This window comes from Cnephaeus nilssonii, assembly GCF_951640355.1.
Source record: "Cnephaeus nilssonii genome assembly, chromosome: 7".
NCBI classification, from domain to species: Eukaryota; Metazoa; Chordata; class Mammalia; order Chiroptera; family Vespertilionidae; genus Cnephaeus; species Cnephaeus nilssonii.
In genome coordinates this window covers 41117302-41260859 of record NC_137078.1, presented here as the reverse complement: position 1 = coordinate 41260859, position 143558 = coordinate 41117302, and the positions used below count along the sequence as shown (strand labels likewise).

At 42.5% G+C, this 143558-nt stretch overlaps 2 protein-coding genes across 3 annotated transcripts; one reads left to right on the top strand and one right to left on the bottom strand.

Annotated features, from left to right (window-relative positions):
* Positions 1–7398: 7398 nt before the first annotated feature.
* On the bottom strand, positions 7399–35327 carry MCOLN3 (mucolipin TRP cation channel 3; the record flags this gene model as incomplete). Of its 2 annotated transcripts, XM_079776557.1 has the most annotated exons (12): positions 7399–7533; positions 10390–10596; positions 12801–12923; positions 13034–13135; positions 15183–15332; positions 15416–15528; positions 15983–16082; positions 24023–24119; positions 24197–24281; positions 25442–25595; positions 31429–31596; positions 35098–35327. In XM_079776557.1, the coding sequence occupies 12 exons, from the start codon at positions 35323–35325 to the stop codon at positions 7399–7401; spliced, it is 1662 nt and encodes a 553-aa protein (XP_079632683.1). The 2 variants fall into 2 exon arrangements, with proteins under 2 accessions (XP_079632683.1, XP_079632684.1); XM_079776558.1 differs by lacking the exon at positions 31429–31596 and having other exon boundaries at positions 35098–35325.
* Positions 35328–56927: 21600 nt separating this feature from the next.
* On the top strand, positions 56928–128081 carry DNAI3 (dynein axonemal intermediate chain 3; the record flags this gene model as incomplete). The annotated part of the gene is made up of 22 exons (XM_079776138.1): positions 56928–57009; positions 57393–57431; positions 68262–68443; positions 69426–69530; positions 72185–72343; positions 73613–73812; positions 78748–78864; positions 82924–83114; positions 84415–84539; positions 88039–88128; positions 89695–89781; positions 90607–90735; positions 95096–95169; positions 98883–99027; positions 101033–101120; positions 105261–105391; positions 109721–109784; positions 113334–113464; positions 121465–121669; positions 122863–122954; positions 124358–124480; positions 127938–128081. The coding sequence occupies 22 exons, from the start codon at positions 56928–56930 to the stop codon at positions 128079–128081; spliced, it is 2703 nt and encodes a 900-aa protein (XP_079632264.1).
* Between the last annotated feature and the right edge of the window lie 15477 nt (positions 128082–143558).

Sequence of the window (143558 nt, the reverse complement as noted above, 5' to 3'; positions counted from 1 at the left end):
TTAAAGCAAAAAAAAAAAATTGACTCTCTTTTGAAAGTCACTTCCAATAGGCGAATAGGCAAAGATGCCTTGTTTTAGAGCCCCTTTCATCAGAGGTGCCTACTGGGTACACACAGGCTTGAGGGATCCCGTTTATGTAGTCACAGTCCCCGAAGGTGGGCGCAAAAGCGGTGTGGTTAGGTTCCTTTTTAGAAGAAACGGAGCGGAAATGTCACAGCGCTGGGGAAGGTGGGGATTCTGGTGGGGAGGGCGGGGACTCCTGTGAAGGAGGCGGACAGAGTGTTGGAGGAGAAAAGCCATCATGAAGGGACAATCCTATTAACCTCAAAATGCTGGGGCACCACGAGGGACAATCATTCCTTTAGAAAGGGATGGTCAAGTGGGATAACATTGTTTTTTTTTGTATCGGCACACTTCTCATTATAAGCCCTGGCAATTCTACACAATAACGTACCAGCAAGTAGTTAAAAAGAAAGCAAATGGTTAATATTGCATTTACTAAGAACATTTACCATGTGCAAGGGCTCTGCTTCAGAGACCCGAGCATTTGAGCGCTTACTAGGTAGGAAGATTGGTTTACAGATTATCTCATTGAATGCTCAGAACTCTGTACAGTCATCTCTCTTTTGAAATGAGGAAGTGGTTTTAGAGAGATTGAAGTTACTTCCCGAAGGTCACCAACAGAGTGTGTAGTATGCCCAAGATTTCAATCCCCGTGGTTGAGTCTCCAAAACGTTTATTCTTACCACACTGCTACACTGACAAAGACATGACTAACAGTTGCTGCCCTTCCGCAGCTTTCCTGATCTGGAGAAGTTTCTGTAATCAATTGCACATCTGTAACAATCTATAAATAGTTGCACAAAGTGGAGCCAAGATGCATGCACATAAATAGCCAAATGCATATGTTATCCACAGGTAAAAAAGAAAGCAACTTCTTATAGAACCCTGTGGAGGGAAAATAGTTGCAAAAGGGAGCTCCAAGTATTGAGATATTTTAATGTACAAATGAAACATATTATTGAAGCCAACTCTGATTTGGTAGGTCTGGAAGAGGACTTGAAGTTTTGTATTTGTAACTAGAAGAAGTTACTGACACTGCTGGTCCATGCCCCACTCTTTAAGTCGCAATATTGAACTTGAGAGTATGAGGGATTTGAGGATGGAGAAGAGGGAAGGAGAGTGAGAATGGAATATACTTGAGGCGGATGGCTGTGAGTATTACACAACCTAAAAGACGTGAATTATTGTTCCTAGGTACCTAATCTAACCATTCTATAAGTAGTGAGTTGGATCACAATAGGCATTATGCTTTTCACTTTCAAAACTCAGTGCTGATGGTACATCCTCGCTCACATTTCTCACCGGCAGTAATGGTCATTGTTTTGTGCTATGCTTTTGTTTCTTTCAGATACCTGTGTTCTGTTCTGTACTGCAAAGTACAAGAAGCTATGCACCCAGACTCAAATCTGTAATGACCAGTAACCACAGAACACAAGAATTTTTTACTCGATAGTGTACTATAACAAGGAATTTTGAATTTATAGACCTGGAGTTTCTCTAGCAGGTTGCCTTCATATGAAAGTTCAACTGATTTACAATGTTAAAGGGGAATTTTTTTAACTCTAGGAAATATAAGACAGGCTAATAGTAAAAATACATTAATTTTCTGGGATAGGCTGGCAAGAATAATACTCACTGTGAAGTTTATGTGAAGAAAGTGCGAGCAAAATAGGAGAAACACTGCTGCCTTTTATTTACTTACTGTTCACATCCTTTCCAATTTTTATGGATGTGAACATTGTAGATATCAAGCCCTTGCCAGTTGTAGACATTATAAATACTACATCTCCTTCCAGAATTCACCTGTCTCAATTTTGTCCATGGCGTTCTTCCTTGAAGTTCTTAATTGATATTATGAAACCAAAATTAAGAATATTAATATATATGACTTGTGTTTTTGCAATCTTAAGAAGCGTTACTCTACCCCTAAGTCACAAATCTTTTTCTGCATTTTTTTACATTGTTTCAGTTTTACCCTTCAAAGTCCATTGTACTTCAAATTTGCCTGTGGTGAGAGATAGGAAGACAGCTCAAGTTTTCTATGTAACTAAGTCAATTTTCAGCAAATTATCTTATGAATTGGGGGTTAACAAACCTTTCTTTAAAGGGCCAGGCAGTAAATGTTTTAGGCATTGGGGATATACTGTCTCTGTTGCAACTACTCAACTCTGCTTTTGTAGTGTGAAGGCAGTCACAGACAATATGTAAACAAAAGAGAGTACTTGTGTTCCACATATCACGGAGTATTCTTTTAATTGTTAAATAACAGGCTTTATTTTCAGTGCCGTTTTAGCTTCACAGCAAAATTAAGCAGAAAATATAGAGTTCCCATATACTTCCTGCCCCCACACATGCAGGACCTTCTCTACCAGCAACATCCCACACCAGAACGGTACATTACTAATGATCACCCAACGTCCATACTTTACATCCGGGTTCACTCCTGCTGTTGTGCAGTCTATGGGTTTTGACATGTATGTAAGGACATGTATCCACCAGTATAGTTTCATACAGAATAGTTTCCCTACCTCCTATAGACTGAATATTTGCCTCCCCTCCCACCCCCACCCCCTGCAAATTCATCTGTTAGATACTAACATCCAATGCCGTGGTGTTTGGGAGTGGAGTTTGGGGGAGATGATTAGGGAGAGCCCTCGTGAATGGGGTTAGTGTCGTTATAAAAGAGGCTCCTTGCCCGCTGCCACCAGTGAGAGCACAGCAAATAGACAGCTGCCTAGGAACCAGAGAGAGGCTCTCACCAAGTCGCAGGTCTGCTGGCGCCTTGATCTTGGACTTCCCTGCCTCCGGAACTGTGAGAAATAACTTTCTGTTGTGTATAAGCCACCTTGTTTATGTCATTTTTTAAAAATATATTTTATTGATTTTTTTACAGAGAGGAAGGGAGAAGGATAGAGAGTTAGAAACATCAATGAGAGAGACACCGATTCAGCTGCCTCCTGCACACCCCCTACCGGGGATGTGCCCGCAACCAAGGTACATGCCCTTGACCGGAATCGAACCTGGGACCTTTCAGTCCGCAGGCTGACGCTCTATCCACTGAGCCAAACCAGTTAGGGCTGTTTATGTCATTTTGTTACAGCAGCCCAAAAGGATTATGACACTGCCCTAATAATCCTCTGAGCTCTGCCTGTTCGTTTCCCCCCTCCTTGACAACCCCCGACAACCACTTTTTACTGTCTCCATGGTTTCACCGTTTCCAGAATGTCATATAGGTGGAATTACACCGTAGGTAGCCTTTTCAGATTGGCTTCTTTCACTAAGTTATATGCATTGAAGGTTCCTCCACGTCTTTTCATGACTTGGTAGTTCATTTCTTCTTAGCACTAATAATCTTATCATCTGAATGTACCAGTTTATTTCTCTATTCATCTACCAGTACAGTTTCATACAGAATAGTTTCACTACCTCCTATAGGCTGAATGATATCTTGGTTGCTTCCAAATTTTGGCAATTATGAATAAAGCTGCTATACACATCCACGTGCAGGTTTTTGCATGGACATAAGTTTTCAACTCATTTGCATAAATACCAAGGAGCACAAATGCTCTCTTGTATGGTAAGAATATAGTTTTGTAAAAAACTGCCAAACTCTCTTCCAAAATGGCTATCCCATTTTTGCACTTCCATAAAAGTTCATGTTGCTCCACATCCTCATCAGCATTTGGTGTTGTTAGTGTTTTGGAATTTGGTCATTCTAATAGGTGTATAGTAGCATCTCACTGTTGATTTATCTGCAATTCCCTAATGCCATATAATGTCAAGCACCTTTTCATATGCTTATTTGCCATCTGTATATCTTCTTTTTTTTTAATGTATACTTTTATTGATTTCAGAGAGGAAGGGAGAAGGAGAGGGAGATAGAAACATCAATGATGAGAGAGAATAATTGATCGGCTGCCTCCTGCACACCCCCTCCTGGGGATCCAGCTCACAACTAGGCATGTGCCCTCGACCAGAATTGAGCCTAGGACCCTTCAGTCTGCAGGCCAACACTCTATGCACTGAGCCAAACCAGCTAGGGTTGTATATTTTCTTTAGTAAGGTGTCTTCAGGTTTTTGGCCCAGTTTTAAATAAGGTTATTTGTTTTCTTCTTGTTGACTTTGAAGAATCCTTTGCATATCCTACATAATAAAATGGTAATATGTAAATTACCATCACTCCGCTACGCCCACGATTGGGCCAGCAGGAGGCGCAGGGGGCGGGACTCAGGGTGGCCGGGGTAGCTGATTGGGCCAGCAGGACGCTGAGCTCGCGGCGCCAGTGGCGCCGCGAGCTCAGCGTCTGTGTCATGGCTGCCCCGGAGGCTTTCGGAAGGCCTGGGGCACCGGCGGACAGACAGCCAGCCGGCTCCCCCGCGATCAAAAGCCAAAGCGGGGGAGCTGTCTGTCTGTCTGCGCCGGCGGAAGGCCTTCCGAAAGCCTCCGCCGCGCGGGAGGCTTTCGGAAGGCCTGGGGCACCAGCGGACAGACACACAGCCGGCTCCCCCGCGATCAAAAGCCAAAGCGGGGGAGCTGTCTGTCTGTCTGCGCCGACGCAAGGCCTTCCGAAAGCCTCCGCGGAGCTGGAGGCTTTCGGAAGGCCTGGGGCACCGGCGGACAGACACACAGCCGGCTCCCCCGCGATCAAAAGCCAAAGCGGGGGAGCTGTCTGTCTGTCTGCGCCGGCGCAAGGCCTTCGGAAAGCCTCCGCCGCGCGGGAGGCTTTCCGAAGGCCTGGGGCACCAGCGGACAGACAGCCAGCTGGTACACCAGGTGCATGATTAAATCATGCACTGGGCCTCTAGTTTTGTATAATAGTGTTTATCAGATATGTCTTTGCAAATAGTTTGTCCAGTCTGTGGCTTGTCTTCTCATTCTGTTGATAGTATCTTTTGCATGGTATCTTAATTTAATTAAGTCTTATCTTTTGCACTTCCATAAAAGTTCATGTTGCTCCACATCCTCATCAGCATTTGGTGTTGTTAGTGTTTTGGAATTTGGTCAGATTGTGCTTGCTATTGCATCTAAAAAATCATCACCAGCCCTAGCCAGTTTGACTCAGTGGATAGAGTGTTGGCACAGACTGAAGGGTCCTGGGTTCTATTCCAGGGCACACACCTCGGTTATAGGCTCGATCCCTGACCCTGGTCGGGGTGCATGCGGGAGGCAACTAATCTATATGTCGCTCTCACATCAATGTTTCTCTCTGTCTCTCCCCCTTTCTTCCATTCTCTCTAAAAATCAGAGAGCAGAGAACCTGACCTCTAGACAAATGGACATCAACAACAAAAGTCTAATAGCCCCCATCTCCTCCTTGCTGCCCGGTCTAGAAACCTGGGAGAAGAAAGGGAGACTTCTATTCTCCATTCCTTCTTACAAGAACCTTGACATTCTTTATGGCACATACACGTAAAAGGAAACCATGGAAACCACTGGCCCATAATTTATCTGCCTGCCCAGAGCAAGCCATTGTACTGGTTTGAGGACAGTTCCAAAAAAGTCAGTGCTGTTTCTTTCAGGAAATAGTAGAGATACTGTCTCATGGCCATCCTTCCTAAAAAGCAGGCCCTGAAATGTATCAGGGACTCCCTCCTGCCACAGTAGGAAAGCTTGGAGAATCAGGAGACTCGTGAAGGTGCCACGTCACTGGTTTTAATTCCACAGCAGGAACATGACTTCAGGGCCAAGCAAAACCCCAGGCCCAGCGCTGGGTCAGTGGTTTTATGTTTCCATCGAAGTATTATTGCTAGTCCAAAAATCTCGCAAGGAGTAAAGAAACGTATTTACCAAGTAATAAACACAACTTAAAATTCACATTGCATTTTAGTAAATTCTGGAAATGATCATAATACAAATATTACAACTAAGGAAAAAACTCACCTAGAGGTTTAGGTTTTTTTATTTCTAAAAAACCAAAGGCACTACAAACATAGCTTATATTTGTTGTAATATCTCACATTTCAACACCTAGAGTCATTGTTACGGTCATGATTAAGTAAAGATTTTAGTGTCTCAAGGCTATCTTCATTTATCCCTTAAATCAAAACAAGAAATTGACAAATTAGTTTCCTTCCCAAAAAAAGAGTTTGCTTTGAGAAAACCTTTATTGCACATCATTGAGTTCATTTCTATTTGAACAAACAGTACACAAAACAAAGATTCATGTTCTGAAAATCCCTGAAACTTCGAATCAGCATTTTGCAAGGATAGAGACTGTGGTTTTGTGTCTTTTAAAGGCACACATTTCCCACTTGTTTTAAAATTTTGAGGAAAGCTGTTTTACAAAATATTTTAAATGTGAGTTATGGAACCTCTCCCCACAAAACAGCAGTTCCCAACCCTAAAATGCTGCTTCCGAGGCCGACTGTGCCTGTGAAGGGCACACGGTACATCAGTGTTCGCAAGGCCATGCAAGTACTGATAAAATAATCCTCATGGGACAGAACACGCATTTGAATGTGCTTCAAATTTTCATAAATGTGTAAGATCTTCTTTCAACTTTTTACTTTAACACTGAAGGAGAAAACTTATACATGAATACTAAAACACCGGATCCTCTCCAGAACTATAAGAAGCATATAGCAGTTGTCCTTCACAAATACTGGGTTGTTAGTGAGTGATGGTTGTTTCCTATTCTGGCCTGGTCTTACAAAGCAATGATTACTGGGTATACAGCAACATCCTCTCTCAGTCACAAGCGGGACCCAGTCCAGGCAAAGTTTTCCACTGATGACGCAATCAGCACAGTCCGAATCACTGTAAGCGAGAGGTTAAGAGCTAGAGTCAAGAGTGGTATGGAGCCCTGGCCAGTTTGGCTCAGTGGATAGAGCATCAATCAACCAGTGGACTGAAAGGTCCCAGGTTCAGTTCTGGTCAAGGGCACGTACTACCTCGGCTGCAGGCTCAATCCCCAGTCCCTGTCAGGGAGACGGGGTGTTTCTCTCTCTGTCTCTCCCCTCCCTTCCACTCTGTCTAAAAATCAATGGAAAAAATACCCGCGGATAAGGATTAACAACAGCAACTGTAACAACAAAGAGTGGCATAGAAAACACCTTCTAAAGCGATGGCAAAATAAAGAACGAATAAGAAGCCAAAGCATCACTAATCAAAGGTAGTGTGTGTGTGTGTTTTTAAATAAACTCAACATAAAGCTAAAAAGACAATAATTATTGCTTTTAAAATTATAAACGTAATGAGTTCTTAATGAATTATAGCTGTCAGTATGCTCAAAATAATAGTCTTCAAACATACTCCACCAGATCTTAAAATATCCATATACTTTCCCAACTCAGCTACACATCATATTTTCCTCTAGAGCACAGATAAGCCTGAGAGCTACTTTGTACAACAGCAGAATATAGATCCTGGAGGTTCGTCGTCTAATCTGTACTTTCCAGAGTTGGGTAGATCTTTGCACTCTGATATAAATGTCCGAAGTGTGGTCTCTGGGAAGCCATCCTGTTGGTAATGCTGTGCAGGAGAATAAAAACAATAGCTCTCATTAATGAACCCCTTGAAACAGCTTTATTCCTCATTTAAAATAGCTCATTTGGCAAGGGAGGAGATCTTTCTAGAGGGCTAGTGTAGTCACTTCCAAGTATTTTCAGGGAGATGTAGTCGCTAGAGCCACTCGTAGGCTTGGCTAAAGTAAAGTTGGTCCGGGATTCAGCAGTGCCCTCCTGGCTTCTGCTTTGTGGGTCTGGTTCAACCCCGTCGAGCACGTTGAATCTGGGTCTGTCTGAGCCCTCCGTCCAGGAAGCATCCAGCCAGTCCTGCTCCCAGTCTGAGAGCCTCGCCCTACAGCCCATGACTTGGAGGCCAGTGTGTAGCAGGCACCTTGGCTGGAACCCAGTTCAGGCCACCGTGGTCCAGCTGATGCAGATTAACAATGGTGTTGCTGGGAGCTGAGGGCGGGTGGGGGGCATACCTAGCCTTCCTCAGCCCAGCCCTGAATGCTCCTAAGCTGGTCCAGGTGTCTGAACAAAGATCTGAGTGCTGTGAGGGACCTTTCTAGTCTGCACACCCTTTGGGAGTCTCTCTTCTGGACAGAAAGGCTTGTTTAAGGGCCTCATATTTATAATCAGTTTGGGGGTCTAAGACTCTAGAAGGTGCCCTGACCAGAAAGGGTCAGAAATAATTTAGCTTTCCCATTTGGAAGTGCTCTGAGCCCACGAAAAGAAGTTAACATGGAAACTATTAGCCTTACGTTGTATTATGGAAAGTTGTCAAGTCATGTTACCCTTAGAGATAGTGGATGTCACCTTTAAATAACATATACACTGAGTGGCCAGATTATTATGATCTCTGAACACATAATAATCTGGCCACTCAGTATATATATATATATATATATTAAAGGCCCAGTGCATGAATTTGTGCATGGGTGGGGTCTGGCCAGCCTGGCCAGGGGGAGGGGACATGGGCGGTTGGCCGGCCTGCCTGCTGGTCGAACTCCTGGTCGAGGGGACAATTTGCATATTAGCCTCTTATTATATAGGATATACACTGAGTGGCCAGATTATTATGCGTTCAGAGATCATAATAATCTGGCCACGCAGTGTAGTTCTCTGCATGCAGAGTGGAAGGTGGTAAATTTTTAGAGCATCATGGGGAGGGATTTGGACAGGTACAACTACATTCTTTCCCAGTCACCTTGGTGACTGTAAGCACAAATCTGCCAAGCAAGCAATGAGGACAGTCAGTTCCTGAAATCTGATTCAGTGAGCATGAAGTCATGGCCCTGGCTTCATGAGCAAAGTTTTCATAATCATCAACTCGTAATGCATCAACTCCCAATGGCCTTCTCTTTATCCCTGGTCCATCACATTTCATTCCGCCTCTCATACCCAGAAAGAAAAGTCCCCAAGTGCGAGTGCCTATGCCAGTAGTGTACCTAACAATACAAGGTTATTCGAAATTTAAATCTATATGGATGTTTATTCTGCCTTTCCATATTTCAAAGGGCTTAAATAGATTTTTTTAAATGTCCCTTGTGAATGATAATACAAATCATAACACCTTTTTAAATCAAGTTTCCAAATGGGGAAGGGACCATGCCAGGGAGTAATGAGTTCAATGACAGCACACTCCAAATGAAGAGGTCCATTTTTCTTTATAAAACTGGATTTTAAAAGTGCCCCACCCCAGCAGCACCAGGGCAGCTGGTCCTGAGGTCAGCTGTGGCTGGTTTTGTTGCTTTTCTGAGCCTGGAGCTGAAATACAACTGAAGCCTAGATGTTATTTCTAGGGAGGAAAGGTCAGGGGTCCAAATTGCATGACCAGCGATATGCGAGGAGGAGAAAAGAAAGGCCACCCTGGGGGCAAGGTCCCACCCTACAACTGTCTTTTGCTAGGTAAAAGACAATATACCTGCCCATTGTCCTCACTCTGCAAACTGTCTGTCTAGCTGCCTACCACAGAATGAACTGGAAAAATTGACCCAAGTGATGTGAGATTAATGCTATCGGTACCTTTTATTTTTCTATGTTATTAATACACTAGAGGCCCGGTGAACGGATTTGTGCACAAGTGGGGTCCCTCAGCCTGGCCTGCACTCTCTTGCAATCCGGGACCCCTCGGGGGATGTAGCAGTGCTGAAGCCGCAGGCGGCCAGGGAGGAGCCCAAGCCAGGGCTGCGTGCAGCTCCACTGTCACACTCATCCTGGCCCAGCTGTGCCTGCCGCTGCTACGGCTACTCCCCCCGGTGATCAGTGTGCGTTATAGCGGCAAGTCAAACGGTCGTTCCAGTCATTCTGATTGTAATGGTCACTTAGGCTTTTATATATATAGATTATTTCTTCTCTCCCTCTCTCTTTTCTTTTTTAATGACTTTGTATTTTACCTTCGACTTTAAACTTCCATTTATTTCCACGTCCTTTTTCTTTTTTCAACTTTCCTATTCACTTCCAGATCTCTTCCATGTTGTTCCTTATGAACATAGGTCTATTCAGCAAGTTACCTAGGAAATTGCAACTAATATTTGTCTTCCCAAATTCAGAGATTTAATTTATGTAGAAATTAAAATTTTCAATTGGATTAATATAAAAGAAAAAGTTCACCACTCCAAATTCCGGCTTTCTGGAATGCCATCTGCTGTACTCACGCAATACTTACTAATCCTTATAATTTTAATAAGAAGCTTGTACAAAAAAAGCACAATTATGTGAAGACAAAACTTCCAACATTCTATACTTCTATTTCTCCTTCATTTCTGTTTCTCAGTATCTAAAACTGAAGCCCTTCTTCTCTACCCATAGGTACTATATTTTATTGTCACTCCACAAATTCTGGGAAAATGCTGCCACTTATGGCTACTGATGAGCCTACCTTGATTGTTTCATATGTATCAGTGATCAGTGCAATGAAAAGACTTAAAATCATATAGACAAAGAGGCTGATGAACGTGTAGAGGTAAATTCTGCTAAATAGCCAGACCAAGTAACTTTTTTGGTGCATTCCTGCAAACGTCGCAAACATATCATCTCCATTTATCAGAGAAAAAAGGCACTCGGAGACCAAGTTCAGAGAACGGAACTGAAAAAAAAGAGAAAAATGCACTTTATTCCATGCTTCTTCTCCTGGGAGACTTCATTCATGACATCATATTAAAAACTAGTGGCCCAGTACACTGATTCATGCACATTGAAAGGAAATTAATTAAAAGAAATATTTTAATATCGTTATTTGCCCTTTCTCTATAATAGAAGTGTCAACCAAACTCACAATCGACAATGACAGCTAGAAACACACGCATGCGATTGGCACCAGTGAGAGCTTTATATCTATCACGCATGTGCGAGTCAACTTAGCCTTTTATATATCCTATATAATAAAAGGCTAATATGCAAATCGACCAAATGGCAGAATGACTGGCAAAACAACCAGTCGCTATGACATGCACTGACCACCAGGGGGCAGACGCTCAATGCAGGAGCTGCCCCCTGGTGGTCAGTGTGCTCCTACAGGGGGAGTACCACTCAGCCAGAAGCCGGGCTCACAGCTGGTGAGTGCAGCAGCAGTGGCGGGAGCCTTTCCCACCTCCATGGCAGCACTAAGGATGTCTGACTGATGGCTTAGCCCGTGGGGGAGTGGGCCTAAGCCGTCAGTCAGACATCCCCCAAGGGCTCCTGGACTGCAAGAGGGCTCATGCCGTGCTGAGGGACCCCCCAGAGTGCATGAATTTCATGCACCAGGCCTCTAGTATAGAATAAACTTGCTTAATTAGACCTGCTTTCTGATTTCGCTAAACTTTTGCCAGCCCAGTGAAGCACTCCAACTTCTCTTTCAGGTAATTGTCAGCAACACAGCAGTAAATATCAACACAAAGTAGATTATTACTGTAGATCACGCAATGAGAACAAAGGGTAAACTATTTAACTGCAGCAGTGTTTGACTATATTCTGTATAGTGAGAAAACCTGAAGTCATTTTCAAGGTCCACCATTTCTTACTTCTTTTCAGTTGGGACAAGTTTCTAAGCTTTCTAAATCTCCATTTTCTGGCTAATGAAAAGAAAATAGGATTCCACCAAGTCTCCTATCTACCTACTTCAGAAATTCTGTGAGGATCAAATGAGATGAGGCACGGGAAAATGCTTCACAGACATTTGGTTAAAGTGTGAAATGTTTGCACCTGGCTATAAAGTAAGTTGTGTTCCTGGGATGAAGAAAAGGGAGAGAAAGCTGGGTGTTGCTTTGTGACATCACTACCTGGCACCACAGCCACCGTTTCCGAGCTGGGCTGGGCTGTGGGCCACCATTTTGCGCCATGGCAGCATAGGCTGCGATTTGGTGGGCTGTCACTCCGGGGTGGTGGCAGAGCCTGTGTCCCACTTGGGGGAAGCTGAGTGTTGCTTTGTCAGTGCCAGGTCCACACTGCCGTTTCTCTGTAAATGGCCAGTGTACATCACGGCAGCTCCTGCATTAAGCGTCTGCCCCCTGGTGGTCAGTGTGTGTCATAGCGACTGGTCGTTTTGCCGGTCATTCCGCCATTTGGTCGATTTACATATTAGGCTTTTATTATATAGGATGTGGCCAGATATGCCAAGTTACCCTTTCAAACCAATAACCTGAAGTAACTACATGCATTTGCTTGGCAATACACACAACATGTACAGGCCTACTATTTTTCCTGGGACAAGCAGCTGCTTCTTGATGCTCTGTTAATAGGAGCAGGCTGAACTGGAGGCAGAAAGGGCTTGTCTCAGGGCTTTTTGAGACAAGCCTTATCCTCCCCTTTACCTTCATGGAAAGATATCCTTGAAACACTTCTGAGAAACCCAGATCCTAACCATGCATGGTCATACTTCTCGTTTTAAAGTTCATGCCACTTAAGATAACAGCATTATAGTTAGGACTATAACTCCAGTAACACATATTCCTACAAGTTTCTCCCTATACTACTTTTTAAATAAAATCCCATTTTGAGACACTTTACCTAAATAGCCTACTCTAATATACACTGATGAATCAAATTGACGAAACTTTACTTCGCTGGTGGTAAAAAGGACCTCACTATTTGGCACATTCCACTAAAGAAACTGAGGACGTTGAGTGAACCAATTCTTCTCTCGCGTTGGTCAGCCCTTACTGGTGTAGACACATGGCAATAGATATACTACCTTCAACACAGGAAGACTGAGTCACAAAATACACGGAGTCCATTTGAAAGGAGAAAACAAGCCACGGGCACCATTCTAAGAAGTTCATGGTCCCAAGGTGACAGGCTGTGGATCGGTACCTTTTCATGGTAAGGTCCCAGCACAATCCATCCACAGAAGCAATAGCCAAAATAGATCACAGCTGCACAGCAGCAGAACCTCATGACACTGGGCAGCGCTGCCTGAAGGGTCAGGATAAGGAGCTGAGAAAGTAAGAGAGGCCATTAGAATCTTTTTGTCCTCCAGCCCAAGCAGCGCAATCGCAGTGAAAGGGAGAAAGACCCGCCGCACCAGGAGCCCTGAACCGTCTTACGTTGTACTTGTGGAAGAAACTGAGGTACCGGATGACGCCCAGCCACACAAGCAAGGTGGAGGTCCCGAGAAGTATGCTGCAGACATCATAACTTGTTAGGCTCTAAAACACAGTGGGGGAAAGTAATCAGAAATTCACATGAGCAGGAACTGTCTATTGGGTAGCTATGAGCTGGTCACTGTTCCAGGGGCTAAGGACAGAGCAGTGAACAGGCAAAATTTCCTCCATTCATGAAGCGTACCTTCTAATGAGGGGAGAGAGAGAACAGCAATAAATTTATGAACACCTGATACATTAGCTGATGTGCAAAGGAGAAAATTCAGGAGAGGGGATGAGAAATGCGTAGGCGGTTACATTTTTAAGAAGGGTGATCAGGAAAGGTTTCACTGAAAAGGCAGCACCTGAGCAAAGACCCGAAGGGAGTGAGGAGCAAACCAACAAAATTAAGGGGAAGAGCTTTCCAGGCACAGGAACCAGCAAGTGCCAAGGCCCCGAAGCAGGAGGGCACCTGGCAAGATGGTGAGTCTGGCTGGAGTGAGCGATGGGGATAGTATGAAGTCAGAGGTAAGGAGGTAGGTAGTTAGGGTCTCATGGGTAATTTTACAACTTTCTATTTATTCTGGGGAGGGGGATTTGAGGTCTCGGAACAGGAGTGATATGATAGAATATTGGCTGCTATGGTTGAGCGCAGATTGTTAGAGGAGTGAGAAGGCTGTTGCAATAATATAAGTGAGAGCTGATGATGACTTAGTGGTGGAGACAATGAGGTAATTTTTGAAGGTAGATCAATAGGATTTCCTCTTGGATTAGATGAGAGTGAGAGGGGATTAGTAAAAGAGAAGAGTTGAGGATGAATCTGTGACTCTTATCTTGAGCAACTGAAAATGGTTGGTACTCAACTGAACTTAGAAAGGAGAAGCAAGTTTGGACCGTGGAGGTGGGGGAATCTTAGGAATTCTGTTTTAGATATGTTACATTTGAGAGGCCAAATAGACACTCGAGTGAAGATGTGGAATAGACAGTTGGAAATTTGAGACGAGTTGAGGGAAGAATTCCAAGCTGGAAACACAAATGTGGAAATCACTGGCATGGAACAGACTGTGGTCACCAAGACAATGGCAGAAAATAAAAAATGTCCCAGTGCTACGCTTTGAAGTAGTCACTTTAATAGGTTGGAGAGATGAGAGGAAACCGGCAAAGGAAAGTCAGAAGACCAGCCCAAGATCTAGGAGGAACACCAGGAAAATGATACCCAGCGGGGCTGGGTGCGGGGGGGGGGGGGGGGGGGGAGTGCATCAACAAAGAGGGAGTGTTGACAGTGTTAAAAGCTGAAGGATAAATACTTGAAATAATTGATTATTGGACTTATTAACATGGGAGGTCCTTGGAAAGAACACTTTCTGTGGAGTGGCAGGCAGCCCGGTTGGAACAGATATAAGAGAGAATGGGAGGAGCAGAATCAGAAACAAGATGAACTACTCTGTTGAGGTCTTTTGCTATATAAAGAGAAGCAGAAAATGAAGAAGTAACGGGGGGGCGGGGGAATGGGTTGATATTTTGTCTTTTTTGAAAGGAGGGAAAAACATACTGATGAGAATGACAACATAGAGACTGGGAAATTGATGATGTACAAGGAAAGGGAGAAGTATGGTGCGAGCTGTGCCCGTAAGTAAGCAAGTGAGACAGCATGTGGTAGGCATATGGAGGAGTAGGACTTAGATAACAGCCTAAATAATAAATCCTCCGTAACAGAAAAAGCAGGGCGTGAAGGCACTGATGCTGGTCAGTAGATAAATGAAGTAGGAGTTTGTGGAATTTTTACTTTTTTCCTATTGTTCTTATGAAGTAGGAAATGAGGTCACCAGCTGAGAGTGGGGGTGAGGCAGGGGAGTTAGAGGTTTCGGAAGAGAAGAAAACATGAAATTATCATTTATAAGATGGGGTTAGTGAATGGTCTAGAAAAATGTGGAAAGGTTGCTGGGTACCATTAAGAGCTCATTGAGGTTAAGGATAGTTGAGGTGGGTATAAATGAAGATTTACTGCAAATCTTCTCCCATTCCTCCCCTCCACCCCCCGAAGTTAAATGTCTATTCGGATGACTTATACAAAGCTGATATTAACAATGGCATATATAGGAAAAAAGTTTACCTTGGCTTGGATTTCCATTTTCAGAATTGATCCAATGATTGTCAATAAGTCACTACTAATAATCATAATGTACCATCCATTGACAAATTCCATTCGATCAGAAACAGAAACCTCCTTCTTATAATGGAGGAGGAAAAAATTGACAAATTCCTTTAGGGGAAAGAGGGGAGGCACAGTAAGTTTCTCTGTTGATCAAAACGGCTGTAACATTCCTAGAAAGCAACAACCCCTACCTGTTGAAGCTGAATTCCTTTAATCACAGATCGAAAGCACAGGATTAACGAAGTCAGGCACATCAGGATAACAAAGCCATCAAAGATCATCATGTAATGAGTGTTTCTCTGAACTGGAAGGAAAAGGATTACCTGTTTATGCAGTGGGACATTAATACAGTGACAACTACTTTTTTTTTTACTTTTCATTTTTAGCCTTGCTTATTTTAACTACTGTGTTACATACCACAGTATAGATGTAAAACATGGTAAAGGACACTCAGATTGTAATCTGTTCTTCCCTACTGGAAACAATTCTTCAAGTCCTCTTTGTACTTGGGGGGATTGTAAGTATTTTTTTTAGTATGGAGCGGACCAATGAAGGCAGATGGAGAAGGCAGGAAAAGTCATTTCAATCATTAATTATTTATGTATTACCTGGAACATCAGATAACTACAATGAATTGATCTACTTGCAGAGAATTAGAGACTCGGAAGTAGTACAATTCTTTCATTTGATGCTCCACATATCCATGAGACCAGTAACTTAATAACCATTTTTGAAAACTAGTAAAATGTATCAGTTACCTGATCCAGAAACGTGCCAGTCTTTACATTCTCTGATGGAAATGTCATTATCTAAACTTATCTTAATTCTTCCGCTATGGGCTTTATTGTCAAATGTTATCTGCAAAGAAAAAGAAGAAGGATCAAAAACATACCTAATAGTTTTTGAAGCCACGGTACCTCCGTGCATTAATTAGGAAACAATTCTTTCGGTGCGAGAGGAGACCCAGCGTCTCATCCCTGCCCTATTGCTAACTCTGTTCAACCTTGGAAAGTTCACTTTATTTCTCTGTAAAATGAAAGGTTTGAACTATATCTTCTATAGAGAACTTTCAGTCTCTAAAATCCTATGCTGCTAGGACAGTATTACCATGGAAACTTCTAAAACAAGAGAACTTCCCCCACCTTCCCATTCTAAGTACCTCTAGATGCCCTCTTGATATGAGCAAGGGCTGGTACAAAGCTTCCAGTTAGAAGATAAATAAGCCATGGAGATGTAGTGTACAGCACAGGAAATACAGTTAATAATATTGCAATAACTTTGCACCATGACAGATGGTTACTAAGCTTAGTGTGGTGATCACCTCTAAGGGTACATAAATGTTGAGTCACTATGTTTTGCACACCTGAAACTAATATTATGTGCCAACTACACTTTAATAATTTTTTTAAAAGCTCGTAAAATTGTGCTTTTCCCCACCTTTCAGTAGTTCCTCAGTTAGGAATAGATTTTTAGCTCTGTTACAATTCTTCCTAACACAAGAGGTCATTTTTCTGTCTTGAAACATTTTAAGTGAAACTTTTTAAATTTTCTTTCTGGATCTAGATTTCTTAGTCATTCTAGAACCATATGTATTGCCAAGAATGTGGCCCCAGGGAATCAACAGCCACTTCTTGCCTCAAGGATTACTATTCAGGACACAGGCACAGAGCCGGACAAAGCCACGCCAGAACACCTTCCATAGCCCTTCTCTGCTTCCCCTCTGGCTTCCTCTACTTTCCCCATGAAGAGACCATCAGTCTTTTTGTTGCTGTTGTTTTTAAGTTCCTTCTCGCTCAAGTTCTTTTAAAAATCTGTCCTTTAAATGACTTTTTAAAAAATATATTTTTATTGATTTCAGAGAAGAATGGAGAGGGATAGAAAAATCAATGATGAGAGAGAATCATTAATTGGCTGCCTCCTACATGCTCCCTCCTGGGGATCCAGCCAGCAACCTGGACATGTACCCTGAACAGGAATTGAACTGTGACCTCCTGGTTTAGAGGTCGCCGCTCAAGCACTGAGCCACGCCAGCCGGACCATTTAAATGAGTTTTATTGCACCTTCTTCATGTGGGGTAATCAGATATCACTTCAAATATAAGATGTCAAGTAAGCATATTTGACAAAGTCTGGTCACTTTGTCTCCTCACGTTGGATTGTAAGCTTCTTTCCTTGACAAGCAACTCGGGCCATTGTCAGTGTCTGTCCATCTCCATGGCTGCTGGGGACCCAGCCCACAACTTCACACAAGGAAGATGCTCAGTATTACTTGAATGAGTTCCCCTTGCAAAAGGGAAACCATGTTTTCCCACAAAAGAGCCTCAGGGTCTTAGCAACAGTATGTGCTCACTAAATATCTGTTGAGTAAATACATTTTGGTTTCATATCAATCACATCTCAATAAGGTTTAGAAGAATCTGAATTCTTTAAACAAAGAAGAAAAATTACTAGATGGGATTCACAACATATTAGATAGTACAGGGGAAAATATTAGTGCATTTGAAGACATAGCAATAGAAATTAATGAAACACAGAAGAAAAAAAGACTAAAAAATGAAACAAACAAAAAAAAGAGAGCATTAATGAGCTGTGGGACAATTTCAAGTGCCAAAATACACATGTAATTAGAATCTCTGAACAGTGAGTGGGGGCGGGGAGAGACAGAAAAATATTTGAAAAACTAATGCTGAGTAAATGTCAAATATAATGAAAATTATAAACCCACAGAACCAAAATGTTCAATAATGCCATACACAAGAAATATAAAGAAAACAACACTAAGGAGTGTCACTATCAAATTGTTAAAACCTGATATAAAGATAAAAATTTAGAAACAGGGTGGGGGGGGAGGGGAACACAACCCATAAAGAAGAACAAAGATGAAGATGACAGCAGATTTCTCATCAGGAACAATGCCAGCTAGAAGAGCAGCATCTTTAAAGTACAGAGCGGGTAAAACAACCTAGAATTCTATATCCACTGAAACTTCCTTTTAAAAATGAGGGTGAAGCCCTGGCTGGTTAGCTCAATTGGTTAGAGCATTATCCCAATATGCCAAGGTTCCAGGTTCAAGCCCCAGTCAGGGCACATACAAGAATCAACCAATGAATGCATAAATAAGCGGGACAACAAGACTCTCTCTCTCTTTCTTCCTCTCTCTAAAAACCATCAATCAATAAATACATTTAAAAATTAATATTTAAAAATAAATAATAAATAAAGGTAAAATACTTTTTAAGACCTAGAAAAGCTGAGAGAATTCATCACCAGCAGGCCTGCACTATAAGAAATGTTAAAAGAGGCCCTTCAGGCAGAAGGAAAATGATGCCAGATGGAAACCTGGAGTTACACAAAGGAATGAAGCACACTGGAAATGGTAACTGTGTGGGCAAATATAAATACTGTTTCCTTATTATTTAATTGGCTTCAAAAGATAATTGACTATTTAAAGCAAAAATGATAATAATACATCAAGTATGTGATAACACATCTGGAAAGTAACAATAACATAAAGGCCAAGATTAGAGAAATGGAAATATAGGGATGGGCAAAAGTAGGCTTATAGCTGTAAGTACACAAAACAGAGTTTATGCTTGTATTATTATTATATTATTTATTACTAGAGGCCCGGTGCATGAAATTTGTGCACAGGGAGGGGGGGTCCCCTCAACCCAGCCTGCACCTTCCCCAATCCGGGACCTCTCAGACATCCCTCTCACAATCTGGGACCACTGGCTCCTAACTGCTTGCCTGCCTGCCTACCTGATCGCCCCTAACTGCCCCCCCCCCCACCAGCCTGATCACCCCTAACCACCACTGCCTGCCGGCCTGATCGCCACCAACTGCCCCACCCCCTGCAGGCCTGGTTGCCCCCAACTTCCGCCCCACTGGCCTGGTCGCCCCTAACTGCTCCCCTCACCAACCTGGTCTTCCCACACAGCCTGCTGGTCAGTCCTTTGGTTGTCCTTCACTAACCCCCCTGCCGGCCTGGTCACCCCACACAGCTGCTGTGTGGTTGTCACTGTTACTCTTTGGTCGTCCTGTCTGGTTGTGAGGGCCCTGGCTTTTTATATATATTAGGATTATTATAACCTACTTTTCCCATTCCTATATATCGTTGTTAGGTTCTATTTTTAAAAATATATTCTTATTGATTTTAGAGAGAGGAAGGCAGAGGGAGAGAGATAGAAACATCGATGAGAGAGAAACATCTATTGGTTGCCTCCTGCACACCACCTCCTGGGGATCAGGCCAAAACCTGATTCCAGGCATGTGCCCAGACCTGAAATCCAACCATGACCTCCTGGTTCATGGGTTGATGCTCAACCACTGAGCAGTGCTGGCCAGGCAGTGATTAGATTCTTATACTATTCATGTAGTGGTATATCATCTGAATGTAGAGTGTAATAAGTGAAATTATGTGCATTATACACTCTAAAATAATAAAACGGAGTTATAGCTAATAAGCTAACAAATGAGATATTTCATAATGATAAAAAAGTCAGTTCAATTGAATGAAAGAATCCTACATATTTATATACCTAATAAAGAGCTTCAGCAGAGAAAGACAAGTATCACATGATCTCATTTATACGTGGAATCTAATGAACAAAATAAAGTGACAAACAAAATAGACCCAGAGACTTTGAAGCATGCAACAGACTGACATATTTCAGAGGGAAGTGGAGAGAGGTGGGGAAGAGATTAGCCAAAGAACTTATATGTATATAAGCATAACCTTTGGAAACATAAAGGTTATAAGCATAACCTTTGGAAAATAAAGAGTGCCGTGAAGGCATGGGGAGAGGGCAGGAGCAGAGTGGAGGGGCTCAATGGGGAGGAATGGGGGATAGCTGTGACACTTTCAACAATCAAGATAAATTTTTTAAAAAAGAGCTTCAAAATACATGATGCAAGAATTTATGAATGAATCCTAATGTACTACTTTTACATTATAAATCCATCCGGGCACACACAGAAAAAGGTTTAATAAATAGCTATTGAATGAATATATATAAACCAAATTCTTAGGTAGGTTCTTTATATATGTTATCTTCTATCTTGACAACAACTTTGTCTAGTAGGTAGGCATTAATTTCGTTTAACAAATGAGAAAACTGAAGCTCAAACCAATTTAGTATTTTCTCTAAAGTTGCATAGTTACTAACTGGTGAGCTGGAATTAAAATCTAACTTGCCTGACTGCAAAGTCCCTGCATTTTACATCAGGTGCATGCTGCCTCAGTTCATGTTTAACTATGACAATGAAGTTGCCCTAATGGTTTTTTTTTTTTTTATTAAACTACCGTGTAAGATGTAAGTTCTACCACAGTTCTATGAGATGCACTGTTAAATCCATAACGCACAGGCATAGCTTGTGGTGATTCTACAATAATGGTGAAAATATAACATCTGCATGTGGCTAATAGGTCAAGATGCTTTTACCACAATATTGAGTCATTTGAAAGAATTGCCTTTCACAAGTGTTTCATTTATTCATTCAACAAATATTTGAGACACCTACTATGTTCTTTGAGAAATGAAAAGATTAAGAAAATGATTCCTGCCTTCAAGGAGCTTTCAATCTAGCAGAGTTGATGATAGACACCTAGAAAACCCTAGAACAAAGAAGAAGGTGGCAAGACCATAAACAAAGAAGAACGTGGTAAGACCATAGAAACACAAAAGCAAAATAAAAATCTGAGAGTTCAAAGCACAGAATGTATTTCTTTTTTTCAAAAAAAATTATTTTTATTGATTTCAGAGAGGAAGGAAGGAGAGAAACAGAAATATCAATGATGAGAGAGAATCAATGATGGGCTGCCTCCTGCATGACCCCTACCAGGAATCAAGCCCACAACCTGGGCATGTGCCCTGACCAGGAACTGTGACTTTCTGGTTCATAGGTTGACACTCAACCACTGAGCCACACCAGCCAGGCCAGAATGTATTTCTAACTGAACAATCACAAAAGGGTCCATGAAGAAGGTGTCACTTGAGCTAAGCCTTGAAGACATAAAAATTCTGAAAAGTTTTATTTCTCAATGAGAAAGGAAGAAAGAGAAGACAAGACAGTGAATAACTCAATTTTTGAAAAATCAAGTAATATTGAAAATTCATAACTTGGTTAATATTAGGATAAAAACTTGTAGGTTAATTCAAAATAGTCTTACAGTATTACTGCTTTTTCTTATCAAATGTTATAAATAACTAGTGGCCCAGTGCATGGATTCGTGCACATTGAAAGGAAATTAATTAGAAGGTGGCAGGCGGGGAGGGGAGGGGTGGGACTGGCTGGGACTGGGTGAGATGGGCAGGACACACCCTGGAGCCAACCTCCCACAGTCCCTCACTGGCCGGCCACACCTGGGATGGCGCCACAGCTCAAAGGGCGTCTGCGGAGTGAGCAGGGTCCCTTTGGCAGGTGGGGTCCATCAGCCTGGCCTGTGGGGACCAGACTGAAACCGGCTCTGTGACATCCCCCGAGGGGTCCCAGAGTGTGAGAGGGCACTCTGCAAAGTTGCTGGCACTCGGCAGCTCCTGCGTTGAGTGTCTGCCCCCTGGGGGTCAGTGGCATCATACCTACCGACCCATTGCATGGTCAGTCAGATGGTCACTTAGCCTTTTATATATACTAGAGGCCTGGTGTACAAAATTCATGCATGGGGTAGGGGGAGGGGAGTCCCAATCCAGACATCCCTCTTGCAATCTGGGACCTCTGGCTCCTAACTGCTCACCTGCCTGCCTGCCTGATTGCCCCTAACTGCTATCCCCTGCCAACCTGATCACCCCTAACCGCTCTCCCCTGCCAGCCTGACTGCCCCTAACCGCTCTCCCCTGCCAGCCTGATCTCCCCTAACCCCTCTGCCTGCCTGCCTGATCTCCCCTAACCCCTCTGCCTGCCTGCCTGATCACCCCTAACCACTCTGCCTGCCTGCCTGATCGCCCCTAACTGCCTCTGTCTCAGCCCCCGTCACCGTGACTTTGTCCAGAAGGATATCCGAAAGACAACCAGTCTATCTGGTCTAATTAGCATATTACCCTTTTATTAGTATAGACTAGAGGCCCAATGCACGAAATTCATGCAAGGGCCTTGGCCCCAGCCCCCACCTGCTGCTACCATGGCCCGGGGCCTCTGCTGCCTCTGCCACGGCCCCCGCCTGCTGCGGCTTTATCTGGAAGGTAGGACATCTGGAAGGATGTCCGGTCTAATTAGCATATTATGCTTTTATTATTATAGATAGACTAGAGGCCTGGTACACAAAATTCATGCACTCAGAGAGGGGGGGCGGGGGGGACCCCTCAGCCAGGCCTGTGCCTTCTCGCAGTCTGGGATCCCTTGGGCAATGTCTGACTGATGGACGGCTTAGGCTCACTGAGGGGAGTGGGCCTAAGCTGTCAGTCAGACATCCTTAGTGCTGCCACGGAGGCGGGAGAGGCTCCCGCCACCACCACTGCACTCGCCAGCCGTGAGCCCGGCTTCTGGCTGAGCAGCGCTCCCCCTGTGGGAGCACACTGACCACCAGGGGGCAGCTCCTGCGCTGAGTGTCTGCCCCCCAGTGGTCAACGCATGTCATAGGGACCAGTCGTTGCACTATTCAGTCGATTTGCATATTAGCCTTTTATTATATAGGATTACTACATTAGACTATGTTCTGAACATTTTTTAACCTCATTCTCTGAGAACCTGATTACTTTTTTTTAAATAATTATTTATTGTTGAAAGTATTACATATGTTCCTTTTTTCCCACTTAGATCCCCTTCAGCCTGCCCCTGCCCCCAACCCCAGGTCTTCAGCACCCTATTGTCTGTGTCCATGGGCCATGCATATGTGCATACAAGGTCTTTGATTGATTTCCTCCTACCCACTGACCCTGCCCCACCTCCCCTCTGAGATTCCGCACTCTGTTCCATGCATCCATGTCTCTGGATCCACTCTGTACATCAGTTTATTTTGTTACTTAGATTCTACAGATGAGTGAGATCATGTGATACTTATCTTTTTCTGACTGACTTATTTCACTTAGCATGATACTCTCCAGGTCCCTCCATGCTGTGAGAGCTTGATTTCTTACAGCCAATTATTTGAGAACTGAGGAAATAGCCTTTGATGCAGACTACTGCCGAAGTAACAGAAATTTGTATCAGATGAAGGCAAGTTGTATAAAACGCTTTCCTGCATATGACCAGCCAGCACTGGGTTACTGACTCTGATCCTCGTGAGGTGACAGACTCACATGAGAGGCGTCTTGTGCTCTAGAGAGCATTAATAGCTCCATTTACAGCTGTGTGTGGAGAACATGGAAGTGATAGAGTGGGCTGAAGGGGGAGAAACTCACCAGAGCATTCAGAGGCAGCACAAGGAAGGCACTGTGAGCAATAACCTAGAGGTTACAAACATTCATTCAAGGCGAGGAAACTCAGTGAGCAAGAACCCTTGACAAGGACTTAAGCACACAGCCATGGACTGCTAGACGCTGAACCTACAAAATCTTCTCCTTTTGTATTTGAACACCTACCCTGTGCCACACATTTGCCTTGGTACTAAAGACACAACAATGAACAAGACAAGGTCCCTGCCCTCATAGAACTTAGGCTGAAGTACAAAAGAAAGCTAATTAACAAGTGAACAAGTTATTGTAACAAAACAGAGCTAGCTGTTTCAATGCCCCCCTTAGGCACATTCAAGCTGAAACATCCTATATATTTGATCGTGCCTTAATGCAAGTAGATGAAACATATAACTAGATAAAACACTTTTCTCCAGATTGGAATCAAATCAGCCCAGCCCATTCTTACAGTCAGAGTGAAGTCGTAACAATCAGGGAGCTCGTGATGACGAATAGTCTGCAGATTAATGGCCTTCAGTTTAAACGTCAGCTCCACTGTTAGGAGTCTAGAAAACAGAAGAAACTTCAGCGCAGTGAAAACACACTCACAAACATAAGTCACCCTCCCGCCTGCCTCCCTCACCTGTGAAAGTCCAGTGTCAAGTTGAGTTTATTTTCTTCTGGTGTTCCAATGTAAAAAGTTTCATCTGGCTCCACGGAGAAGCATTCTGCCACAGACAGGAACAAAATATAATATTGTGGCCAAAATAAATAAAACTACATCTTGGAAAGATAATATATATATTCAAAACTAAATATTCAGATTCTAGTATTTTGCTGAATTAAGATTTTAAAGGCTAGACATCTATACCAGCCTCTTGGTTACAATGACTCATTTGTTTTTAAGACATAAGTGGCTACATTTCTGCAGTGGGTGGGAGTGGAAAAAGTTCTGAACTTGATCTCATTAGTCTCCTATAGAATGCTATCTTCCCTCCTGGCCTTTAAACCTAAACTTGGAGACTATCCTCCCCGCACCCCTTTTTTTTCTTCAATATATCTAATCAGGTTTGAAACACTTGCAGTGTCAAAGAAAAAATTTTTTTCTAAGCATAAAGGATCTACTTGTTTAATATTATGTGTTGACTATTTTTCCCCAATAAGCATTTTGAAAGGAAAATAGCATCTTAGAAGGTTTTCACTAATCAGTACTATAATATTTTACTATTCCTCTCAAAAAAATGTCCCAGTCACTATTGATGAAAGCATTCAAATATGTTTTATTCTTTTTATTAAATGACAGAGGTGACATTGATGAATAAGATTAATACCTATTTTCTAACATTAGTCCTGAGCTAATGTTTCAGGTACAACTTGCAATAACACTTTGCTACTAAGAATAAGCTGTGCTCTTCTAAATTCTAGTTCTCATTCCTACCCCAGCCTACCCCCCCGCCCCTTCACCCTCATAGATACTGAATAGTGAGATGCTAGTAAAGGGAGGGAGCTGGACACACATCAAGACTTTGCAAGCATAATTTCTTGTAAGGAAAGTATCTGCCTATTTAATTAGCTTATCCCGCGTGAGAGGCAGTGGAATATAGTGCTTAAGAGCCCAGACAGCCTGGGTCAGGTTTCAGCTCTGCCTCTTATTAGCTCCACCTTGAGCAGATCACTTACCTCTCTGTGCCATACTGTAGTCTTCCATAAAATGGTATTAATAATAATAAACCTTGGGACAGTATCTAACTGACACACAGCTTTTATATGGTTTGTCAGATGACCTATTAGCACAGACCAAATCAACATTTTCAGAGATGAAATGACTGATTTAAAATATAAATCAAGGAATGAAAAGTGGAAGTTCCAGCTTATAGAAGAGCATTACCAGTTTCAATTTTGGGATCAATGTCAAAGGTATCGTTTCCAGGACAGATGTTTCCTTGCTTGTAGAAGTACTGACAGATCGCCATACCAGACTGCTCCGCGCTCTTATCCTCATAAGCATGGTTCCCGATCGAGATGTTGCGTAGCTGCAAGTACTTCAACCAAAAAGAGAAACAGAAAGCGGGGATGCCAGCCAGGGCAGAAGTGAAGCCATGATCCCGCTCACTCCCTGCCTTTGAAACTGGCAGGTCCCCCCTCTGCTCTGGGTGGAGACCCTCCCACTGACACGCATGGACTGTGCCCCCAGGCAGCAGAGGAGCTAAGAGCACTTGAGAACTTGAGTTCTGAGGTCAGGTGTCAAATCCATGACCTCAGGTTAATCACAAACTTTTCTGAGCTTCTGGTTCCTTATCTGCAAAATTAAAGGCTTAAGCCGCATAATCTCCTTTCCTCCTTTAAAGAACTATGTTCAGGGAACTGGCTTTTACATTGAGTGTGGATACAAATTTATTTTATCTTAGACCTACATCCTATATGATCAGAGTTTTGCTCCACTACTGCAATACAAGAAGGGGGATAAAGTTGTTCCAGGCTAACCAGAAAAACTTTTTATTTAAAAAATATATTTTTAATATTTATCTTCGTAAGAATATAGCTTAGTCATTTTCATCGCAATAGTCCCCTGTCCTGGTGAATCCTCTAAAACAAAATGTGACTTTCACAAATGAGAATCACATGGTATTGTGGAATAACTGTCCACGTAAACCTCTTAGTGGATTTCTGTGGATGAAAAACACAAAACGAAGGGTTTCAGAGCTTATTTTGAACAATGTCGCATGGCACAATTAGTGATACAAAGATAAGGATATGGTATCTGTCTCTTGGAATTAATAATTTAGTGGGATAGACACAGGTAAATAATTCTACTAAAGGATGCATGTGAACATGCTGTGATCATTGCAGGGAATCATTGATAACTAGAGGCCCGGTGCACAAAATTCATGCACAGGTAGGGTCCCTAGGCCTGGCCAGCGATCAGGGCCTATCTGTGGGGCAACCAGCAGGGTGATCAGGGGGCCCCTGCTGGCACCCGCCTTGGCTGGCCTGGTGCTGCCCGCTTGCTAGACTCGCTCCCCCACCCCCCTCCCGTCACTGCCGGTCACCTCCCCCTACAGGGCAACTGGCGGGGTGATCAGGGGGTCCCCACTGGCACCTGTGTTAGCTGGCCCAGGGCCTGAGGGCTGGAGGCAGCTCCTGCATTGAGTGTCTGCCCCCTGGTGGTCAGTGCGCATCATAGCGACTGGTCGTTCCACTGTTTGGTCAATTTGCATATTAGGCTTTTATTATCATTGATAATACAGGCCCGTGGAATTGATTCTGAGCTGGCCTTGTGGAGGAGCATGTTACCAAATCCCATACTTAGTTCCCAGTTCTCAGTGCTTCGTGCCTGGTTGTCAGTGCTCACCTAACTTAACTGCTCCACGGTGCGTGATGCAGGTGAGTGCTTTCCCCTTCGTGCGATACTTTCTTCACTTGTCTTCTGGGACCCAGGCTGCTCCTTCTCAGTCTCCTTAGCTGAATCCCCTCTTCCCAGCCTCTGCATCTCAAGGTACCTTGCATTCAGTCTTCAACCTCTTTAACCATATTCTCTCCATGGGTGATCTCAGCCAGTCCCATGCTTTATATACCATCTATATGCTGATGACTTCCAAATTTATATCTCCAGCCCTGCCCTCTCCACTAAATTCCATATACAAGTGGGTAGCAATCTACCTATGGTTTCTAAGAGAAATCTTAATCATAGATGGACAAACAGCTAAAATTGTCTCTTTCTACCATACTTTTCTTCTCCATAAACAACTCCATAAGTCAATCGCTTTCCAGGCAAGACTTGGAAATGATCCTTTAGTCTTCTTCTCTCATACTCCATTTCTAATCCATCAGAGAATCATGCATTACTTTCCGATTATATCCCAAACCTGACCACTTCTCATTACCTTCACTGCTATCGCCCTGGACTACTCCTCCATCATGTCCCACCTGGTTAACCTGACTTTCCTGCTTCCAATCCGGACTCTCACCACAGTCTCGTCTTTGTAAAGAAATCATAGGACTGTTACACATATTTCCTTACTACAGTCACAAAGAGTAAGTGATTTAAGACACGTAAAACCCTTAGAATAGTGACACCTAAGACATGTTCCTTCTCCCTGGAAGCTTCTTCCTTGAGATCATCACGGGCTGCCTCACCACTCTTTTGTCTACTCTCTGCTCACCTGTATCACCTTCTCAGAGAAGCTTTCCCTGACCACCTCCACCCTTTCACTCTGCCTGCTTCTTCTGTTTGTTTTACCTTAAATGAAGAACCAACTGACAGATGATTTATTTATGTATTTATTGCTGATCTCTTCCTATTAGAATATGACCTCCTTGACTCTGTCTATGTGTTCACAACTTATTTATGAACCAAAAACAATATCTGATACATAACAGATGCTACAATTTTGAGGGCATAAACGTTAGCCTTTGCTGGTGTATACTCGAGTCTCTCCCTCCTTCCATGGCTTCCTGTCTCTCTCAGAGTAAACGTCACGGCGCCTTTCCTGGCCCCGTCACACTCGCCTCCTTTGCGTTTTCCTGAAACTCAGTGCTTTCTGGCCTGCAGGGCCTTGGCTGTTGCTACCCGTTCAGTCTGAAATATTCTTCCTCACACTTTAAGTCCTCAGCGAGGCCTTTTCTAACCGCCCTGTACTATTAATGCCTTATGCTACTTTATTTTACTTCATAGCACTCATCACTATATGAAATCAAATAATTTGGTTAAACTTGTTTTAAAGCCATCTTTTCCATTAGAATGTAAATTCCACAGGGCTAGGAATTTATCAAGTCCACTGCTCTAACCCCAGTACTTAGAACAGTATTAGGCCCGGAATAGGTGTCAAACGAATGGTGAGGTAAAATATTATTATAATGCTGCAGTGGCTCTTCACTTCCTAGAGCTAATCTATGCACAGTAAACCACTAGGATAATATGTGTGATTAGGGCATTGAGATTGGGAAAATGAGAAATCTATGATAATGGAAGTAGCACAAATTATTAAATAGCATTATGTCCTACATATAGGGGGAAATAGTGTCATGCTGGAGATATTCCATTTTGAGATTTTTGCTTTCTATTCAAGGAAATAGTGTATTAATTAAGTCTTTCTAAAGCCACTCTGAGCCGAAACCGGTTTGGCTCAATGGATAGAGCGTCGGTCTGCGGACTGAAAGGTCCCGGGTTCGATTCCGGTCAAGGGCATGTACATTGGCTGCGGGCACATCCCTGGTGGGGGGTGTGCAGGAGGCAGCTGGTCGATGATTCTCTCTCATCGATGTTTCTAGCTCTCTATCCCTCTCCCTTCCTCTCTGTAAAAAGTCAATAAAATATATTTTTTAAAAAATAAAAAAAATAAAGCCACTCTGAGCCAAATTGGTAGTTTTATAAGGGGGATAGGAGAGCAGGGAGGGCATAAGAGATAAAAAGTCCTTTACATGAAAAAAAGGTAAAAGATATTGAGGGTGGTAATCTATTTCAGGCACCATCATGAGAAGGCAGGGTTCTTTGGAAAAGACAATAATGCTAGGAAAACAGATGGCAGCAGGAAAAGAGGAAGAACAAATAGGAGATAGACTAACTCCGTAAAAGAAGCCATAGGCTTGAGTCTGCAGGAGCTGAGCAGGGCTGTTGAGGAAAGGACATTGTGGACGTCACTCATTACACTGGGGACTGCCCAAATGTAAGGGGCTGATGAAAGAAAGGAACCCAGTAAAGATGACCCACAAGTGGTTGAGGAAAGCCAAGATCTCATTTAAAACAAAATAACTAGTGTTCTGAGATTCAAATATATAAGCATTGGATCAGAATGAACCTAGAGATGGTCTACTAAGAGGACATCTGGGGGCTATATCTTCAGGATAACTAATTAGTCATGGAAATACCTTTAAGAGCCGAGAAGCCACAGTCCCATCTGTCAGTTCCCCTCAGGGACTATCATCTCAACTGTCAGGATATCTCCTTACAACAAACAAAGCTCCCTCTTTAACACCAGTCCATACTGTCCCTTTTCAGTTATCTGGAGCCATGTAGAATGGCTGACCTCATTAACCACAAAACTCTAGTTATTCATGAAAATTATGATCAAGGTATTTTTATCTTTAGCTAAAAATGCCTGATAATTGCTTGGAAGATGGAAAGCAATCATTTGCCCAAGGTAAACCACCCTAATTATTATTTTCTACTTACATATTAGAGTGAGGAATCTACATGCAGTTCTATAAAGAATGTAGAAATCTGATAAATAGAATGGCCTGCATGCCAAACAGTACTGTATTTTTATAAATATATTTTTATTGATTTCAGAGAGGAAGGAAGAGGGAGAGATAGAAACATCAGTCATGAGAGGGAATCATTGATTGGCTGTGTCCTACACGCCCCACACTGAGGATTAAGCCCACAATCCAGGCATGTGCCCTGACTGGGAATTGAACCATGACCTCCTGGTTCATAGGTCAACACTCAAACACTGAGCCATGCCGGCCCCGGGCCAAGCAGTACTCTATTTTTTAAACTAAGTTTAAGTCTACTAATTAAGGTAAATACATTTTAGGAGGAATTTTAATGAACTGTTTACTTCTTGCCTCTATCCCCCCTGCCCAAAAAACTCACAAAACAAAACAACTACCAATTTGGTTCAAAGTAGCTTTAGAGAAACTTAATAAGCTTAAAACAAAAATCTCAAAACTGAATATTTCCAGCATTATATATTTTTTTTTCCTTACAAATTGTAGGACATAATTTTGTTTAACAACTTATACATCTTAATTCTATTACTGTAGGTTTTGGACCAATTCTTGCAATCGGAATGCTAACAGAAAGCTTTGGTGTCATAATTATATATCTCATCTTAGCAATTTATCATTTCAGTGTGCAGATTGTCTCTAGATAATGAAGAGCCATGATTGCATTATAACAATTGTTTGAAGGAGAGTTGTAATAATTTTGAAACTAAGCCAGGTTGGAAATACTGACTTCAAGAACACTTTCAGCCTTAGCCCGTTTGGCTCAGTGGGTAGAGCATCGGCCCGCGGACGGAAGGGTCCCGGGTTCAATTCTGGTCAAGGACAAGTACCTGACCAGACCCTGGTGGGGGCTCATGCAGGAGGAAACCAATCCATGTGTTTCTCTCACATCAATCCGTCTTTCTCTCTCTCTAAAAATCAATGGAAAAATATCCTCAGGGGAGGATTTAAAAACAACAACAACACTGTCAATGATACTACCAAATAAGAGATTTAGGATCTTAAGAAAGAACTATGTATAGCAAAAACAAATTGATTACAAACGCAGAATAGGAGTTTGACTCATCTAGATGAAAAACAAGCTTACTTTTTTGGCAGTTAATCCGTGTCACAATAAGATCATTGTCATGCATGACATAAAGGCCTTACTTATATTTTACGAGAACTTTCAGGTCTTGGTTGCTATATACACTCTGCAAAGTGAATATTCTCATTAAGTATTAAGGGCCTCTGAAACTATAAGCTCTGAGGACTTAATGACTACTTACAACCGGCGTCGTGGTTAATAATTTTAAACCTTTGAGGCTCTCATACAAGCCCGAGTTCTGATTCTTTTAATTAAGTCTTTCAAGTTTCTCTCTCTGTGTTACTGACCAAAAACTCTTCTCAATTTACAGTTTTGTAAAAGTTTGTTGGCAATATTTTAAAAACATTTTTAAAATAATTTTATACATGTAATTTATATATTACAGAAATATTCACCCTTCTCCATCGGAATGTCAGTTTCTATTACATACATTGCTAACTGTTTTTCAGTCTGTTCTTTCTCCCAAGTAAAGAATGCACATGCACCCCTGAGAGGGGAAAACCAAGTAAATTCCATTAAAGTATCTATGCATTAAAAAAAAAAAGCCATGCTTGATTTACCTGATTCACTGCGAAGATGATCTGACTGTATACATCACTCTGTGTGTAAACTGCATACGTGTCATCCGCTTGGTCCACATATTCTTTTAGGAAGAGGTGTTTGAATGCTATCGTGTTATCTTCCTTGAAAGCTACCACCATCTGGTTACTTAGCCCAAAATAGACCAGCTTAAGAGGAAAAAGTTAGAGGGTAAAAAAAGCATCAAAATAAAGGTCTCCATATAATGATTAATTTATCTAGTCAAGATTCAGTGTCTAATTAATCCTGAATAGGTTCCATGGAAATTAATCTTTGGTAGCTATGAATTAGTTTGTCCTTAAAGATAAGGTAGGTTTCTAGTTCTAAGGTAAAAGGAAGTGGTTTTGCATCTTTTCAACTTTTTTTTCAATGTCTGATCTCATTTATGGCATTGCTCCCATCAAAAGCTTCAGGAGTTCAGGTAAGTCCAGGAGTTCTTCAGCTGTTCAGAGCAGCAAGGTCACTTTTTGGCTACAAAATCGGGAGGTTCACTTAAAGAAAGAGTGATAGAAACCCTGAAGTATGTGCAGAACTTGGGCAAAGGACATTTGAGGAGCTAAGCAGGTAGCCCAGAATTTAGCACTTTGGAAGGACATAATTCAAGCAGAGGAACAACGAGAAAAAATATTAGCAAAAGAAATGGTACAGGGGCCTGAACAGCAAGTAGAAGAGTGTGACACTGAATTCTGTAGGACATCAAGAAGGTCATGGAGAAGGTACATCATATAATGTAAGAAATACCTTAAATAAGTCTAAGTCCTACAATCAAACTATATTTCTAGGTCTAATTACCAAAACTGTGACAATAAGGCCCAATATAAAAATATCCTTTCAACTTATCTCTAAATTAAAGTATATTAATATAACATATCCTTAATGTTCATGCAGGATTGACCCACATGAAACCAGGTGTTCACACACACACACACACACACACACAAAAGGTTGTTTTCCTGAACTGATGTCATGGTAACATAAAGTCTGTCAATCATATCCAAAACCTTACTTTACTCCAAGTCTCTTTCACGTTCTCTTCCCTCCAAAACCACCTCAATCTATCTCTATTTCATATACCACACATATACACACACACACGCACACACACACACACACACACACACACACACACACGCACGCGTAATAAAGGCCTTACTTATTTTTTAAGTAAACTTTCTAAAGTATGTGCACATAGTTTAGAACATACATTCTGACTTCGATCCCAGAATGAAGCAGGATGTATTGTAGATGGAAAAGGGAGGAACACTAAGCACCCATGTGCCATTACTCTATTCCAGCAACTTTCCTCACTCTAATCCCACAGTATAGTTCCTAATGTACCTATTTTACAAGATGAGTACATACAGGCTCAGAGGAGCTAAATAATTTTTCCAAGTCCCATTACCCAAAAGTGTATAGTTAAAATTGGAGCCATCTAACAGACTAAATCTAAGCTGCACAACCCAGGTTCTGATCCGGGAAAAATAGAGTAGACAAGGCTTTTCCCCTTCCTTCTCCCTTTGTAAATGCATGCCCTATACCCTACACATGTCATCTCTCTCCACCTAACTCAACCCCATCACTGAAGAGCCTCTTTTAGCTCAAAGTCCTACTTAAATCCCAATAAGATGACAGTTTGATATTCCAGGGATTTCACATCTTTTGAAGCTGATGACCAAAAAGCCTCCAGAGAATTTGCAAACACATTCTTACCAATTCATTCAAATACATGAGGACCTCCCATGTCCCAGTACTGAGCTAGGTACTGAGGATACAATGAGAAGGCAACAGTCCTTGTCCTTACTGGCCTAGAGGCAGACAGGAGGCTGAGGCAGAACTGCTATAATTCAGAAACTGAGCCAGGAAGTGGGGAAGAGAAAACCTTTAGTAAGGTACCTTTCATTGTACACATCTTTCTTTTGTTACCGAGACACAATATCTCCAACTTAACAGAAATACCACCTTCTTTTCCCTGAAGAGGGAATCTGTTACCAAGTCACCCTTATTGATCAATTACAAAGTTGTCTTTATGTAACATTTGCTTGATTGCTCAGATATAAATTAAGGAAACATCTCAATTGAGAAACCTCAGTTCCTTTCAAAAGCTTACCTAAACACCTTTCACAAGTTTATTACTAACGAGCCTAACATTTTAAACCATTGGTCAATTTTTCTCTTGACCTCTCTAGGAAACACAGGAAGGTTAGATAAGCTTCCTAAAAGATTAAGGAATAATTAAGATCATAAATCTTAGAGGGAATAAATCTGAGTTTGAATTTCAGTCATGCTCTTTGTTTCCTGTCTATGATAGGCTATTTTACCTCACTAAGCCTCAGTGTTCTAGTCTGTGAAGTGGGAATACCACTCTCTCTGATTTGTTTTAAGAACTGAACATGATGATGCCTATACAATGTTTAGCCCAAAACACAGCACTTTCAAGTAGAAAGTATTTATGTTCAACCATTTACTTTTAAAGAGAAATCGTTACTCTCACCAATGGAAAAACATATGCAAGAATTCTACCAACTTCATATGATTGTAGAAATCCTCTTAGCTTCTAACAATCTTAAGCATTTGTTCCCAATAACCAGTTAACATTAGTGACTTCAGGGTTTAAAATATTTTTCTCCTTGAATATGAGTTGTTTATTTAGTTACAGGTTGTTGGGTTTGTTTTTTTTTTGGTTGTTGTTGTTGTTTTTCACCAAAAAGAGAAAGTACTAATAAAACATCTCTTTCCCCTATTAAAATCTACTTTTATTTTTGCCTATTTGCTTTTAATGAAAGATAATTGCTCTCAGCAGCAGAAAAACATTTCTACACAAGAGTAAATCACAAGTATAAAGAATCACAAAATTTTATTCCCCCCAAAAAAATGTTAAGAAAGACCAAGGAAATGAGATTCTTAACATCTCCTAAAATGAAGTGTCATATTTCACTCACTACCTATGCTACTCCTTTTTAGTTAACTCCGATTCTTCCACTGCAGGACTCCCATGATCACAAAGAATCCAAGTTACTTGCCTTACAGAAACCCTTGAAGTGTCTGAAGAGAAATTCCCAGGAAACTAACTAGGAAGGAAAAGGCTCTTCTGATTGGACAACAGCTAGCTCCAGGCGGATTCAGAAACCTCTCCACTGGAAGCCAAATATTAACATTTTCTTTTCCTGAAAACTAATCGGATTATGTGGCTGAAATGATAACTTTAGGAAAGATGAAAAGGAAAAAGGTAAGAAAAAAAAAACCAAAGTCTTCTTTCACAAATATTTAAGAGAGAAGGGTTTAAGATTTCATGTTTCCTTATTTATTGTTCCCCATTATGCATGCAGTTCAAAGTTATAAAAACCACTGGCTGGTTTGACTCAGTGGATAGAGCGTTGGCCTGAGGACTGAGAGGTCCCGGGTTCGATTCCGGTCAAGAGTGCATGTCTGGGTTCCAGGCTCAATCCACGAGGGGTCAGGTAGGAGAGGGGAGTGGGGGCAGAGAGAATGCATGAGGCAGCTGATCAATGATTCTCATCATTGATGTTTCGCTCTCTCCTTTCCTTTCTGAATCAATAAAAATATATTTAAAAATAACAAAAAACCACTAGCCAAGGGCCTCTTTGTTATTAAAAGAGGCTTTTAACAAACCTCTGACCTGAGGTGCTCACCTGGATAGTCACCATTGCAAGTTTTATAATTTGTATGACAAGTTTCCATGGTTTTCTGCCTCGAGCCCAGAATTTCTCACAAGGATTCATGAAAAAAAATTTGAGTTTTCGCCTCATCTGGTCTTCTAGTAGAAGCTCCTCGGAGGGAGATGTATTCTGGTTAAACGTGCAGCCATTTTCCTCCTGTTGAGAGCTACAGCTATTTGTAACGACCTCAGGATTTGCCATCTCTAGAGGGAAAAAACAAACAAACAAAACTGTTTCCATTCTGTAAGTAAAGACACAAGTTTATGTTCTTTGCTATTGCAGGGTAGTTGAAGGAGTCTCAACAGAAGATCTGGTTTCAGATAAGCGCCATGGTTGTAAACTGCACTTTAGATGTTTACAGACTCAATTAGAATGTTACATGTCATTTTTCTTTTTGTTTCCATTATTAAATGATTTTTTTTTTTTACTCAGTTAAATTTACAAAATTCAGGGACTACATTTAGAAAAACGTTATATGTACTTACACATATATGGTATGTATAGGCTTTCTGTCTCGTTCAGTGGCAGATATAGAGCATGGATTGTGAGCTGAAAGCCCAGGTCAGGGCTTCAGAGGGTAGATGGACCTTGAAATTATATGCAAAGATTTTTTTATATATGTGGATATGGCCACTTTTCTTCTGGAGAGACTTAAAGAGTTATCAGATTATCAAAATAGTTTCAAACCACTGAGTTCTGTTTGGTTTTTAATCCTGGTTCTACAACTTGACACTTTTGTGACATGAGCCTCTCAGAGCCTCAGTTTTCCCTTCTGCAAAATGAAAACAGGAGGTGCTGTCATATGACTGTATTGAGCCTTACAAGTAAAAATGCAACCAAAGCCCTTGCATAGGGCCTCACACTAAGCAAGCAGCCTCCCTCTCCCCACAGCCCCAGCAGTTTCCTAACACTGCCCACGAGGTTCTTCGTGGCCCTGGGAGCCTCAGGGGACTTGACTGTCCTACAACGGGGAACACAGAAGCTCAATGTAAGTCCAAATCCTAGTCAGCCATGTCACTTGCATTTGCTTTTTATTGGAGACTTGACATTTCTGTAGCACATTTTACTTTTCAGAGTACTTCATAGCTATTATTTCGTTTGTACCTTTGAAAAGGATAGGGCTGGTTTTACTGTCTTTATAGTCAGCTTTTCCAAAGTGACCAAGAAATCACTCCAGAAGCTGGGACCTATCTTGGACTTTTCCCTCAGACTAATATGGATATTCTGGAAACCTGTTCAAAATAAAATACCCCAAACCACCAGGGAGAGTCCTTCCATATAAAAGGTTGGCTCTGTTTGATATTTTTCCAATAAGTTGTACTCAGAAATCAAAGGGGAATCCAAACTATACATATTAATACAATATGTGACAAGTCACTGTTTAGGCACCATACTGTTTTTCAAGCCTAGAATCCCATTTTTGGTTCTGATTCAGACATTCGTAGCAAACACAGCATCTCTAAACTATAGATATTTGCTATAAAAACTAGGCATGGGATACGTTTTTTAAACTCTTAAAAATATATATAATAAGGATATTGCTGAATCAATAACATAAAATATATTTATAATAGCATACAAACCCCTTCAAAATGAAATAATTATGATAGGACTCATTAAAGTGTGGCTTGTGTGTATGTTAAAATGCCTTTCAAAGTATGAGTACATAGCTCTTAGGTAAAGACATAGAGGAGAGAAAAAGTTTACCAATACCTTAGGATTTTCGCTCAAGAACACGTTATTTTTTTTCTTCAAAAAAGGTATGATACTTTTAATCAGCATTTTAAAAGAATTTACTTATTATGGGGCTTAAAATGAAGATGATTTTATGTTGCTCAAAACTCATATGAACACCAACATAATGAAACTCTTAATAATAAACCATGTTGGTGAATTACAGATTTGCGGTCACATTAAGCCCTTTCTATTTTGATATAGGGAAAATTAAACTTTAAACAAACTAGCCACAGGCCATGTAACAGTAACCCATAGGAACTAAAAAGAAAATGAGCCAACCCCAATTAATTTATTCAGCACATCGCACCTACTTGTCCGGGGAACCAGATATTACATGTGCAAGGACTGACCGCTAAACTTGCTGCAAACGTTAGCTTTGCCGCATCACAGATGCCAGATGCCCTTCGGAGCAGGGTGCGCTGTGAAAACTGCAACCTGCCCAGACCCCTAGCCGCCGCCGAAGGAGGGCGAGCCGCAGCCCTCCTCAGCCCCGCCCCAGAGCACCCAGCGGGAGGCGGGGCGGGCGGAGCTGCGGGTCCCGAGGGTGGGTATCTCGAGGTATTATTGGAATCTACAAACTAACACACAGAGGTTATTTATTTAGGGCGATGAAAGACTTAACCGGATCGAGCTGCAGACAATTAGAGAGAACTGGGGAATGTGTGCAAATAGCAAAAGCCTCACAGTTGGTGACCGAGTAACGCAACCTCATTTCTTCGGAAGCGCGTTGTCACTTCATCAGACACAAAACGTCGGTCTCTTTCCCGTCCTTTTTCTTTCTTCATCTTTTTAACTTTTCTCGACGAGCGCTCAGGCTGACTTTATTGGGCTGGTACTTGGTTCCGGGAAGGGCGTGAAGGCCACCGCGAGCATCCGAGAGCTGAGCCCGCTGCAGCCGCGCCTTCCCCGGGCCCTGCGCCCTGAGCCCCTTGGACGCCCCGAGCCCGGCTGGACGCTGCTTTCGCCCAGCGCAGGGACCCCGGCTTTGCACCCCCCTCCCCGGAACCCCATTTCCGTCCTCCCCCACGCCTCTAACAAAGGGATATCCCAGTGAAAAGAGGCTGGCTGTGCGCCGTCCAGACCCTCTCTGAGCGGCCGCACGCAGACCGCCACCCCTCCCCAGGCCTTCTTCGGCCACAGACATCCTCAGGTGGCTCCCGGCTCTCGGCGTCTCCGCCCCCGGCTTCTCGGCGGGCGGGGCCGGGCTGCGGGGCGCCGGGCAGAGCCTCCAGCCCCTGCAGCCGGGTCCGGAGGACCCCGGCGAGGGGCGCGCCGACCCGACCCGCGGGACCCCCGCCCGACCCCGGCCCGCGCGCGCCCCCACTGACCTCGGCGGGGTGGCCAGGCGGGCGCTGCGCCCAGCACCTGCAGCTGGTACCCCCCTGCCACCTGCGTCTCCTCCATAGAGCCGCCGTCCGGGGGCCGACCCTCCCGCTTTACGTCCCCGGCGGCTCCGACATCGCGGTTCCTCCCTGCGCGGCGGGCGCCGTTCCCACGACACCTGATGCCTCTGGGCGGCGCTGGGCCAGACTCACCCGAGGCCGCAGCGCAGCGAGGGGGCGCGGGGGCGGGAGCAGCGGGGCGACCCCGGGTGCACCGTTAGCAGGCCGGCGGGGAGGCGTGGGGTCTTCTGAGCCGCCGGGGGACGCGGTGTGCCCGGGCGTCCCTCTGGAAGCCTCTGAGGCTCTGCTCAGCCGGGCAGGGCGGGCGTCGGGCCGCCAGGAGCCGCCGCCTGTGGCATCCTCCCTCCTCCCTCCTCCCGCCGCCTGACCTCGTGCCCCTCCGCCCCGCTGCTCCGGTTCCCTTCCACGCCCTTTCTGGGGCCGTCTTTCAGGGGGGCAGGCGGGGCGAGGAGGCTGTCCGAATGAGCCCAGCATTCTCCGGGCACCCCGCCTCTACCCCTTCACTGCTGTCTGCGTCCCAGTGAACAACTCGCACAACCCTCCAGGTGCTCTCTCTGATGGAGGTGAGGGGAAAGTCCTTGGGCTCTGGGCTCTTCTCTCACTTGGCTGGGGAAGGGGAGAAGGGGCGGGGCGCGAAGCGGGGCAAAGAGCCTGCCGGCGGTGGGGGCGCAGACCTCTCTAACAGCTGTCAGTTCTGATGTTTGCATACAGGGAATCATACAGTGTAAGGCTTCTCAAGCTGAGACGGGTACCCTCTCGAGGCCTTCCAGTTTTGCAAAATCGCTGTGACGTTAATGAACGGTTGGCTAGATCGTCTAGACCTGTGGTCGGCAAACTGCGGCTCACGAGCCACATGCGGCTCTTTGGCCCCTTGAGTGTGGCTCTTCCACAAAATACCACGGCCTGGGCGAGTCTATTTTGAAGAAGTGGCGTTAGAAGAAGTTTAAGTTTAAAAAATGTGCCTTTCAAAAGAAATTTCAATCGTTGTACTGTTGATATTTGGCTCTGTTGACTAATGAGTTTGCCGCCGACCACTGCTAGACTGGCTGCTGGGACCGAAAGCGCCCTGGACAGCTCCTAGAAGAAGTGCGTCTAGAAATACTTGAGGTAGTGGCAACGATTCTTTGCTTGGTCAAACCTTAGTCAGGCTCCTAAACTTTCTCCTTGGTGCCTCTGTGCACTTCCTTGTAAAATCCGGTTTTAGCAAGAACACTGCCAAGTCAGTTTACCAGAACCCGTTCCCCCCAAAATACACACCCCCCCACACACACACCCGCGCAGTATTTGATTATCCTCCATATCTGATGGGGTTCCTCATCTTCCATCATCCCTCGGGCGATGTCTGCTCACCCTGGCCTGCTTTCAGTTAGTAGGTTTAGCCGGAACTTCCCTCACCCCTGTGGTCTTCTCCTAGTAATTTTTCACCCACTTGACCATACTGAATTTGGACTTGAGCCCCACCTCTCTGCCCCACTGTGAAATCCCATTGCAGTGGTCCCTACAACTATCTCCACAGGCCAGAATAAAGTCTGCCTTCTATTTTAAACAAGTGCTGTTGAGTATTTTTCTTCTGTAAGAGTGGACCTCGAGCCCTGCTGCGGTGGCTCAGTGGTTGAGCGTGGACCTATGAATCAGGAGGTCACGGTTGGATTCCATGCTGGGGTTGCCAGCTTGATCCCCAGTAGGGGGCATGCAGGAGGCAGCCAATCAATGATTCTCTCTCATCATTGATGTTTCTATTTCTCTCTCCCTGTCCCTTCCTCTCTGAAATCAATAAATATATATATATATATTTTTTTTTAAGAAAGAGTAGATCTCGAGCCATAATTTTTTTTCTTTATGAAATTTTTAAACTAAACCTGAGTTTACTCCTTTACTAGATCAGGAACTTTGATTACCTTGAATCACAACCACTTTGGATATATTTTGATTGATTTTTTATTTTATATTTTGGACCAGGGTAAATTTTTTTTTAAAAAATCACTGAATTTTCGTAACAGGTAATTCCCCCAAATTATATAAAGAGCTGTCAGGTCCTTTTTCAAAATCTTTTACAAATCCTAAACCAGTCTATATGGATAATTTATAAATGAAATACCTTTTCTTGAAATGAGATACAAGAATTGTATGCTGTTCATTAATCTGAATCCCACGTGCTGGGAACAAGGAGATACTCAAAAGGCTGTAATTGGCACACTCAATTCTCAAGTGCTATTTGGGAAATATAATTTAATCTCTAATGCCCATATGGCTCCACATGCTTTAACACCATTTCCTTACAATAATAGTGAAGTCATCTTTACAATAGGAGTTTGAAGTGCTTGATTTTTCTAGAACAATCTAAGCCTTGAAGAGGTGTGCAGGTATAAATGATAACCCTAACTTAACCCTAGAGTTGACTTAAGTAGACAAGTGAATAGAAAAATCCAGGCTTTGGAGTCAGATGAATGCGGGCCCAAATTCCCTTCTGTGCCACTTATTGAGTGACCTTGGGGAATTACTTAACATCTTCCCCTCCCCAGTCCCTTCTATGTATAATCCATCTAATAATAGGATGCAAAATTCCAGGAAGACTTTTTGTAGAAATTGACAAGCTGATTCTAAAATTCATACAGAAATACAAAGAAACTAGAATAACCAAACAATTTTTTAACATAAGGACAACCTTTTGGTGCTTGGGACAATACTTCAACCAACTGAGCCACCTGGCTATGGTTCATTTACTTTTTTAACAATGAAATTATTTTGTGTTTTCAAAAAAACTATGTCATTTAGTGAATAGTCAAACACTGGAAAATGCAGCAAACAGGATTGGGTAGTATTCAGATAATGTAACATTCGGATGTCCTAGCAAGATCAACAGTATTCCAGAGAAATATGTTGAAATCACTAGTTTCGGGAGTTATTTTGTTTGCAAAACTTGTTATTTCTTGAAATAAACTTCCTAATGTTTATTTGCATGAACTAACATGACAACAATGACAAGTAAGACTGACAACTTAGATTTTCACTGCTTCTTTAATGTACTTCTGTCATCCATCCATAATATTGACCTTAATTTTTGGCTCTGCATGGCAGTTTCCTGGCTTATTTTTGACTTGGTGTCAATATATTCATTTAAGGCAATGGTTGATTATTAAGGCTTAATTTTCCCTTTTACATTATTTTTGGCATCTTTGTCAAGAATCAATTGGTTGATATATATGTATGGATCTATTTCTGGACTCTCTAGTCTGTTCCATTGTCTACATATATTCTATATGTCTCTATACACATACCAAACTGTCTTGCTTTAGAATAAGTCTTGAAATCAGGGAGGGTAAGTCCTCCAATCATATTTTAATAACTATGTATTTTGTTAGATGGGTACTAGAATCATCAGGGCAATCACTTTGTAAGTTATATAAACATCTAATCACTATATTGCACACCTGAAACTAATATAATATTGTAAGTCACCTGCAATTTAAAAGTAAATTTTTAAAAATTTGGGCAAAGGCCTGGCTGGTGTGGCTCAGTGGTTGAGCATTGACCTATGAACCAGGAGGTCATGTTTCAATTCCCTGTCGGGGCACATGCCCTTCCCCACTCAGTCCCCAGTAGGGGGAGTGCAGGAGGCAGCCCATCAGTGATTCTCTCTCATCATTGATGTTTCTATCTCTCCCTCTCCCTTCCTCTCTGAAATAAATAAAAATACTTTTTTAAAAATGGGAGCAAAGACTATAGAATAAGAAACCTTATCAGATAAAAAAATGAAAACATTTTAAAAGAAAATAAACAAGCTTATATAAAGCAACGTATATCCTGGCTGGTTTTGCCCAGTGGTTATAGTATCAGCCCTTGAATCGAAGGGCTGTGGGTTCAACTCCTGGCCAAGGTCATGTACCCCTATTAAATGTTTGATCCCAGCCCCAGAAGCAGGAGGCAACCAATCAAAGTTTCTCTTTCTCTCCCCCTTCTCTCCCTCTCTTCCATTCTCTCTAAAAAATCAATGAGGATTAAAAAAATAATAATAAAGCAACATATGCCCTAATGTCCAGTCTCATAATGCTTTTGTAATCAATTTTAATAACTGAACCAACATCAAATGAAGAATGAACAAAATTTTTCCTCATCTGAAATATTTGTCATAAAACAAAGATCAAATCTATTGGATAAGGCAATTCATGTCTCATTTTGAATTGTCATTTGAAGAATAACTTTCTAAATATTAAAATTTTTATTCTTAATAGTTTTATAATTTATTTTGCATTAATGCTTCCTTCTTTTAATGCTTTTTATTATGAAACTAGAGGCCCAGTGCATGAAATTCATACACAGGGGGTGTGTCTCTCAGCCCAGCCTGCACCCTCTCCAATCTGGGACCCCTCGAGGGATGTCCGACTGCCCGTTTAGGCCCGATTCTACCAGGATCGGGCCTAAACGGGCAGTCGGACATCCCTCTCACAATCCAGGACTGCTGGCTCCCAACTGCTCGCCTGCCTGCCAGCCTGATCACCCCCTAACCACTCCCCTGCCAGCCTGATTGATGCCTCACTGCTCCCCTGCCAGCCTGTTTGCCCATAACTGCCCTCCCTTGCAGGCCTGGTCAACCCTTAACTGCCCTCCCCTGCAGGCCTGGTCCCTCCCAACTGCCCTCCCCTGCTGGCCATCTTGTGGCGATCATCTTGTGTCCACATGGGGACAGGATCTTTGACCACATGGGGGCAGCCATCTTGTGTGTTGGAGTGATGGTAAATTTGCATATTACTCTTTTATTAGATAGGGTAGAGGCCTGGTACACGGGTGGGGGCCGGCTGGTTTGCCCTAAAGGGTGTCCCGGATCAGGGTGGGGGTTCCCTTGGGGTGTGAGGTGGCCTGGGTGAGGGGCCTGTGGTGGTTTGCAGGCCGGCCATGCTCCCTGGCGACCCAAGTGGAGGCCCTGAGATCTGGGATTTATTTATCTTCTACAATTGAAACTTTGTAGCCTTGAGTGGAGACAAGCCTCCTGCTTGCTCCATGGCCGCAGCCATTTTTGTTGGGATTTATTTATCTTCTATAATTGAAACTTTGTAGCATCGAGTGGAGGCCAAGGCAGGCCAGGGCTGCAGAAGCTTGGCTTCCTCCATCGCTGGGGGCAACTCAAGCCTCCTGCTCTCTCCAGCTCCGTGGCCGCAGCCATTTTTGTTGGGATTTATTTATCTTCTATAATTGAAACTTTGTAGCCTTGAGTGGAGGCCTGAGGTGGCCAGGGTGTATGGAAAACTTGGCTTCCTCCATTGCCGGGAAAACCCAAGCCTCCTGCTCGCTCTGTGGCCGAAGCCATCTTGGTTGGGTTAATTTGCATACTTGCTCCTGATTGGCTGGTGGGCATGGCTGGTGGGTGTAGTGGAGTAATGGTTAATTTGCATATTACTCTTTTATTAGATAGGATGTCTATAACAGGTAGCAATAATTTTTACATGTAAATGAAATATGTAATCTTGTTTAATATATTGGTTTATAATAATAATAAACCAAGATTTCATTATTACCTTTTTTAAACCAAATGAAACTTTTGAAACTTTTGGTATAAGCCTATCACAGAAAAATAATTCATTGTTTATTATTATGGTTACTCATTATATTTCTAAAGCATGTAAAATAAAGTGCTATGAAAAAGAAAAATATATATTATCCTCTCAGGAATTCATTTTTTCCCCTGAGTTCCAAAGGTTAATCTCTGTTGGGAATTGGAAACAGTACTACATAACCAGGGACTCCCTACAGCATTCTTGGTGTCTGATGGATAGCTTTTTTTCACATTTCTATCTTCTTGCCATCTCAAAAATCCTTGTGCTTCAGAGCAACATAACTCAGCCGAAAGTCTCAGGTAGCACAGGTATTAAATCATGTACATGTCGAACCCAAATATTTTCCCCCTTTTTACATTTGTACCAATGCATTTTCTTTTCCCTTAATTCCATTTTTTAAAAAATGCTTATTTATTCAACATATACATATTCAACAAGTATTTATTGAGGACCTCCTATATTCCAGTAAAGATATTATGTACTATTGATAGAAATAAAAATATAGTTGCAGTCTAAAAGAGAATTTAATTTTTATTTATTGATTTGAGAGAGAGAGAGAGGCCGATTTGTTGTTGCACTTATTTATGCATTCATTGGTTGATTCTTGCATGTGTCCTGACTGGGACACATGCAACTTTAGCTATTGGAATGATGCTCTAACCAACTGAGCTACCGGGCCAGGGCCTGCTATGAAGTTTTAAAGTATTTCAATTTCTGTACTTCTTTTGTTGCAGATAGGTAACAAATATTTCATGGACTAATGGACTAGTAATGTATATCTCCTGGCTGGTTCTGACATTCAAGTGGAAATGTCTACTAGATAGTTGAATATTCAAATCTACTTTTAATTGTCACCAAAGGGCAGAGGCAATGTGTATAAATTTACTTTGAACATAATTTAAGATTAAGTCTGACTCAACAAGCATTCATTAAAATATATACCGCATTTGAGACACTATGCTGGCCTTTTTAGGACAGTGCTATGGAGAAGGGACAGATTAAGGTCTGTGGGCAATCTGAATAGGCTACTAATTTGGCATCCCTTCATACTAATATTCTTTAAAAATTTAATCGCTATATATCTAGCAGAAATAGGAAAAAATTGATTTCTGTTAACAAACATGTATTCTCTTTCTTTACATTTGAAATAATTTATTGAGCATAGTTTTTCAAACTAAACAACCTATTTGGAACACATTGAACTGTTTAAAATTTAGATATTAAAACTGGCTGAACTCAGAGATGGGAACTTTATCTTTTGGTTGAATCTTGTATTTGTACTCTCACTTAGCAAAATTATTCAACACGGATTTTTTTAAAATATATTTTTATTTATTTCAAAGAGAAAGGGAGAGGGAGAGAGAGGTAGAACATCAGTGATGAGAATCATTGATCAGCTGCCTCCTGCACGCCCCCTACTGGGGAGTGAGCCAGCAACCCGGGCATGTGCCCTTTGAACCCGGGACCCTTCAGGCCTCAGGCCGGCGCTCTATCCACTGAACCAAACCCGCTAGGACCCCATAACCACAGAGAAAATGAACCTTGACGTTCCTTAGGGGTTTAAGTATGAGACTCATACTTAAGATTTGAGTTAAAATTTATACAACAGTTACGTTGGCAAGGGGAAAAGGTAACACTTTAGAAGATAATCGAACGGGATTATCTCTCCTTCACACGGGAATCTAGGGCAGGTTTCTGGGAGGGCCCAGCTCGCCCTTGGAAGGCAAGGCAGCTGCCCTAAGGATGCTACCCGCAATCTTCACATCACCCCTCTCTCCCTGCTGCTAGAGGCCACACCCTAGCAGGCTTCTTCTTCAGGTTCGGTTGCGCTGGACCTCGCCTGTCAGACCTGGGGCCAGGTTGGGCCGCTGTTCTCAATGAAATATTATAATGTACAACTCCTTCCTTGCAAGTGGGTAACTGCCGGACCTCGCCCTGTTTCCTGTTACGTGACGTTATCATCATAGCAACCAATCACAGTTGGAAGAAACTTGGAAAACGGAGACTGTATTGGTTTTGGTGCTTTGTCAATCTCCGCTGAGTCACCGCCTCTTTTCTCTTAGCAACGGATGCGTCACAGCAACCGCTTGCAAAGGAGCTGCGTTTTGTGCTCTTAGGACTTGTTTTTCTGAGAGGAGAGTAAAACTTCCATCTTCAGCCCCAGAAGGAGTTTTTCGCTAGGGTACTGCAAAGAGGCTTCTTTTCTCTTCTGTTTAGCAAGTATCAGGTAAGGGAAGCTCAGAATGGGAAAGGAGGTTTGGAAAACAAATACTCTCCTCTTTCAAGGGCGTTGGAACACTATGTACTGGACACAGTGGAGACTACAAAAAAGTACAAAACTTTTCCTGCTTGAAAAGAACTTCCAGCTTAGCCAGGAGACAAAAATAGCAACGAGAGAGCAGTTAAGGACATTCTTAAGAACTTTGAGGGCAGGTACAGTGTCTTGTTCATAGATTGTATATCCCCAGCGTCTATCACATTGCCTGGCAGATAGTGAGAGACCAATACATACTGGATGGATGATGGATGGATGGGTGGGTGCGTGGGTGGATGGAAAGGAAAACAGCATGATTCTGGTTATTCATCGGTATTGGAGATCAAAGAAGAAAAGATAAATGTGGACTAAAGTAGTTAGAGATGACTTCAGGACTGTTAAAGGGCTGGAGTAGATAAGGAGTGCAGAAAATGAAGGGGGGACTTGAACTCTTTGAAAGTAAGGACTTTGTCTTACTCATTTAGTGACCTCCAGTACCTAATCGTGGCTCAAAAAGTTCTCTCCTTCTGCCCAGTGTATACTGGATGCTGCATGAATTCACAGCCATTTCCAGGCACCTCTGGGTTTGAGGCCCTCTGCATTTGTGAAAGCCTGGCATAATTAACTTACCACAGTGTGATTAGAAAGTGTCAAGGAGAACAAAACTGTTAGGCCTGAGTGAGAAAGTTGGGGAGGCTTCAGTGAGAAGGTGCTGCTGGAGTTGAGCCTTGCAGGATGAGGGATGAGTAAGATTTAAGCAAGCGGAGACAAGTGTGCATGGTATGGAGCAGGAGTGGCTGGAGGGCAGGGGGTTCCCCCGAGAGGGAGGTAGGAAGACTGTTTGGAAATGCTGGGACCTTTTAGAGATTGGACAGTAACCCTGGGAGGCTGGAGTAGAACGCAAGGAGTGGATATGATGGGGCAGACTGTGAAGGGTGTTAAAGGTGGCGTTTAGACAATTGGACTCTGGTCTGCAGACCTGTGCAAGACTGCCTCATAGTGATTTTTAGATCGCAGACTCACCCAAACCTGCAGAATCACAGTGGCTCCAGGAAGTTTGCATTTTAGATGAACTCCATTTCTCCCCTAGTGGAGGAGAATGCCACTGTGGACTATGGGGATCCGCATTAAATGCCCCAGTATACAAGGAAGTGACTTGTTAAGATCTGCATTTCACAAGGAGGGCTCTGAAGGCCTGTCCTGTGGATGACTATGCTGGTTGGAACAGAGTCAGGGAGGCCAGTTAAATGTCCATGATCTGATTGGAGGGTGGGTGTGGATAGAGAAATAAAATCACATGTTTATTTTCACTAACAGCTAATTGAAATGTATGCATTTGGTAACAAACCACAGTAGTATTAGAAGGCCTGTGACTTTGTCACTAAGAGAAATCACACTTCTTTTCTTATTATATTATGGATGTTACAAATATATAATTTATGTTCATCACATCTTCAAAATTAAGGTGGTAATTAGAATCACTGCTAGGTCTTGTTTTGCATTAATAAAGAAGCACATAAATTATTATATCATAATTTAAAAAATATTTTGATAACTGTATTTCAAAAAAATCTCCCTTGCAATCGCATGTTATAATTTGATTTATGGGGCTTCATCAGGCTGCCAAAGGGTTCGTGGCACGAAATAGGAGCTTCTGGTACAGGAGGGCATGTTAAAGGCCTGAACACAGGGAGGCCGTGGGAAGGAGAGCTTCGAATTCAGGAGACATTTCTAAGGGTGAAGTGATGGAACAGCATCTACTTAAATGAGTATTCTGTCTTGCAAAGAGGTGGAGGTAGGTTGGAAGGGGAGAAACAAGTGTAACAGACTAATTGGAAACTTGTCAGAAGACGGCTGAAGAGCCCGGGAGAGCCTTGAAGCTTAATCAGGGTCTTGGTGGAGACTGACCAAGCAGCAGCAGGTCTTGGGAGACACATCACCAGACTCCCACGATGTTAGTCTTAGCTCATATTCTAAACTCTTATTTAAAAGAAGAAAAGATGGGAGGCAAGCATGATGAGCTTACCAATACTTTGGGAAGAGAAAAGAAGATGATGACCATCTAGACAAGGTCGGCTAATTGAAGGAGACTCGGGACATAACACTTTCTAGGGAAGATGCTAGGGAGAAGGTGCCAGAGCTACAGGTCTTCTCAGAATGAAAGGTCTCGTGACTGGGAGTAAGACACTCGTGCATACAGGTAACAAATGGGAACATGTAAGCAGGTGTGTGCATTGTAGCCAAACCAAGTGAAGACAGGGCACCAATAACTGTTTAAATCACTGTATTATATCAATCATAATTTGTCACTTATTCCTTCATATGGAATAGTTTTATATCAATCATAATTGATATAAAAATTGATATAAAAACTGTATTATATCAATCATAATTTGTCACTTATTCCTTCATATCCTCCTAATAACAAAATCTTCATAAAACAATAGTCACAGACAGTCGAAAGTTAGTTTGGAACAGGGTTGTTGCCAGCTCTGAATGCAATGTTCCTCATAATCACTGGAGTGACGTCCCAGGTTTTGAACTGTTACACAGAGGACTTACGCAGGACTCACTTCTCTCATCGCTCTCTAATACCCTTTGCTGTTAATGTGGAAGAATATGAGTTCTTTGCTACATTGGTAAAAGACAGGTATTCTGGAATGGTGAAGTAATGTATAAAGAACATGAGTGGCTTTAATATAAAAGTATTTCAATGGAATGCTTAAATATTTGTAAGTGCTATCTTTCACAAATTCTGCTTTGAAATTAAATCAACTATAGTGGCTTTGCAAACCAATTGTAATATAAGCTACTGAGGTAAGCATAACCTTTATTTTAGGAATAAATGAATTATCTCCTCTGCTACTTTTAATAATAAATTTACTTTAGTTGGGAACAAGAAAAATGAGGTGAACATTTCAGAATAATGCAGCTTAGTAAAGTCATATTTGTATTAAAAATCTTTTATGACCTTTTACTAGTAATTTAATAGGAATTTTTTTGGAAAATGTAATACAGCACATTCACTGCATGAACTATGCAATTTTATGAAAAAAATTAGTAAGCCCTGTTGTGATTTAAAAGAAATATCTTTTATTTGGGATTTATTTTTTAAAGGAAATCCACATAAAAATAAATCTGAATAAGTGTGATTTTTGAAATTATGCAGACTAATAATTCATTTTATTTAGGTACTGCTGAATAAAAGTGGTTTATTTTCTAAACACAATATTGGTAGAGTTTTTATTATTTGCAATTACTATAATAAACTATACAATTTGGCCTGAAACACAAATACAGGTAGCTACTTCCAATATAATCCCTTTCTTTTCAGTGTAGACTATATTCACCAGGCCGACCTCAGCTAATGAATTTTTCCAAGTAGGATGCCTAGCCACTTAGATACTGTGTTTTTAATTGAGAAGAATTAGGACCTCTGAAAGCCTGTAGAATCACCTGGTCTTCCTTTTTTGTTGGTCACTAGTCGATACTTTAGACACAAGAGTTAATATTTGTGAAAGTAGTAAGCAAGCTGTTTTGGTAAAGTAGCATACATTTAATGTTTGCTCAATTTTGTTACCTAAGGTACTGATGGAAGATTTGTTTTCCCTGAAAATTGGAAATTGAACCAAATTATCTATAGATCATTTCATGGCAGCATTTGAAAAGAACTGGGCACATGTGATCACTTTGACTATTTCTTGGGATGCTTGTGTTAAACTGATACCTACATATTCAAGCTTAATGCCAATGCAGCACCTCCTAATCCCGGGAAACCGTGAATGTTACCATCCGTGGCAAAGGGGAATTAAGGCTGCAGATGGAATTAAACTTGCTAATCAGCTGATCTGAAAATGGATAGACTATTGTTCCATATTTTCTAGGTGGGCACAATGTAATCTCAGGGTCCTGTCAAGTGGAAGAGGGAGGAAGAAGACAAGGTCAGACAGAGTATGCTATGTGAGAAGGACTTAACTTGTCGTTGCTGGTGTTGAAGATGGAAAAAGAGAGCCCACAAGCCAAGAGATGCTGGTGGTGTCTAAACACTGGAAACAACAAGGAAATGGATGCTCCCTTAGAGCCTCTAGAAAGAATGGACCCCCACTGATACCTTGATTTTAGCCTAGTGAGATGGTGTCAGACTTCTAAACTATAGAACTATAAGATAATAAATGTGTGTTATTTTAATACACTAAGTTTGTGGTAGTTTGTTACAGCAGCAGGAGAAAACTAACCCAGTACGCATACAGATTAGTATTACACAGGCCATGAGGCAAAAGCCTTTTGTCCAGACTGGAAATTCATAAGCTAAGAATGGCAGAAGGGAAGGAGTGGAAGAAGAAATTACTAATTCAAGCTTTTTTTTTTTTTTTGGATGTACAACTGGGCCATTTATAGAGCTCACATCCTCCCAGAGTTTACAATCTAGTTCACAGTCCAACTTCACATGCCTCAAATTGAATTCCTGATTTTCCCTTTTAAATCTTCTCTTCCCATGGGATTCCCATCTCAACAAATAGCAACCCCATGCTTTCAATTTCTTAGGCAAAACTCATTAAAGACATCATGATCCCTTTCTTTCTCTCAGACCCTACATCCGAGTCATCAGCAGATCCTATTGACTCCACTTATAAAATACTAGTGGCCTGGTGCACAGATTCGTGCACATTGAAAGGAAATTAACTAGAAGAAATATTTAAATATCGCTATTCACCCTTTCTCTATAATAGAAGTGTCAGAGATGAAAGAAAATTAGTAAAAATGTATGTGAAAATAATATAAGTTGATTAATAAGTAAGCAATAACAACATGATATAACAACAACAAAGACATGATATAAAAACAAAAACATGATATAAAAACAACATTGTTAAAAACAATGACTGATAAATTGACTAAACTTATTCTAATATCTCCCTGTATATCACATTAAGAGTAAAAACACTTTCAGAGTGCTTGACTAATTTCCCTTGTGATGAAGTATTTACAACTTTAACGTCATATGCTCTTTGAACTCGAGAGAAAGCAACATATTACTGACCATGTCTGAAAACAGGTTCAGGTAGGAATATTCCTACTCTGTCTAGAGTTTGTCCTTGTGATTTATTAATAGTCATTGCAAATGCTGGCATCATGGAACTGTCTTCGAATTAATTTAAATGGGAGGCCAATGTCAGATGGGGACAAATATCACACATGTATGAGTCAATGTTTATTTTTAAATTGCCAGCGCACATCATATGTACCAGCCAGTTGGATGGTCAGGCGGATGGACAGTTGGTCACTTAGCCTTTTATATATATAGACTAGGGGCCCGGTGCACGAAATTCGTGCACTGGGGAGGGGTCCCTCAGTCCAGCCTGCCCCCTCTCACATACTGGGAGCCCTCAGGGGATGTCCTACAGATGGCTTAAGCCCGCACCCCATTGGGAGCGGACCTAAGCCGCAGTCTGGCCTCCCTTTGCTTGAGGCAACTGGGCTGATCAGGGGAAGGCACCAACCCCATCACCCCTCTGCTGCAGCCACTGCCAGTCACCGCAGTCGCCCAGGTATTTTCATCACCACAGACCCCAGTCCCTTCACCATAAAAAAATGACAACTTTCTTTAAGCATTTTCAAGATGTGTCTTTCATAGGATATGACATTTCTTTATTTTTCTTTTAATCCTCACCTGAGAATATCTTTCCATTGATATTTTCCCCTTCCCTCCGATCCCAAGCTCAGCCCCTTCCCAAGCCTAAAGCCTCTGCCCCAGGTTTAGGCTTGAGAAGGGGAACCCCGCCCCTCCGATGGCAGACTCGGCCCCTTCCCATGCCTCAAGCCTCTGCCCCAGGTTTAGGTTTGGAAAGGGGACCCCCACCCCTCCGATCGCAGGCTGGGCCCCTTCCTAAACCTAAAGCCTCTGCCTGATGGCCGGCTGGGAGTGACCTGGGTGCCGAGGAGGTTCCCCGGACCCAGGTATGTATGCAAATTAACCGCCATCTTTGTTGGGTTAATTTGCATATCACTCTGATTGGCTGTGGGCATAGCGGAGGTACGGTCAATTTACATCTTTCTCTATTATTAGGTAAGATACTCAGAGCCCAATCACTTTGTCCATTCCATTGCACCTCCCTGATCTAAGCTGCCATCTTCACTCTCTTGGATGATTGAATGTATCTTTTTAATATATATATTTCTGAGAGAAAGGGAGAGGGAGAGAGAGAGAGAAACATCAATGATGAAAGAGAATCATTGATCGGCTGCCTCCTGAACACCCCAACTGGGGATCAAGCACGAAACCCAGTTCATAGGTCGATGCCCAGCCACTGAGCCATGTGCAGCAGGCTGAATGTCTCTCAATTGGACTCTGCTTCAGCCCTTTCCTCGCTGCAGTCTTTACAGCACAGCAGCCACAGTGTTTGCTCAATTCTTAAAATATGAGTCCAATCAAATAATATAACTCCTCAGCTCAAAATCATCCAATAGCTCTTCACCTCATTCAGTGTAAAAACCCCCATTCTTTTACATGGCTTAGACCCCTCGTGGTATCCTATTTAATAAAAGGCTAATATGCAAACTGACCGAACAGCAAAACGACTGGTTGCTATGACACACACTGACCACCAGGAGGCAGATGCTCAACACAAGAGCTGCCCCTTGGTGGTCAGTGCGCTCCCGTACAGCTGGCGAGAGCAGCAGCGGTGACAGGAGCCTCTCCTGTCTCCGCGGCAACTCTAAGGATGTCTGACATCTGGCTTAGGCCCGCTCCCCATGGGACATCCCCCAAGGGCTCCCACACTGCGAGAGTGCGCAGGCTGGGCTGAAGAACCCCCACCCCCTCCCCCAGTGCACGAATTTTGTGCACTGGGCCTCTAGTGTTGTATAATTGTACCCAACTATTACCTCCTTTCTCTGTAAGAGGGTCATATATTCCCAAGCATTGCCATGCAAGCATATATTCCTTCCCCATTATCAAGATTGGCTGTGTGATTGGCTTGGGCCAGTGGAATGTGAACAGAAAGGACAGCGTGCCAGTGCCAAGGAAAAGATTTAGAAGGCATTGTGTGGTTCTATAAACTCTCTCGCTTTTTCTTTTGCCATGAAAGTAGCATGTATCAAATAGGGACTGCTCTTTCAGCCTGAGTCCCAGAATAAGACTTGAAGCAGCAACTTACTCTCAGCCACAATACAGAACATGAGAAGAAATAAATGTTTGTTGGTGCATGTTACTGAGACCTGGGGAACATTTGTTACCTCAGCAAAGCTGACTAATATATATCCCTACCTCTCTCTGACCAACTTCATCTCCTAGTCTTCCCCTCACTCTGCTCCAGCCATCGTGACCTTCTTACTGTTTCCTTAAATGTGCCAAGCATACTCCTGCCCCCAAACCTTTACACTTATTCTTACCTCTGCCTGGACATACCCTTCTTTCCCTGGTTATCTACATTTTTTGTTTCCTCCTTTTCTTAGGTCTTTGCTCCAATGTCTATTAATGAGGCCTTGCCTGATTGTCCAATACAAAATTGCAACATCTGCACTCCTACAATCCTTTTTCCCTTCCTACTTGATTTTTCTCTTTAATAGTTATCACCATGTAAACTATTAATTATTTTGCTCCTTTATTTGCTTACTGCCTGTATCCCCCCTAGAATGTGAGCTCTATCAGGGCAATGGTTTGCCTCTTTCATTCACTGCTGTATTTCTAACACCAGCATCTGGTATATCATAGTTGCTCAATAAATATTTCTAGAATGAATAGTGGTGGTAGTGGTGGTGGTGATGGTGTGTTTATGCAAGTGTGTGTGTGGGGGGGAGGGGGGATGGGTCCAGGTGGTACTCTTGAATATTTTAAGTCAAATGCAGCTGGAATAGAATATGGAGAGGAATACATTTACAAAGAATATTTTGAAAAAAGGACTAGGTCCAAGATTTGAAATTATGCTAAGGCTGGAAAGTGGGATGGGCAATTGACAAGCTGAAGAATTGGATCAGAGCCACCCATAGCAGAATATTTAAAAAGTCAAAATTCCTGAAATATTAATGTTTATTGCATGTAACATTATTATACTTAAAATAATTTTTCTTGAAATATTAATGTTTATTGCATGTAAAAATATAATATAAAATAAAATACAAAAAAAGTAGAAATTTCTAAATTGTCAGAAACATAAAATGCTAATTAAAATATTAAATCATAACTTTCTAGGTAAAGACAATTATTTTAAGCTAGAGGCCTGATGCACGAAGATTCGTGCAAGAATGGGCCTTCCTTCCCCTGGCTGCTGGCACCGCCTTCGCTCCAGCCCCAGAGCCGCCTTTCCGCTTTCCCACGCTGCCCTGAGGCCTAGAGCTGCTGGGGCAGTGTGGGACGCCTGCATTGTCGCCATGGCAATGATGCAAGTGTCCCGCCCCACCCCCCCGCCACTCAGCGCCTGCATATGCAAATTAACCTGCCAGCTTTGTTGGGTTAATTTGCATACTCATTCCTGATTGGCTGGTGGGCGTCATGAAGGTATGGCCAATTTGCATTTTGCTCTTTTATTAGTGTAAATAGCTTGATTTGTAATGAAACACAGTAGTTACCTCGGAAATAGTTTGTACAAAGGTTAAGAGTGCAGAACTTGAAGTCAGACCACTGGGGCTCACACTCTGCCTCCATGGCTTATGGCTTATATGTCCCTTCAGGCAAGTTACCTGACTTCTGTTTTCACATCATAAAATGGAGATGAAGATAATAGCATTAGTAAAATGCCTACCTAGGTCCTGGTGGGGTAGCTCAGTCAATGGTTAGACACGCCAAGGTTTTGGGTTTGATACCCAGTCAGGGCATGTACAAGAAGCAACAAATGAATGCATAAATAAGTAGAACAACGAATTTCTTTCTCTCTCTCTCTCTCTCTCTCTCTCTCTCTCTCTCTCTCTCTCTCCTTCCCTTCTCTAAAATCAATCAATAAATAAAAGAAAATGCCTACCTAAAAGGTTGGTTAAAATAAAAATAAATAATACGTGTAAATTACTTTGAATCATGCCTGGCACATATCACTCACCAAACATAAGCTATCATTATTATCATTTGAAAAAATATGTGTGAAAAATTTGAAGGAAAAAATGTGTATGCCCAAACAATTAGACACATACCCACACTTTAGTCAAGATTTAGTCATCAAGATATTGGGCATAAAATAAAACTCATGATGTTTTGACTATGGGCAATTGCTGGGGTACAGACAAGGTACCCCTATGTCAGTCTTAGTGATATGTGGATTATTTTGAGCTAAAGGCAACTAGAACCCTGCAGACTCTAGAGAAACTCCTGCTCCCTGCCCTATCTAGGAGAATTTAAATTAGGAGCCTGACCCACGATAAGAATTAATACCAGAAATGACATTTTACCTTACCTATCTGTATGGCAGGGCACACTAACAATTACTGAACACTTGCTCTCCTGAAATGACCCTTTGAAGGCCCGAGGTGTATTACCTCCTCCCTAGCTCACCAAGTCATACCTCAATTTCCCTTTCTGTTTCTGAACCTCGGTGCATGTGGAGGCTCTGACTCTCTTAAACCAGTATGCAGGGTTTCCATCCATATATGTGTGTTAAATTTGGGTTATTTTCTCTGGTTAATCTGTCTCAAATCTATTTGATTATTAGATCAACTGAGGGTAGAGGAACATTTCCTCCGCCCCCACACTAGGAAATAATATTCAATCTGTGTTAGTTTATTAAAATGAGACAAACAGTGAACAGTGTAAGATGACAGAGTTGATGATGATGCAACTTTATTTCATTATATCTTCACAACCACCTTGTGCATTAGGTCTTATTATCACCATTCAACTGATGAATCAGCTAAAACTCAGAAGGTCAACAATTTGCCCAGGGTCACTCAGCTGATAAAAGGTAGAGCCTGTTTTTAAACCCCTCTGGTTAGACTCCTGAAATCACATTCTTAACCACTGAACAAGATGGGGCAAAGGTGAAAATTGAGGAGATGAGAAGGGTTCAATGTCTTGGCAAGGCCCTTGGCCAAAGCTATGTCCTGTCAAAATTGATGAGCAATCCCCCAGAAACTTTTGGAGGCCTTTTCTGACAGTACAAATAAGGACACAGTGGTTACATGCACGCATGCTCCAATTTTATGTTAATTATACAATTAACATAATGTAAATAGGACAAAAGTACTATTTACATTATGTTAATTGTATAATTATGTGCATATGTGCATATTGTGGGCCTGTGTCTGCCCATGGACTTTAAATCTGTCTTTGTAGCTGGGGCACCTGCCAGGAAGCCAGCACGGGCAGCACAGAGCAGCTCCCCGGGTGCAGAACCACAGCCAGAGGCGGGGCAGCAGCGTCCTCTCTGGTGCTTCCATGGCAGGGCCTGAGGCTGAAACCTGGAGGAGTTGGCAGGTCACAGCCCTGCGTTTCAGCTGAATGGCTCCACCGGAATGGCAAGGTCTAGACTAAAATTGTTGTTGCAATAAACCTCTGCCCACAGAACACCCACTCTATAAAGATACATGTTGCCCTAGCTGCTTTGGCTCAGTGGATAGAGTGAAGGCCTGTGGACTGAAGGATCCTGGGTTCGATTCTGATCAAACACACATGACCAGCTTATGGGCTTGATCCCCAGTAGGGGGCGTGCAGGAGGCAGCCAATCAATGATTCTCTCTCATCATTGATGTTTCTAACTCTCTCTCCCTCTCTAAAATCAATAAAAATATATTTAAAAAATAAATAAAGATACATGTTGAGTTAGCGGAAGGCTCAACTTAGAAAACATACTCATGTTTGCTAATGCTTGCTGTTTGAACCTGTGAGCCAGACATCTAATGGCATTCTCTCTTTGTGCAGTCTGAGTCAGAGCCATGGCTCCGAAACCTCAACAAGGAAAGAGTCCGCGAGGCAAAAAGAAAAAAGGAAAACGTGAAAATAAGGACATAACACTTGGTAGGATTGTCTTTTCATTAATGGGATTTTTATGAGTTCAGTATGTGTACAGTTAGCAGCCAAAATGATCATGGTTTTACGTATCAAGTAAATTTAAATATTTTGGCTGTCATAAAGCTAAACACAAGTGGAATTCAAAACATGGGCATTTATTCTCATTTTGTATGTATTTCATTACCGTTCAACACCATAGGAAACATATCATGAAGAGAAAGACAGTTATTCAGATTCTGTTTATTTAATTATTTATAAAATAGTTTAAGACTTCATCATATATTTGCATTTATATTTTGTGTTTTGAGACCTGGTTAAAAATACGTAATAAACTAAGATATATATTTGATTCAAAAATGTAAATTGGACATTACTTTATTATATTCCAGGTAGTGAAGAAGCAGAACCTGTAAATATGGAGAGCATGGGTAAGTGGAAACAATTTAGAAACCGTCCCCAGGCACAATATTTTAATACACAATAAGCAAGTGAAAATCATACAAATTGAAGCAACTGATCAACATGTACATGGACTAAAATCACATCAGGTCATTGCAAGTATAAAATGAAAAATGTTAAAGAAAATAAAAAGAGTGAAAGAGAGAATTTTAAACTGAGAAATAGACTCAGGCCAACCCATACCTTCAAAATTCAAATTGAATGATGATTGAAAAACCTTTTTATAATTATAAAGTGTGGTAAGTGTGCAAGTTATTACTTTTATTACAATGATATTTTTAAAACCCTGGCTTATAAACAATATTTATCTGTACTTCCCAGTAAGATTCCACTGGGCTGATTGGTAAGCAAAGAAGCTAGAACTTAGGCAACCAAACTAATGTTGTTCCTACTTTCAGAGGCTAAATAACTAGCAAGCCTTTGTTTTTGTTGCTGCTGAAACTTTCTCTCAGAGTTGACTTAGATGATGCACTTCATGTTTGGAAACAGAGGAAACAGCAAAGGTGGAAAGAGAAAGATCTAAGAGCCTGTAGGCTGTTGTGAAGATTTTGGCTGTTAATCATACAGGATAAGCAACTGTTGGCGGTATTTAAGCAGAGCAGTGAGTGGCATGATCTGACTTACATCTCCACTGGGTTAACCCGGTTACTCTGTTGAGAACTGCAGTGGTGAGGACAGACGCAGAGAGTGCTTAGGGAGCTATTGCAACAATCCAGGAAGGAGAAGGCGGTGGCTTGGGCCAGGGTGGCAGAGAGGGTGGAGATGGTAGGAGGACGTCAACTAACAGTAAATGGCATTGGAGCAGACTATGCTGCCCAACAAGTATGTATTGAAATAATGAATGTATCACCCTTAAATGCCGGAGCCATTTTTGACCCTTTTCTCTTCCCACATCCCTACTCCCCTTTAAATCATCCCAACTCCTGTTAATTTCACCTCTAAAATATGTCTCAAACTCGTTCATCTCAAATATCTCCACATCTACTACCTTAGTCCAAGCCTCCATATTCCTCGCTTAGATGAGTTCCTTAGCTCCTACGTGGTATCACTGTTTCCACTCAGCCTCCTTCAATCCCTTGTGCACCTTGCAACCTGCCATGTCTATTTCTTGTTAAAACTCTCCCAAGGCTATTCTTTGTCTTTATAGTGGCCCTGGCTCTGCCTTCATCTCTGATCTTTTCTCTTCATCCTCTGCCCCCTCCATGGTCTACCAGTCTTGCCTAGCACAGAACCTACCACATTTGTTCCTGCCTCAGGGCCTTTGCTCTGCTCCATGTGCCTGGATAGCTCTTTCCCCAAATCTCTATGCAACTATCTCCTCATCATTCAGGTCTTGACTCCAGTCCCATCTCTGGAAGAGGCATTTCCTGAAGGCCTCTCTTTCATCTAGTACCCTTGCCTTCATAGCACTTACCATAATTCTGAAGTTAAAGTACAGTCGATTCTCACATTTTATGGATGTTCTATACAGTTGCTGTGAACCCTGAAGTAGCAAATACTGAGCCATTGCTTTTAGGGGAAATACAGGGTTAGATTCCTATGAGCCTCTGGTCATAACATTTCCATTAACCAATCAATATATAATTTTTTATGTGTATTTCCTTTTAAAGACACTTTATTTAACATATATTGTTAATATATATTCATTCACATATATTCATTTATATATCTATCCTATTTAATAAAAGAGTAATATGCAAATTAACCATACCTCTGCTACACCCACAAGCCACGCCCACCAGCCAATCAGGAACGAGTATGCAAATTAATCCAACCAAGATGACTGTGGCCACGGAGCAAGCAGGAGGCTTGGGTTTCCCCAGCAATGGAGGAAGCCAAGCTTTCCGCCTGCCCTGATGGGCCCAGGCCTCCGCTCAAGGCTACAAAGTTTCAATTATAGAAGATAAATAAATCCCAACAAAAATGGTGGTAACCATGGAGCTGGAGAGAGCAGGAGGTTTGAGTTGCCCCAGGCAATGGAGGAAGCCAAACTTTCCACCTGCCCTGGCCTGCCTTGGCCTCCGCTCAAGGCTACAAAGTTCCAATTATAGAAGATAAATAAATCCCAACAAAAATGGCTGCGGCCACAGAGCAAGCAGGAGGCTTGGCTCTGCTCAAGGCTACAAAGTTTCAATTATAGAAGATAAATAAATCCCAGATACCAGGTCACCAGGGGGCGTGGCCAGCCTGCAAACCACCACAGGCCCTTCTCCCAGGCCGCCCCACACCCCAAGGAACCCCCACACTGATCCAGGACACCCTTCAGGGCAAACCAGCTGGCCCCCACCCATGCACCAGGCCTCTATCCTATCTAATCCTATCTAATAAAAGAATAATAAGCAAATTGACCATCACTCCAACACACAAGATGGTTGCCCCCATGTGGTCAAAGATGACTGCCCCCATGTGGACACAAGATAGCCAACACAAAATGGCCAGCAGGGGAGGGCAGTTGGGAGGGACCAGGTCTGCAAGGGAGGGCAGTTATGGGCAATCAGGCCAGCAGGGGAGGGCAGTTGGGAGGGACCAGGCCTCCAGGGGAGGGCAGTTGGGGGTGACCAGGCCTTCAGGGGAGGGTAGTTAGGGGCAAATAGGCTGGCAGGGGAGCAGTTAGGCATCAATCAGGCTGGCAGGGGAGTGGTTAGGGGGTGATCAGGCTGGCAGGCAGAAGCGGTTAGGGGCAATCAGGAAGGCAGGCAGGCGAGCAGTTGGGAGCCAGCAGTCCTGGATTATGAGAGGGATGTCTGACTGCCAATTTAGGCCTAATCCTACCTGGATCGGGCCTAAACGGGGAGTTGGACATCCCTTGAGGGGTCCCAGATTGCAGAGGGTGCAGGCTGGGCTAAGGGACACACACACCCCTCGTGCACAAATTCCATGCACTGGGCCTCTAGTATTTATATATATATACTAGAGGCCCGGTGCACGGAATTCGTGCATGGGATGGGGGTCCCTCAGCCTGGCCTGCACCCTCTCCAATCCGGGACCCCTTGGGGGATGTTCAACTGCCTCTTGCAATCTGGGATGGCTGGTTTCTATCTGCTCGCCTGCCTGCCTGCCTGATCACCCCTAACCCCTCTGCCTGCCTGCCTGATAGCCCCTAACTGCTCCCCTGCTGGCCTGATCACCCCTAACTGCCTCTGCCTCACCCTGCACCCAGAACCCAGGATTCCCTCCCTCTGGCTGGCTGCAAGCACCCAGAACCCAGGCCGGCTTTGCCTGGGCCGGCCGCAGCCACAGGGGACCATGGGGTGAGTAGCTTGTCCCTCTCCCGGGCCGCAGGTGCAGGCGCTGGCACCCGGGACTGTGGGGTGGGCGGCTTGTCCTTCTCCTGGGCTGCAGCCTGGCTGGTCCCCATTCCTCTCTGGCGAACTCATTTGTGCCTGGATGGTCCCCATTCCTCTCTTGCGAGCTCATTTGTGCCTTGCTGGTCCCCATTCCTCTCTCCCCAGTGTTGAGTGTCTGAGCCATTACGGTGTGATGGCATGAGGGCATGACGACAATGTGCATATTAGCTCTTTATTATATAGGACTAGAGGCCCAATTCACGAAATTAGTGCAAGGGGCTCGGCCCTCTGCCGCCTCTGCCTTGGCCCCTGCCGCCATGGCTTCGTCCGGAAGGGCATCTGGTCTAATTAGCATATTACACTTTTATTATTACCGATTCATTAACAAGCACCCACAGAAAACAGCACTGTAACTCATGCCTTAACCATACTTACCTAATATATTTTTTCCTCCACGAAGGGCATCACAGCCTTCTTGAGTTTAGGAACACTGTACAGCACTTCAGCACCACACTTGAGGATCAGATTAAATAACAAAATCACCAATAAAAAGCACAAAAATGTGGAAAATGTGGCACTAAATAGACAGTGGAAAGGACACTTGTTTCCTGTCTGAGCTGAAACAAGATGCAGAGCATGGCTTGTTGGACCTCGGCTCGCAATGTGCTCATTGGACAACTCAAATTATTTTACCACTCTGAGCACGTCCACTAATGACCATGAAAGTGCCGCAACTATTGCTTTTAGGATTACAAATAAAGTCTAGCAAGTGAATTTGCAAATACGAAATTAGTAGATAATGATAATCAACTATTTAATTGTTAATGAATTTATAATCTAGTTACACACATACTTTCTCTCTCACACACATACACACACACTCCCAGGGAAGAGAAAACGCTCTTGTACTCCAATGCTTAGAACAGATCTTGACACATAATACGTAGTAAATAAATATTTGTTGATAGATTGCATGTATGAGTGAAAGAATGAATGAATTGCTTTCTCTGTTCTTCCTGTCTAAGTAAACCCACCTCCACTCCTACCTTCCTTAGTTCTATCTCTCACCCTGTTCTCTCCTAGTTAGCACTTTTCACAACTTGTACTTGCGTATATCTGAGTGTATTTGTCTGTTTTTTGTGCCCCCTCTAGACTGTATACCTGAGCACTAGCATCATGCTTTTCATCTAATAGGTGCTCAATAACTATTTCTTGACTAAATAATTGGTAAAAAACAAAACAAACAAACAAACAAACACCTCCATGAACCTGAGAAGGGACACAGTAGAGATGTTTCAACTGGAAGGGAAAGGACTGAAAGAGAGAATTGAGTTTGTTTGTTTATTGGAGAATAAAACAAGCAAACAAACCTCAGAATCTATAATAATAAAAGCGTAATATGCTAATTAGACCAGATGTCCTTCCGGACAAAGCCACGGAACCACGGGGCGGGTGGTAGTGAGACTTGAAAGTAGATTTTGACTTAGCATCCTACTATACTAGAACCTCCCTCCTCTACTCCAGGACTCCTCTCAGGGTAACATCAGGATCCCTTTGGTGTCCTTGCTATGGGATCCTGACATTATTAACATCACTCGGGCCTCATGGCTGTCATGCTCCAGGGGCAAGGACTCCCTTTCTTACCAAGGGACCAAGGGACCCTCAGACCAGCTAACCAACTGTCTCCTGAGGACCTAAGGGCAACACCTAGAGGTTTCTAGAGAATAGCATCCCTTTAGCTCTATAATATAATAAGCACTAGAGGCCCAGGGGGTGCATGAATTCATTCATGGGTGGGGTCCCTTGGGGTGCCCTGCAGAGATCGGGCCCCATCTCATGCCCCCAGCCTCGCAGCTCCGCAGCCCTGCTTGGCACCCCACCTTGGCCTGGCGCTGTCCCCTCACCTGCTCCACCATCTTGCCTGCAGGGAAATCGATCAGGGCTGGGCCCCCCACACAGCTCCCTCAGTGCCTGGGAGCTGGGCGGCAGCCCTGCCCCCTGCTGCCCCTGGTTGCCATCTGCAGGGCGATCGGCAGGGTGATCGGGCCCCCGCTTGCACCCACCTTGGCCTGGCACCGCCCACTCACCTGCTCCACCATCCTGCCATGGTCCCGCTCTCATCAGGGCCCATCAGGGCCAGCAGCGCCTCCACTGCCGCCCGCTGCCAGTGCCGTGTCGCTGATGCCTGCCATGTTCCACGCTGCCCCCTGGTGGTCAGCACGCGTCATAGCGAATGGTTGAACTCCCAGTTGAATGACCACCTGAGGGGACAATTTGCATATTAGGCTTTTATTATATAGGATTATTATGGCCATGACAAGATGGAGGTGCTGTGACTCCCAAAAGTTAAATAATTTACCCAAATTATAATTACAAATCATACTTTGATACAGGTTAGGGTATCAGTGGTATATTAGTTCCATGTTGTAGCCATAACAAATTGCCACAAATTTATTACCTTACAATTTTGGAAATAATAGTCTGAAATTACTTTTACTGGGATAAAGACTAGGTGTGAGCAGGGCTGATTCCTTCCAGAGGCTCTGAAAGGAAAATGTTTCCTTCCCTTTTTTAGCTAAAGACACTGTATTCATTGACTCTTGGCTCCTTCCTCTGTCTTCAAATCCTGCAGCATAACATCTTCTAAATGTTCTCTCTCTTTGACCTCTGTCTCCCTGTCATGTCTCCTTCCTTGACATTGACCCTCCTGCCTTATACGGACCCTTGTGATTACATCGAGCCCATCTCAGGGCCCAATAACCTGCCCATCTCAGGGTCATTAACGTAATCAATCAATTGACTGGTGTCAGAAATTAGGCCATGGACATCTTTTGTGGAACATTATTCTGTTCATCACAAGTGATTAAGAATAGCACAGGTTTTTAAATTAGAGAGACCTGGTTCAACTCATACTGCTGCCACTTATGACTGTGTGGCCACAAATGACTTTCCCTCTGGAAGTCTCTACTTCATCCCAAGAATGAGGTAGTGACACCCACCTCCTGAGACTCTGCAGAAGTTAGATCAGGTAGTACCCGCACATCTTCTTACATAGGCTGTTGCCGCAACCTTCGCAGGGGTGTTCGGGATGTGAAGGAGGGGCTGACGCACAAATGAAAATACTATACAAGAAATATGAATTTAGAAGGCATTGGGGGCTAGGTGGAGCATCTTTCTTGAAGAGACACACTGACTTCTCCCCTGGTCCACTTTTTATTTACTTGAATACACATTTGCCCTTTAGCAATGCATATAGGCAGATCAAAGGTAAAAATTGGTAAACAGTGTAAGGATTATCATGTTAGGAAATTGCCTTGAGCCATTGAGCCCACAGCAGGGCAGTATTATGCTGATTTTCATCCCTGCTGAATATCAAAGTCCATTGGTCTGCCAATGTTTTCTTTTTGCATTAATATGCTAACTGTTGTTGGCTTTAGCCTCCAGCAGGCTGTCCCAAAGTTCACCTTAACTGTTGTTACTAAAAGATACCATATATTGGGCCGATAAGTTGGTAAGGTATATAAATGTCTAATCACTATGTTGTACACCTGAAGCTAATATATTATTATATGCCAACTGTAACTGAAAAATAAAATTTTTAAAAAGAGGCCATAAAAATAGTGAATTCAATCAATAAATGATAATGGAGGGTCCAAAAATAGACCCATATATGTAGTCAATTTATTTTCAACAAAAATGCAAAGGTAATTCAGTGGAGAAGGGTGGTCTTTTCAACAAACAATGCTGGATCAATTGCATATCTATATACAGAAAGGTGAACATCAGTCTATACCCCACACCAGTGGTCGGCAGACTCATTAGTCAACAGAGCCAAATATCAACAGTACAACAATTGAAATTTCTTTTGAGAGCCAAATTTTTTAAACTTAAACTATATAGGTAGGTACATTGTTATTAACTTAATTAGGGTACTCCTAAGCTGGCCTTTGCTAAAAACTCAAGGGGCCAAAGAGCCGCAGTTTGCCGACCACTGCCCCACACCATACACAAAAATTAATTCAAAATGGATCATAAACCTAAATGTAAAACCAAATATTATAAAACTAGAAGACAACATAGGAGTAAATCTTGTGAACTTGGATTAGGCGAAGATTCCTAGATATCATACCCAATGTGAATAACAATGTGGGTGAATAATAGCCACTGACTATTTCATGAATATGTGCATATATTAAGCAAATGGTACACTTTAAATACACAGTTTATTATTTGTCAATTAAATCTCGATAATAACTGTTTTTTAAAAAGTAAACAGCAAACAAAATGTTTAAAAAGAAGATACAGATGAAATGCATGGGAGTTCTTTAATTCTGTTTCAACATGCAGGACATGATTTATATATACTTCATAGGCCTCTTCCTTGTTGACACAGTAAGATTTCCAGGAATGAGTTGTATAGAATTTAGGTTTGTTTTTGGCTCCTGCTCTATTGGTCTGGTAGGTAAATAACTGCCATTCACCGCATCCTGTGGAATGTCACCCCTGTCACCTCTCTGACTGTGTGTGAAGGAGCAGGCCTGTCTCCTGGGCTCTGCTGGGTTCACACATTGGAGGGAAAGTATAAGAGTGCAGGGATCTTGGTTTGAATCCCAGACTCCCTATTTCCAACTCCTAGATCCTGACCTTGGATACAGTATTTGAAATCTGTAGGATTCCTTTCCCTCAACTTAAAAAAAAAAAAAAAAAAAAAAAAGGATGCACTTACAGTAACCACCTAGAATGTTGTTGTAAAGATTAAGTTAGTTAATGATACACGTGAAGTGCTTAGAGCAGCACCTTGCATGCAGTAGGTGCTCTACAGAAGTTACTATCATTAACCTGGCTATTGTGCACCCACATTGTTATTCACTCACCACCCTAGCCTGGCACCCTACCCAGCAGGTCTTGCTCCTGACTCTGTAAGCTTCAGGAAGACTTGCAGGCCTTTTCCTCTGCTCCAACAACTTTCTCACCCTCCTGGAGCAACCAACATCCCACTCTGCTGGAGGCGTAACTGAGCCCTAGCCCATCTCATTGCTAATCAGTCTCCTTTTATTGAGTTTTGCCAGAGACCCTTGGCGGGGGGGGGGGGGGGGGGGGGGGGGGGGGGGAGGCGGGGCAGAAGCATCAGGCCTTGCTCTGTTAAGTGTGGCCATTGTTCAGGTCGGGGCTTGAAAGGAGTAGACTGTGGGGATTTTGCATGAAGTTATGAATGACTGCCAATTGCAACTAGAAACAGTCTACTCGTTTTACTAACTTCCAGATAAAGGAAAGTTAGATTCGATGTGAAAGTTGCCTTGGTAAAGTCCAATCAGTGTGGCAGGGCCATTTTAGTGAAGACTGTCCCGCAAGTAGAATATGAAGTATGTTTAGTGGGGGGGCAGGTGACATGGAACACAGTCTTTGTCACTGTCTTTCCTGTTTCTTGGATGATAGAGGCTTTCTGGCCTCCGTGTATGAAGGACGCCATCTCTTTCTCGGCTCTAGCTCAGCGTGGGTCTCACAGTTCCACCTGGTGGTTTTCAAAGGAAAAACTGCAGAGCTAATACTGCATTAGACACTACGAACTATCCTTGGCAGAATGCTCTCAAAGGATAACCGGTATGGGACTCGACAGTTGTTTATTGAACATCTCCTAATTTGTCCGTAACTTATGAACAACTTGTAGTCCAAATGTTTGTTATGCCAACCGATTGCAATTGGGAATCAATGTTATGCATCCAGTCATTAAAACTCCAAAATTACCCGAATAATTGTACCATAGAGCCACTCGGGCGAGGGCTAAATGTTTCTGTGGGAAAGCACATTCAAAATTCCATCGTCAGAGGCCACATGCACTTGTCCCCTTGACGACGCACCTGTTGAGCAGTGTGAGGAAGGGTGTCAGGACACCCAGGTGCGTGGGGCCTGGAGAAGATGGGAGGGGCTGTGGGCCCCTGGGAGCATGGAGTTGGGGAGGGAGGTCTGGGGGCAGATGCGGAGCTGAGACTGAGGTGCTGGAAGCTGATGGTGATGCGCGAATGAGAAGGCTTGTTAGAGGGAATGGCAACATGCAAGCTGATACCTACCCTCTTCCATCCCCTGTCCCAGGGCCTGCTGCTGCGGAGGACTGGCCTGGGGTGGGGGGAACAGGGACAGGAAGAACAGGAATGGAAGCCTCTTGGACCTAGCCTCCCTCCTCTTCTGAGGGCAAACCTAGGACTGAGGAACCAGAGGAGGGGAAAAAGGGTTCCCCACCCCACCTTTCTCCCCACTTCCAAGAGTCTGGGAATGCAACTTAATGGGGAAGTCAGTAGCTTTAAAATGTGAAGAATAGAGTAACAAGTCTGACTGTGAAAAGAAGGAGCCTTGGGGAGCAGAGGTACCTAGAAAGGTCAAGAGAAGGTTTCTTTAAAATAGGAGACCAGTGGGCAAATGCTGAGGGAAGACAGCACAGAGGTAGGAAAGGAGGAAACGTGAATGGGTCTTAATGGCTGAAAAGTGTGGAGAGGGACGGGCAGGTCTTCTGAGTGGAGGGAAGGGTGGGTAGGTGGTGCCTGTGCTGGTAGACCAGGCTATGGGATTCTGTGCTCCACAGACACAGAATTTTTCTGTGAAATAGGAAGTGAGGTCACCTAGTGAGAGAGAGCAGCAGGTGAGGGATGAGCAGGGGATGCTTTAGAAAAGCGATGCAGGTTTGATAGAGCCTGAAAAGGTGATCATACCTTTGGACCAAAAATTTCACTTTTAAAAACTATCCTAAAAATAATTTGAAATGTGATTTAAAAAAATTATACACTACATATCTGTTTGTAGAGTTATTTACAATCATTGGAAACAAATGAGAAAAAAAATGTAATGTTTATCAACAACAGAACTGTGAAAAATTATGCTACAGAGTTGCATGAATTTAAAATAGGTTAGAAAGATTATATAATGTCATAATAAAATACTTGTGACATACATTAAGTATTAAAGGCAATATTTAAAATTTCATAGGAGATACTGTATATGGAGTGGCTAGAAGGAAGTAGAACGAACTATTAATAGAGGTTCTCTCTTGAGACATAGTAATATGGTTGTTTTTTTCTTTTTCTTTTTTGACATTTGTTTTTATAATGGATAGACTTACTTTAAAAATAAGAATAATGAGCCCCAGCTAGTGTTGCTCAGTGGTTGAGCTTCGACCTAACCAGGAGGTCACAGTTTGATTCCCAGTCAGGGCACATGCCCAGGTTCCAGGCTCCATCCCCAGTACTGGGAGTGCAGGAGACAGCTGATCAATTATTCTCTCTCATCATTGATGTTTCTCTCTCTCTCTCTCTCTCTCTCTCTCTCTCTCTCTCTCTCTCTCTCTCTCCCTTCCTCTCTGAAATCAATAAAAATATATTTTAAAAAATAAGAGCAATGATTTTAAAGACTTTTAAAAATTCTAACCAAGACAAGTATTTAAAACAAACAATTGCATGTTTCCCATTGCTAATGTTTTACATGGTTATGTTTATTATAAAAATTCCACTTTGTCTTCCCCAGGTCATCCAGAAATTTATCCTTTAGTGTTAACTACCAGGACTCAAGAAATATTCAATTGCCGAATAGATGAAGATCTGACAGATGAGCAACCTTATAAACTTATCAAAAAACAAGATATTTTGGCAGACTTTCAAAACAGAGCTGCAGTATCTGATTTCTACCCAGTCAAAAAAGTTATCCAGGTAAGTACAACATCCCTCTTCATTTTTCAGTCTTGCTTCAAGGGGTTCCTGGTACATAATAATGAAAGTTGGAGCGATTGCTGCATTCAAATCTGGCATTTGCCATAAGCTTGGGCACATACTAGCTTGCCCACGCCTTGGGAATCTTGCTTGATGATCCTCTGTGAAAAGCAAACACTCATTGACACTTAGTGACTGTCTTATTCCACACCCAGAAACACTGATCCTTGCCCAATTGTAACTAGAATAGGAATCTACCCTTATTTTCCAACACTATCTTAAATGTTTAATTCATAATTTTGTTCCTGATTTATCTCCAAGCATGCAACAGAGCACAACACCAAGTTAAAGAAATGCTTCTTTTTTTTCCTGTTAGAAATAAAATTGCATGGTAAATTTCCCTGGACCTATTGTATCTTAAAAGCTTTTTAGAGTTAATCCGATAATTTTGCAACTTGGGCTTATTGGCCATAGATTAGTAGTATGGTGATCTTTTTACAATTGATTGATTGATTAGAGAAATATCAATTTTGTGTTGATGTCAGAATAAATTGAATGACATCATTAACCTTCATTAACTTTCATTCCTTTTCAGTAGCATGTTGTTTAATCTCCACATATTTGTGAATTTTCCAGTTTTCTTTGTGTAATTAATTTCTAGTTTTATACCATGGTGGTCAGAAAATATGCTTGATATGATTTCAATCCTCTTACATTTATTAAGACTTGTTTTGTGGCCTAACATATGATCTATCATTTTAAATGTTTCATGTGCACTTGAAAAGAATGTACAGGGCTTGACAAAAGGAGGTTTACAGTTGTGAGTGTGCGAAACAGAAAGTTTATTCTTGTATTACTATTGTGTAGTTATTCTATTATTTCCCATGTAAATAACTGTAAACCTACTTTTGCCCACCCTGTATATTCTGTTGCTTTTGGCTGGAATATTCTATAACCTTTTCCTTTGATTATATTCCTGTAGGAGTATCCTGGAGATGAGATTCTGGTTGTTTATGACAAAGACTTCAAATTTGGACTTAACTTTTATGTTGTGGGAACAGAAGAAGGCAAGGAAAACTATTTTAATGTAAGCACACCCAAGGCTTTGCATTTGTGGATTATCAGAAGGGGGCGGTACCTCTGGGGAAGACCTATGCATGGTTATGATTCTTCTTGGTCAGCCCCCCCTTTCCCCGGGGCCTGGATCGAGTTCTGGCACCTAGAGTAGGTGAGCAGTAAATGTGGGATGAGCTAAGTCAAACATCTCAGGGTAGCAGATACTCTATGTATTTGCCTTTATTGGCCCAATGAGAGCAGAAACAGCAAATCTGGAGTCCCACTGCCCTCAGCCACTCCTCGGCCCATCTTCCTGGTTCTCCTCTTGCCGTCTCCATAGCTTGGGTAAGTTACTGAGCCTCTCGTCTGCAAAACGGTGGCACCAATAGTGCCCATTCCAGGGCTGTTGTAAAAATTAAATGGGCTAACACAAGGTAAAGCCCTTATTATAGTTTTTTCTATGATTATTGAAAAGTAAGATTTTAAAAGAATGACTTGGTCAGTGGGCCGTTGGTGGGGAGGGAAGCAGAAATTTTAAAAATTGTAGCTTTCAAAGAAAAAAAACATTAGTGAACCTTCAAGGCATTTTGTTCCAAGTGGCCATGGCAGGTAATGAATTTCTGAGACTTGCCCTCTGATCCTGGCATCCTTATGGGGAGGTTTGGTCAAACTGAGGTAGACAGAGGAGTTTGAATGGTTGTTGAACAAACAAGAAAAAATAAAGGAAAGCATAGAATTTTAAAATTTCTACACTTTTTAAACTAAAAATGATAATTTACTTAGCCTTAGCATTTTCAATTTTATTTTTATGGTTGCTTTTCTCTGTGCTTTTAATTTTTTATTATAGTCTTGTGCCGTTTAACAATGGAGAAATGTGCCACTAGGTGATTTTCTTGTTGTGGGAACTTTGTAGAGTGTACTTACACAATCCTAGATGGTCTAGCCTATTGATCGTAGGCTACCATTACTGTACAAACAACACGAGACTAAATCAAGCACAAGACAAACTGATGCAATCAAGCATGAGATGTTTGAGGCTGCTGTTGGTGTAACATGGCATGTTGTGTTGTTTTTTGTTTTAAATCTAAGAGCCTCTTTTTTTATTGATTTTTGAAAGAGGAAAGGAAAGGGAGAGAGAGAAATATCAATCAGTTGCAGCATAATGTGTTTTATAGCAAAGTACTTTCTTTAATAAATAAAAAGAGTGTACTCTACAATAATGTAAAAAGTGTAGTATAGTAAATACATAGTTGTTTATAAGTATTAACAAGTATTATGTACTATGCATAATTGTATGTGTTATACTTTATATTTCTGACATCGCAACAGGTTTGTCTGCACCAGTATCACCACCAACATATAAGAAATGCAGCCCGGCTGGTGTGCTCAGTGGTTGAGCATTGACCCATGATCTAAAAGGTCACTGGTTCAATTCCCAGCCAGGGCGCATGCCTGGGGTTGCAGACTCAAACCCAGTAGTGGGTGTGCAGGAGGCAGCCGATCGATGAAGTTTTTCTCTCATCGATGTTTCTATCTCTTTATTCCTCTCCCTTCCTCTCTCTCTAAAAATCAATACAAACTTTTTTTTTAATAAAGAAATGCATTGTGTTATGACATTACCATGGCTACAACATCACTAGGTGATAGGAATTTTTTAGTTCCATTTTAATCTTATGGAACTATCATTGTTGACCAAAACATCATTATACAGCACATAACTGTGTAGTGAAATATTTTCAAGCATATAGAAAAGTCTAGATAATAACATAACAAATATCCACACAATCACTACCCAGAATTAACAAATATTAATATCTTATCATATTTACTTAATTTTTAAAGTAATAAAATATAATAAATAATGCTTCACTCACTCTTAGATCCTCTGTAATTCTACTTCTCTCTATATGAGTTGTTAGATACCCTTCCTGTCCGTGGTTTTATATTTTTACCATATATGTATGCTCCACAAATAATGTATTTTGTTGTTTTCTTTAAAAGTCACATAAAATTCTACATATCATTTTGCAATTTTTGTTTTTCACTAAATTATAAAATTCTAGACCTCATCCATGTTGATACATTTAGATATCATATATATGTAGATCAAGTTTTTTCATTGCAACTGCTTTACGGAATTTTATTTTATGATGATAACACATGTATCAGTTTACTCACCTACTGATACTAATTCAGTTTATAGATAGCTAGCTATAGAGATATAGATTTAGGTATTAATATATGTCTGTATGCTTCTTGTGGATATCTTGATTTTAAAACATTCACTCATTATTTCATATATATCATGTTTATTCATCCTTATAATCCTCTTATCAAAGAAATTTATTAAGTCAGAGAAAACTAGTTTTATAGTTAACATTAAGTTTTAGTATTCCATAGTCATGAAGATGTGCAGTAAATGTTTTTTTCTTATCACATACCTTTTCCTTTTTTACTCTCCTATTTTGTTCTTCTGTCTATAGTTTTGATTTGTTGTTGTTGTTGGTTTTTTTTTTTTTTTTTTTTGGCTTGGTTTCCTTCTCATAATTGGAAAGCAGGAACCAACAAAGAAGAAAAATAATAAGGAAGTGATTTATATAACAGTAAGTTTATTGCAAAATATACAGATGTAGCTCTAAACTAAATTTGGTCATGTATTTTAGAATGTTATTTGTTTTACTCTAGCCCTCAGAAGTTCAAGAAGAACAGGATGAACATAAAGAACTTAAAGACCATATTCCTGAAGAAATATATGATTATAAGCCACCCATCTCGAAACCCTGGGTTTCTTTGGGCAGTGAAAAAGAAATTGAGGAAGAATCTGTTACGAGATCTACAGAGCAGGTCAGAGGCCTGAATTATTATTTCCAGTCATTACCTCCCTATAGCTGAATAACGCTTATTCCTGAAGGGTTTGTAAGGCTTCTGTGTTTGCTATGGGCATGTGGTTTTTCTTTGGATAAAAGAGTAGTCATTGTCTCAAGTGTGTATTATGGGTTGAATGGTATTCCCCCCAAAAGATATGAAGTCCTAACCTCCAGTACCTGAGAATGTGACCTAATAGGAAGTGGGAGGGTGCTATTCCAACATGGCCACATCCTTATAAAGAGAGGGCCATATGAAGACATAGAGACACAAGGAGAAAGAAGGAGGCAGAGATTGGAGTGCTATATCTACAAGCCAAGGAACACCAAGGTTTGCTGGCATCACCAGAAGCTAGAGAGAGACAAGCAATAGATTCTCCCTCAGAGACCACAGGAAACACACACACACACACACACACACACACACACACACACACACACAAAAGAAACACAACACCTTGATCTCAAGACTTCTAGGCTCCACAACTGGGAGAGAATAAATTCCTGTTGTTTGAAGCCTCCCAATCCGTGGTGCCTGGGTATGGCAGCCCTAGGAAACTGACACAGTGGTGTTGCCAGAGCAGCTGCTGGGAGGAGGACTTAAATGAGTGGCTTATTTTGAGAGAATAGGGAAAGCTGCAGCAGAGGGACAACGCTCTCAGGGAAAATTTCAGCCGAGAGAAGGCTTCAGCCTGAACCCCTAGGAAAGTGATGGGCAACCTTTTGAGCTTGGTGTGTCAAACTTCGCCAAAAAATTGAGCATAACTCTGGTAGTGTGTCACTTTGAGGAAAAAACATTATTTCACAAATGTTTCATCCTCAGGAGCAGCAAATGTTTCATCCTCGGCATGCGGCCGCCTCAGCGGCCGCGTGTCATCAGAAATGGCTACGTGTGTCAGTGCTGACACGCGTGTCATAGGTTCGCCATCACTGCCTCTGGAGGCTAAATTACACCCCGGAGTTGTGCCAAAGAGAAGCAGAAGAGATGATCTCCCTTATGTCTCCTACCAGTCCATCACGGGTCGAGATGTAAACAGCCAGTCACTTCCTGTTCTTGTACCTGCGGGCAAAGTGTTGCTTCCCAAAGAGCAGCAGGCATGGCTGGCAGCCGTGGGAGCAAACAGCACAGGGAGCTGGAGGGGCAGAAAGTGCGCATACAAAGGGATCTGAGAGATCTAGGCAGAGCTCCTGCGCCCATTTTTCTCCAGGGACTAAATTGTGTCACCTTTACTGCTAACCTGTGTTGCAGATTACATATATGATTTCTCGAAAACGAGGTGACTTTGGTGCACCGATTAAGTTCAGTGACCATAATGCTTCCAGTACAAAAGATACCTATATTGAATGCACAGCCTACCCAGATAAAAATTTCATTATTAAGCAACTTGAGAAAGATGTTGGCATGCAAGTAGTCCCTGAAATCAAGGACATAAGTACTCAGACAAGATGGTAAGTATACAAGGGGTATATGTATTTTCAAAGGCAATTACAGTAAAATCTAGCAATGCTCATGATTGTTTTGAGAGATCATTATCATACATAGAAATGGATTGACAATGATGAAATATTTCTACATAGAGTAATTCAATTCAGGAAGTTCCAATGGCTTTCAACTATGCCTTTTTAAACCTTAATAGAAAATGAGATACACGTACGTAAGACTGTAAAGACTGTGTAGTTGGAAGATGATGGATGCTGTTAATAATTACAGTATTGTTCTCAACTGGAATATTACCATTCCTAACTGCTCTATTCTACCTAAGTTGTCATTCTTACAAATCAAATCAGATTGTGTTACTTCACTGCCTAAATCCTTTCTCTGGCTCCCTATCACATCCAGATTCCTTGGTGTGGCATTATGAGGTTCTCCTTCTTCCAAGTCAAGGTATCGGTGGCCTCTCCAGCCTCTTCCCCCTCCCCCACCCCACTCTGTGCTCTAGCCCTATGAGCTTCTTTCATTTCCCAGAATATCTGCTCTTCCATATCTTCCTGCCTTTGGCAGTGCTGTTCCTCTGCATAAAATGCCCTTCACTGCCTTGTCCGACTTGTCCTTCTTTACCCTTGAAGTTCAGTGCCCCCTCCTCTGTGTACACGGAAGGGAGGAGCAGGGGTAGACAGAGAAGTGGTTTCTCTGTGGCAGACAGTGGGGAACTTTGACAAATTCTGAAGCAAAAAAGAGAGGCAGGATGGCAAGGTGTTAAAATAAGATGGCTGGACAGTATGTATTGGAAAGCAGAGGGGAGAAAGTCTGGAGTTGAAGAGATTCACCAAGTAGGAGTCTGCTGTCACTAAACCAGATAAAAATGTGACCAGTGTCTAAAGCCAGGTGGTGGCAGTCAACTGAGAGGAAAGGTGGAAAGGAGACATGAAAGTACAAAATGCTATGACCACCATCATGCAAACAAGCAATCAAAACCCAACAGTCCTTTGGGGGGTGAATTTATCTAGTCCTTTGGTGTTATCCATTATCTGTTTGCTGATGACTCCCAAATCTATGCCTTCAACCTTAATCTCTCCCCTGAATTCCACATGCTTATATTCATCTTACTTGGATGTATAATAAGAGCCTCAAATTTAACATACCCACAAACATTTTTTAAAGTTCCTACCTCCAAATCTGAAACTCCCTAAATCTTCCTCATCTCAGCCAATGGCAATGATATTCTTGTAATTACTTAGACCCCAAACCTTGGATTCTGTTGGGTCTACCTTCAAAACATACAGTGTCCCAAAAAATGTATACACACTTTGAATGATTATAAAGTCAGTGTTTATTAACATACAGTTAATTTTCAAAATTAAGTGATTATCAGCTGTTAAAGTGTGTGTGCATTTTTTGGGGACACCCTATATTCAGTGTTGTCTTCTTGGACCAAGCCATCTTCATCTCTTTCCTGGATTATTGCCATGCCTCCTGACTTGGCTTCCTCTACCCATCCTTGCCCTAGGCGGCTCTTCCCCCATCCTTAGGATTCATTTCCTCCTTCATTCAGATCTCAGTTTGAATGAGGCATTACCCAACAATCTTTTATAAAAACAGCAACTCCATTCTATCCACCCCCTTACTCTATTTTTTTTTTCATGGCACTATTATCACTTGAAATGTATTTGTCATTGTCTCTCTTTTCTCACCTTCTTCCCACCTACCACTTCGAATTTAAGCTCCTGAGACAGGCACTTGTTCTATTTTGTTTACTTCTATGTCCCCAATTTCTAGGACAGTTCCTGGCACAGATTTACTAAATGGAGGGAATAAAGGAATGAGGGAGGAAAGGAGGAGAGGAACCAAGTTAAGGGAGAATGTCAGAACCAAGTTAAGGGAGAATGTTAAGAGAAGAGCCATAAAATATGCAGTGAGACTGTGACCAGGAGAATCGGGGTCAGCAGTGTGGAGTGTAGTATAAAACATGCTTCTCAGCTCTGTGTGAAGTCACGAGTCAGAAAACATGAGAGAGCAATGTGAAAGTCAAGGCACACGTACATTGAATCCAGGGGTCAGGACAAGTAATGGGTCAGAAACCAGGGAGGCAGATGAATGTACAGTCCAGAATCAAATAATTGAAAAGAAAGACAAGGATCGGTGGTCGAGTCTCAGCAGAGAATTAGAACATCAGAGATTCATAAACAGCAAGAAGTGAGGGTGAGACTCAAAGGAGAGAGATGCTACATTAGTACCAAAAAAAAACAAAAAACACCACACCTTAGATTTTGAAAGAAAATTCTTAGTTAAGCCAACAGAGGCTTCATCTGGGTTCCTGCCAGAAAAGTGGCAAAATGAGTCTGCCAGGGTAGACACAGGAGGTCGACTCAGAAAGGGACAGTGAACTTCTGGCAACAGGGACCTTCGTAGGTTCTCAATGGATGTTGACTGGTAATAATGGACAGTTGTTTCTATCTAGCAGCTAGAGTGAACAGATGAGAAATAAAGGCAGGTCTTGAACCACAAAGTGAAAAAAAAAATGCATCAAAAGAACTCAAATGGTTCGAATCTAGGTGACAGAGAATGCTGGTGCCACTTACTAAGATCAGGAAATTAGCTGGTCTGGGGAAGAGAAGATGGGACATATGATTGTGATGAAAGAACTAAAAAGGGGAAAAGTCAAAGATGAGGTTTAAAGAGTAACTGCAAGGAAAGAAGATGTTTACAGTGCTCTTACCACAAGCCAGGCATTCCTCTAAGCACTTTGCACACATCAACTCAATCTTCACAACTGCCCTCAGAGCTAGGCACTATTTCCATTTTAAAAACAAAGAAACGGAGGCAGACAGGTTAAAAATGAAAGCTCAATATTTAGAACATAATTTAAATTTGAATCAATAATGAATAGATTTGCTGAAAAACAACAAAACTAATCACATTTTAAAAAAATCAGAGTTGCCCTAAACCGGTTTGGCTCAGTGGATAGAGCGTCAGCCTGTGGACTAGAAGGGTCCCAGGTTCGACTTTGGTCAAGGGTATGTACCTTGGTTGCGGGCACATCCCCAGTAGGAGGTGTGCAAGAGGCAGCTGATCAATGTTTCTCTCTCATCGATGTTTCTAACTCTCTATCCCTCTCCCTTCCTCTCTGTAAAAAAAAAAAAAAAAAAATCAATAAAATATATTTTAAAAAATAAAAAAATCAGAGTGACCTTTAGTCCTGTTGCTGCCTTGAGGAAATCACCAGATGACATGTAATTTCGTAATCCTACCTTTGGGGTAGAAATTAAAAGGTGAAGCTAAGATTTGAACCCACGTCTCTTTGGTTCCAATACCAACATTTCTTTCCATAACTCTGCCTCTGCTATGGATACTGGTCTAGGCGGGGGTGGAATGGGGGAGGGGGGCGGGTTGGGAGGCATGAATTATTTTATTCAGTATTAGCAAAGTCCTCTTTACCCCTCTTTTTTATTACTATCACAGAGACATTTTACTGACATTTGCTCAACAAAAACAACCTAATAGTTTATTGAACACTTAAACCGTGCTAGCACTGTTTTAAAAGCTTTACCTGTATTAACACATTCAATTCTTACAATAATCCTATGAGCTAGGTACTTTAAGAATTTTATTTAGATGAAAAAAACAGGCACAAAAAGGTCAAATAATGAGCTCAGGGTCACATGGTGAATAAGTGACAGACTCAGGCTTCAAAGCCAGGCAGCCTGCGAAGAGTGCACATGCTTAAGGACTGTGTCAAGTGACCCCTCTGTGGCCCCACAGCCTAAGACCAAGGAGCTCACCCCGTGTAATTGAAGCATCCATCTTATGTAAAAACTGCTGTTTGAAATTTTAACCCTGCTATTTGGCTTCTGTAATTGCTTGCTTGCTTAAATAGTAAGGAAAATAAGACTACTCCCACTTCAGAGAGGCCATTAAACCTTCCCCGGACAAAGTTATCAGTGCTGGCACCAGGCCAAGACTCTGGTTGAGGTCTCAAGGCCCCAGCACATAGGGGCTCTTTAAGAACTTGCAAAAGGGGCTGGAAACACCCCATATTTGGGAGACAAAGAAGGTAAAAACATATAAATAGGGAAAATTCCTCCATGTTGGGGCCCAGAATTTGAGAGACATTTTCCTCTGGACCTGTGCGTAATAAATGTAACTCCATCTCTCTAAGTATTGCTTGGTTCTTCTCCCGTTTTCTGTAACATAATGGGTGAGCCTGACAAAGCCCAGAGGTACAATGCAATGTGATGTGTTCAAGGTGAAGGTGAGCACTGAGGACAGCCAGTCTGGTTGGATAAGCTTTCCTCCAGAGAGACTCTGCTGCCCTTACTGCCTAAATGTCCATTGTTCCTGGTTTGGTATATTCAGAGCAGAGTTTCTCAACCTGAACACTGCTGGGGTTTTGGGCTGGGTAGTTATCTGTCGGGGATGGGGGGCGGGGGGCTGTCTTGTGTATTGTAGGGTGTTTAACAGCATCCCTGGGCTCTAACCATGAGGTGTCAATAACACTTCCCAGCTGTGAAAACCAAAAATGTTTCCAGCTATTGCCAAGTGTTCCCAGGCTGTGGGGGTGGAACAGGATTGCACTGGTTAAGAAACACTGATTTGATGAAATGGCAAGAGAGAAAAATGACAAACAAATGAGGCAACATGTTAATAGTTGATGAATTGGGGTGAAAGAAGTATGGGAGTTTCTTATACTCTTCTTACAACTTTCCTATAAGTTTAAAATAATATCTAAATGATTTTTTTAAAATAAGAGCTTATTGATTATGTTTGAGAGAAATACACAAATACTTTGAATGGCAAGTCAACATTGATTTTCTAGGATAAAGAAGAAATTCAGTGTATAAAATAATAACCTAATACTGTCACAGAGATAAACCTTTGACCTGTCATGACTATTTTGCTTCTCTTTGATCTTATTTTTGTTATTCAATTTCCTTTTAATATATTAGGACATATCCCAGAAATGCTACTACACAATATTATCCAAGAGAATTTTTAGAAAAGGAAAAAGAAACATTCGGACAATCAAAGCCGTTAGCTGAATTTCTTAACAACATGTCCACAAGGTAAAAAAAATGTATTAAATTTTAATAATAAGACATAAAATGTGTATGTTTAGTTATAAAAATAGATCTTAAAAATCAGCTCCATACATGGTATCTAGATAGAAAGTATGAAGACAATTATCAGGTATGCGTGAACATATGACACTTTCTACAGATTCTCAGTAATTCTTTCTCCTCTATTGCTAAGCAGCATCCTAGACCTCGGACGCTAGGACCATACCAAACAGCGTGAACCTGGAAGATGTATACAGTTGAGTATGTGAGGATGTTTCCCTAACAGCAAATTAACATTGATTTACCAGGGTTTCTTTAAGTCTTTGTCTCCATTCCTCACTCCCTCCTTAGCTTTACTGACTTTTGTAGGTGTTGAGGATGATCATTGCAATGATGATGATAGGAACTTACAAAAAAATATCTTTGTAAATAAGACCCTGAATTCAATTCAGAGGTGGTACTTGGATATGTCAGCCTCATCCCCAGTTCCTGTGTTGCTGCCAGTCTTATTACAGGCTCTGAAAGAGAGGTGTCTTCAAATGCCTTTACAGTGGTAGTAGGGCCCTGGGCAGACCCTTCGGGCTTCTGAACCAGAGAAAGAGCTTGGTAAGTTCTCAAGTTGATACCAGAGTTCAGAGAAGTGGAACCAATGATGGTAAGGTCTGCCCATTAGGTTGGTTTCCATTTCTTTCCAAAATTAAAAAATTGGTGGTCTAGTTCACGGATAGCCCAAGTTAAGCTTTAAAAAAAAAAAAATCATTAGTTCTTTCAGCCTGGAAGTCCGGAAAATTACCTATACCTCGGGAGACTCTGGTTCAAAAAGTCATCAGTGATGCAGAGCGTGCATGAATTACTTGCTGTTCACAGGAAGCATGCTATCGTTTTTTCCTATGTGGGCAAAGAGAAAGAAACAAGAAAACCTAAGGTTTCTTTTTCCCCTTATCAAAATTAAGTATTTAAATTTTTCTTGGTAAAAGCATTAAAAATGAGAGGTCTGTCTCTGTGTAATCCATTTTAAGGGAATACACGGCCTGTAGTCAAGTCTCAATTGTCCACGTTGTGTAGTATCTTTAGTCCTGGAGTTTTGTTCTTCCCTGTCAATCACCACGCTCATAAAGAGAGGAGTACTGAGCCTTCCCTGAGACATGGGAAGGAGAAGCTAGAACTATAGGAAGAAAGAGGAAAGGGGTTAAAATATCACTGGCCAAGAACAAATAAGAAACCTGTGTTTATATCACTGCCATTCTCTCTCTCTCTCTCTCTTTTTTTTTATTGTTTAAAGTATTACAAATAGAAGAACATATGTCTCCTTTTTCCCCTATTGACCTCCCTCTGGCCTCCCCCACCCACCTGGCACATGGCCTCACCCCGCTAGTGTCTGTGTCCATTGGTTATGCTTATATGCATGCATTCAAGTCCTTTGTTGATCTCTTACCCACCCACCCCCACCCTCCCCTGCTTTCCCACTGAAGTTTTATCACTGCCATTCTTCCCACGAAAACTGTTTAAGGCAGATTTAAATTTTTTAAAAATTAATATAAGCTTAGTTTTGTTCTGGAAGAGAGCTCTTTCAGAAATGAGTTCTTTTTCATAGAATTTTACCCAGAATAAACCTTAGGGAAGCATGATTTGCAAAAGAAGGAAATTATGTTAGAAGAGAGAGAGAAACGTCCAGGGGATTCTCAAAGCAACTAAGAAACTTCCATTTGCGGGTTGAAACAAACAGACAAACAAACCACCAACAATACTCATGGGCTTTTACTCAGACAACAGGTTTGCCAGCCTCCAGTTCATCACTCTCAGGGACCACGTGGTCGAGTGCAGGGAAAACAGGGCACAGGAAACCAGAGAAACCAGCTGTCTTCACTTCCCCCTTGTGAATTACTTCCCCATTCAACAGGAAGAATCAGGAAGCCAGAGCCAGGGCCCTGTCTTAACTTCTCCCTTGGGAATTCCTTTCTCATTCTGGCTGAAACATAAAGAAATAAGGCTTTGAACATGTTCACAAATGCTTCCACTTGAAACTGGGTTCAAGCCTAGAAGCGCCAGGGAGATGTGAACCTGGAAGATGAATCCACTCGAGTATGGGAGGATGCTTACCTACCCTACCCAGGGTTATTCACATTCTCACAGGCATCCGAACCACCTTCGCAGCTTGTTAAAAACCAGGTTCTGACTCAATAGGTCTGGGGGCAAGCCCGTGGCTCTGAATTTCCGACAGTTCCAGGTCATGCTGATCCTGCGGGACCTAGGAAATGCTTCCAGTGTGAAAGATGAAGCACAAGAATTTAGCCCAAAGAGTACTCGGTGAAGCAGTGAATGGTAGTGTAGAAGCTTACTAACAGAGGTATTAGATGGTGCCCTTGCGTAATTACATTTTGAGGCACATCATACCTAATAAAATGGTAATATGCAAATTACCATCACTCCGCTACGCCCACGATTGGGCTAGCGGGAGACACAGGGGGCGGGACTCAGGGTGGCTGGGGTGGTGATTGGGCCGGCAGGACGCTGAGCTCGCGTTGCCAGCTCAGCGTCTGCGCCATGGCTGTGCTGCAGCACAGACAGGCCTCTGGGGCAGCGAGCCGGCGGTTTGGAGGTTTGGAGGCAGCGCGAGTGGGCGGGTGGCGCGGCTCCCGGGGGAGGAGTCTGGCGGCAGTTGGGCCGCAGGAGCGAGCAGCGGTGTCCCTGTGTCCCGGTGTCCGCAGAGGACGCGGGTTTCCAGGAAGGCAGAGGAGACGGCGGCGGCCCCAGCATTCCTGGGTGGGAGGCGAAGGCAAGACCCCGGCCTGGACTCCGGCCCCAGGAGGACCATGCCCCCGCCCCGCCTCGCCCTAGGGGCCCAGGGACTTCGGAGGTGCCGGCCACACCGGGTCCCGACCAGCGGACAGACAGCCTACACGTGCATGATTAAATCATGCACTGGGCCTCTAGTATGTTATGATAGTGTTTCTAGATGATTGTGTAAATAAAGTGGGGGGGGGGGTCTTATTTTAGGAAATTCAGAATTCAGAACCACTCTTTCAGCTTACCTCACCTATTAAAACTCCAAGCTCGTTGGACTTTCAATCATCAGGGTAAAACCTTGGCTGGCATTCCACTTGTGGGAAAGCTCCTAGTGGCCTTGGGAATGAGCCAGGCTTCCCAACCTTAGCATATGAAGGGACAATAAACATTAGAGTAACTTTTAAGGCGGGAGCCTGTCAAACCAGGGGCCTTAGACCATTAAGAGATGAGCCTGGCACTCCAATTGTTTTTTTAAAAGAAGCAATAGTAGCAGTTTCAGCAGGATAATTCTCCACTTTAGGGACTGTCTCATGCAAGAGGTTTAGTAATGGAAATAAATACATTAGGCCCTCCCAGGCATTGTGGCAACTAAAACCACCACCACCACCACCACACACACACACACACACACACACACACACACACACACACACACTCCTAATTATGTAATAGTATAATATTAGTACACATGATCATTTGGTACTGAATATAGCTAAGAAAATTGCCTTTTCTGCCAATTTGGGATTTTCAGGAAGCCAATAAGACCAAGTTCAAAGTGGAGCTTTACTCAGAGTCCACTGCGGAAAAATAAAGAACAGGGAAGGAGGAGGGGGTAGGGAGAGCTTCTCCGGTCTCAGCCAGCCCAGCAGGGAGCTGCAGAGGGAAGGGGGCCTGTTGGAGGAGTCGGGCTGGAGGCAGAACTGGCCGGGCCCTTCCTTCTTCCTTCCAAAAAGACAGCCCTGGTGTCCTCACAGCTGCCAAGCCCGTTGGCCTGGGACCCAAGGCCGATGGTGAGGGTGCTGGGGGCTGTCGGCTAACCACATCCTGGAAGCTGAACAGCACGTTCCAAGACCCGAGTAGCACCCGGCCGTGAAATTTCTTTCCCAGTCCTTACCTCATGTATTTCACAGGGGGTTCATCCCTTCGTTACCGGATACAATTGAGAATATCTTTTTCTTTCCGTATACATGAAGCAGGGAGAGCTGCTGAAATCAGGTCATTGAATACTTGGTAATATCCAGTGTCTTCGTTGCTTTTATTTTCTTTCTTACAAAATAGTGTTGAAATAGCCCTGCAACAAAACGAAATCACCAACACGTTCATTGACGACTGGAAAAGCCTAGCGGAGGAAGAAGGCACCTTTGGGGACAAGACCGACACCCACCTGAAGGAGTACCAGTCCTTCACCGACCTCCATAACCTGATGGAGAAAATGGTCACCTGCGTCTCGTGGCACCCGAATATTTACGGTGAGATGGGAAAGCCTGGGATTCCCTTTGTGGTGACCTCGAAATAGTCTGGTGCTTTTATGGGTGAAATTGAAAATGAGCTCCGCTTCAACCAGAGAACTTCCGTTTGCTGAGTGCCAGGCACCTGCTAAGCGCTTGGAAATGGTGAGTGAAGCCAGGCCCAGGAAGTAGGGAGGTCGACTTCAGCCACTGCAGGGAGCAGGCACTGAGCGGTAACTTTGGAAAGGCAGGTGGCTCCAGAGCCAGACCGCAGACTGCTCAATGGGCCAGGCTCAGGCCTGTGCTTGAGTCACTAGGCAACAGAGAGCTATTGTGAATTATCAACTCTGATAAGATAAAAATCTATATAAATAAAAGCCTAATATGCTAAGTATCCATCTGACAGTTTGACCAGTTGCTATGACACGCACTGACCACCAGGGCACAGAGGCTCCAACCAGTAGGTTAATTTGCTGCTGGGACCCGGCTGATGGGGACTGGGCGAGATGGACCAGACACGCCCTGGGTGAATCCGGGCACCAGGCCTGTTTTGCCCGATCCCTGCAGGCCGGGCCTCTGGTGTTCTTGTAAGATTGTTCAGGCAGTGATGTGTTAGAAAGGCCAAATGAGAAGATTCTGAAAGTCAGAAGGCTACTGAGAACTTGTGTTTGAGGCCCCGCAGGTCAGGAGATGAAACCAGTGGGTCCTCCCAGCTACTCTGGGTTCCCCACTGTGACCTCCACTTTACACGGAGAGGACAAAGCTCCACTCAGGGGAGTGGCTGGCTCAGGTCACCCGGCGTTGGGGCAGTGCCGAATCTGGATCTGACTCTGGCCGGTTGGACGGCCTCAGGTTAACTTCATTCCCCGCACACTCTGCCCCTCTAATGACGGGACAGGATGGCCGCTGCACCCCCTTGAGAGCCCTCAGTAGCCAAGGGAGGTAGGAAGGTGTGAAGGTGGGAAACCCCTTGCCCCCGTTCTTCGTCCTCCCCTCCCCTCCCCCACATTGGTCCTTTCCTCACACACACAGAAACATTTCTTTTCCTTACTAAATCTTCAAAGTCCAGTGTTTATTTTATACTACCGGTCATCTCAGTTTGGACTAGGGCACGTTTCAAGTGCTGAGTAAGTGACAGGTGGTTGCCGGTAACCATGTTAAACAGTGGGACTCTAAGAAAACGCGTGGGCTCCTGTAGAACATTTTTACTCAGGTTTCACCCAAAGGGAAATGATCAGTGACTGTGCAGAAAAGCCACACCTACAAACGCTTCACCAGGCACAGCGGCTGCAGGCCTTCACTGTGACTGTGTTTCCCTCAGGACTGATAGCTGTGTCGGTGGCCGTGCGGCTCTCCTTTGAAGACAGAGTTTACTTTTCTGGTAAATTATTGCTGCAACCATCGCTGATTCTTTTCTGGAGTTTCTCCGATCCCATACATCCTCAGGTAACGAAGGAGAGACGTCGCGTAGTCTAAAAATTTCAAATATTACTGTCACGTGTCTCTCTTAGCAGTTTCAATTGCAAAGTGCTTCATAATCACCAATGTTGTAAATCCTTATAAAGTCAGGCTTTTCTTCAATTAGGAATTTATGATCATTCAATTTGAGGAAAATGAAAGTTTACACTTAGTTTATTGAGAAGGTTCGTTTGAACAAATCAATGTGTTATTTTAAAAATAATAATAATAATAATCCTATCTAATAATAGACAAATATGCAAATTGACCATACCTCCGACACACCCACAAGCCACGCCCATCATCCAATCAGAGCGAGTATGCAAATTAACCCAAACCAAGATGGCTACAGCCACAGAGAGCAAGGTTTCCTAGGTAACAGAGGAAGCCAAGCTTTCTGCCTGCCCTGGCCAGGCCTAAGCCTCCACTCAAGCTACAAAGTTTCAATTGCAGAAGGTAAACAAATTCAAACAAATGGTGGCAGAATGGAGCTTGAGAGAGCAGGCCAGGGTTGCCGCCGGCAACAGGGGAAGCAAAGCTTTCCTCACACCCTGGCCATGCCCACCCGCTTAAGGCAACAAAGTTTCAATTATAACCCCAACACAAATGGCTGCCGGGCCTCGGAGGGAGCCCCAGGCTTGGCTCCACTCCAGGCTACAAAGTTTCAATTGTAGAAGGAAAATAAATTCCAGATACCAGGGCCTCTGCTTGGGTTGCCAGGGGGCGTGGCCGGCCTGCAAACCACCACAGGCCCCTCCCTCAGGCCGCCCCACGCCCCAAGGGAACCCCCACCTGATCCGGGACGCCCTTCAGGGCAAACCAACTGGCCTCCACCCCTGTACCAGGCCTCTATCCTATCTAATAAAAGAGTAATATACAGATTGACCATCACTGCAACACACAATATAGCTGCCCCCATGTGGTCAAAGATCCTGCCCCCATGTGGACACAAGATGGCCACCACAAGATGGCCAGCAGGAGAGGGCAGTTGGGAGGCACCCAGCCTGCAAGGGAGGGCAGTTGAGAGGGACCAAGCCTGCAAGGGAGGGCAGTTGGAGGTGATCAGCCCTGCAGGAGAGGGCAGTTAGGGGTGGCCAGGCTGGCAGAGGAGGGAAGTTGGGGGCAAACAGGCTGGCAGCAGAGTGGTTAGGGGGTGATCAGGCTGGCAGGCAGAAGCGGTTAGGGGCAATCAGGAAGGCAGGCAGGCAAGCAGTTGGGAGCCAGCAGTCCTATATTGTGAGAGAGATGTCCGACTGCCCATTTTGGAGAGGGTACAGGCTGGGCTGAGGGACAACCCCCCCTCCATGCACGAATTTCATGCACCAGGCCTCTAGTAAGATTATAAGAGCCCTGGCCAGTGTGGCTAGGTTGGAGCATCATCCCATGCACCACAGGGTCATGGGTTTGATTCCCGGTCAGGGCACCTACTCAGGTGGTGAATTCAATCCCCAGTTGGGGGTGTTGGGATGCAACCAATTGATATTTCTCTCTCACATCGATGTTTCTCTCTCTCTCTCTTACTCTTCCTTCATCTCTCTCTAAAGTCTATGAAAACATATCCTTGGGTGAGAGTTTAAAAAAATAAAAAGAAAAGATTGTAAAAAGAGTATTCAAACAATTTTATTTTATTTATTTTTTTGTTAATCCTCACCCAAGGATATTTTTCCACTGATTTTTAGAGAGAATGGGAGAGGGAGAGACAGAGAGAAATATCAATGTGAGAGAGATACATTGATTGGCTGCCCCCTTTATGACCAGGGACTGGAATCAAACCCGGAACCCTTTCCAAGGGCTGATGCTCTATCCACTGAGCCAAACTGACTAGGGCTTAAAGTGCAAACTCTTTTATGAGCTTTATTTAAATACTAATTGTTCAAATGCAAATAGATTTTAGTTTCACACAAATTTCCTCAATTCCAAGGATCACCAGTAGGTGGTGGTAATGAGTAAAAATGAGTGTGTAGGAGTGTGAGGGAGAGCAGTGATCCTAGAGAGTGTACAGCCCATCTGTAGGGACAGCTACTCTTCAGTTCTCTTATTGCCAGGTGGTCTCACTCGTCAAGAGAATCCAGCAATTGGAAATTTTGTGTGAAATCTCCAAATTGTTAAATAGCTATTCTAAAACCAAACCAAAAGTACCCACTCAAACCAAACAAAAACACACAGCAATCCAAATAAAACAAGGCTGAAGGCTGAGTTTGCCCTGTAGGTATTGGTTCTATTTCCAATACCCGCTCAAGATGAGTTCTGCTTAGGGGAAGGGGTTAAAAGAAGTTTTTTCAATGAACGTAAGTATAATAATAACTTGTTTCTATAAAGTAATAAATATTAGCCTCCCCTTCTTCCTTAATTCATCTGAATTAAGGCAGTTTTTCTGTAATAGAGTCTAGATACTTTGATTATTATAGACTCAGAGATCAAAATGACAGCTCTCTAGGTATTTCTTATCAGCCTACTTACCACAAAAATGGTGCCATTCTCTTGGTGGGGTTTTCTGTCGTTTTCTAGTGGTGTAAAACTACTTTCCACCATGTGATATAGAAGTGTGCCTGAACATCCAGGCAAATAGCAAGAAGAAAGACTCTCCTTTCCTCTATTTTAAAGAATAGTTTTAAAAAGACAAGCAAATAATTTCTTAAAGAAATAATGCAAATGATTTATTTTGTCTTTGTTCTAGTAAAAACTATAGGAGAATATTATAATACTTTATTTTCAAAAGTAGAGGTTTCTCTAGAATCCATAGAATACCAAATTAACCAAGATAACTAACCCCAATTCCAGTTGGCAATCTTTAACTCGATGATGGCAAACCAATGGCCCTGGGGCCTATATTTGTGGTAGTTATGTTTATAGAAGAACAGTAACCATGCAAGTGTTTTGCTTGGTGGTAACCCAGTAGTGCCAGTGCTACCTATGGTTGACATACCTGTTCCTTCACACCAATGTCTTCCTTGCAGAGTTTCCTCCCTTCCCTACAAGCACTCGAATTCGTTTACTTCCTGGGTCCTGTATTATTTTAAATTTTGAGATATCATTACTGGCAATACCTTCATCTTCTCTTATGCAACATATTTTATTTTTGCGTGCTCCTATTAGTATGTGCCAGGCTGGGTATACAGCAGGGAACAAAACAAACAAATATCCTGCCTTCCCAGAACTTACTTTCCACACTTTTCAAAAACATTGATTTCACAGTCCTTTTGCTTAAGAAAAATTATAAGATGCCCCAACAATGACCCATGGAGCATGGGGGAGGGTAAGCCTGGTCCCCTTGAAAACATACCTGCTGTCATACATATGGCTAATGTCCGCAATAAAATTCAACAAAAGCAGCTTCTAATTCAGAGGTAGAATTCTGGGAATGGACTCTGGGCATGTTTCTTATGGGTAGCTATAAAATGGGACTTTTGGCTGTCTTAATATTATTTTCTAGCCATTCCCTTAGTAGGTTTGCTCAGTCTTTTGAATTTGTGGGGTTCACTTTTAGTTAATGCTGGAGAGCCCAGACGACATTTTCTGCTTCAAGTTCTGTCCGAGTAACCCTAATATTATTGCTGGAGGCTGCATCAATGGGCAGGTATGTATGGACTTTATTTTAGCTATTTATTAATTTAGACAACATCTTATAATAAATTTTGATTAGTTGGTTGTTGCTTTTTTTAACTTAAGGAGTCAATTGAGCAGAAGGAAGGCATGCGTTTGTTGGCCAATCACCATGCCAGCAACTAGGGAATAAAGATGTATTAGGGGGTTGGGTGATGGGAATGTAAAAAAAAGAAAAGAAAAAGAAAGAAAAAAGCCTGCCTTCTGTAAGTAAGTAAGTAAATAAATAAATAAATAAGTAAATGTGGTGTCGGCGCTGCAGGTATCCACAGGGTAACCTAGTCATGATAATTGGAACAAAAAGGGTCAAATCTATTTGTATCGCTGAGATAGAATCATGCATTATACCAGATTTTGCGGAAGAACAAAACCCACAAGTATTAATACCCGCTGGTCAAGAGGCCTCTTGAAATTTCCCTAGAGGTAGGAGTTGGGAAGTGATACAGACTTTAAACAGAAATTCACTGGAAAACATACATATATTATTGAATTTATGTGTGTATAATTTGATATCATGTTTGGGTTTTTTTTTCCCTTTGTTATCTGATTTATATAAAATTTAGATCCTATCCTCCAATTGTCAGTTTCTCCAATAAAGAAAAACAAAAATCTTAAAGCTATGTTTTAGTCAAAGTTTGAGTTCACTGTGAGCCAGTGAATTTGAGCATTACAAGAGTATGTGATCTTATTTTGGTGTGGCTAGGAAAACTTCCTTGTCGTTGAAATTTAAATGTCTGCAGCATCCCTGCCCATTTATCAAAACCAAAAGCATCCAGGAGGACAACACTTCTCCCTGGGTTTTGTTCAACAATAACTGGTGGTCCTAATGATGACCCGGAGACCATCCTCCAAGCCCTACAAATCCTGAAATGCCTTTTCTACTCATTATGAAGGTTATACAACTTTGTTTTAGTTTTAGGGTTTTTTTTAGAAAAGGAAATGATGAAAATAAAAGCACCCATAATTCTGTACTTCTGACATTTTGTTAACATTTTAGTGTACTGAAATGACTTTTAATCATTAAAAATTAATATACTTTAGTATTGCATATCTACTTCAGTCTGATTTTTTTCAAAAAACAATCATGTGTGTATATGCAAATTTGGAGTTGGCCATACTATCCAATAGAATAAAATTAATCATTTCTTATACTTTTAGGACAATTGAGTGTGTATATTTAATTCTGGAGAACAAGACAGCTGGGTCTAAAACAACTGTCCCACAATCATAGCATATTCCCGAAAATAGAGGGTGAACTCTTCCCAAAGTGGAGGGAATGGAGTGATGTTTACCTTGGATTTTAGAAATTACTGGCATTTTTTAATACAAGCACAAAAAAACAAAGTGTTGAAAATACTTTCATAGAGAAAAAGACATTCTTTTTTATATTAGCTTTAAAAAGTTGCTGCCTTACCTAAGATGTAGGCTAAATTTGGTTATCCCCAAGGTGATTGATTTATCCAAGTGCTAACCAATGTGAACAGGTTTTTAAAAATTCTTTAATCCTGAAAATGTGTAATAACATCTATTTCTGCTTCAGATTGTCCTGTGGGATATTACCGCACATGCCGATCGCATAGAGCACATTAAGACAGGCAGCAGTAGAAGTAAAAAAGCCACACTCAAGGTTAGTTTTTCACAATTTTCCCCCCATTGGAAGTTTATTAAAAAGTACATAACAGAGTTGCCAAGTTAAACAAAGACTCAGTGGGGGGTGGGGAGGATTCTGTTTCCCAAACCTTCACATCTGCTTTGAACATTGTTCTGAATCGCTTTCAGGTAGGCCCTTGATTAAAACACCACAAAACCAGTGGCACCGTCTATCCTAGGCTGTTAAGTTCTTTTTTTGTTGTTGTTTTTGTTACTGTCATTAAATAAAATGAAATGGCAGGTAAGTTTCCTAAAGCGATGTAGTTGAAGGAGCGCTGGACAGAAGACGGCGTCCCCAAGCTCTGGGTCATAGTCCTGCACGTTTGGACATTTCCCCACCTGGGCCAACATCCATTTTCTCATGCATAACATGAAGGGGGTAATACTATACTATGATTTTGTGTAGCTGTGGATTCTGCCAGGAGGATAGGGGAATGCTTCCTGAGATCCCAGCTCAGTACTTACCCACAGTTTGCACATCTCCGCCCCAGTTCTCCAACCTGGATATCAACAGGTGTCTCACCACAAAGAAGTACTTTTTCAAAAATGGGACCTCGTTGATTCTTTAGGGAGTGGTCATCAACTTTTGTTAAGTTTAGAGCTAAAACCTTAGACTAAACTGAAGGGGAAAGTATCTAATGTTATTCCCTAAATATATGATATATAGAAACACTAGTTTCTGTTTTTCTTTGAACTGCTATTTCTCCAAGTTATTAATTTTAATTGGTCTGATGAGTCAAGTATGAGTTCGTTCATCAGTGCTCTGAAGTTAGCACATAAATTTCTTGTAACAATTTTCCAGCCCATGTTTCTCCTCGAACCAGACGATAATAAAGAAGCAATGTATATCAGACACTGTGCAGTCTCCTCAATAGAAAATGGACATAAGAAAGTAATTACAGATATACACTGGCTGTCGGACACCTTTGAGGTGAGTCTCAATGGCTTCATGGTTTCCTTCTGCTGGATTGAAAATGTTTGGAAGATTTTGTCCAAAGAGGATGTTTCAAGTCAACAATCCATTTACATTTACACTGAAATAACCAGGAAGTGGGCACCAAACAGTTGCGTCACTGTTACCAGACCCATACCTGAGAGTAAGGCCAATGTTTCAACCTCCATGGCTTAAAAGCACTGAAAAATGTAGATGTTGTCAGCGTTGACATAATATAATAGCAGAGAAGATGAGGATTTGATACATAAAAGTAAAGTGTAAATATTTTATAACCTTAGACTGAGGATGTAAAATTTGGAGCAGGCAGCTCTGAAGAGCTGAGACATTTAGGAATTTTGCCAAGGCAGCCTTGAACTGAGGGTGCCCTGAGGCTGGGAGGCAAAACTAGCTGTGCAGCAAGGGAGCCCAGCATTGGCATTGCAGTTTGGCTCTGCGGTTCCGTGCTTGACTCACAAAGTCACTTTTGTGGATTTGTAAACTGGTAAGATCCCCAAATGTCTCACTCAAGGACACTAAAGGTCTGCTGTGTACTTTGAAGGATTAACAAGAATTAACAAATTCGTGCACAGGTGGGGTCCCTCGGGGTGGCTTGTGGGGATCAGGCCGAAACCCATAGTCCCATGCCTGCCGCTTCTGCTGCAGGCTCACCCCCAATCAGTCCTGATTGGGAGAGGCTCGCCAGCCATGAGCCCTGCGTCTGGCGCCCTCCCGAGGGGAGTGGCCTGCGGGATCAGGCTGAAACCAGCTCTCTGACATCCCCTGAGGGATCCCAGATTGTGAGAGGGCAGAGGCCAGGCTGAGGGACCTCACTGGTGCACAATCGGGGCCGGGGAGGGGCCGAGAGAGGGCTCCAGGGCATGTCTGGCCCATCTCCCTCAATCCCGATCAGCTGGACCCCAGCAGCAAACTAACCTACTGATTGGAACGTCTGCCCCTGGTGGTCAGTGCATGTCATAGCGAGCGGTTGAGTGGCCTAAGCATATCATTAGCATTTTATGCTTTGATTGTTTGAACAGTCGACTGGTCACTGGATGACCGGATACTTAGCATATTAGGCTTTTATTATATAGGATATGTGAAAAATTAGAGCTATGAAAGGTGATTAGCCCTTTAAGCTATTCAAATGGATTATGCAAAGCAACGATACTTCAAAAAGTTAAAATGGACCAAAATAAATAGTCCAGATATAGTTTCTATTATATATAAAAGTTTAGCATATGGTAATAGAAGTTACAACCCAAGAGAAGGAACTCCATTTCAACTCACGCCATGCACACAAATTAATTCAGGTGACTATACATTTAAATAACAACAACATCACAGAAAAATTACAACAAATCAATAAAATATCATATTTCTGGAATGGAGATAGTTTTCTAAACTAATTTACATCAAAAGAAGTCCAAAGCACACATGTAAATTTCTCAGTTAAAAAATAAAGAACAGCCTTAGCCGGTTTGGCTCAATGGATAGTGTGTCGGCCTACAGACTGAAGGGTCCCGGGTTCAATTCCAGTCAAGGGCATGTACCTTGGTTGTGGGCACAGTCCCAGTGGGTTGTGTGCAGAAGGCAGCTGAATTGATGTTTCTCTCTCATTGATGTTTCTAACTCTCTATTCCTCTATTTCTCCCTTCCGCTCTGTAAAAAATCAATAAAATATAAAAAAATAAAAATTAAAAATAAAGAGAAAATAACAAAATGAAGGAAAATGTGTCCCAAATATGGTAAATACAAAATTTCCAGGAAATAAGCAAAAAACATATACTGACTGAAAAACAATTAGTGTATAAAGATAAAAGTCATTTAGACTTTCTAATATCAAATAAATTCATAATAGAGCAACAATAATGTACAATTTTGGACCTCTTTAACTTTTGAATGAAAATCCTATCTAATAGAAGAGTAATATGCAAATTGACCATACCTCCACTACACCCACACGCCACGCCCACCAGCCAATCAGGAGCAAGTATGCAAATCAACCCAACCAAGATGGCTGCAGCCACAGAGCAAGCAGGAAGCTTGGGTTTCCCTGGCGATGGAGGAAGCCAAGCTTTCCGCACACTCTGGCCGGCCCTGGACTCCACTCAAGGCTACAAAGTTTCAATTATAGAAAATAAATAAATCCCAACAAAAATGGCTGCGGCCACAGACCTGGAGAGAGCAGGAGGCTTGAGTTGCCCCCAGCGATGTAGGAAGCCAAGCTTCCGCAGCCCTGGCCTGCCTTGGCCTCCACTCAAGGCTACAAAGTTTCAATTATAGAAGATAAATAAATCCCAGATACCAGGGCCTCCACTTGGGTCACTGGGGGGTGTGGGGTGTGGCTGGTCTGCAAACTACCACAAGCCCATCACTCAGACTGCCCCACGCCCCAAGGCAACCCCCACCCTGATCCGGGACACCCTTCAGGGCAAACCAGCTGGCCCCCACCCGTGCACCAGGCCTCTATCCTATCTAATAAAAGAGTAATATACAGATTGATCATCACTCCAACACACAAGATGGCTGCCCCCATGTGGTCAAAGATGACTGCCCCCATGTGGACACAAGATGGCCACCACAAGATGGCCAGCAGGGGAGGGCAGTTGGGAGGGACCAGGTCTGCAAGGGAGGGCAGTTGTGGGTGATCAAGCCTGCAGGGAAGGGCAGTTGGGGGTGACCAGGCCTGCAGGGGAGGGCAGTTAGGGGCAAACAGGTTGGCAGGGGAGCAGTTAGGCATCAATCAGGCTGGCAGGGGAGTGGTTAGGGGGTGATCAGGCTGGCAGGCAGAAGTGATTAAGGGCAATCAGGTAGACAGGCAATCGAGCAGTTGGGAGCCATCAGTCCTGGATCGTGACTACCAGGATTGATCCTACTGGGATCGGGCCTAAATGGGCAGTCGGACATCCCTCGAGGGGCTCCAGATTGGAGAGGGTGCAGGCTGGGCTGAGGGACACATGCCCCTGTGCACAAATTTTGTGCACCGAGCCTCTAGTTTTAAATAATACCTGGTGTTGGAAACAAGGAGATGGTGCAACCCACAAACTCCAACATTGTTGGTTCCAACATAAAACTTTTAGAATATAATTAATCAATGTGGTTCTTAAAGCATCCAAGTTTTCAGACTTTTGACCAGTAATTCATATTTTGGGGAATTCATACAAAGAAATAATGCAATTTGTGTCTCAAAATACAAAATTGCATGCACACCCTGACAAATCACAGCAAAGTGTATCCATAAAAAAAGATTGGAAAAAAAAATACAAGGTGAAATTATATTTGATTTTAAAACCTATTTTCCAAACCTCCGTAATATTTTTAAAAAATAATTAAAACATAAAACCTCCAGAGCCAGCACATCTCTGGAGTCTCACACTTTCTGCACCAGGGAAGCTCATTAGCAGGAGAGGCAGCGTGGGTTCTGGATTGTGTATCAGATGCGAGTGGAGGGTGGCAGCTGTCACGGAACCTGACCCGGGGGCAGCCAGAGCGGCGTCAGCCAGGTTTCCAGGGTCCGGGCTCCTGTGATGCCAACAGGCCTTCCCAGGGCAGCACCTGCAGCCCTCCCCACCCCCGCCCCCGCCCCCGCCCCCTCCCTCACTGTTTATTTGCTGCTGGAACTCCCATCTCTGCTGTTTTGCTCATCAGTCCTACCAGGACGGCAGAGAATTGGGGAAGGTCATGTTTCCCTGTTGATTTGAGAGTGGCACCTTCACAGGTTGCCCCAAAATCTTTCACCTCATTTGAGAGCTTAACTGGTTGGAATTTTGGATCTTCCAGGGCCCCGAGGAGCATTAACCCTCCTTGTAACCCTCTGTGTGCTAGCAGAGCCGGGCCACGGTTACTCAAAAAGTGTAGGTGCCACGACATTGGCCGCATGCTGATGGTGTCTACTTTAACATTCGAGTGATTTTACCTGCTTAACAACCTCATGAAAGCTCCTGTGTTTGGCACCACAAATAATAGTGAAAAACAGAAAGAGCCTACCAGTCCAATAATAGTGGGTAATGAACTTATGATATGTAAACTTGCAGTTTGCATCTGTATCTTATAAAACTATTAGCATGATTCATGAGTACACAGGTAAGCATTCGAGTTATAATCTCAGGCTAGAAATTTATATGTATGCTAATTAAAACGGCATAAAAATGTTTCTGTGAAAAAAGACTGGAAAGTATATGACAGAAATGCATTTGATTTTTAAAACCTGTTTTCCAAATCTCTGTGATAGCGTTATGCTCTTTTAATAAAAATTAAAACAAAGAAAAATTTTAAAAAATGTAAAAAGCTATGAGAAAAAAGTCTTTGCTGTTCTAAGTACACAGAACTTACTTCCTGCATATTGTTTTAAACATAGGTTAACAGAATGGGTTCTGTCTTTGAGAATCGAAGTGGGATATGCTGTCAACTGGTCACCTGTTCGGCAGATTGGTATGTCTCATCTGAAATGTTACCTACTATGTGTCCATACAATATATTTTTTTTTCTTAGATGTTTCTAAAATCATTGTCTTTTTCTGTTCCTTAAATAATCTTTACTGTAGTCATTAAACCTTATATAACTAAAGGAAAGAATTTTATAGATTGTTGCTGGTTAAAAAATATTTTTTATTTTTATATATTTTTATTTATCTTTATTGTTGAAAGTAAAGTCCCCCCCTTTTTTTTCCATTAGTCCCCCCTCCCCTAACCCCAACCCCTCCCCAGGCCTTCACCACACTGTTTTTATAGATACAAATATGATGTAAAAGAGAATTAACAATGTTTCGTGGTTAATACTGTTATATAACATTATCCAAAGTAATTCTGCTTCATCACATTCTTATATCTGTAAATTTGCAGTTTGCATTGTTTACATTCAATTTTATCTCACAATTATGAAGAGTACAATGTTTAATTTGGAAAGCTTTTACAAAGTGAGAGTTTTAGGTTTGTATTGCAAATTTATAAAAATGTTTTTATAAATTTGGTAACTATGTTGAAGAATGTTTATTTTAAAAATTGCATCTCCCAATTTATAGAACTCAAAATTCATAATGAAATAGGAAATACAAAGAGTAATACTATTATCTAGCATTCAAATTCTGGCAAAATGTTACCATGCCAAGTAGCTTTGATCCCAATAGGAACAATGATACTTCAAGACATAGATTCTGACAGCAGAAGCAGCAGCTGTGGAGTGGTAGCCAAAGGCATCAGTAACATCATCATAGGCAAGGGTTGCGAGAGACATGATTAATCCTGGGGGCATGTATGGGTGAGGTTCTGTGATTGCAAGCAACAGAAATTGGCCATGGCTAACTTGAGACAAAATAAAATTACTGGAAATACATTTATTCGAAGTTTATGCCAAAACTCTACTTAAGTGCTTTAACAAATTAAGTTTTTTATACTTGTAACAACCCTGAAAAATGCTATGGATAAAGAAAATAAGGCTCTGAAGGCAAAGCTCACTATATATAGTGAGTTATATATGTGGTTATATCCTATACTAGGGCCCAGTGCATGAATTCATGCACCTTGAAAGGAACTGTGGACCACAAGGCTGCAGTGGGCACAGGGCTGGGTCTCGGCCCATCCTCCGTGCCCCCACCTGGCCCCTCTTGCCCGGCCCCCGGTCCCCTGTCTGCCGGCAGCCCTGCTCCTGACACCACTGCTCCCACGTGCTGACAGCTCGGGGCCCCCACTCGCAGCCACGGATGGTACGGAGCGATTGGGGCCAGTGCCAGCAGCAGGTGCAAGCAAGGCCAGCGCTGTCAGCAGGTACGAGTGGCGAATGATGTTCACCCCTCAGGAGCAGGGGGAGGTGGAGAAGCCCTCGGGGGCAATTGGTGCCAACAGCTGCTGCTCACACCCACTAAAAGCACCGAGTGATCGGGCCCGGCACCAGGCGCTGGCAGCGGGTGCGAGTGGGGCCAGAACCAGCAGTGGGTGCAAGCGGCGGCTCCGGCACCGGCAGCAGGTGCGAGCACCAGGCAAGACCACAGCACGCGGGAGCAAAGAATTTTCAGTAACCACCAGAGGCTCGCCCCAATGACAGCGACCGGCACCCCGCCTTGGTCTGGCACCCCTGCTCACCTGATCCACTATCCCACAGCGGCCAACGCCCGCATGTTCCACGCACACCCTCTGGTGGTCAGCTCACGTCATAGCAACTGATTGTTCGGTTTGTTCGGTTGTTCCCCCATTTGATCTATTTGCATATTAGGGTTTTATATATATAGATTATAGCTAGTAAGTAATGATGTTGCTGAATAAAATGAAGAGCTAACTCAGGCTGCAGAAAGAGCCCTGTGGAATTAGGTTGCAGGAATAAATGGCCAGCCCCTTCATTATGAATGAGTCAGTTCCAACCCTTTTGTTAATAGAGAGTCTGATTGACTTCTGTTACATTATGAACTCAGCCCTTTGGGGAGGAATGGCAGAGCACCTTGAGTGACAGTTCCAACCTGACTGCATCCAATAGGAAAGAAGCAGCTCCCTCCAAACATTTAGAAAGCTTTGGCTGAAAAATGACTGGGGAGAGGGCAATTATTCCCCAGGCAAAAGCAACACATGTCATCTATAGGGCCATTTCTCCATTATATTATTATTTAATGGAGAAATGCTTATGATATAATGTTGATTATAAACGACAAATGCAGAGCTATACTGCTCTTCAGTAGCCTTGGAAAACACTGAGAAACACTGAGCAGATTAAAAATATTACATGCTCTATATTAAAGATATAGATACTTGGTTGATATTTATAATGATGGCCCTTGAATTTAGAAATAGTCTAAGAATAGTTCCTTCAAAGTTGTTAAAGTAAAAGGAAAAAAATTATGCATTTAGAAAATCTAACTTTTAGTTATCTGGAAAACTCATCAGTCCTAACTTTTATACTTCAGCCATGCTAAATGTTTTATAATGTACTAGAATAAGATAAAATAAGGTTCCAATAATTAAGAATGTGTGACTGATTTATACAGAAAGTTCAAGTGAAATTTTATGTATTTAGCATAACCATTTCACAAATAATGCAAATTAATGGCATAAATAAGATTCAAGAAGAGCTATATAATTTTGAAAGTTTTAAATTAACTATAAATATATTATAAAAATAAATCTTATTTCATTTGTGTTACTCTCCCAAGGATTTATGTTTTTATAGCACAAAAATGATTACTATTTTAAATAATTTTTAATTTTAACATTGTTATCAAAATTAAATGAATTAATTTTATTTATTAATTATTAAGATGAATAAATTATTATTAATTAAATAGTTCACATAAATGAATACACATTTTGTTGCTCTTTAGTTACCATCCATTTATCTAAATACATATACATCAAAATATTTAATAATATCTTAAATTTATTAAATCAGGTTACTCATAACCTCAGTGATAGAAATTATGAAGCTAATATGACAGACTTTTTGTGGTTTTCATGTTTTTACATAATTAATACAAAGACCCTTTATACTACGGTACTGTACAAGTTTTATTATAAATTTTTACCAAGTTGATTGCACTAAAAATAACACTATGTATGTGTGGAACTTATAAATAATTTTCACAAACATTATCTCATCTAATTTTCTTCACCAACCTGCGAGGAAGGAGAAAGAAGAGAAGTAACACTTATTGGATACCTACCATGTAAAAAGCACATTAAATCCAGCTCCATCTGTATATGTGGTGTTTTCACTATCAGTATATGAATGGGGAGTGGCTGCTAATCTGTACAGGATTTCTTTTGGAGATCATAAAATATTCTAAATCTGACGTGGTTATGGTTGCACAACTCGGTGAATATATTTAAAATTATTGAAGTGTGCATTTTAAATGGGTGAATTTGGGGGTATATGAGTTATATTTCAAAAAATTTATGTTAAAAAAAGGTCGTGTCAATCTCCTAACTCAATTCTCATATTTTATAATATTAGCTTCAAGACCAGCAAGGTTGTTAAGTAACCCTCTTTCTTATTTCTCTAAAATAAGAAATAAAAAATAATTTCATAAAAATCTTACTTTAAGAGATATTAAAATATAATCATGATCACATTGATAATGTGTAACAGTAAGAATAGTAGTCCTGAGCTTATAACACCTCTTATTTGTACTTAGTCAAAAAAAATGTAAACTTTTTTTTTTAAAGCACAATATGTTTTTGGGATATCAGACAACAGAAAGGTACAACCATTCAACCAACAGAGAAGAAGAAAGAAGAAAGTATTGAAATTCCTAATGATACACCATCTACATTTTTGCATCTAGATCTCGCCTGGAAACCTCTCTCTAAGGTAAGTAACAGGATTTATTCCATATACTATGTAATTCATGTGCATAGACATGCATACGTACACTCTAAAAGACAGGAGGGCTAAAAGTAGAGCAGCTCAAATTAACACAGGACTTTATTAATTCATGTGTTCATTCATCCAGTAAATTCCTTGATTGAGTTATTATGATGCCTGGCTACATCAAGCCAGAATCACAATTATTGTAAACTTAAAATTAATATTTGTTCGTGTGTAGGCAAGCCACAACTTACAACTAATTTGCATAATTATTTAATTGCATAGCAGTTGCTTGAAGGTGGGTACGCTCCCATGTTAGCCCAAAACAGTTAATTTTACCTATATCGCAGTCAAAATTCCAGATCTTTTGCACATCAATAGTAGGAAAAAGTATTGTAATACCTATAACCAAATAAAACTGAAAAGTAGCCCTAGCAGGTTTGGCTCCGTGGATAGAGCGTCGGCCTGCGGACTGAAAGGTCCCGGGTTCAATTCCGATCAAGGGCATATGCCTAGGTTGTGGGCTCAATCCCAATAGGGGGAGTGCAGGAGGCAGCCTATCAATGATTCTCTCATCATTAATGTTTCTATCTCTCTCTCCCTCTCCATTTCTCCCTGAAATAAATAAAAACATATAAAAAAACTGAAAAGTAATTGAACAAGAAATTATTGGTACTTATCTTGAATGCAGAGCTTTAAGAAAAGCAAATTTTGTCCAACTGGGTAGCTTAATGGTTGAGCATCAACCTATGAACCAGAAGCTTACTGTTTGATTCCTGGTCAGGGTACCTGCCTAAGTTGCAGGCTCAATCCCCAGTAGGGGGTGTGCAGGAGGCAGACATCAATGATTCTCTCTCATCATTAATGTTTCTATCTCTCTCTCCTTTTCCCTTCTTCTCTGAAATCAATTTAAAAAATATTTAAAAAGAAAAGAAAAGAAAAGCCATTTTAATTTAATGCCCTGGCAGAATAGTTCAGTTGGTTAGAACATCATCCCAATATGCCAAGGTTTCGAGTTTGATCCCTGGTCAGGGCACATACAGGAATCAACCAATGAGTGCATCAATACGTAGAACAACAAATCTCTCTCTCTAAAAATCAATTTTTTTAATTTAAATAAAAGAAAAGTAATACTCTGGTTTCTCTTCAGATCGCATAAATCTTTAGCTTAAAAAAAAGAAAAGCAATTTTAATTTAAGAAAGATATGGCTATAGTGGGTTGTGTCTGGAAAGTATGACTGGACTGCTGGTGTTGATGGCTCTCTTTCTTTGGAATGTCTAAGTCTAATTCCAAACTTAAAACTTTTTTTTAAATTTGATTTGTAAGTACTACTAGAATTACATTATTTTGTATTTGAAGAGAGAGCATGAAGGGATGAGAATTTTCCTGAAGTAACTGGGATTAGAAATTAGAAGGAGAGGATTAGAAATGTTCTGGGCTAGGGTTCACTAAGCTTTAAATCATTTAAAAAGAAATAAGCAAACAAAACCTTAGCTGAGAATAATGGTACAGCATGTGGACAAACATCCAGATGGAGAAAAGTTGGTAGGGAGCCATGGGAATAATGTAAAGTGTGGCCATTTTCTATGATGGTGCAGGCCCAGGCTACTTCTGAAACTCAGGTGCATGCCCCCCTCTCCCCTCACCCCCCGGGGACTCAGCAGCGCTGGTCAGGAGAAAGGTCCCTGCACATCTTTCTGAAGCTTTTGTTTAACTGAAAGATTTAGGGAGGATGTGTTAGGAAACAGAAAACAAAACATTTTCAGAAATTACACAACACATAAGACTCTGGGATTTGGAAATGAGCCCCCCAGATAAGTTCCCTTGAGTAGCATGGTTTCAGAAACTATGTTTTAGGCACTTTCCATGGGAAAAGCCAACTAGAAATCTGAGGGAGAAGGGAGAAAGACAGGGAGATAGAAAACAGCAATCTGGGGGCAGAAGGGCAAAGCAAGAATAGTTTAAACATATATGGAAATAACCTTTCTTGTATGTTCTTCCCAAAAGCTAAGACTGTCTAAAGGTGAAACAAGTTTAGACCACTGTCCAGTCAAGTTAAGCCTGGGTAAAGACCATCTCATTTACAAAACACAAGGTAAGTGCCTTTATTTAAAAAGCATTGAAGCTCTGGTCAAGATGGCAATGTAGGGAAACGCAGCAATCACCACACCCCACATCAAAATTGCAACTAAAATACAGAACAGCCATCATTCAGAACCACCTGAAATTTAGCTGAAAGGAAGTCCTACAAATAGGGAAATTAAAGAAGAAGCACATAGAGACTGGTAGGAAAGGTGGAGCTGTGGGGCAGAATCGCGGAACTAGCTGGTCCCATACCCACGTGTGGTGGTTTAAAATCGGAGGGATATCTTGGCTCTGGTTGTTTCCCTGAGGAGTGAGGGCTCCCAGCCCCACACCAGCCTAGGGTTCCAGTGCTGGTAAGAGAAGCCCCCACTGCCAAGACTGACCAGCAGACCCTGAGTGACGGATGAATGATTACTCTGACACACGTTTCTGTGAAAAAGAGGGCTAAGGGACTGCCTGGCTAGAGAAACCAAACAGCCTCGTTCACCTGCCTCTTCAGGCTTTTATTGTAACAGTAGTTTGGGATAAAGTTTAACTTTCAGATACAATTAGCAGGGTAAGCATTCTTGGGAGGACACAGGCATCTGCAGTATCCTTTAGGCTTAAAGATTAAGCATTAAATTCCAGCAAACACCCAAGGGCCTGCAGGTACACAGACTTGTTTGGAAAGGTCAAGGAACAATTAGGAGTGGTCACCTTCAGCCAACTCCCCTAGGGGATTCTGATAAACAGGGATGGTTGCCTTCAGCCAACTCCCACAGAAAATTCTTTCAGAATTTCTTCCTTACAAACTTTCCAACCAGGTCCTGTGCTTCCCACACCCCACAACTTCTGGCTGTAAAAACTAGCAGGGATTGAGGCTGAGTGACAGGAGGCTGCTGGAGCCACAGGCAGCTCCTCTTAAAGGGCCCACACATGGACTCACTTCCCCTGAACTCCAGTGCTGGGGCAGCAGCTTGAAAGGAACCTGGGACAATCAGGGAGGAACTAACTTGTCTGGAATCAGGGCAAGAGGTGGACGGGCAGCTTTCTCCCAGGCAGAAGTGCTGGCAAAGGCCATTGTTCCTTTGATGAGCCCTCCCCACCACAGAGCCAACAGACAGTTGCCATATCTGAATCTTCATCAGCCTGGCTCACACTTTTCTCCCTGCCCTGGTGATTTCTTGAAACCCTGCCCCTCCCTACTTGTAGGTTAAACCAAGCCATGTCCAGTGGCTTTTCCATTCAACTGGCCTCTCTTGCCTCATGCTTCAGACATTCCTAAAATCTCTCAAACAAGCAGCAGCTGGCCTGCTGATTTTGCACTCCTGGGAGGCTCCAGAGCCAGTGCAGTGGGTGGTCAGCTTTGAGCACACCAGATTACAACCCTACCAACTCCACAAGTGACACACTCAAGCAAGTCCTGCTCCATAGGGGTGTCTCCTGCATAGCAGCTCTTCCACTGTAGTCACAGTTGATCCTCACAATCGATTGGTCTGGGAGTCAATCCCTCCCAGTGATGCCAACATCAATCAAGGCTCAACCACAATAGGATAGTGTACACAGCCCACACAGAGGCACACCTGGAGCACCAGCTCAGGTGATTGGGGAAGCTGAGCCACTGGGCCCTACAGGATACCTACTATACAAGGTCACTCTACCAAGTCTGGGAGACATAGCAGATCTACCTAATACATAGAAACAAACACAGGGAAGCAGCCAAAATGGGGAGACAAAGACACATATCACAAATGAAAAATCAGGAGAAATCTCCAGAAAAAGAAGTAAATGAAATAGAAGCAAGAAAACTACCAAATATTAGCGTTAAAAAAAATGGTTATAAGGATGCTCAAGGAACTTACTGAGTACTTCAAGGAACTTAGTGAGAATCTCAACAACATAAACAAGGACCAGTCAGAAATAAAGAATATACTAACTGAAATAAAGAATGATTTACATGGAATAAACAATAGAGTAGAGGATGCCAAGAATCAAATCAAGAATTTGGAATATAAGGAAGCAAAAGACACCCAATCAGAATAGCAGAAAGAAAAAGGAATACAAAAATATGAAGATAGTGTAAGGAGCCTCTGGACAACTTCAAGCAGACCAACATTTACATCATGAGGGTGCTGGAAGGAGAAGAGAAGGAGCAAGAAATTGAAAACCTATTTGAAAAAATGATAGAAAACTTCCCTTACCTGGTGAAAGAAATAGACATACAAGTCCAAGAAGCACAGAGAGTCCCAAACAAAAGGAACCCAAAGAGGCCCACACCAAGACACATCATAATTAAAATGCCAAGGTTAAAGACAAAGAGAATCTTAAAAGCATCAAGAGAAAAGCAGTTAGTTATCTTCAAGGGAGCACCTATACAACTGTCAGCTGATTTCTCAACAGAAACTTTGCAGGCCAGAGGGAGTGGCAAGAAATATTCCAAGTGATGAACAGCAAGAACCTACAACCAAGATTACTCTACCCAGCAAAGCTATCATTCAGAATTGAAGGCCAGATAAAGAGCTTCACAGACAAGAAAAAGCTAAAGGAGTTCATCACCACCAAACCAGGATTACATGAAATGCTGAAGGGTATTCTTTAAGAAGAGGAAGAAGAAGAAAAAGGTAAAGGTAAAAATTATGAACAACAAAAGGACATCAAATACATGCCTACCAACAAGTGAATCTAAAAATCAAGTGAATAAAAAATCTGAAGAACAGAATGGACTGGTGAATATAATAGAATCAGGGACATAGAAAGGGCGTGGACTGACAATTCTCAGGGGGAAGGGAGTCTGAGGGGTGTGGGAAGAGATTGGACAAAAATCTTACACCTATGGATGAAGACAGTGGTGGGGAGGTACGGGCAGGGGGTGGTGAGAACCGGGTGGAGGGGAGCTATGGGGGGAAAAAAGAGGAACAATTGTAATAATCTGAACAATAAAGATTTATTAAATTAAAAAAAAAGAATATGCCACCACGTAGCCTAGATATTTAAATACCCAACAAAAACCCTGACCAGTTTTGCTCAGTGGATAGAGCATCAGCCTGTGGACTGAAGGGTCCCAGGTTCAATTCTGGTCAAGGGCATGTACCTTGGTTGCAGGCACATCCTCAGTGGAAGGTGTACAGGAGGCAGCTGATCGATGTTTCTCTCTCATCAATGTTTTTAACTCTCTATCCCTCTCCCTTCCTCTCTGTAAAAAATCAATAAAAATATATTTTTTAAAAGAAATAAATATCCAACAAAAAGTTTAAAAAGTAGGTCAAATAAATTGCTGTATCAGAGGACACAAAGAAACACTATAAAAATAATTCTACTTTTTTCTCCCATGTATTGTTTAATTAATCCTACTATAATTACTAATTGTCACTGTTAAGTAGTTCTATTGTGGTTTTGTTCAAATGATAGCGAGAAAGTAAATAAACATCAATTTTTCATATAAAAAAAAACTAATCTTGAATTGCTTGCAAATTTTCCATTTGATGCCAACTGAATAAAAATGACATGAGTTTTTCATTAGAAAATCTTATTGAGCACATTAAGGGTGATATAACCCAGGGGATATGTTGTGTCCAATTTTTACTATAAATAATTTTGCAATGGTGGAAATATATAGAAGTGGTTTATATATATTTATATATTTTTTATTTTTATTTCAGAGAGGAAGGAAGAGATAGAAACATCAATGATGAGAGAGAATCACTGATTGGCTGCCTCCTGCATGCCCCCAACTGGGGATCGAGCCCGCAACCTGGGCATGTGCCCTTTACCAGAATCAAACCCAGAACCCTTCAGTCTGTAGGCCGACACTCTATCCACTGAGCCAAACCTGCTAGCAAAATGGTTTTCACATGTGCCATGAAACCTTTCAGAGCCCCTGCAAAGTAGGCAGGTGGGTCTCCCCATTACCACCCAGGTAATACTTCAAAGAGCAATGCAGCTTCCATCAATTTTACATACAGGGGGTCTTACATAAGCTTTGTTTTGTAAAAAGAAAAAAAGCATTCCACTGCTAAACTAGAGGTCTAAAACTGCTGGGATTTTCACTCATCCCACCTTGGAGGATACGGGGCAGATGTGTATGGCAATGGACAGAAAATATAAACTAACTATATTTTTAAAGATCATTCACTATAAATATGTGCTTCTTCTCTCCATACTCTTCTGAAAGACAAAGTGTTAGTTCAGAACATAGTCATAAAGACTGAAGAAATGAACCCGTACCAGAACCTGGAAAGTGGGTTGGCCAATCTCCTCAGGCCCATAGAGGACTTCTGCACAAAGTTCTTTGTGGGAACAGAGGTGAGTTGGAATTATCTGTTTTTAAAATTAATACTTTTAATTACATTAAAATATATGATGATAACCCCTATTGTACATGTTTGCTTTATGAAAGCTTACAATATTTATACCTTTTATATTTTAAAATGCTTATTTGCACTTAAAAATGTTAACCTCCATTGTTAACCTCATAGATTGATATTTAAAGTGTTCCTGAACAAACATGGAAAAAATCTATAAAATTAAACATGACCAGTAATGTATTGATTAACCTGCAAATTTTATCAAACACCTATATACCATATGGAAGAAACCATGCTACGTGTTAGAGATTTACTAAGAAAATATTTTGTTTTGATAGGCCAGCATCATCTATTAGGAAAGATAGAAAAAAAAAAACCTCACTCAATTCAAATGATCAATAACACCTGGATATAATAATGATAATGGCTGTCATTTTTTAGTATCTACTATAGTAAGTAAAGCAGGCTCACATTTTTTTTGGATATTTTCTATATAGCAAGGTCTGTCCCAGCAATTTTCCAAATTATATCTCATTTAATCTTAATAATCTTATAAGGGTGATATTATTCCCATTTTACAGATGAAATAAAGCTCAGAACTTGATCTCATGATCACACAGAAGCAGAGATGTCTTTTCATTCAGGACTCTATTCTCCTGAAATAAAGGATTTTTCTCCCAGGCCATACCACTGTGGGAAGATGCCATCGCTCAGTCTCACCGAATGCAGTTTGCATTCGCACTTTAGTTATGATGAGGGATTAGTCAGTTCCTCCAGCTCAGGAGAATGGACTGCCTGCCAGGAACTGTACTAGGCCCTGGATCAGAAATGAATCCATAGCACAGTCCCTGTCCTCAGGGTGCTCGGTGCCCAGTTAAGGAGCAGACACATTGACAACACGCCTACTCAAGTCCAGAGGCCAAAAGGCTAGGAAGGAAGAGGTTGGGAGAGGTGGTCTGTGAGCTGGCTGGACACTGGAGGTTGATAAGTCACCTGAAAGATCAGGGTGAGAGTACAAGGAGCAGAAGTAACAGCCTGAACAGTATTTTGGAGTTATGAGAGTCTGGGGTCTGTCTGGGGATTGTGGGATAGTTTGGTGCAAGAAAGAAAGCTGTGCCTAGAATGCTAGGTTGGGGTCCAACCAAAGGGACTTTCTGCCAAGGTAGGTCATTTGAATTTAATTTGGTAAGCAATGGAGCACTACTGAATAGATATATGTTTTGTAACTTGGGCTTCACACCCAAGTTTTTAGAAAAACATTTTTTAATTCTGAAAAAATATACAACAAAATTTACCATCTTAACCATCTTTAAATGTACAACTCAGTTGTGGGATCCCTTGTCACGTCCCGTGTGTTTCAGGGTTCCCATTCAGGTCTGGTTTCTGGAGAAGGCCGCAATCAAAATGAAAAGAGACTGGAAAAGAGTTAATTTGGGTAAATGGGGGGGCCAGGCGGGAGCCCACCTCTGGTGGGAGGACTGCTCACTGCTCTGGCCTTTGCCATCCCTTTTATTGGGGTTCTGAGATACACCCATGTCCTTTAGGCAGGTAATTCCAATAATAGACAATCAGCAAGAATTTACATATGATTAACAGATGAGAGTTGCTTTAACTACCAATGTCTCAACTAAACAATGAGTGACTAGCTCTGACCATTCAGAGCGATTAAGGTTGACCAAAGCATTCTGGATTCCCTTTTCACATTTAACTTCCAAAGTCTCAATGTTCGGTTTCTGGCACTCAGTGGTAGTAGGTACATTTATACCATTGACCAACCATCAGCACCATTCATCTCATCAAATTTTTAATCATCTCAAACTGAAATGCCATACCCATTAAAACCATAACTCACCATTTCGTCATGCCCACTCCCATGGCAACCACCATTCTACTTTCGGGCTTTATGAATTTGATTATTCTAGCTACCTTGTGTAAGTGGAATCATATAATTTTTGTCCCTGTGAACACCAAAATTTTAAAGCCGGGCAATGATAGCTTTAGAAAGATAAGTAATGCAAGATCTTAAAACAGAAATTAAAGCAGCCCTGGCCTGGTAGCTCATTGGGTTAGAGCAGTGGTCGGCAAACTCATTAGTCAACAGAGCCAAATATCAACAGTACAACGATTGAAATTTCTTTTGAGAGCCAAATTTTTTAAACTTAAACTTCTTCTAACGCCACTTCTTCAAAATAGACTCGCCCAGGCCGTGGTATTTTGTGGAAGAGCCACACTCAAGGGGCCAAAGAGCCACATGTGGCTCGAGAGCCACAGTTTGCCGACCACGGGGTTAGAGCATCGTCCTGATATGCCAACGTTGCGGGTTTGATCCCCAGTCAGGATATAAATAAAATTCTCTCTCTCTCTCTCTCTCTCTCTCTCTCTCTCTCTCTCTCAAATAAGTAACTGAAATTTTTAAAAGAGAGATTAAGCATAACACCATTTGCTTAAACTCTTCAGTGAAACATGAATAAAATCTGAACACCTCACCCTGTAGCCTCTAAGATTCTGTATAATTTCCCTCCTTCCTATCTCTCCATCCCCATCTGCGCCAATCTCCCGCATTCTGGCTGCTCTGCTTTTTCTTTCATTCTTCTTATACACTAGACTCCTGCCTACCTAGCCCTTGGTTTGGAATTAACTTCATTCATCATTCAACAGATATTATTGAGCATTTACTATATGCCCAGCACTGTTCTTGGCCTGGGGGGAGAGAGCAGCGAATAAAACAGACAAAATCCCCTGCCCTTGTGAGGCCACCGACATTCCAGTAGAATGACCTTCTCCAACCCTTGGCGGGGCTAATCCTTCTGCTCTGGGACCTGGGCTGGCTGGTGCAAGGCTGAAGCAGGAAGGAGTGGTGTCCTGGAGGCAGAAAGGTCAGACTGGGGGGGACCTCAGGGGGAACCAACCCAGAGACAAAGAGGGCTTGACCAAGGTGCCAAGAATATCAACATGGAGGTTGAAGGAATGGAATTATCAGAACTCGGTAACTGGATGGAGAAAGACGTGAAGGTTTCCTACTCTGGCTGCTAATGTAATGGGCACTCGACACAAATGTATTGACCGGGTTCAAACTATTCTGCTTTGACTTGGTTTAATTTCAGTGCTCTGTGTACCACCTATGAGACCCAGGAGATATCCGTAACTCTCTTACGGGACTTTGGTGAGGGCTGGCATCACATACATAAAGCTCCTAGCATTTCTGGCAAACACTGGGTGCTCAGTGAATGGTAACTATGAGGGGGTGTGCCACAGGCCATGGGCCAGACATGTACAGTCTGTCTGTGCCCTTAGACTGTGACCGTGAATAGAGGGAGTTCCTGTCCTCTGACTCTGCATTTCCAGCACCAAGCACAGTCCTCTGTTAAATGAATTAACATGGATGAATAAAGGACAGATGAGTAAATGCGTGGGCCCTGGCCCCAGTCAGCTTATCCTTCACTTTGCATAAATCAAGTGTTTTCCCATCTCCCCTCTCTCGCCTACACATCCCATTCCATCTTCTCCTCCGAATCCTCTCAACCTCTATCTTTATACAACCTTCTCTGTGTTTTTCTCTTATTATCCCCGTGTGGGGGGATAGGTGAGGGGGATAGAAATTCGGAAACTGCATTTGAGTAAGTCATTAAGTTTCTCTGAGTCTCAGTTATTGCATCTATAAGACTAAATTTGGAGGGACTGAATTTTTTCCCTCTAAACTGCTCCCACCTCTGCCACTCACTGGTTCTGTCTTTCCCATTTGTGTGCCTGTTTCTGCCTCTTCTTTATGCCTTCCCGCTCTCCCAAAAATGGTCATAGGTGGAACTGGAATATATATTACTTATTATGTCATTTGGATGGAACTTTGTTTCCTGTTCTCAACTTTAAATGGTAATGAGTTCCATATTATGAATTCGTATTCCCTCTTTCTCTCTTATCCCACAAATGTTTGCACAGTTCTGCTGCGCAACACGCTGAGAATAAATCACTAAGTTGGACGAGACCCCTCTCCTCCCAAAGCTTTCAGTCCATCCGGACAATTTCCTGTGGAAAACAAAGGCTTTGGAAACCCAGCAGTTGAAACTTGTGTACATAGATTATCTCCTTAACGCACTGTGTGTAGATAAAAACTCATCAAACTCAGTGTGTGTGTGTGTGTGTGTGTGTTTTGTTGTTTGAGATAAAATCAAGTAAACATTTTGAGCCTTTCCCCACCATTGTACCAAATTATCACTTGATTAAATTCACCTGTTTTGTGTTTGTTACAATCAGTCTTAGCACATGAATAAGAGAGGGGTTTGTCCCTTGAGTGGCCATTGTACTCACCAGGAATCTGTAATATTTTTAGGAAGGTGAAGTGTTATACTCAGATTGGAAAATGGAAAGAGACCCTGAAACTGGCCGATTGATGAGTAAGTTTGGATGAGTGTTCCATTATTAATGGGTTGTTCCTTTTTTAAAAAATATATTTTATTGATTTTCTTACAGAGAGGAAGGGAGAGGGATAGAGAGCCAGAAACATCGATGAGGGGGGATGCGCCCGCAACCAATGTACATGCCCTTGACCGGAATCGAACCTGGGACCCTTCAGTCCGCAGGCCGACGCTCTATCCACTGAGCCAAAACGGTTTCGGCAGGTTGTTCCTTTTTTAACAAAGTACTGAGTAACCCCTGCTTTGCTAATGGGAGGGAGGGCCCCTGAGGGTCTGACTCTACAGGTGTTACTCAGAGTGAGGGCCTCAGACCAGGCAGGGCCTCACCTGAGAGCTTGTTGGAAACACAGAATCCTGGATCCTGCCCCAGGCCTGCTGAATCTGGATGTGGATTTTTAATAAAATTCGCCAGGTGATTTGTTTTCACACCAAAACTTGAGGGCACAATTTTAAAAAATAACCCCACTGTTTCAGTAATTCAACAACCTGGTAGTTCATCCATGTGAAAAACCTGAGTCAGTGTGAAATTATAAGCTAAATGTATGATGCTCTTGAAGACCTCGGGAACATATGGGAGAAGTACCTGCAGGACCCTCCTTTGGGGTCGGGCATTTGGGGCAGCTGAGCAGAGAGAGGTATGAAGGTCACACCCAGGTGTGAGCAGGAATCAGTCAAGATTCAGGCTCCTCAACAAGCAAAGCTCCCTGTCAAAGCTCAGAGCCTTGGGGTTGCCTACAATGACAACTACTTTACTTTAAAGCTGTGGGATATTCAAGGCATAAAAACATATTTGAACCATATTTCAACACGTGGAACAACCGTCAGCACAGGAAGAGGCAGCTCCTGGGACTGCTGGAACACCGCCCAGCAGTGAGGTGGAGCAGCTGGGCGAGGTTTGCCCAAGGGAAGCTGGTCATCCCGTGAGTGTTTGGACAAATGGCCACATGAGTGACTGACAGGGTTGGAGGTCAGAGCCACAGCCCGCAGGGAACAGCAGCTGGGACTCGATCTTCACTCCTTTCACTTCTATCCATAGAGTTGGGTTCCCAGACTAGCAGCTGCCTCAGACTTGCGAAGGCCTGCTTTGTCAGCATTGCCTCCAGGTAGCTATTTCAATCTGGAAACAAAAGCATTCCTGCTTTTCTAATATAGTGACCCCTGACCGGAAACCCAAATGTGTGTGATTGATAGGAGTGGGGCACTGAGAGAGGATTTGTGACCCAAGGGAGGGCCAAGCGCATGCATTTTTTTCCCCGATTCTGTGATTTGAAGTTGAATTAAAAATGATATATTGGATACAACGAATTACAACCAACTGCTTTTATGCTTATTCATGTTTCTATTTATTCAATAATTTGTTCATGTTCACCGTGCACATACTGCATGCCAGGCGCTGTGTACCATGGCAGCATTTCCACCACACACTGGGACACAAGCTGGATGCCGTGACTTGGTAACGCACAGGTGGACACTGGTTCCTCCTGGTCTCAGAGATTTCCTGGGGGCCTCACCTCCGGCTTCCTAAAGTGCTTTTGAGGAGGTCCATAACAAACAGGTTTCGTTGTTTTTTAAATATTTTTTATTTTTATTTTTCTAAGAGAGAGGAAGGGGGAGGGAAAGAGAGAAAAACATCCATGTGAAAGAGAAGCATCGATCAGCTGCCTCTTGCACACCCCCTACTGGGGCTCAAGCCCGAACCCCAGGCATGTGCCCTGACCCAGAATCAACCGGCAACCTTTTGGTGCGTGGGATGGTGCTCAACCCACTGAGCCACATCGGCCAGAGCTGGTTTAGTTAAATTTTTTATGCACTTTATTCCATTTTTATAGAATAATCAATGACAGTAAATTTAAAAACCCAGAGCTTTAGCTTTAACCTCCCTGATGTTTGTTCTTTCTTTCTTACTCATTTATTCATCAAATGAAAGTGCCAGGCACTGGTGATATAAAGATGAACAAGATGTTATCCTCCCCTAGAGGAGTCCCATGATCTATTGGAAAGGTTAAACACATAAACACATGATGACTGATTCCCTTGGGCTCTTAAGAAAAGGCCCCACTGAAGAGAGAGACAGGTGAGCAGGGTCCTGGAGGGTGCACAAATGGAGAAGATGGAGAGAGACCAGGCGACAGCGAGGAAGCAGGGACAGCTCCTGGCCAAACCGTAGCCACGGAAAGGGCAACCGCAGCAGAAGCGGTGCCAGGAGGGACAGTTAGGCCAAGAGACTCGAGTGCCCTCCTAAGAGCTTTGGGCTTTATCCTAGAGCCACTGAATAATGAGAAAAGCACTCTGGCGGGAGAACAGGGGCTGGGTTAATTTATTGGCGAGACTTGCCATGGCCCTCCCTGGGGCTTATGGGTGTGGGCAGCAAGGAGTGGAATACATCCAGCTCTGAGGACAGGCCTGGGGGAGAGGAAACCCCAGCAATGGCACAGTGAACAGACCGGAGAGGCAGAAAGCCCCAGGGCCTGGGGCAGAGACCACAGGGAAGTCTTGATCTCTAAGTCCAAACCTGCTCCTCCACCGGTCTCCCCAGTTTCCATAAATAGAAACTCCACGGAGCCAGTGCTTTACCAGAAACCTGGCTGTTATTCTCAGCACGTCATCTCTCTCATCCCTCCTACCCAAGCCATCTCCAAGCCCTGTCAATTCTAGCTTGCAAATATGCCTTGATTACCTACTCTTCTCCATTGGACCTTCATCTAAGTCAGCATATCCACTCTCACTGGAACTACCACCTAGCTGCCTCTGGTGTTCCCTCTTTGCTGTTACCTGCTGCCAATCTGCTTTCCCCACAGCAGACAATCTTCTGGAAATCTCAATAAGATTGTCTTCTAGGCCTGAAGCACTCACTAAAACATGTTACACTTAGAATATAACCTAAACACCTTTCCTGCAAGGCCCTGCCTGGTCTGTACTGCTCCCTGTTTGTTTGACATGTCTCACACTGGGATTACCAGACTCGATCTTACTGCCCTCTTCAAATTTAAAAAGAGCCCGGCTGGCGTGGCTAAGTGGTTGAGCAATGACCTATGAACCAGGAGGTCACGGTTCAATTCTGGGTCAGGGCACATGCCCGGGTTGCAGGCTCCATCCCCAGTAGGGGTTGTGGAGGAGGCAGCCAATCAATGATTCATTCTCATCATTGATATTTCTATCTCTCTCTCTCTCCCTCTCCCTTCCTCTCTGAAATCAATAAAATGTATATTTTAAAAAATAAAATATAGTACCTGGTAGATATAGGCAATGCACAAATATTGATTGACAAATTGAATGAATTAATGAATGAATAAATGAATAAGAACATGAAGCATTCCTCCGAAAAGTGGCCTTGATGGGAAACTCCATGGACAGTTTATAAAAAGAGGAGGAGCTATTCCTTGATTCATTCACCCCAACTGACCTCTGGTTATTTACTCTTGGGTCTCATGAATCAAGACCTGTTTGTCCAGTGGAAGTCACTTCATTCTTTATTGCAGAAATGTGTACAGTGTTATTAAAGATGGAATGGCCTTTTCCACCCAACAGCAAAGAAGCCCGTGAGCCTCAACACCGTCCATGATGGTGCCATCCATACGGTTCAGAGGTCACCCTTTTACAATGACATTATCCTCACCGTTGGGGGATGGAACGTGGCCATCTGGAAGGAAGGTGTCATGGTAAGTTGCTTGCACCATGGAGAAATGGGTGTGTGGTCCTTTGTTATTGAGAAAAACAATAGGGACAACAGACTGTTCTGACATAACAGTGCCTTCGGGACACATTTTAGAGAAATTAAACAGATGGCCTGGCTCCATCTTGTCGGCAGAACTGCTATAAGCCCTTTGAAAACCCAGCCATTTGCTTTTCTTTTCTGAGGGAAGGAAACATTTACAAGTCACTTGTTCTCTGAAAGCTAACAGTCTTTTTTTTTTTTCTTTTATATGTATATATACATATGTATTATATATGTATACTGTATATGTATATATGTATATATGTATACATGTGTATATATAGATATCTATGTGTGTGTGTGTGTATGTGTGTATATATATATATATATATATATATATATATATATATATACACCAGTTGACTTGATTTGCATTTTTCCTTCCCTTAAAATATGAGAATGAACCCTGGTCAGTGGGGCTCAGTTGGTTGGGTGACATCCTGTGCACCAGGGGTTGTCGGTTCAATTCCCCATCAGGGCACATGCCGAGGTTGCAGGCTTGATACCTGGTAGGGTGTGTGCAGCCGATCAATGTTTCTCTCCCTCTCCCTCTCTCTCTAACAAATCAATAAAAATTATTATTTTTAAAAGATATATAATTTTTAAAAATTCTTTATTGTTTAAAATATTATATATAGTATTTCATATGTCTTCTTTTCCCCCCATTGACCTCTCCCCAGCCATCTCCACCCCCCAGCACATGCCCTCACCCCCCTAGTGTCTGTGTCCATTGGTTATGCTTATATGCATGCGTACAAGTCCTTTGGTTGATCTCTTAAGCCCCACCCCACTCCCTGCATTCCCGCTGAAGTTTGACTGTCTATTCAATGCTTCTCCGTCTCTGGATCTCTTTTTGTTCATCAGTTTATGTTGTTAATTATATTCCACAAATGAGTGAGATCATGGGATATTTATCTTTCTCCAACTGGCTTATTTCACTTCGCATGATGCTTTCCATGTCCATCCATGCTGTTGTGAATGGTAAGAGTTCTTTCTTTTTCACAGCATCATAGTATTCCATTGTGTAGATGTACCACCTTTTTTTAATCTACTCATCTGCTGATGGGCACTTAGGCTGTTTACAAATCTTAGCTATTATAAATTGTGCTGCTATGAACATAGGGGTGCATATGTCCTTTCTGATTGGTGTTTCTGATTTCTTAGGATATATTCCTAGAAGTGGGATTACTGGGTCAAATTGAAGTTCCATTCTTTAATTTTTTGAGGAAACTACATACTGTTTTCCACAGTGGCTGCACCAGTCTGCATTCCCACCAGCAGTGCACAAGGGTTCCTTTTTCTCCACATCCTCTCCAGCACTTGTCGTTTGTTGAAGATAGCCATTCTAATAGGTGTGAGATGGTACCTCGTTGTCATTTTGATTTGCATCTCTTAGATGATTTGTGACTTTGAGCATGTTTTCATATGTCTTTTGGCCTTCTGTAGGTCCACTTTCAAAAAGTGTCTATTTAAGTCCTTTGCCCAATTTTGATTGGATTGTTTATCTTCCTTTTGTTAAGATGTATGAGTTCCCTATAAGTTTTGGAGATTAGGCCCTTATCAGAGATAACATTGGAAAATACGTACTCCCATGCAGTGGGCTTTCTTGTTGTTTTGTTGATGGTTTCTTTTGCTGTGCAGAAGCTTTTTATTTTGATGTGGTCCCATTTGTTTATTTTCTCCTCAATTTCCATTGCCCTAGGAGCTGTATCAGTAAAGATATTGCTATGACATATGTCTGATATTTTGCTGCCTATGGATTCGTCTAAGACAGTGGTCGGCAAACTCATTAGTCAACAGAGTGGCAAACCACAGCTCATGAGCCTCATGTGGCTCACAAGCCGCATTTTGCCGACCACTGGTCTAAGATTTTTATGGTTTTCCACCTTACGTTTCAGTCCTTTTATCCATTTTGAGATTATTTTGGTGTATGGTGTAAGTTGGTGATCTAATTTCATTTTTTTTTTTTTGCATGTATCTGTCCAATTTTCTCAACCCCATTTATTGAAGAGACTGTATGCCTTTGCCTCCTTTGTCAAATATTAATTGAGCATAATGGCATGGGTCGATTTCTGGGTTCTCTGTTCTGTTCCATTGGTCTATATGTCTGTTCTTGTGCCAGTACCAGGCAGTTTTGAGAACAATGGCTTTGTTATACAGCTTGATACCTGGTATTGTGATTCCTCTAACTCTGTTCTTTCTCAGGATTGCTGCGGCTATTCGGGTTTTTTGTTTGTTTGTTTTTGTTTTTTATTCCATATGAATTTTTGGAGAGTTTGTTCTAGGTCTGTGAAATATGCCATTTTAATGGGGATTGCATTAAATCTGTAGATTCCTTTGGGTGAGTATGGACATTTAATGATGTTAATTCTACCAATCCATGAACACGCTACATTCTTCCATTTGTTTATGTCTTCCTCTATCTCTTTTTTCAATGTCCTATAGTTTTCCGAGTACAGGTCTTTTACCACCTTATTTAAGTTTTTTATTTATTTAATAAATCTTTATTGTTCAGATTATTATAGTTGTTCCTCTTTTGCCCCCATAGCTCCCCTCCACCTGGTTCTCACCCCACCCCATTCCCTTACCCCATCCTCATCCATAGGTGTAAAATTTTGTCCAATCTCTTCCTGCACCCCCCCACACTCCTTTCCCCCCGAGAATTGTCAGTCCACTCCCTTTCTATGCCCCTGATTCTCTTATATTCACCAGTTTATTCTGTTCATCAGATTTTTTATTCACTTGATTTTTAGATTCACTGTTGATAGATATGTATTTGTTGTCACTTTGTTGTTCATAATTTTTATCTTTACCTTTTTCTTCTTCTTTCTCTTCTTAAAGAATACCCTTCAGCATTTCATATAATACTGGTTTGGTGGTGATGAACTCCTTTAGCTTTTTCTTATCTGTGAAGCTCTTTACCTGACCTTCAATTCTAAATGATAGCTTTGCTGGGTAGAGTAATCTTGGTTGTAGGTTCTTGCTATTCATCACTTTGAATATTTCTTGCCACTCCCGTCTGGCCTGCATAGTTTCCATTGAGAAATCAGCTGACAGTCGTATGGGTACTCACTTGTAGGTAACTAACTGTTTTTCTCTTGCTGCTTTTAATATTCTCTCTTTGTCTTTTGCCCTGGGCATTTTAATTATGATGTGTCTTGGTGTAGTCCTCTTTGGATTTCTCTTGTTTGGGGTTCTCTGCGCTTCCTGGACTTGTAAGTCTATTTCTTTCACCAGGTAAGGAAAGCTTTCTGTCATTATTTCTTCAAATAGGTTTTCAGTGTGTTGCTCTCTCTCTTCTTCTGGCACCCCCATAATTTGGATGTTGGTACGCTTGAAGTTGTCCCAGAGGCTCCTTGCACTATATTCATATTTTTGGATTCTTTTTCTTTTTTGCTTTTCCGGTTGGGTGTTTTTTGCTTCTTTGTATTTCAAATCTTTGACTTGATTCTTGTGATCCTCTAGTCTGCTGTTGGATCTCTGTATATTATTTTTTATTTCAGTCAGTGTATGCTTAATTTCTAATTGGTCCTTTTTCATATCCTTGAGGGTCTCACTAAATTTCTCAGAGGTTTCTAGAAGATTCTTGAGTAACTTTATAACCATGGTTTTGAACTCTATATCCAATAGTTTGCTTTCCTCCATTTCTTTCATTTGTGACATGTTTTTTTTGTCTCCTCATTTTGGCTGCTTCCCTGTGTTGATAGAGTGACCTTGTGTGGTAGGTGTCTTATAGGGCCCAGTGGCTCAGCCTCCCCAGTTACCTGAGGTGGACACTCTTGGTGCACCCCTTTGTGGGCTGTGTGCACAGTCTTGTTGTAGTTAAGCCTTGATTGTTGTTGGTATCACTGGGAGGAATTGACCTCCAGGCCAGTTGGCTGTGAAGACCAGCTGTGTCTACAATGGGAGAACTGCTGTGCTGGAGACAACCTTATGGGTCAGGACATGCTTCAGTGGGGCTTTGGTGCTCACTGAGTTTGCCCCTTGAGTGTGTCACTTTTGTCACTAAAGGACAAAACAAATATCATCCAGAACCACTGGAAAGCTGGTTCAGTGGAAGTTCTACAACTAGAAGGAAAGAAAAAAGCACATTGAGTCTGGTAGGAGGTGTGGAGGTGCAGAAGTGTGAAGGTATGGAGGTGCATGCGAAATGGGCTGGCAACTGGGTGTGCTATTGTTTTTTTCAATCAGGAGGGAGATACAAGCTCCCGATTGCTCTGAACTCCACTTCCAGGAGAAGGTATGGAGGTGCATGCGAAATACAACTGAAGAGTTGTAATCTGGTATGGTCTCACACTGACCACTGGGTATACTAGCTCTTGGATCTCCAAGGAGGTGCAAAGTCAACCACTTCCTGAGGCCATCCAGCAGGAGCTACAGAGAGATCTGCAGATTCCTTCTCTTTGTTTGGAGTTTGGAAGTGCCCAGATGAGACCCAGCTGTGAAGCAATGCAGGATACTGCTGCAGGGCCTTAGGCCTTCTTTTGGAAGCTCTGGGGCTCTCTGACCCAGCTGCAGTTTGTTAGGTTTTAGGTTGTAAAATGACAGGCCATTCATATGCAAAAGTCGCTGCACACAGCTTGGGTGGGGTTGTAAATTGGGTGGGCTGGGGTCTCAGAGAATCACCAGGGCAGAGCAAACAGCAATGGCTGCCAGTCAGCCCTGCCCTGGAGAGGTCCCTGGGTCTCTGTGTCCTGCAGCACCATGCAGGAATAATGATCGCTGTGAGCACCTCTGAGAAAAAGCTGCCCTCGCGTTCCGGCCCGATGCCAGACAGTCCAATTTCTCCCCAAATGAGTCTGGGAGAAGTGGACTCTCCTGGAAGTGGAGTTCAGAGCAATCGGGAGCTTGTATCTCCCTCCTGATTGAAAAAAACCATAGCACACCCAGTTGCCAGCCCATTTCGCATGCACCTCCATACCTTCTCCTGGAAGTGGAGTTCAGAGCAATCGGGAGCTTGTATCTCCCTCCTGATTGAAAAAAACAATAGCACACCCAGTTGCCAGCCCATTTCGCATGCACCTCCATACCTTCACACTTCTGCACCTCCACACCTCCTACCAGACTCAATGTGCTTTTTTCTTTCCTTCTAGTTGTAGAACTTCCACTGAACCAGCTTTCCAGTGGTTCTGGATGATATTTGTTTTGTCCTTTAGTTGGAGTTTTGATGTGGTTGTGAGAGGCAGTAAGTACAAATGTTTACCTTTCCCGCTATCTTGGTTGTCTGACTTATTTAAGTCTATTCCTATGTATCTTAATTTTTTTTGGGTGCAATGGTAAATGGGATTGTTTGTTGTTGTTTTTTCTTTTTGTGAGTTCATTACTGATGTATAAAAAGGCCATAGATTTCTGGGTGTAAATTTTGTATCCTGCTACATTGCCAAATTCATTTATTAAATCTAGTAGTTTTTTGATGGAGTCTTTATTGTTTTCTATATACAATATCATGTCATCTGTGAATAATGACAGTTTTGCTTCTTCTTTTCCAATTTGACTGCCTTTTATTTCTTCTTGTTTGATAACTATGGCTAGCACTTCCAGTACCATATTGAATAGGAATGGTGAGAGTAGGCATCCTTGTCTTGTTCCTGTTCTTAGGGGAAATGGTTTTAGTTTTTGTCCATTGAGTATAATGTTGGATGTAGGTTTGTCATATAAGGCTTTTATCATGCTGAGGTATTATCCCTCTATTCCCACTTTGCTGAGAGTTTTTATCAAGAAAGAGTGTTGGATTTTGTCAAATCCTTTTTCTGCATCAATTGATATGATTACGTGATTTTTATCTGTCCATTTGTTTATATGGTTTATTGATTTGTGGATATTGTACCATCCTTGCATCCCCAGAATAAATCCCACTTGGTCATGGTGTGTGATCTTTCTAATGTAATGCTGGATCCGATTTGCTAGGATTTTGTTGAAGATTTTAGCATCTATGTTCATCAGGAATATTGGCCTGTAATTCTTTTTCTTTGTAGTGTCTTTATCTGGTTTTGGGATTGGGATAATGGTGGCTTCATAGAAAGAGCTTGGAAGTGTTTTTTCCTCTTGAATTCTTTGGAATAGTCTGAGGAGGATAGGTTTTAGTTCTTCTTGAATGTTCAGTAAAACTCCCCTGTGAAGCCTTCTGTCCCAGGACTTTTGTTTGCTGGAAGTTTTTTGATGACTGCTTCAATTTCCTCCAGAGTTATTGGCCTATTCAGATTTTTTTTTTCTTCCTGATTGAGTTTTGGAAGGTCGTATTTTTTTAGGAATATGTCCATTTCTTCTAGGTTGACCAGTTTGTTGGAATAGAGGTGTTCATAGTATTTTTTTATAATCCTTTGTATTTTTGTGAGGTCTGTTATTATTTTGTCTCTTTCATTTCTGATTTTGTTTATTTGGGTCCTCTCTCTCTGCTTCTTGGTGAGCCTGGCTAGAAGTTCATCAATCTTGTTTATCTTTTCAAAGAACCAGCTCTTGGCTTTATTGTTCTTTTTTTGTTGTTCTTTTTTTTTTTTTTTGTCTCCAAGTCTGTAATCTTTTCTTCTGCACCAGAAATATGTCAGGAGTTTCAGAAAGTGGAAGTAAAAAAGCTGAAGAGCCTGTCACCAGGAAGACCAGAGGTGTGTGGGGTCAAAGTAACAGTGATAAGAAAATCTAGTGGTCAGGATTAGGAGAGGATTAGGAGAGGGCCTGAATCCAGACTGATAGAAGCTAAACTGCCAAAAAACTAGAAAGATTGAGAAAGACCAGTGAAATAAGAGTGTGGATAAATCATTATGATATGCCCATTTGGTGAGCAATTTAAGATTATTAAAATCTGCAATATATATATTTCACAGCTGAAATGTATATATTCTTTGAATAAATAATATGTGTAATATATTTACATATACATATAAATTTTTATAAATATTTTTTCCTTAACCCAACACTTTCACTTCTAAGACTGTAACACAAATCTCCAAAAAAAATTGCATGAATATATGTACAAGCTTTTCATTGAAAAGATTGGAAACTACTTAAGTGCCCATCCACAGAACAACTCTACTTTATACCAATGTACTCTATATGTTCTTCTTTTTTTTTTTTTTTTTACAATGAACAGTGTTAGTTTTATAATTGAAGAAAAAGAAAAAGAAATTCAGGCAAGAGTATCCACAGATTATGCAGAGGCAGGAACCTGGTTAACCACAGAAACGGAAGGACCTGGGCCAAGGACAGGTCTGGAGTAGCACCTCTAAGGAGTCCAAGCATCTGAGACATCCTCCCGTCCCCACAGGAAAGGCTCCTATGCACGTGTTGGAGGCATGAGGCAGTTCCTCTGCAGGTGTAAATAAATGATAAATGATCTACCTGGTTGCCAGGTGGAGCATGCCAGTGGGAAGAAAGCACATTCTGATCTTCTATCTCTATGAAAACCTCCCAAAGAAGGCAAATTGCCCCATGGTGGAGAAAAGACAAGACGGTCTTAGGATGCTTTGCTGGTCTAAAATCTCTTCCCACCAGTACTTATAAGTCATTGCATGCAGCTCACAGCTAGAATTGACTTTTTATTTATTTATTTACTTATTTTTTGGCTACCAGAGTTGTTCCCATGGGAAGGAGGTATAAACCAATTTCATAACCTTTACTTATCTGATGTACACCAATCTCCGGAGAAATAGCAATGGACTTCCACACCTATTGAATTATTAAAACCAACAACGGCTTGATGGGAAAGTTTGCTCTTTTCTAAAAAGCAAATAAAATAAGGGGGAAAAAGGGGTGTTATAAAAACATGCAGGGAAGAAAAGAACTGGCATTATATAAAAATCCTGTAAGTAAAAGAAATAAAACTTCCTAATAGGCATAATTTGGCTGTTACGTGATCATAGCTATCTGACTTGCACTTAAAATCATTGTGAACATCCCTTTGATGATAACACAAGCTTTTTCTGTGTCTCTTTAAAAATTGGCTTCAAGATCGGACCCCTCCTTCAGTCATGCTGTGCGCCAAAAAGGTACACCTCAGGGCACTGGTCCCTGACGAGGCCCGGCGTCTTCTATATTGGCCGAGAAGATGGATACATCGATATCTGGGACCTTCTGGAGAAAACCCATGAACCAGCCCAGTCACAAAACATCTGTATAACGATGATCACCTGCATCAAACCCTGGGCCTTTTCTGGTATGTTCTTTCCCTGCAAGCACGCTAAGTCATCTTGCCTTTCTGTGTAACTCAGGAAAATGTTGGCATCATCTGGGAGGCCTCCCATGTCCTTTCGCAGGTTTTTGTTTTCTTCCCTCCCTTCCCTTCCTTCTCCCTCCTCCTCCCTTTCCTTTCCATCATGCCCCTTCTCTCTTGCACTATCTTGGATACAACCTGAGCTTCTCTCACTAATTTCTCCATCAACAGTTATTTTTGAGACACATTTGGTACGCCACCCAGAGGGCGATTTTGAACCACACAACACAAAGCATCCTTCTCACCTTCTGATGATTTATGTCCTTTGTCCTGGTTTCTCTGTTGCAACCAAGTGCTACATTTGCCTCTTTTAAAAGGAGTTTTCCTTTGTTTCCAAAGTTGTTGAAGGCACAGAATGGTCTTTCTTTCCCTTTCTCTCTCAGAAACATTACCTTGAGAAATTCATCCTTCAGAATCTCTCGAGTGTCACAGTCCGGCTGCTGCTTAGGAATGTGTCACCAAAGTGTGTTTTCCTATCTTTGCTCCAAAACGTAACATACCTACAGGGATTATGAGTATAGGGTTTGGCAATGTGAACCGTTTTCTGAAAATGAGAAGGAAAAAACAACAACACATGATGAGATAGAAAAGTTAAAATGCTCAGACACATTTGTGTTTCAGATCCATTTTAAATGCTCCAAGGAAACCATCTGGTGTGTGTTCTGGCTCCTGGTTCTGATGGTGCCCTTTCAATTCATCGGCATGCTGGTTTCCTTCAGTCCTCACTGTGTCTTTGCGGATACTGCCTTCCTGATTTTTCCCCGGGAAAATCTTTCCCTGTGTTTTCCCTGCCTTCTTCCCGCATCTGCCCAGGGGCCCCGCCACAGAGGGAGTCCGCCTCAGCGAGGAGCCACACTCTTTACACCGAGGCCGAGAAAAGGAGGTCCGCGGTGGGCAGGGTGGCTGACCAGGGCTCAGGGTCTCAGCGTTCATCCCATCAACTGGAAACACAACATACATGTTAACAGGCCCCCGGTCACGAAATGTCTGATGCAGACGCCAAGGTCACTGCAACTCCAGCAGGTCCCTTTGGGACACCACAGAGCAAGCCGCGGCTCCTGTTTAAACGCTGAGACAGCCTTCTGTTGGCGACCTGTTCCTCCCCCCCGACCCCCTGCTTATTTTTAATCTTGCAGCTAAGCAGCAGTTCATAGCCGTCGCTGATTACTATGGGACACTGCATATATTAGAGATTCCTTGGACATTAAGTCACCCTTCCACCAATGAGGTCAGTAACGTTGGGCTCTGAGGATTTGTGTGACTGAATATCACTGCGGCATGCCTTAAAAGTGTGTTCAGAAATGACAGCATTTTCACTCTAAGAGAGCAGTCAAAAACAAGGGGATGCATTTCTGCTTCCTGAGTTAAATAGTTTGAAGCTAGAAAAATAAACAAAAATGGAAGGAGAGGGAGGCCACGTCAATGAAACCCAGACTCAGAGAAGAATCACTTGGAGGATTCATAATCAGAAGCTGTTTATTTTCAGGTTGTAACCAGAGCACGGGACCCTTATTTCAGTGACGCCCGTCCCCGGAGGGTGCATGTGACGTTTGCATGCATCTTCCCATTGCCCACCACCCCGTCCCCTCCCCCAAGCTGGTGTCCTGCAAGTAGCGTGTCTGAAGCGGCAATATTCTGCCCACCCCCGGCCCCCGGCCCCATCACCCGAGGGCTGCAGGCAATGTTAATAAGGAGGTTATGAAAAGATCAATAAGTAGAAATATATGAGTTTACATACACCGAACGTTAGATATATAGACTGCAATCTGTTGCAAAGTCCCAGCAACATCGGCCTCGTTAATGTCAGGCAAAAAGCTTTTCCTCCCCTGGTCACCTGGCCTATTTTCCTATTTCTATTCTTATGCCTACATGCCAAACCCTCCAGGGGGCCAGGAACTCTGCTCCCAGGCCCTTTAGGATCTGCATTGATACCCTCATCTGGGTTTTCCAAGTTCTGTTGATGATATGAAAATTTCCTCTGTGTTAGAAGTGAGAAGGAAGGAAGAAAGAAAAAAAGCAATCCTCGAATTTTCCTTCTACAAAATTATAAACAATTTGTGCAGCTCTCTCCTTCCAACCTCACTTCCTTCCTGGAATACTGTAATTTGCAGGGTCCTAAAACTTAGCACGGTGGCCCCCAAATTGTGCTAACTTCTCTGGTATTGGGCCTGTGGGCAGTGTCCCAAAGTAGGGAATATACACTGAGTGGCCAGATTATTATGTGTTCAGAGATCATAATAATCTGGCCACTCAGTGTATATACTATATAATAAAAGGCTAATATGCAAATTGTCCCCTCGACCAGGAGTTTGACCAGCAGGCAGGCCGGCCAACCACTCATGTCCCCTCCCCCTGGCCAGGCTGGCCGGACCCCACCCATGCACAAATTCATGCACCGGGCCTCTTAATATATATATATATGTATGTATACACACACACACACACACACACACACACACACACACACACACTGAGTGGCCAGATTATTATGCTTTCAGAGATGATAATAATCTGGCCACTCAGTGTACCTGGTGAGTTATAGTAGCAGGAACTCTTCCAAGCCCTTGTAAAAAACATAGGGGGAGGGGTGTCCATGGGGGCTCCTCTCTTGAAGGACTGTGTTTCTAACAGGTATCAAGTATAAACTATTACTTTGAAAGAGAAGTCAAGCACCTGGAATATGTGGCACAACGCAAGAAAATTCGTGAACAAGAAAGGAAGGAAATGGAGCTGGAGAGGGAGAAGAAAAAAGTTGTAAGTTAAATTTCAGAAACAAAAGTTGATTCTCTCTAACCCCAGTGGAAATATGTGTGTTTGGCTTATTCCACAATTTGAAGAGGAAAATTATGCCTTTCACATTCTTCTCTCATTCTCATGAGAGTCAAGAGGGCATTTCTCCAGTTTCCTAGCTTACCATGAGTAAGCAACTATTGTTGGACACCTCGTAAGATTCTACCTAATGGAAGTTTCTGAAATGCTCTGTAACATCCAAGTCTTTTAGATACAATGGTATCTAAATACCATCTACACATACAATGATTCACACCAGCCAGGCTGTTGTCATTTTTTTAATTTGATAATCTAAGGCAGTGGTTCTCAACCTTTCTAATGCCGCAACCCTTTAATACAGTTCCTCATGTTGTGGTGACCCCCAACCATAAAATTATTTTTGTTGCTATTTCATAACTGTAATTTTGCTACTGTTAATGAATCGTATTGTAAATATCTGTGTTTTCCGATGGTCTTAGGCTCTACAGCAGCGGTTCTCAACCTGTGGGTCGCGACCACAGGTTGAGAACCGCTAGCAGGGTCGCCTAAGACCATCGGAAAACACAGATACTTACATAACAATTCATAACAGCAGCAAAATTACAGTTATGAAGTAGCAACGAAAATAATTTTATGGCTGGGGGTCACCACAACATGAGGAACTGTATTAAAAGGTTGCGGCATTAAAAAGGTTGAAAACCACTGATCTAAGGGAAAAGAGGTCAGTGCCCCTGACCAAATAGTCAACTATTGCATGTTTTAAAAATTACTGTAGCACACCAGTTGAAAATCACTGGATTAACATGATCACTTATTGATAGATATTAGTTAGTATAATAAAAGCAGAGGGCCTCATTTCAAAAATTGGTTAGTGGTGACAAGGTATAAAAGAATACCAATTAACTAACTTCTCATTGTTTTCCCCAGCCAAAACAAAAAAGCTCTTGGTTGTTTTGTTGTTGTTGTTGTTGTTGTTGTTGTTGTGTGTGTGTGTGTGTGTGTGTGCATTCACAACAATTGGTTGAAATTTTGTTGTGGGAGGTAAGCTGCCACCCTTTCCCTATGCCAGAAATTATCTCCAATTATTATGAGTGTTTAAATACCATAGCAACAGCCCATAATTACCCACATCAGTAGAATTGTGGATGATACAAAAATAATTTGCCTGTGAAATACTTTTAAAGCACCTGAATGTTATAATAATCTTAGTATCAGGCATTTGAGTTTCCAACACTTTTCCAACTCCTTGTTGTGACTTTATTTCCATTTGACATCATGCCCTTTTTTAAGTAGAGCTACCACTTCTCAGTTGCTCTCTGGACTGGACTGGACTGTGGCTAAGTGAATGAATTTTAAAGGGCTCCTCTGTTACATTTAGAAGGTGCAAAGGTCGCCAAAGATAAACAACTAATGTTCATCAGAAATATCTGCACTAATAAAAGAGAAACATGCAAATTGACCATCACTCCACTACACCCACAAGCCACTCCCACCAGCCAATCAGGAGCAAATATGCAAATTAACCCAACCAAGGTGGCAGCAGCCACGGAGCTGGAGCGAACAGGAGGCTTGGGTTGCCCCTGGCAATGGAGGAAGCCAAGCTTCCCACCTGCCCTGGCCAGCCATGGCCTCCACTTAAGACTACAAAGTTTCAATTATAGAAGATAAATAAATCCTGGATACTTGCTCCCAGCTGGCCCTGGCCACCGCTCAAGGAGGCACTGAAAAAAAAAAAAGAAAAAAGGAGGGGAGTTTGGATCACCGGGGGTGATCAGGCCAGGATGGACGGCAGTTGTGGGTGATCAGGCTGGTGAGGGGCAGGGCCATTGGGGGTAAGCAGACCAGCAGGGGGGGCCAGTTGGGGGTGAGCAGGTCGTCAGTGGGGGTCAGTTGGAGGTGATCAGGACAGCAGGGGGTGCAGTTTGGAGTGAGCAGGCCAGCAAGGGCATAGTTGGGGGCGAGCAGGCCAGTGGGGAGGGAAGGTGAGGGCAAGCAGGCCAGCAGGGGGGGGCAGTTGGGGGTGAGCAGGCTGGCACGGGGGGCAGTTGAGGGTGATCAGGCTAGCGGGGGGGTATTTGGGGGTGAGCAGGCCAGCGGCAGGGGGCAGTTGGGGGCGAGCAGGCCGGCAGGCAGAGTGGTTAGGGGCAATCAGGCAGGCAGGCAGGCAGGTGAGTGGCTGGAGCCAGCAGTCCTGGACTGTGAGAGGGATGTCCGACTGCCGGTTTAGGCCTGATCCCTGTAAACCGGCAGTAGGACATCCTTCGAGAGGTCCCAGATTGGAGAGGGTGCAGGCCAGGCTGAGAAACACCCCCCCCCCTCCGTGCATGAATTTCGTGCACTGGGCCTCTAGTCTTTTCATAAGCACCAGCTGATAAAAGGGAAAATGGAAACAAACTGTAACAACCTCAGAGGATTGCAGTGAGGATTAAATGAGTTAAAATGTTTACAGCACTGAGCCAGTCACTGGCACATAGAAAGTGCTAGTATGATTTCAGAGAGCAGAAGAACATCACACTTCCGTCCCGAGAGGCTGGTCTTTATGAGTGCCCCCAGGTGCCAGGGATCAGGCTGTGCACTGCAACCCATGGGTCCGGAGGAAATCATACACCCACCTGCTTGTAAACACCGAGTCTGGATACAGTTCATTTCTTGGGGGGAAAAAATAGTAGTTGTAGCTCAACTCAAGCAGCACATGAAATGGGAAATATCCTAACTGGAATTTCAGCTAGAAACCCAAAGCTGGGGCAAGGAGCAGTTTCCATGTGATCCAGAAGCTATGCCATCTGCATGGGGCTTAGAAGGGAATCCTGCCTCCTCGTGTCAGTCACCCACACTCCAGACTACGTAAGGGAAGAAGCCTGAAAGAGGGCATGTTCTTTGGAGAGAGGTGTCAGAGAGCTACACATCCCCCCCTTCCCACCTCTGCAACACTGGACTCGGTGAGAGATGGGCTGCTGGCCAGGAGGGCCGATGCCTCTGACGCCTGGCAGGAGGCTTGCTGAGCCAGAGAAACCCAAAGGCCAGGGATTACCAGGCGACCAGAGCAGCATATGCAGGGAGAGTTTGGGGAACCCAGAGACTAGGGCCTAGACTCCTGAGGCTGAACGGTCTATGGGCAAGAGATTGATTTAAACAGCTCTGAGGAGGGTGGAGAGAGGGCCAAGGGCAATGAACTTCTACTGGAGGCAGAGTGAGGGTGCTGAGTAGACCCTTGGAAAGAAGCTGGTCTCAAAAGTGCCTGAGGACCTTCTAACCTGGATGAGGCAACATCTGCAGAAAGAGGCTGAAGGGGCAAGAGATGCCCTCCCCTCGCCCCAGCCCCTGTCCTCCCACAAACCCCTCCAGAGCAGCCAGGCTGGCTATTCAAAAGCAGCCCCTTCTCCTCTGTGGTGTTTCTAGCTGTCAGTGTCTTACGGGGATGACTTGCTCTTCTCCTCCCTAGAAACCGTATCAGAAGGGGAAAGAGCAGTTGGAGGCTGAGCTGAAGATGGACTACGAGAGCTATTTGGAACTGGAAAAGACCGTCCTCCTCAGCCTGGGCCTCACCAAGGTCTCGGACAATCTGTCCTTCGTGGACCTCATATAGGAGCCTTCCTGGGGGGGAGAAGGGGAAGTGTCTGGGGTCTTCGGGAGAGAGACTGCCTTTCCTTCCTACTTGTGACTTTTACGTAAGGTGGACTGTCAAACTAAACATTCAGAAGGATCACTTATTAATAGCAGGCTTTTATTTCATTGCTAGTAAAACTTTTCCATTATAACAATTAGTAAGATCTGCTTTGATCATTTTTAGTTTGAATATGTACTGAAACTTTGTAACAAATATGAAAGTTATGGATAAGGGAACTTTGATTTTCCTATAGAAATACACAGCTTCAGAGATCCCCTCACCCCCAAGCCTCAATAGCCATTCAGGGCCCCAACCCCAGATAGAAGTGGAAATTAAACTTTGCTCCTCATTATCAGGTTGCTTTTGGTCACCTCCCCAAAAAAGAGCTTCCTTTGGGCCCCTGCACAGATTGTAGGGCCATGTGCTGAACAAAATATTAGTGAGTCAAATCCAGAAACATATGCATAAAGAAAGGATGACATGTGAAGATCGTGCTGGCTTTTATCCAGGAAATATAAAGTTAATTTAACAGTAGAAAATAAATTGATGATTAATTAAAGGAAAGAAAGTATGATACCAAAGAGATGCAGGAACACATTTGATAAAATTTGATATCCATTCCTGATAAAACAACAATAGATTCTTAGCAACTACAGAAAGAAGGGAATGTCCTTAACCTGATGCAGGGAATGTAAAAAAAAAAGTCCTACAACATGCCTGGCTGGCATGGCTTAATGGTTGAACATCGACCTATGAATCAGGAAGTCACTGTTCCATTCCTGGTCAGGGCACATGCCTGGGGTGCGGGCTTGATTCCCAGTATGGGCATGCAGGAGGAAGCCACTCAATGAGTCTCTCTCATCATTGATGTTTCTATCTCTCTCTCTCCCTCTCCCTTCCTCTCTGAAATCAATAAAAATATATTTTAAAAATAAATAAGTAAAATTTGAAAAGTCCTAAAACAAACTTCTACCTCATGATGAAAAGTTGAAAGCTTGACTCCAATATGTGGAACAAGACACAGTGCCCACCATCATGTCTTCTAGTCAGTATTGTACCCGGGGGGGTCAAGCAGTGTGGGCACGAAAAGAGAACAGCATGTGAAACTCAGTTGTGGAAGAGTTTGGTGGATCTCAATAAGAGATTCAATTTCAGAAAAGTGACTGATATGGGATGTGGGGCTGGGGGGAGACTAGCAGGAGATGAGACTGGAAAAGTCGGCTGGCGCCAGATTGCGAAGGCTCCTATAAACCAAGCTCAAGAAGCTGGGTTACAGCTTGCAGGTAATGAGGGATTCATAGAAGGGCTAAGCAGGAAGGTGGCACAATCTGCTTTATATTCATGAAGATAAGGAACGGATTAGAATAGGGAGAGCCTCGTGGCAGGAAATCCTATTCGGATACAGTAGGGAAAGTTCAAGGTAAAAGATTACGATGGTCTGTACTGGACCTTAAGGTGAAAACAGAAATGAAAGGCTGATTTGGATCGGGAAGGATGATGCCAAGATTATAAGTTAAGGTGCTAGAGGAAATGAACTCAAAGTTTTATTCACTAGAGAAGTCAGATAGATAGCAGCACTGAACCCTCTGTGTGCCTTTGGGCAGATGCATTTTCACTGTGCAACAGATGCCACTTCTATCAAGCCAGGTTGAGAACGTTGACCTTGCAACATTTGTATTTGGGTAACTGAGCACCTGCACATAAAGAAGGCCATGCCCAGCACGCGTTGGCATCATCACAATGGGAAATGCCCAGGACTCATCCTTGCACTTAAACATCTCTTTTCTTCTTCTTCTTTTTAACCCACACGCATGTCTTGGGTGAAACCATCCAGTCTCATAGCTTTAAATACAGCCTATATCCCTGGTCTGGACCTCTACCGTAAAATCAATTGCTGTATATCCATCTGACTACCTAATGTCTCCACCGGAATGTACAATAGGCATCTCAAATTCAAACTTGTTCAAAACTGAGTGCCTGCGTTTACCTCCAAACTCCCGTTTTCCTGAAGTCCCCACAATCACCTTGCTTCTAGTTTCTCGAGCAAAAACCTTGAAGCCATGCCTCATTTCTCCCTCTCTCCCTCAATCGACACCCAATCTGTGAGCGAATCTTACTGACTCTACCTTTAAAATATATACCGAACCTAGTCACTTCTCACTGCTACCAGCGTGGACCCAGCCACCACCACCACTGGTTTGGGTCGTCGCAGTCACCCCCTAACTCTTCTCCCTGCGTCTACGTTACCCACGCCAGCGTCCCTCAGCAGCAGCCAGATGGTGACTCAGATGCAAGTCAGAGACTGTCCTCCTCCCCTTCGGCACCCCAGCGCACTCGGAGCGGGAGCCAAAGGCTGTCCTATGACCTGCAAACCCTGGTGTGATCAGGCTCTCCGCCGACACCCTGGTTCCATCTCTCCTCTCCGCCCCTCCGTCACACCACCCGTCACGCTGGCCTCCTCCTGTTCACCCACACGGCAGGCGTGTGTTTGTCCCAGGATATCTGTGCTTGCTGTTCTGCGTTCCCCCCCCCCCACCCCAGTGACTTTCCCTACTTTGTTTGTATGTGCTCACTCAAAGAGAAAAAAGGATATGTTGAGTGCCTACTATGTGCCAGGGTATACAGTTTTAAACAGGATGTTCAGGATAGGGCTGAGGGGAAGGTGACTTTCAAGCGAAGACCTAGAGGGTGAGGGATTTTGCCCTGTGGTCTTCCAGGAGAAGCATGTTCCATAACCCAGCGCCCACCCCCACCCTGGCCGACTCCTGCTTAGGTCTGCTGGACAGAACTGGGCTGTGTGGACACCCCTCTGTCTAAAGAAGCCAGGACTACAGAGAACAGGAGTGTCATGATTGCGTGACATAAGCCACCACCACCTGGGGCTGGCACATTGTTGTCACAAACAAAAGCAAGGTTTTATTAGCATAGAAGGAGAGGGAAATGGAGAGTGAATAATGGTCTGCCTTAGGGTTATCAAATGAAGAGTTCAGTATGGCGTCTGGCATATGGCAAGCAGTAAATGTGTTTACCGTCATTTTACCTAATTTATGAATACAACATGATTATAATCTGGCTATGGAAGCCAAAACCTGGGGTTTGTCTTACTTATGATAGCAGTTATGATTGATTCACTGTGATATTTGCCTTGTGTGTTTATAACCTCAGTTTTTCCAGGGCTCGCCAGCTCGCCAGCCTGTGGCCACCAGTGGGGTCACACAACACAGCCAGAGCCAGAGTTTTAGGAGATCCTGCCCCACCTGCTTATTGGGTATTTCATCCTTCTGCAAAGGGCCTCCAGCTGTGTCCCGTGGTCCCTGGGTTGAAGGTGGAGCCCAATATGTTTTAAACAAGCCAGCAGCCCCCAGGCACTCAACGCTCCCCTCTCTCAATATGCCTGGTGGCCTGTAACAGGAGGGAAGGTGCTGGGCAAAGCCCCTGTGCTAGTCCAGGTCCTGCAAGAAGCAGGCGCCAAGGTAGGCTTCCAGGTGGGAGAGAGAAGCAGCCCGGGGAACCTTCAGCCCTGTATGCAGGTCTAGTGGAAGGAGTGAGGGGAGGACAGAGGGCGGGGCGGGTGCCTGGGACCACTCAGCAGGTTCACCTCCCTTGGACGCTGAGGCACTGGAACTCGGGCAAACACTGTGCGGCCTCCTCTCCCCCGGGATGAGGTTTCCCGGAGGCGCTTCAATGCCTCAAGCTAAGGACTTTTTCTCTTGCCCGGACTCTCCACGTGGCAGACAGGCCAGACCTGCTGAATTCCAGAAGAGAACACAGTTAGGTCTCAAGCTAGGAAGCTAACTGCTATAACGGAAGATGCAGGAATGTTGAGAATGAGTAAAAACGGAATTGACTGGTGTGCCTCCTTCCATTCCCCTTAGCTCCAACCTTTTCCCCTTTCCGCGTGCACCGTGGGGTCAATCCGGTCTTCTTCTTCTGCCTTTACATCTTTTGGTCTGCCATGCAATGGACTGAAAAGAAAGGGTGTTTGGGATCCTAGCAGACCTGAGTCCAAATCCCAACTTCATCACCCCAGGCTAGCTGCACTGTCCCCTGAGTCATTTTTTTTTTAAATATATTTTATTGATTTTTTACAGAGAGGAAAGGAGAGGGATAAGAGAGCTAGAAACATCGATCAGCTGCCTCCTGCACACCCACCACTGGGGATGGGCCCACCACCAAGGTACATGCCCTTGAGTGGAATCAAACCCGGGACCCTTCCGTCCGCAGGCCGACGCTCTATCCACTGAGCCAAACCGGTTTCAGCTGTCCCCTGAGTCTTAGTTCTATCTTTGTAAAATGGGGATAGTAATTAGACCTGCTGCATACAAGGACAATGTGTGTATTGCCTGGCATATAGTTGGTTCTTAATAAATGTAATTCCTCCTTTTCTTGTTTGGTTTCAGGTACACACACACACACACACACACACACACAGAGGAAACCATAGTGTTTCCTGTCTGTCCTATGCAATAATCTTTGGATTTTAACATTATTATTCTGAATAATAATGGCAGTATCTCTCAAATACGACTTAAGCAGGAACTCTGCATGCCTAGTTTAATATTAGCCTTTGATCATTTTAATATGAGACCAGACATATTGGACTTAGTATTTAAAATCTGAACAATAGCTTTCTTTTCTGCCTAACTTAAAAGGCTCATGGCTACTCAGAAAAGTAATCATTCTAATCATGCTTGATTTATTTAGATTAAGTTTAATTACCGTTCAACTTCACAAACTGCTTTTTACCCACCCAGAAATGTTGCAGAATTCAGCCTATTTTCAGGTCCTCATAAGCACATCACCTGTGTGCGCTTCAGTTGAAAAGTCAATTGACTCCAGGAGATGGTGGCCCGGGTCCCCCTCCGCAGCTTCACCCATTGGCCACTGTGAATAATTAACATCTCCTGGGCCCTCAACCTTGCAGCGTTGCCGGGGCAGGTGGAGTCCTACCAGGTTGCTAGGCTGCCATTGCCAGGTCACGTGCCGTGTAACTGAGCAAGGACCCACAACGGAAATTAAATATCTCAGCGAAGGACAAATGAAACCCTGTGTGATGAATTCATTCCTTCCATGGCTGCTGAGCTGTTTGAAGGTTACAGGCTCATGTAAAACAACTGCATATACAATCACAATGGAATCCCAAACACCAAAGAAACCAATCACGAAAGTTTATTGGGGGAAACAATGGTTTAAGAAAAAATAAGTGTGATTGCTTCCACATGCTTTCTTGCTCACAAATAGGACATTAAAAATAGATGCAGCAAGTATTGTAAATAATAGAGTCGTGCTTTCCTGCAATAACGCCAATGCTCCAAACTTAAAAGCACAGAAAATCAGTTTGCTCTGGATCACCTGCCCATGTGATATTTTTTTTCTTAAAGAGAAGACAAAAAGATGTAAAATTAGAAGACTTCACATTCTTCCCTGTCAACTAAAGATACATTTTTCAGCCCTTGTGAAAGGTCATATTTTAAAGAAGAATCCCCCCCCAAAAAAAATACCACAATTCTAAAAAGAAAACAACAGTAAGTCAAAACTAAAATATGACCAGTGTCTGCTTTATTTCAGCCTTAATAAACAAAGTAAATTAACAATTGAAATTGATAACTATTATTCACTTTTAATGAAGCGTCTAGACTGTATGGCTCTAAATATAACAAATCTAAAAGAATAAAATTTCAATTTCCCAGAATTCTAACAACCAAAACTAGAACTTCATTATTTTCTAGTTCTGTAATCAACATTTGTTATGACAACAAAAGACAAATAAGCATCTTGTGTTAAGAGTGCTGATGGAGTTGCCGACTAAGACAAAGTGTAAACGTCTGGTGCTAAGAGAGTAAATATTAGCCAGAACAAAACGGGAATGTGTAGAAGGAATCCACATGCCCATTGACAGCAAAATGACAAAATATGTCATAGAAAGAGCTGCTCTTCAGCAGAGTGGAGGTGTGATACAGATTTATTCATTCTGACAAGGAAAGATTTCCACCAATTGTTTATGGAAGAATCAAATTGTGCAACAATTTATATAATATGATCCCATATATCAAATTTGCATATGTATTTGTACAAATATGTAGATATTCATACTTCACTGTATATGTACAGAAAGGTCTAGAAGTATAGCCATCAAAATGTCCATTATGTTTGCTTTTGAGGGATGGAATGGGAGAAGAGGGAAAGTGTGCCAAGCAAAGAGGGAACTCTAACCATTCCAGCTCCGAAGAAGATTAGTACAGGGCTAATCTTTTTGAATCTACTAACCCTTCCCTCCAGATTATTTTGAAGCATAGGGACTTTTACTTTGAATAGATCTGTTTTATTGAATCTATACTAATAAAAGGGTAATATGCTAATTAGATGGGGAGACCTTCCGGGTGTCCTTTCGGACAAAGCCATGGTAGGGGGGCTGAGGCAGAGGTGGTTAGGGGTGATCAGGCCAGGAGGGGAGGGCAGTTGGGGGCGAGCAGGCCAGCAGCGGGGGCAGTTGGGGGCGAGCAGGCCAGCAGCGGGGGCAGTTGGGGGCGAGCAGGCAGAGTGGTTAGGGGCGATCAGACAGGCAGGCAGGTGAGCCATTAGGACCCAGTGGTCCTGGATTGCGAAAGGGATCGGGCCTAAACCGGCAGTCAGACATCCCCCGAGGTGTCCCAGATTGGAGAGGGTGCAGGCCGGGCTGGGGGACAACCCCCCCCCCCCATGCACGAATTTCATGCACCAGGCCACTAGTATTTTATAATAGGCCTTTATGATTTGACAGTGGTTGTGTTTATTGCTGAAAACGTAGATGCCATACTACTAACAACAAAAGCCAACCTTTCATGAGCCCTTGCGGCAGTGTCAGGTGCTGTTCTAAATGCTTTAAATACATTAACTCATTTAATCCCCTCCACAGTTCTATGAGGTAGTGGGTACTGTGGTTATGAGTTTATGCTTTTACCTACAATATTATGCTCCTCCATGAGTCTCATATGTATAATGCACACATATACACATACACACTTTTTTTGTTGTTAATCCGAGGATATTTTTTCCATTGATTTTTTTATTTTTATTTTTTTAAAGAGAGTGGAAGGGAAGGACCGGGGACACAGAGAAAGAAACATCAATGTAAGAGAGACACATCAATTGGTTGCCTCATACGTGCCCTGACCAGGAGCCAGGAATCTACCACTGAGCTACACTGGCCAGGGACACATACACACTTTTAATAGTGCTACTAAGTCATAACTTACATAAAAATACATTGTATATATTTAACATATGCAACTGGTTAAGTTTTTTGTTGTTGTTTTTTTAAATATATTTTTTAGAGAGAGAGGAAGTTAGAGGGATAGAGAGATAGAAACATTGATGAGAGAGAAGCATTGATTGGCTGCCTCCTGCATGCCCCCTGCTCATACTGAGGATTGAGCCCACAACCCAAGCATGTGGCCTGAACGGGAACCGAACTGGTGACCTCTTGGTTCATGGGTGATTGCTCAACACTGAGCCACACCGGCCAGGCAATTGGTTAAGTTTTGAGATATGTATAAACACAGAAAATTATCACCAAAATCAAGAAATAAACATATCCATCACCCCACAAAGTTTCTGAATGCCCCTTCCTACTAGCTCCCTCTAGCATCTCTCTCCCAATTCTCAGGCAATCATTGTCTGCTTTCTGCTACTATAGATTAGTCTCTCTGCATTTCCTATTTTACATAAATAGAATCATATGATATTTACATATTTTTATCTTTCACTTTTGAGATTCATCCATGTTATGTGTATCTATAGTTCATTACTATTTATTGCTGAATAGTATTCCATTGTATGGATGTACAAGGTGGGGCAAAAGTAGGTTTCCAGTTGTGGAACAAGGATTTTATTTTTTGTGCTATTATTTATTAATTATTGTATTATTTTTCCATATGAACATGTGTTTGATGGATGTTTGGTTGTTTCCAGTTTGGAGTTATTACAAATTAGTCTGCTCTGATCACTTTCTATAAAGTCTTTTTTATGGACATATGCTTTCATTTCTCTTGGACCAATACCTAGGAGTAGAATCCTGGATCAAATGGTGTGTGTGTATTCAACTTTTTAAGATATTGCCAAGTGTGTTTAAGGTGGTGGTGCCATGTCATGTTCCTGCCAGCAGTGTACGAGAGTCCCAGCTCCTCTCCTCTCCCACCAGTGCTAAAATGTAGCCATGCTAATTAGTGTGCAGTAGTATCCCATAGTTTTAATTTGCATTTCCCTAATGACTAACAATGTTGAAATTATTTTCATGTGTTTATTTTCCATCCATGTATCTTCTTTCATGAAATGTTTGTCCACATATTTTGCTCAGATTATTTTTGCAGGGTTATATTTTGTATTATTATTGAGACTTGAGAGTTCTTTATATATTCTGAATATAAGTCTTTTACCAAATGCACAAAAACAGTCACTCCCCATCTGTGGTCTACCTTCTCGTTTTCTTAACAGTAGCTTTTGAAAGGGCAGAGTTTTTAATTTTGATAAAGTTTAGTTTATCAATTTGTGGTGTGTATGTATTTTTTTTTTAATGAATCATAGTTTTGGTGACCTATTGGGGAAATCTTTGTATAACTCAAGCTTTTCTTCTAGAAGTTTTGAGACTTTTAGGATTTACTTTTAGGTCTATGACCATTTCAGTTGACTTTTACATATAGTATGAGGTGTGAATCAAAGGTTTTTGTTTTGTTTTTTATTTTTTGCATATGAATATCCAATTATTCCAGCACCAGTGGTTGAAAAGACTATCCTTTCTCCATTGGATTGCCTTTGTCAAAAAGTCAGTTTACATTATATATATATATATATATATATATATATATATATATATATATATATATATATATGTCTATTTCTGAAGTCTCCATTGTTTTCCATGGATTTATTTGCCTATCCTAATGTCAATGCCACACTGTCTTGAAAACTGTCATCATAAAGTCAGATAGTATTAGTTTTCCAATACTGTTCGTTTATTTTTTTTCAAAGTTGTTTTGGCTAGTCTAGGCCCTTCATATGTATATTTATGTTAATTTACAGATGCAATTCTGACTTTCATAAAATTTCCATTAGGTGATTTGCTAGAAGCCCAGCCTCTTTGTTATGCAGGCCCCTTGTCAATGCACTAACAACAGTTTACTAGTAAGTGCTGTCCTGTGGCGGCTGAGGACCTATGCGGACTCGGGAAGTTGGGACGGCTAATACAAAAGCTGACAGTCTTTCCGCAGGGAACATGGCAGGGAGTAGCAGCAGCAGCAAGAAACCCCACAGTTAGCAGAAGGAATTGAAACTAAAGAAGTTCCTCTGATATTCTCTTATGCATGTTCCTTAAAGGTGGCTTAATACACTTTCATTTTAAAGTAAAGTGCAAATAAACCCTACCATCATTAACATCCTAGGATTTCAGTCAGATGTTGAGCCTGCATACTCACAGGTGAGACTGTAGACCCAAGTGGAAAGTAACTTTTCCCTGGAGGCAGGGAAGGAGGCAGATTCTGGTGGGACTAGGAGGAAAAGGCTAGACTGGTGGGGAGACTGAGGCCCAGAGCTGACTCGTGCCCATGGCTTTACCGAGTGAAGGTAGAATATGCCCTCTTGCAGATTAACCAGAGTGCCCACTGGCAGCACTTGTCTAGCCGTTACCTACAAAATCTTTGCATGTTGTTTTTGGCTGCCAATATGCTGTTCCCAGCTCAGCATTCCCATTTCCTGCTCCAAAGTTCATCCTGTGACATTTGGCCACTAGAGGAGGAAGCAATAGGAGGTAATTGTTAGGGGACAACATCCTGCACTTCTCGTGTTTCCATAAAAGGGAGGGAGGAATAGGAGAGGATCACCACCAGCTTCTGCCGCCCCCATTTACTGCTTCCCAAGTCCCCAGACTGACCCTTCCGCGTGGTGGCTGAGCAGGACCTCAGCAAGCTTGGCTGGGCGCCTTCTGTGTTCCCTCACCCACCGCGCCAGCACGTGTGACAGGCTCTCTACCCCTGCCAGGAGAGGCTTGTTTTCAACCAACTCTGCCAGTGACCGGGCAGAAGTGATCACATCACGGGGGAGGTCGGAAGAAGCCCACTTGGCCCGACACCCACGCTACATTCTCCAGTTTACCTTTATCAGTGGGACACCTGGCCTTTTGACCTTTGAATGTCTGGCTCCTGTATCTTGGTTCTACCACACCTATGTTAACAATGCAGGTAGTTTGGAAAAGATACGCTGGTGGGGGAGGGATAAAAGACTAAGAGGAAAGCAAATGAAACAGAAAATGTGGTCAGGGCCATAGCTCTGAGAAGTCCACAGAGTAGAAACTCGAGATACAAGGGTTGGGCTTTTTTGCGGGGGTTCTGTACGTGCCAGTGTGGGGCCTGCAGGGCAGCTGGGCTGACAACAGAGGGCTCAGGAAGAACGGGCCCCCCTGGGGACACAGTCTCAGACCGGCTGCAGACCCTTGCTAGCCCTGCTGTTGGAAGCCCTCCACTCTCCCACTGGCAGCTCAAGGTGAGGCTTAGGCAAGTCTGCATGTGGTGTTTCTGTCCCTTAACAAGAGAATAGCCTGGTGTCATCTGTGTTTAACTTCCAATGCAGCTTTGACTTTTCTTGTGCCCAATATTTGTGATAGAAAAGTGGGAAGGATGGGGACAGTCAGGATTCTCTGAGGTTTGGTATGCATGCCAAGGGGTACATTATACATTTATTTTAACATATAAAAAATATGGTTAACTTGTTTATAACAAACTAGAGGTCCGGTGCACAAAATTTATGCACAGGTAGAGTCCCTAGGCCTGGCTGGCAATCAGAGCTGATCTGTGGGGCGACCAGCGGGGTGATTGCGGGAGGGGGGGGGGGGCGGGGCGCTGGCACTGGCCTTGGCTGGCTTGAGTCTGTGGGATGGGGGTAGTTTCTGAATTGAGTATCTTCCCCCTGGTGGTCAGTGCACATCATTGTGACCGGTCATTATACCAGTCGTTCCACTGTTTGGTCGATTTGCATATTAGGCTTTTATTATATAGGATGATACCTCTTTTCCATTTACAGCGGCAATAAAAAAGTTTGACTCTAAACATAAACTTAATTGAAAAAAAAGTTATTTTAGGGAAAATGAGAAAAATATTGCACATAGAACTTGAATATGGTAGAAACTGTGAAGGTTGTCTGTGAATGATGCAAGTCTGGGATAGCTAAAAGTCATGTGGAAAGGATCACAAGATACCCAAAATATGTATTACCTTTTAGAGGTTATTAATAGCCATGTTGGATCTTTCTAACCATGATGAAATCTAGGATTTGTGGTGAACACATATTATGTGACTCTTTTAGAGATTAATTATAATCACACAAAGTTCATCTCCAACTCAGCGTTGTTGTTTTTTGCTTCCAAAATGACACATTGTGAACTGTACTGAAGTCTTCAACTTGCTTTAAAATGAACCAAAATTTAGACAGTTAATGGTGGATAATCAAACCAATATAGCAAAATCTTTACAATTATATAATCTAGATATATGGGTATTCACTGTATAATTTTCAACTTATCCTTATATTTTAAAGTGTTCATAATAAAATGTTGATAGAAAAAAAGACACTAATGCACCTTCCTTTATGTATAGTTTGGTTGGCTTTACAGGTGAGTTTTAATGTCGGGTACAGATCAAACACAAATGTATAACCTTGGACAGAAGGCACTTTATGCTCTGACATTTCTTATCTACCAGTTTAGACAAGCTGTTTTCACCTACCCGATGATTCAAACGTGCTCTTAGGTTAACAGGTGGGTTTTGCAATGCCTGGCGGGCGGGGGGGTGGGAGGGGCGCGGGCGGGAGCAGTTAGGCAAGAGCAGATGCAAACAGGCTGGCAGCCTGCCTCCCTTTTCCTGAACAAAGATCAAGAACAAGGGGTCACTGTTCAATAACCGCAGCTGTGAGAGAATGTGAGCAGCCGGCTCTGCTGTCTCATAACTTTCACAAAAACATCTCGGAGGTGAAGGACTTGCACTTTTCTTGATTTAATATCCATTGTACTTTTCTAAAGTTGGAATTTTAAACTCTCCTTGGAAGAGCTCAGTTTGAAGAGTAGAATTTCCAGTCAAAGAAGTATGTAGAGCATGCACTACATAAACACCTGTGTTAAGCAGAAAAATAAAGATGAACTCAAATAACTTAAAAGCACGCCAGTGGCCTTATCAAACAATAAGGATTAAATTTAATCCAACTCAGGGCAATATTTAGGCATTTTTTTCTCACTTGTGTAAAACAAACACTTGACATTGAGAAAAATAAAAGCATTCAATGTAGTGCCTGTCTCCCAAAGGGGCAGGCCTCTGCCATTCTTTGGAATGAGAATATTTATTGAGTGCATTCAACTTTATGAAAGTATTTTATTTTAATGAGATGAAAATATAGGCTTTTCCAGATCTAGGGGGGGAAAAAAAAGTGCATACCAAAGTGAATCAGGCCAAAGTTAAGAGGAATTATCTGCTCACAATTTCTATAAAGAAATTACCAATGCATTTTAACCAAACATTTTTAGAAGCCTTCCTTCTTATGGTGAGATGCACTTTTTCATATGCATGTCATTTAGATAATCGTTTCTACTGAAGTCTACACCAAAAAATTACTACAAAATATTACCCCAAGTTTGCCAACTCACTTATTTAAGTCATTAATTTTCCTAAGGCCACTCTAGTTTCAAAAGAAACATAAGTTTTTGTTTTGTGTGGTTTTTTTTTTAAAAAGGTAATGTTACTTTTCCAATCCCAAATAATTTATTATGCAGGAGTAAATATTTGAAAAATTACATAGACACATAGACATGGCATTTCATAGTCCTTAGTCTTTTTCTGAGAAAAAGACAACCATTCTCACCCTAACCGGTTTGGCTCAGTGGATAGAGCCCGGCCTGCGGACTGAAGGGTCCCAGGTTCGATTCTGGTCAAGGGCATGTACCTTGGTTGCGGACACATCCCCAGTAGGGGGTGTGCAGGAGGCAGCTGGTCGATGTCTCTCTCTCATCGATGTTTCTAACTCTCTATCCCTCTCCCTTCCTCTCTGTAAAAAAAATCAATAAAATATATATATTTTTAAAAAGACAATCATTCTCTGAAAATCCCTTTACATTCATTCATTTATTAATAATTAACTGAACATCTATGTTATAGTTCCTAGGTGTATGGCAATGAATTAAATACACAAGGTCTCTGCTGACATGGAGATTACATGCCAGAAGGTGGACATAGATGATAAATCAACACGATGATTTCAGACACTGATAAATGCCTTGTGAAAATGAGGTAGGGGGATAGGACAGTGACAATGGTGTGTGTTTAGTTTTCTTCCCAAATTTAGTCTAAATGTAAACATTCTCCAAAGGTATAAATGTTTAGAATTCAATGAAATAGTAGCATAACTATCAGTACTTGTTAGGAGAAACAAATCTCCATCTTTTTCCTCCCCCAATTCTCGGCGGGTTACTGATTTGGGGTTTTCGGGGTAGTCTCTGAAGTGACATTTGAGCAGAGAGGTGAAATGACAAAAGGAGCTACCCAAGTAGATCTGGATAAAGAGTTCTCCAGAGAGAGGGAATGCCAAGTGTAAGGATCCTAAGAGGAATGGGTCGGAGGTGTTGCTAGAGCACAGGAGGAGGGGAAAGACCTAGGAAATGATGTGGTTTGTCATTTTAAAAGATTAACTTAGCTTCTATGGGTAGAGAAGAGAGTGATAACAAAGAGATGAAATAGGAAGAGATTGAGAGGTGAGGATGGCTTGGACTAGGGTGTTGTTGATGGTCTGGGTATGGGGAGTGAGAGAGACTCCAATTTGGGGGGTGGGCAAGAGAAGAAGACTAGGGAAGTGTTTTGGATATTTGTCTCTGCTCAGTACCTGAATCCCCTTCTTATACTCATAGAATGTACCATTGTGTATATTTCTGGGAAGGGATGCTAACTAATTGTTCTGACGCCTGGAAGTTGGGACACAATCTGATGCTTCTGTCGGAGACTTGGAATCAGGAATGCTGCGGAGGAGCAAGGATGTCTTGTAATTGATTCCTGGGTTGTACATAGAGGGCTGTTTGGTGGCAGAGGCACTAACAGCAGCCCCCTAATCAGGCATAGCCTTGGTTACTGTCACTCTGATCACCTAGCCTCTCTTAGTCCTACTTATTTTCCAAGTCTATTTCCCTAGCTTTCCCACTTAAAAAATTACTTAAAAAAATATAAAGGACACAAATTTTAAATATGTAACTTGATAGGTAAACACCTATGGAATTTCTGCTAGATCAAGATATAAAACATTTTTAGCAACCTTCCCTCTGATGTTTTTTTTTTTTTAATAAAATCAATTTCCACCTGAGTTAGCCCGTCAGTTTTCTGCTGAGTCAGAATGTGATCAAGAACTGGAATTTCAATGTTTACCAAATATGAGCCTTACTGAATTAAAAACGAGCATTGGGCAGGGAAACGAGTGAAAGAACATTCCTCTTGTACCAAAGTCCTCAGGTCTGTTAAGAATCAAATAAGTACTTGTTGTTATTAAACATGTTACAACTTTATCACTACCCAAGAACCTAAAAATTGGTAGTTTTAAATTATAAATCTTAAGATGCAATTCTTTGGTCTGGAAACTAAATTCTTTTTAGGAATCATACCACTACCAAACCTGTTCTTAGGGTCCCTAATATAAAGCTATATATACAATCTGAAATTTCCAGGCAGCTCTGATGGACTTTGCTTAGATGTATATGAAGTCCTCTTGCTTTCCTCTTCTTGAAGTGACTCCATGGGCATCATTACCAGATACAGAAGCATTAGTACTTTCATTTAACAGAACATTATAAGACATTTCGCTAACTACTATATTAATAATAGCAACATCCATTTTAAAGAGCTCATCTAAAAAATACAATGGAGTCATCTCAATCTCATTTGATGATAACTCCTTACTTCAGTTGATTCCGCCTTTCTACCTCCTCTCACAGTACACTGGCACATTCTTTTGGCTCCTACTTCCAAAATATATCCAGAAAACAATCATTTCTCATCACATCTATTGCTTCTTTCCGGGTCTAAATTGCCATCTTTCTTGCCTAGATTACTGCAAAACTGGATGCTAGAAGATAATAGAGAAATGCCTTCAAAGTCCTAAAGGAAAATGAGTTTGAACCCAGAACTGTCGGGCCAATCAAAATGAAGCAGGGAGGCCAGCCATTGTGGCTCAGTGGTTGAGCATCAACCCATGACCAAAAGGTCACCAGTCGTATTCCCGGTCAGGGCACATGCCCGGGTTTCAAGCTCTATCCTCAGAAGGGGGCATGCAGGAGGCAGCAGATGGTCCTTTCTCATCGATGTTTCTATTTCTCTATTCCTCTCATTTCCTCATTCCTTAAAAAAAAAAGTAAGCAGAATAAAGGTCTCCCAACTGCCCTTCCCTGCAGGCCTGGTTCCCCTC